The sequence below is a fragment of the Chelmon rostratus genome, chromosome 16 (genome assembly GCF_017976325.1).
Source record: "Chelmon rostratus isolate fCheRos1 chromosome 16, fCheRos1.pri, whole genome shotgun sequence".
Taxonomy (NCBI): Eukaryota; Metazoa; Chordata; class Actinopteri; order Chaetodontiformes; family Chaetodontidae; genus Chelmon; species Chelmon rostratus.
The window spans coordinates 24,971,963-25,099,287 of NC_055673.1; the positions used below are offsets into that span (position 1 = coordinate 24,971,963).

General features: G+C 40.3%; 6 protein-coding genes across 8 annotated transcripts; 2 read left to right on the top strand and 4 right to left on the bottom strand.

Annotated features, from left to right (window-relative positions):
• The first annotated feature begins 27,976 nt into the window (after positions 1 to 27,976).
• On the top strand, positions 27,977 to 39,900 carry tspan13b (tetraspanin 13b). Its single transcript, XM_041954941.1, has 6 exons — positions 27,977 to 28,171; positions 30,621 to 30,788; positions 32,395 to 32,475; positions 35,772 to 35,885; positions 36,011 to 36,121; positions 39,209 to 39,900. The coding sequence occupies exons 1-6, from the start codon at positions 28,109 to 28,111 to the stop codon at positions 39,281 to 39,283; spliced, it is 612 nt and encodes a 203-aa protein (XP_041810875.1). The 5' UTR covers positions 27,977 to 28,108; the 3' UTR covers positions 39,284 to 39,900.
• Positions 39,901 to 46,928: 7,028 nt separating this feature from the next.
• On the bottom strand, positions 46,929 to 50,228 carry agr2 (anterior gradient 2). The gene is made up of 8 exons (XM_041954943.1): positions 50,180 to 50,228; positions 49,352 to 49,473; positions 49,173 to 49,236; positions 49,019 to 49,071; positions 48,747 to 48,823; positions 48,018 to 48,081; positions 47,554 to 47,637; positions 46,929 to 47,443 (listed from the first exon to the last, which is right to left on the bottom strand). The coding sequence occupies exons 2-8, from the start codon at positions 49,458 to 49,460 to the stop codon at positions 47,394 to 47,396; spliced, it is 501 nt and encodes a 166-aa protein (XP_041810877.1). The 5' UTR covers positions 49,461 to 49,473; positions 50,180 to 50,228; the 3' UTR covers positions 46,929 to 47,393.
• A 3,720-nt stretch (positions 50,229 to 53,948) lies between these two features.
• On the bottom strand, positions 53,949 to 69,492 carry ppp1r10 (protein phosphatase 1, regulatory subunit 10). 2 transcript variants are annotated; one of them, XM_041954935.1, is made up of 19 exons: positions 69,482 to 69,492; positions 69,024 to 69,310; positions 65,520 to 65,628; positions 65,312 to 65,398; positions 63,014 to 63,149; positions 62,871 to 62,922; positions 62,520 to 62,609; positions 62,294 to 62,422; positions 62,096 to 62,201; positions 61,863 to 61,966; positions 61,621 to 61,748; positions 61,103 to 61,259; positions 60,822 to 60,965; positions 59,198 to 59,444; positions 58,550 to 58,625; positions 57,894 to 58,112; positions 57,554 to 57,677; positions 57,075 to 57,443; positions 53,950 to 55,884 (listed from the first exon to the last, which is right to left on the bottom strand). In XM_041954935.1, exons 3-19 carry the CDS (start codon positions 65,624 to 65,626, stop codon positions 55,724 to 55,726), a joined length of 2,436 nt encoding a protein of 811 aa, XP_041810869.1. In that variant the 5' UTR covers positions 65,627 to 65,628; positions 69,024 to 69,310; positions 69,482 to 69,492; the 3' UTR covers positions 53,950 to 55,723. The 2 variants fall into 2 exon arrangements, with proteins under 2 accessions (XP_041810870.1, XP_041810869.1); XM_041954936.1 differs by lacking the exon at positions 69,482 to 69,492 and having other exon boundaries at positions 53,949 to 55,884; positions 69,232 to 69,312.
• Positions 69,493 to 70,071: 579 nt separating this feature from the next.
• On the top strand, positions 70,072 to 75,129 carry mrps18b (mitochondrial ribosomal protein S18B). 2 transcript variants are annotated; one of them, XM_041954938.1, is made up of 8 exons: positions 70,072 to 70,153; positions 70,551 to 70,719; positions 70,793 to 70,890; positions 70,979 to 71,047; positions 73,161 to 73,227; positions 73,315 to 73,374; positions 74,441 to 74,590; positions 74,763 to 75,129. In XM_041954938.1, the coding sequence occupies exons 1-8, from the start codon at positions 70,073 to 70,075 to the stop codon at positions 74,957 to 74,959; spliced, it is 891 nt and encodes a 296-aa protein (XP_041810872.1). In that variant the 5' UTR covers position 70,072; the 3' UTR covers positions 74,960 to 75,129. The 2 variants fall into 2 exon arrangements, with proteins under 2 accessions (XP_041810872.1, XP_041810873.1); XM_041954939.1 differs by lacking the exon at positions 74,441 to 74,590.
• abcf1 (ATP-binding cassette, sub-family F (GCN20), member 1) lies at positions 73,490 to 99,668 on the bottom strand. The gene is made up of 24 exons (XM_041954937.1): positions 99,493 to 99,668; positions 97,132 to 97,178; positions 96,935 to 97,012; positions 93,274 to 93,400; positions 93,147 to 93,178; positions 92,973 to 93,062; positions 91,898 to 91,975; positions 91,719 to 91,814; positions 90,971 to 91,093; positions 89,238 to 89,338; positions 83,575 to 83,660; positions 83,353 to 83,492; positions 80,438 to 80,586; positions 80,260 to 80,343; positions 79,372 to 79,496; positions 78,955 to 79,067; positions 78,518 to 78,692; positions 77,939 to 78,013; positions 77,431 to 77,501; positions 77,323 to 77,355; positions 76,381 to 76,549; positions 76,232 to 76,296; positions 76,080 to 76,152; positions 73,490 to 75,498 (listed from the first exon to the last, which is right to left on the bottom strand). Exons 1-24 carry the CDS (start codon positions 99,551 to 99,553, stop codon positions 75,332 to 75,334), a joined length of 2,358 nt encoding a protein of 785 aa, XP_041810871.1. The 5' UTR covers positions 99,554 to 99,668; the 3' UTR covers positions 73,490 to 75,331.
• Positions 99,669 to 104,431: 4,763 nt separating this feature from the next.
• stx12 (syntaxin 12) lies at positions 104,432 to 121,920 on the bottom strand. Its single transcript, XM_041954940.1, has 10 exons — positions 121,745 to 121,920; positions 120,461 to 120,601; positions 114,957 to 115,026; positions 114,456 to 114,555; positions 109,999 to 110,136; positions 109,776 to 109,819; positions 108,723 to 108,828; positions 108,280 to 108,352; positions 105,404 to 105,486; positions 104,432 to 105,318 (listed from the first exon to the last, which is right to left on the bottom strand). Exons 2-10 carry the CDS (start codon positions 120,558 to 120,560, stop codon positions 105,226 to 105,228), a joined length of 807 nt encoding a protein of 268 aa, XP_041810874.1. The 5' UTR covers positions 120,561 to 120,601; positions 121,745 to 121,920; the 3' UTR covers positions 104,432 to 105,225.
• Between the last annotated feature and the right edge of the window lie 5,405 nt (positions 121,921 to 127,325).

Consider the following 127,325-nt stretch of genomic DNA (forward strand, 5'->3'; position numbering starts at 1 on the left):
TGTCAGACTTCATGAACTGACCCAACTCTGTTGTGGATCAGGGAAAGGTTAAGTCGAGACCCAGAGCTCTGTAACCTTGCACATTCTATTGATGTTAGAATAAAACTGATTTTTTGGACTCAACATCTTCTCCTATTGCTTCATTAAAAGAACCCAGAGGACCAGACAGATTTTTTTGAGACACGTCCTCAACAATATCAATAAATGTTTTGTCATAAATGCTTTCTTGTTGACCTCGGGACAAAGAGAAAAGCTTACGACACTGTCATGGCAGTAAGGAGACTTGAGGAGGAGAAGAAGATTCTCGTCATGGAGATGAACCACCATTGGACCTACCTGCTTTCTAGGGCAACAGTGGAAAGTATGCCTTCAAAATTTCATATCACAAGAATGTACATATCTGTCAGGAAGGTGGGGACTTAGGGGGATCTATGAGGGGAAACTAAGGGTTGAACCCAGGTGCAGACAAACAAAGGGGACGTAGACTATGGTAAAGACAAGACTAGATAACATGAAACGTGGCAAGGACATGAAGACTAGGAAAACCACTCACGACACGGAAGACATGAACACAGACAAACCAAGGGATGCACTAGATTTAAATTAATAAATTTATTAATCACAACTAAAGACACAACTATGGGAACGATAATTAACACACACTCTAAGGGCTAAACACACAACAAAGGCAACACAGGGAAACATTGAATACACACAGATCACGCAAACTTAGGAGCAGGAGAAAGACTAAGACAACATAAGCAACTGGCTAACACAAAACGGGACAGAACTGAAGCCAAAAACAAGACTATGAACAAATTGTCAATGAGTAGAATAATAAACAGAGAACGCTCCCGTAGGAGGAAGAAACTAAGCACTTGGACTTAACAAAAAGCAGAAACAAAATTCACTCCTGAAAACGAGGAGGAAAATAACACTACTATTAAATAAAACACAACCAAGGAACAAACATAGAACTGAAAATCGGCTATATCTAGCGAAAACAAAACAACAAAACTAGACCACAGATATAACAACTAAACGAACACTAACCGGGAACAATGCACAGACAATCTAAGGGAAAAGCACAGACATGAACTGAGGCACAGACATGGACAAGGAGGACACAACGAAACACTCTATGAAAACTATGGCTTTGACTATGGGAAGGGAAATGCAAACATCTAGGTGACGCAAACACAAAAGACGGAGGATCACTTACATTAAGCAGGGCATGGACATGAACAAAGACAAGAACAAGACAAGAAACAAACTTACAGGAACTGTGGCAATGAAAGACAAAGACATACCAAGAAGACAATTACCTGAAGCACGACACTGACAAGACAAAGAAATCACACGACAAACACTTACTATGGACTATGGCTAGAATTATAACAAGAACACGGACTATGACTTAGACTAAGGTTTCTCAGACAACGACCCGACAAGGACAAAGGGAAGACACGGACTTAAATACACTAGGGGCAAACACTAATGACGCACAGGTGGAAACGATCAGACAATCACACGGGAGGGAAAACACAGGAAGTAAAGTAACAAAAGACACATAACATGAACCTTCAAAATAAAACAGGAAGTAACCAAAACCAGGCAAAGACAAGACACAATGGGGAACACAAAATACAAACAAGACAGGGCAAGGGTACAGACTAAGACAATACAGAACTCTAACATAAAACATGGCATGACTATGAAGACATTAGGGATAACACAGACTTGAATAGAGAAACGAACAAGAACTAAGAAAACACTACAATGAACACTTACAAAACTGAATAAGGCAAAAGAACAACAAGAGAACACTAAACAAAACCGACGTGCAAGGCACGGGTCATGACAGAACCCCCCCCCTTAAGGGACATATTCCAGATGTCCCAACTTGAAACAAAAACAAGAGTCCAAATCAAGCAGGGCGGGTGGAGGGGGATCTGGAGGTGGGACTCGGAGTCCAGGCTAGGGCAAAGTCCAAAGAGTCCAAAAGTCCAATTTGGGCAGGGTATTTAAGTCCATGCTGAAGCAAAGTTTTTCTGGTGGTCTGGCCAGTGGCCAAAGACCAAGGCAGAACCTTTCTGGAGGCCTGCGGCGAAGGCAGAACCTCCATTGAGGCCAGTGGCGAGGGCGAAACCTCAGTTGAGGCCGGCGGCGAGGTCGAAACCTCCGTTGAGGCCGGCGGCGAGGGCGGAACCCCTCTGGAGGCCGGCGGCGAGGGCGGAACCTCCATTGAGTCCAGCTGCGAGGGCGGAACCCCTCTGGAGGCCGGCAGCAAGGGTGGAACCCCTCTGGAGGCCCGCGACGACCAACAAGGTTGGAAGCTGGCGATGAGGCCGCAGGACAGGAGGCCGGCAGCGGGGCAGCAGGACAGGGGACCGGCAACATGGCAGCCGGACAGGGAGCCGGCAACATGGCAGCCGGACAGGGGGCCGGCAACATGGCAGCCGCACAGGGGGCCGGCAGCAAGGAGGACTGTAATCCTGGTCGAGGTGGTTGCTGCAGCTCCGGTTCAGAAGGCTGCGGCGGCGGCAGCAACTCGAGGTCAGAAGGTGGCGGCGGCAACAGCAGCTCGAGGTCAGGAGGCGGCGGCGGCAACAGCAGCGGCAGCTCAGGCTGAGGAGGCGGCGGCAGCAGCAGCTCAGGAGGCGGCGGCAGCTTGGGCTCAGGAGGCGGCGGCGGCAGCAGCAGCAGCTCGAGGTCAGGAGGCAGCGGCGGCAGCAGCAGCTCGAGGCCAGGAGGCAGCGGCGGCAGCTCCGGAGGGGGCGGCAGTGGCAGCAGCTCGAGGTCAGGAGGCGGCGGCAGCAGCAGCAGCTCGAGGTCAGGAGGCGGCAACAGCAGCGGCAGCTCAGGCTCAGGAGGCGGCGGCGGCAACAGCAGCGGCAGCTCAGGTTCAGGAGGCGGCGGCGGCGGCAACAGCAGCGGCAGCTCAGGAGGCAGCAGCATCGGCAGCTCGGGCCACAGAGTCGGCAGCTCAGGCTCAGGCGGCGGCTCTGGCGGCAGCAGCGGCTCTGGCGGCAGCACTAGCTCCGACGGCGGCGGCAGCAACAGCAGCAGCGACGGCGGCTCTAGCGGCAGCAGCGGCTCTGGCGGCAGCAACGGCTCTGGCGTTGGCGGCTCTGGAACTGGCGGCAGCGGCAACAGCAGCAGCGACGGCAGCTCTAGCGGCAGCAGCGGCAGCACCAGCTCCGCCAACTAATCTGCGGCGAAACTCGAAAATGACGTCATCCACGTCAGAAGTAGTTGTCTAGAGACACTGGATGTTGATAACATGCCACCACGGGCTCAGAGGGGAATAGCGCCAGCATATCATAACAAAATATTGGAATATGAACGAGTTTCGACGCAGATTATGCATTTATAGAGGCTACGCACGGGTGCCCCAATTACTCGCATTATACGGATATACACGCCGCTCTTCTGTGGCTAATTTCTTCAAAACGACTCCAAATGCCACCAAAGTTGTCAGGGTGTCTAAATGGTCTTATTTAATGCTACAAATAAAGTCCAGGTTGTAAAAAATGAAAGTTATCCTTTAAAAAAGCAGCACGACATCATCATTGTGACTCTGACATTTCTGATGACGCACCCTGAAGCCCCTACCACAGGACTGTATATCAAGATCTGTGAAGTGGGTATACATCAGACTGATATGAGAGACCAAGCTACGACTCAGACTGACTGCTGCGTCTCATGTGTCTGTGTCTTGGCTGAAACACTGCACTTTTTCACACCATGAGGACTACAGCCTCTGACCAACAGGCTCACATATGTTGTGCATGCGCCAAAGCAGATCTCTCTCTGCCGGTATACAAACAGTTGTTATGACTGAGCAGCCATTTTTAACACCACGCCCCAAACTAATGTAGATGCTTCTGACTGATGATATGGCTGATAAAAGTTAATCTTTAACTTTGTTGTGAAGTTATTAGAAGCTGCTGAATTCAGTTCAGTTGCTCAGAATTCAGTTGCCTGATCACTTGGCTCTGGTTCTGGTGTCCATTCTGGCACTGGACAGCTTTACTCTGATGGCAGGGTAAACATGAGCTCTCCCCCCAGTGCTGCTCAGCTGCAGCTCTGCTATGCAGCAGGTAGATGTTGCTTTCAGGGACCTTTGTGAATCACAGAGTTGAGGCAGAGAACGAATAAAACTCCTCATCTTCAGATGTCATGATACATACTGTATGTGAACTACTATAATAAAAAATGTTTTGATGGCATCGTATGTTGTGTCTACTTCATATGCCAGTAACATCCTTGAAAAGTACCTTTCAAACTCCTTATCGGCTGCCTTTTTTTGACTGATAAAGGCGCATACAGGTTCATGGCAGGTAGCAGAAGCCCTAAATCGTCCTTATTTTGCTTGGTTGTTTCATACACATGTAAGCTATGATAATAAAACATATTTATTGGCTTTGTATGCTGTGTGTACTTCACATGCCAGTAACATCCTTTCAAACACCTTATCGGCTGCCTTTTTTTGACTGGTAAAGGTGCACACAGGTTCATGTCATGCTGCCAAGGCCTCAGATAGTTCATATTTTCCTTGCTTATGATATCTACATAAGTGTAGTATATAGTACTAGTAGTAGATGCATTGTTGAGGTTGGGCCTCCAAAGGGGTCAGCGGAAAGTAACCCTGGGCCAAGGCTGTGTGGATAAAATTGCAAAATTAAAACTTTGTCATAGGACTAAACCAAATACACCCTTGAAAAAAAATCTCAATCTGGAGATTAACATAATGCCAGTCTAAAGATTGTAAGTGCCTCCTGGCCTGAACTGCTGACCATTGAACCTTGACCTCATTGAATTTTTGAATGCTTGTCATTTCGCTACAGAAGGTGCTACATACATGGGGGCAATTGTTATAAAGAGCTCTGGATGTTGATGTTTGACTATGCATACATGAGTACAGTCACCAAATGGAGGCACTGTCAAATGGGGAAAAAATGATTTTCAGTCATTTAATAATTAGATATTACAATTTGGATCACATACATCTGTTTTTCACCACCTAAACCACCCGACTGTACTCTCAAATCAGTATTAACATATTTTAATCCAAAGAAAAACAATAATATTTAAAAAAAAAATACAACCCCCTGTAGACGCTTCTTGCAGCGTGATACAAAACACCACCATATTTGTAGTCTTAGTAGGTGTCGTGATTAGGGTTTTAAAAAGATATATCCGTGAGGTTGACAGGACATGTAGCACAGCCGAATTAGCTATGGCACTGTGAGGAGATGTTGTATGGGGGGGAGAAATGAGAAATGTCATTTTATTTCGGATATATTTTTAGACCCACGCCATGCAATCAGTTTCGTAGTATGAGTTCTTCCGGTATGTCAAAAAGACGTCGTAATTATAGGGTTCTGAAAAGATAGATTTACAGAATATATTAAATATTTGATGCACCCGAAACATTTATCACAATGTATTCATCTGATAACATTGACAAAGAAAAGCAAATACATGCTGATTAAGGTGCGAAACTTAAAATATTCGAATGCTTTTAGCGTTGCGTTCAATGTCGGCGCGAATTATGCAACGGAGTTAAGTATTGCAATTACGGGCCAATGCTATGGCCATGTAGACACACCTGATGGGGCTGTTTCGTCTGGGCAAGAATGGGAACTGACCAAAAACTACCACTGATCAATGACATGAGTTTGATTGTCTTCAGTCTACTAATAGCCAAAAGCAGTATAACATTACTATGCTACAAATGACTCATACATGTTATATATAGACATATGTATCAAATGCCATCTACATTACTGTGTTATAAAGCCATAACACCAATTTTCAAGAAACCAAAAAACTATTTACAACATTTACAACTGAAACTCTGTTTTCAGTTGTAAATGTCAAATAGGCAAATCAAAAAATTTAAATAGTATACTTAAAGACAAATATTGCTATATTTTAGTTTAATACTATCATATTGGGTTATCCATTGCTACAGGACTGTCTTTACCCTCTGTCAGGGACCCTCTTTTTGATCCTGTCCCAGGTATTCAGGAAATCTGGTCTACTCTGACTGTAATGTCAGTAATACTCAGATTGCAAATAGTATTAATAAGTTCCATATGACATATTAAGGAGACCGAAATCTGAATAGCATGTTGAATGTCATGTTTTCTGACTGAGGCAGCCCACCAAAAATGACTGGATTGTCTTTCACAGTTTGTGGGTTTGTAGGCACTCCAGACACACAAATGTATGCGCACAAACACTGAAAGTTTTTTTATAATATGTCCCCCCATTGTCATTTTGTTAAGTGTGGTTTAACAGTCTGAGATTGAATTTTACGAAACACCAGTCATTTATTTTGGGCAGCAATACTGTTGAGCTGGCACCATGTGTCATCCCATTCCTTGCCACTGCCAGGATGTGAAAGAAAAAAAAAAACATCTAAACAGGAAACAAAGGTTAAAGGTTGACCTTGTAATGCTTGTAAGTTCCTTATTTAATATGTTTCCATATTAATATGTCATGTTATAGTACTCCTGATAAGCAAATTAGGTCATTAAAGTGATATGTTAATTTAAACACAAGATACTTGTGCTCAAAAAGAGGATTCATTCTCAGTGAAGAACCTTGGAGCTCTAATCTGCCTCTATACCTGCCAAAGAGCAGTGATTCCTAGCACGTCTCTGGGGGTCATCAGGTGGAAACCTCCCTTCAACAGTGTTTCGCCTACTTAGTCCCACTACACCTCCAGGAGGTTAGGCAGTGAACTCCGGCGTCCCAGAGTCACCCCCCCTAGTGCCAGTTCACACTGCTCCTACACAATCCAAACAGCACTGCCACGTTCAACTGACCCAGAGATGCTCCAGGTAGTGGCCAGTACCGATGCTACCATTTAACTATTGCTAATGCTAATGCTAACCGCTAAGAAGAACAGAAGAAGACAATACAGTTCCGATGCTACCATTTAGCTAATGTTACGTGCTAACCGCTACCTGCTAAGAGGAACAGAAGAAGACATTAAAGCTAGATTCACCTATACTGTTAATGTTAACTGCTAGCTACCAATACTAACTGCTAAGATACTATCATACTCTCAACGCTTTAGCTATTGTTAGCTGCTACAATGCTACCACAGGCCTAGATGCCACATGTAACTGCCGATTGCCACACTACCATCATCTACACCTGCCTCTCACCAACTGCACCAAAAAAGCGGGGTGGGAATACAAACCCTGGTTCGGGTAGGGGGTAGAAAATAAAGAGGTAGAGTCAAAAGATGAAAGTAGGGATTGGATACAGACCCTTGTTCGGGTAGGGGGTGGAAAATTTAGAGGGTGCTGAAGGTGGAGGCCTAAACCACAGACTAGATTTAACAGCCTCTTCTAACATTTCCTTCAAGAAGCAACAAACCCTACCATTTCCTTCAAAAAGCAAACAAAGCAGGAAAACAAACCCTAACATTTCCTTCAAGAAGCAAACAAAACAGGAAAACAACCAAAAAGATCAAAAAACAAGCCAACTCTGTATCTTACAACGCAAACTCACCTGAACAGGCCGCATGGTCCCAAAGAGAGACTCTAGCTGGCCACACCCCCACCTTATCTAAACTTCCTCTTCCTGGTTCTCTTCCTATTGGCAGAGCGAGAAGATGGGGCGGGGAAAGCAGAGCAGAGGAGAGGTGTCTTGTTCAGACTTTAACCTCTTCTCCCGCCGGGTTAGGCATGCATGTCCTCTGCCCCCCCCCCCCTCCCTTACTGTCCCTATTTCACCCCCCAACTACTATTATTTCTCCTGATCCATATCCACTGACTAGACCTAGCAGCCTCATCTGACATCTCCCTCACTGTCTTCCTTAAATTTTGCCCATGCACTCCCAGCTCCCTCAACAGTGAAACAGCTGACCCTGCAACAAAACCTCTACACCCCACTTCAACCGGACAGACCCTGGTCTTCCATCCCCTCTGCTCAGATTCTGTCTTTAAATCTGCATACTTTCATAAGCTGCCTCCACTGAATTTTCCCAAGGGACTGTTAACTCAATAAAAAACACAGTCTTTTTACTCATGGACCATAAGACAATGTCCGGCCTCAGATTACTATAAACTATTTCCTGGGGCACAACTAGCTTTCCTCCCAAGTCGACCTGCATTTGCCAATCATCAGCCCCTACCAGGCAGCCACCTACCTGCCTTCTCCCTGACTTAGCAGCTCTATTTTTCTCCCCCTCTCAAACAAACTGCACATCTAACCTCTCCTTTCTAGAACTTCCAGAATTCACCTGCTTCCTTCTCTCTTCAATGCCTGCGGCTAAGCTTCTCAGCACCTGATTATGCCGCCATGTATACCGGCCTTGTGATAAGCTAATTCTACACCCTGACAAAATGTGCTTTAAACTTGCTGTACCTGAGCAGAGTGGGCACGATTGATCGCCCTGTACCCAGAGACTTAGGTTCGGCGGGGTTGGCAACACATCGTATGTTGCCCCTATCAGAAATTTAATACGGCCTTCTTCCATATTCCACAGGTCCCTCCAACTAAGTTTCCTCTTCTCAACACCTTCCCAATTCAACCATTGTCCCTGTTTGGCTTGACCAACTGCTTTTGCCCCCCTTAACAACTCCTCCTGCCTACGCACCTGTTCCACTACAAGCTTTCTTTTTTCCTTTAGACCTGCTTTATTCCACACTGGTTTGCCTGGGCCAAGCCCCAAGCCTCCCCGGCCAAACTGAACATTTCCTACAATTTCTGCATGCCTAAGAGCTGCCTCTGCCTCCTGCACTGCTGCCCTTGGGTTCCATTTCCTCCCCCCAGAAGGATTCGGAACCACATTGCTAACTAACATGTCCTTACTCCCAGATAATAAAAGTTCTGTCCTAACCTTAGTGCATTTAAACTCCTCTGTTAGACTGGATACTGGCAGCTAAAGCATTCCTTTCCCATACAAAGCTACATTGCTTAAGCACCTCGGAGCACCCAACCATTTTCTAATATAAGAGCTAACTAGCCTTTCCATTCTCTCTGCTACAGATAATGGGACTTCATATACTGACATTGGCCACATTAACCTAGGATACAAGCCAAACTGCAAGCACCACAACCTCAGTTTTCCTGGGAGCCCTGATTTATCTATTCTCTCCAGCCCTTCTGCAACATCCTTTCTAAATTGCACAACCTGTTCAACATCATTCAGGTCCACATTGTACCACCGTCCTAGACTCTTAACTGATTTCTCCCTAATTGTTGGGATTTCCTCACCATCTATAGCAAACTTCCTATCACTTACTTTCCCTCTGTATATTGAAATACTCCTTGACTTACTAGGCTTAATCTTCATACTAGCCCACTTGAGATTCTGATTGACTTTATCTAACAACCTCCTTGTACATGGCACTGTTGAAGTTAGCAGTGTCATATCATCCATATAAGCCCTATGGATGTATGTATGTAACCAATTTATAAATCTATAAATGGTTTTCAGCCCAACACAGAACTTACCACTTAGAGCATGGTTTCCGACGCACTTTGATTTCTTTTTTTCCCTGAAGGGCATGACATCAGAAAAAAAAGACACAATTAATGATGAGAAAAACAAGCATTTCTTACAGAGACAGTTCTTAAAGATATATGTACTGTGAAATAGCTGATTATATTGCATAATTACTGAATTTCCAAAACCCTATGTATCACCACATAAATTACAATACACGTAATGCCATGTATTATCACAAGTTTTTTTTAACACCGTCAATCTTGGTCCAACAGTAAAGATTTGCATTTGTTTTTAAATGGTGCAACACAAAAACCCTTTGAAATTGTGAGATTTCAGAGTGAACTAACTTAAACATTCTTGCAGGTTATTGCCATAATGTGACAATAGCAGCTGACAAGGACTGAAACAGGGAAGGTTCTGTTATACCTACTATCCTAAAATAATTACACTCCCACTCTGGCTTTTAGGAAGCAGGAGGAAAAGACACATTCATGTCTATATTGGTGGAGCTGAGAAGGAGCAGGTTAACAGTTTTGGTTCCTCAACATCAGTGAACCTGTCATGGTCATCACACGTCACCACCGTGGTTAAAAAACATTAGCACAGAAAAGGTTCTACTTTCCAAAAAAAACCTTTAGATTTCAGCTAAATTATTGTCAGCTTTTTCAGAGGAGCACATCCTGACTGTAAACATCACAAAGTAGTATGGTTTGTGCATGGCCCAGGACAGGAAGACTCTGTAGCGGGTGATTAACACCTCCCAGAACATCATTGGTACCCATCTGCAGAGCATCAGTGATATCGGTGAAGTGAGATGCCTGCACAGAGCCCAAAGGATACTTAAACACAACACCCGCCCCAAACACAGTCTGTTCACACTGCTGCCATCACAAAGATACAGATGTATCCGCTGCTGTACCACCTGAGTATGAAGCAACTTCTTTCATTCGACTGGGAGAATACTCAAAGCTTGTTATTTGTTTTGTCCTGCGAAGCATAAAAGGACTACACTTTGCATTTCCTTATACCACCCTGTGTTGTACAATGACCTATAAACAGACTTTGAACCTTAAATGTTTACCCATCGTATTTTACAAGAAATCCAAGAAGAAAGAAAATACATTTAAAACTCTTCTGTCAACAATGCGTTCATACATGAACACCTTCTGGTCCTGCGTTTTGTGCATTCTAGAAAAAGAAAACATTTTTTAAAAAACCAACACATGAAGTCATAAGTGCTTTGAAGTGGCAACCCTATACCCCCAACCCATAATTTGAACATATTTTTGTAGTATTGAGGAAATCTAACCTTTCAGTTTGAGTCTTTTAATGTTTTTGGAAGAAGAGGCAGGACACAGAGAGGAGACTGGAGATGGAAGAGGAGGCTGAGAGGAGGAGGATGACGGAGGAGGAGGCTGAAGGAGGAGGAGGCTGAGAGGAGGAGGCTGAAGGAAGAGGAGGCTGAGAGGAGAAGGAAGATGGAAGAGGCTGAAGGAGGAGGAGGCTGAGAGGAGGAGGATGAAGGAGGAAGAGGCTGAGAGGAGGATGAACGAGGAGGAGGCTGAGAGGAGTGAGTGTCCCAGCTGCTTGTGGAGCAAACAACTCTGCAAATAAAATATTATTTTGTACACATATGTAAGTGCATGCATACACCCAGATAACTACACACTGAAATTCTCATGACAATGCCATCCTTAGTGTGACTTTCAGAAAAAAATGATATATCATCTAACACTGAAATGACACACTATACATTGCTGTGATGCTAACCATCTGACATTTGAATGTAAGGAAGACTTAAGAGACGGTGCTTAGACCCTTACACAAAGGACACATAGATGGAGCGACCTGGAACGAGCAGCCGTGGTAAGACGACCCCGCCTACGTTGAGGAGGTACTATGAAGTACTCAATTGTAATGGAAACTCAACCAAACTGAGTAGAGTAGAACCGAGTCGAGTGGAGCTGGAACTGTGTAATGTGTCAGGAATGTGGGGACTTAGGGGAACTATGAGGGATTGAACACAGATGCAGACACACAAGGGGGCGCTTGAGTCAAAATAAATTTATTAGACACAACGAAAAACCACAACTAAGGAAACTACACACACACACGCACACAGGCACACACATACACACACACAGAGCAGGGGAAAAGACTAAGACAACACAAGAAACTCACTAACACAAAGCGTGGCAGGACTATAGACAAAGACAACACTATGAGCAAATTATCAATGACTAAAATAACGAACAGAAAATGCTCCCGTAGGAGGAAGAACCAAACGACTGTTATAGACCTTGAACTTAACTAACAAAACAACCAAAACAAAAATCACTCCTGAAAACTGGGAGGAAAATAACACTACTAAGAACTATAACTGTGGCTGTGGCAGACGGCAAGGTGACAAGAAAGCAAGGAAGCGCAGGCAACGACACAACAAGGACAGGGGGGAAGACACAGACTTAAATACACAAGGAGGGATCACTAATGACACACAGGTGGAAACAATCAGACAATCACAGGGACGGAAAACACAGGAAGTAAAGTAACCCAAACCCACACATAACATGAACCTTCAAAATAAAACAGGACGTGACAAAACCCAGACAAAGACAACTCACAATCACAAAAACACAAACACGACGGGGCAAGGGTTGAGACTAATACAATACAAAAACTCTCTTACATAAAACATGGCATGACTTAGAAGACATTAGGAATCTGGTCCTTCCTCTGTTGTGTGTTCTCATCATGTCTGTGTCATATTCTGCAGATACAGACATTAAAGCTGTAGTGAAACACTGGTATGATGTTGATATGATTGTCTATAGGTCATTTCCAGGTCTATTTTTGCAGAGAACTGCGTACGTGTCAGAGTAAAAATAGACAAGAATACAAATCTCCCGATAAAGCGCAACAGCAGCCATGTTTCCCACGTGCACAGCTCATGTCAACAGTGTCGCTGCTCTGACCTGTTTGACGCAAAAATGAAAAGCAAGCCATTACACTAAGCACATGCACTGCTTAGGTATCCTGTGTGTCCGGGGCAATAGGGTACCAGGTGACGTGTAATTATTAACAGCACTTCCATTAATGTGGCATGCTCATATCACTATCTTGGTATCCACATTGATAACATGACATTGGTAACAGTTCCAGGCTACAGCAGAGGTCGTATTCTCTAAAAAGGCTCGGAGTGGATGAGTTCTCAATGGTGCAGTGGGCTAGATGTAACATGTATATTAACATTTGCGAAATGTAATTAAATCTGAATTTGTGAAAAAGCTTTATGTGAGGTGCACATTAAGCTTTTTCACTTTTTTGATGATGTCCTGGACAACCCCATCAGTTTGGGAGATGTGGCGGAACATGTCCCTGTAGATCTCTCCATTGCGGCCCTGATGCCCAGTAAATAAAAGGGGGCAGCATCCAAGGGCATTTAGTTTTAAAACCTGCAAGAATTACAATGAAGAAAAATATACACAGTTACACCTTGGCTTGACAAAGTAGCACAACAGGAGTTTAGGCATGTACAAGTGAGGCTAATCAGCACCAACTCAAGAGCTTCAACTTCACTGATTTGGCAAATGTTAAATTACTTTTTGCTCAGCTCTTAGCCGCTAAGCTTTCATTCATTATGTTATTAGACGAAACTGCAACAGGCAGTATTGATTATTTATAAAAATCATGGTTTGTTACAGCCATAATGATGGTTTCACATTTACTGAAAGCCGGATTGATTGACAAATAAGATCACCATGTCTGAGAGGCCAAACCCCTTGTTAAACTATAGTGATTACAACTCACAGATAGCTGGGCCGACTTGATGACCCTGCTGGAGTTTCTGTTTTTTTTTGACAGATGATGCCCACTCACTGTCCTTCAGCTTCGCTTTTTTTTCAGTCTTTATTAATTTGAAGAGGGCTCCCACACTGCACACAGGTCTTCCTCACAAGGGAATTTGTGGCCTGGCAGGAGGGGTACAGCCTTGTTTTGGGCTTTGTCATTCCCAAATAAAAGGGAAACAGAGAGGGATTATCTTGTTTGCTGTCAGGCATTTATAGTGCATGTATATTCATGCATAATAGTCTTATTGCAAATGGAGTGATAGAAGATGTAATATGCTCTCAATACTGGACATAGTGTGTAAACTTCCTCTGGTTTAAGTCTTCAGTATCACACATTTGTTTTACTGTAGCTTGCTGCATACACTTGACTATCTCTGATTTCTGATTTTTTTAAATCTTGAGAACGTTTTATTAAGCAGTTAGTTATTGCTAAATACACACTTAATGCTGCAATGGGCTGAGACAGACAATAAAAACAGCAGGAAATCAGTAAGAAATCATCAGATGCTGACATTATGTGTACTGTAGACTAACTGGAATGCTATCTGGATGTACTGTGAAGGATGCCAGTGGCTAGGGCACTACTGGCATCCACAATTACAAACAATGGTTCTGGATAAAATCTTGGTGACTTCTTATTAGAGATGTCCATTAGGATTAGAGGATTTTTTAAAATCAGCTTAATTAGCTACTAAGCTGTATAACAATACCAATAAAGTTTTGAATAAAATGTCTATTTTGTAGCATGGGAACTTATTAACGTCATTAACATGTAAAATTGAAGACTTTTTGAGAGTTATTGCTTTAGTGTGTCTCTCAACATTATAAGTCCCTTTTGTTTCTGTAGGAGATGCAGCTTCTGGCTCTTCGGGTGAAGCCATTTTTAGAAACTACCACACTGCTGATACTGTACTAACATTAAGCTAGCTTTCAAATGAACACACGTTGCAAAGGACAGAATGTTTCAGAGGATGTTCACCTTAAGTTTCTCTCCCTCTCTCTTAAACAAAGTACTCTTAACGAGATATTTCATTTTTGATATGCTTGTATTTTTGTTGACATTCATGAGTTCATGACAACGTATCTGTCTCTGGCGGGTGTCAATCAAGGATCATCCAGAGTCCCGACATGGGTCACGTCTACTACGACTCCCAAGGTGCACTGCGATTAAAGCATCCAATCACCGAGCTTGAAAGCTGCTGACCTATCACTTACTGCCAGCTGAAACTAAAGGTCGATGTTTTTTAGACACCGACTTAATTATCAGTCACTTTTAATTAACGTTTGTTCACATTCAAATTCTGTTTAATTTTGGAATAAATAGTTAAAACGATGTTGTCAAGCAAAGCGGACTGGCTTTGTCTCTATAGCAACGGTAGCTGAGGATTATGGGTAGTGTGTCACCTCCAGCTGTCCATCACTGATAAACAACTCTTTCTTTCTGAGAATCGAAGGGAAAAACATGAAAATTGATGTCCAGAAAATTAACCCACTAATGTTGTGTAATTAACAAGGATACATTGGTGTTTCTGCCTTGAGAGATGTTGCAGATATCATTGTGAAAACCGCCGTTAACGTGAAGACGGACAGGTCTTCAGTTATCCAATGGGACTTATGCTCTCAGCGGCTGTAAACGACGCGATCGGGTTAATGTGTTGAAGTGAACGGAAGGCTGGAGCGCTCGCTCTGATCGTCAAATATCGACTCGGGTGGAATTACATCAGAATCAGCTGAAAGCCCGCTGCGTCGGGCTCAGACGCTAAGGGCGCCCTTGTGAGTCAGAAACTGAAGGGCCCTGACCAAGCGTCGGTTTGTCAAGAGACAACGCAAAAAACCTGGAAATAACAAAATAAGTATTTAGTAGTGCATAGTATGTGAGCTCGCTGTCAGCTGAATAGTGAATAAAGTAAATAGGAAAGCATTAATGAACAAATAAAGCAACATCAATCAGACAACTGAATATGCTTTGTAACCTGAATCTAAAAACATTTTATCAGCTTGGTGACCATCACATATCTATCCTGCTTGCTCATGCTTCAGGATCAAACACTCTCTCCTGCTCCTTTCCTTAGCTTCTGGAGGGACCTGTACTGATGAGGGTGACAAGGCCAGGGTGACACCATGTGGGATAACTGCAGACTTGCACATCACGGAAGAGCTGGCAGCCATGCAGTCAATGAAAGGGACAACCACTGGGAGTGACTTGTTTATTGTGAGCTTTTATAACCATTCACACACTCTCACACACTAATTGGGCTCAATATCTTGCCCAACAATACTTTGACATGTAGACTGCTGAGGCCAAGGATCAAACCATCAGCCTCCTGAGCCACAGCTGGCACAGCCAAGGTCCATCAAATAACCAGCAAGTCTTAGATCAATGTACCAGGAGTCAGTCCCACATCATTACTAATGTACATCCACATAAGCACAGACTCCATTTATAACATTGTCCAGGAATAGTAACACAGCCTCTGCACCAGGTATACACTTGTTTTGATACACAGACATGAGTTTTAAAAAGTAAATTGTGGGTATGTAACTTCGCAATGCTCTCATCATTTTATGAATAAATTGTTTTTATATTTATATGTGTACACTCCTATTTTCTCCATGAATTAAAAACAAATACATTCACAGAGTGGACTTAAGTTGTCACCACCATGGGTTGTAATAAAAAAAAATCCTTCTGGAAAATTCCTTTAGGAAAATTTTGCTAGAGATAAATGGGTTCATCACAGAAACCGAAGGAAAGTCTTTTGAAGTTAACATTTGCTCTATCTATCTCTATCAAGCACAAGCTTCAGTTAGTATGTTCCTCAGTGGTTTTGTAAGATTATGTGAGCTGCACATAATTACAAATAATTATTATAACACTGTCATAGAAAAAGAAAAAATGCAATATGAAAAATATAAATAATGCAAAAATGAAAACAGCAAAAATATGAAAACCTAATACAAAGTTATTATAGGAGCCGTATTGTGTCACTGGTGGATTATTCTTCTCTTGATTTGCTTGGTGATGCACAGGGCTTGGGTCACGTGGGCACTGGGGATGACTGCCGTAGGTGATAGGGAGCTCGTTTACCTGCACGGGGCAGGAGAGAGAGGAGTGTAGGTAGCCGCAATTTTTCTTGATCGCCTTTGTTCAGTTTATTGCTTTGTTACATATTTGCCGCCAGTGCACGTTTACCATCCGTTAGGCGTGTGTAACCTGAAAGCAAATGAAGTAGCTGTGATGTTTTGATGTTTTGAGGTATCAAATGATCGAAACTTTCCTGGACTCAGCGTGCTTATGAACCAGCAGCAGCACATCACACAAACATACAGGACCTCATCCTCCCAAACGACTTTAATGACAGGCAAGTCGTTACAGTTATATTGAATATTAATATAATAGATCAACAATTATTTTATAAAAATTCACCTTTAGGCTGCGTTAGGACAGCTGTTTGGCCTGCTACCAGGCTATACCAGCTATAGCAATTATAGCTAAGCAAACTCCCCTGACTCCAGTGCTGTATTTTTGGGGCCTGAATAGTTCAAAATTTTTCCAAAATGTTGAACTATTCCTTTAAAATCAGAAGTATATTATAACAAAAAATCAAACACTTGTGTCAGATTCACATACAAGACAAGAAATTATGCTTAAGATTGTAACATTATGTCTCGGGCAGACTGTTATTTCCTCCAGTGTTCTGATGAATTGTGCATTGGGCACATTGTACTAAATGTCTTTTTATGTATTTGGTATTGTTCCTCCTAAACATTGGTAGTCCAGCTAAGTGTAAGTGTGTTTAACATTTTACCCATTACATCATAAAACGATTTGTTGTTCGTTTTCCGGTTAGGTACTAATGAAATATGAACTGGCTATGTGCTGTCAAAAGTTTGGATTCCCATTTTATGAAACAAATATAGACTAAGATACAGTACCTATAATATATAGTTTACGTTTGATATGCACTGTAGCTTTTTCTGATACTTTACATGACACTGATGATGTGCTAGCTGCACCAGCAACATTATCAGCTATCCACACACAGAAGCTACACACACACAAACATACAGATACTTTTCAATATGGTCAGAGACAGCATACTAGGCACATATCAACAGTCTTTTCTAATAATGTAGATTCTACTACATTGTCTGATAAGCTCAAGGCTGGACTAGCAACCACATAAAGCAGTTTTCACTTAGATATCACAACATTTTCCAGAACATCATACATTTCTATCATCACATTTCATTTAGTTACAGCTCACTTTCGTAACAAACAGATTTTGAGTAAGGCCACAGTCATATTCACAATATTTGCATATTTCACATTAACTCGTGAAGTTTCTCCCAAATTTGCACCGTTAGTTATTTGTCCTAATAAATTTGAAGTAATCTGACCCAAGTTTATGATGCACAGACAACCCTGAAGGCAGTATTAACACAACATCTTGCTCAGTGCAGCCTTCGTTCAGTATCCTGATTTATCTGTACATTTTGCAGTAGGACAAGATCCCATGTGATTGCCATTTGATTGATTGAGTCCAATTTTTTCCGGGACGCATCACTTCGACCAATGCACTTTTGAAAAAACAAAAAACAAAAACACAAGGCTGAGGCTCCACTGACTGGCCATTTCTCATCCATTAATGAGCAGTTTAACATCACTCACTGTCACTGCCAACAGTAAATTTTATTGTTTATATTGTTAATTGCCTCACCATTCTTTTTATATCTTGTTCATTTTTATGTTTTTGCACTATTTCACTTATTGTTCAGCCTTTTGTTTTTTTTCAAAAGTGCATTCTTTTTAAGGCGGAGTCAACTTCCATGTATGGGCATACCTTGATCTTTGCTGTCACTGTCACTGTCTATACTTAGGCACCCCAGAGCCAAGAAGCCAGTCCCTCACTTTTGGTATATTGACTAGTTGTATTAAGAGACAGTTTAGCTTTTTTTTGAGAACATCAGATCATCAGTTCAGAACAACATTAACCGCAATGGCAAGAAGACAGGACAGTGGCAGATGGGTAAACACCTCGAATCAGAGACAGCGGCATCCTTTTGCTCATTCGGCTCAGGAGTCGCCTCTGGAAGACAGAAGGACCTTGCGGGAGAAACTCTCCAGCGCAGAGGAGGAGAACAAAAAGTTAAAGGCCGATCTCCGGAATGCCATCAAGGGGATCGGCGAGAGGGACGAATGGATCGGCTATTTGCAAAAACGTGTCGCCGATCTGAAGCGCACACATGAGGAAGCCATCGAAAGCTGGAACCACGAGCGCAGGGCGCTACAGGAGGACCTGAAAAAGAGAGCTGAGGAGTTGGTCTCTCTTAATCAGAGCCTCCTCAAAGACGAACCCGAGAGGATGAGAGCCTCTGTAGAAGAGCTCGAAGCCTCCAGTGGAGCGACAGCCCTGAATGAGAAGTGGCAGGCAGAAGTGAGCCAGCTGAAAGAGGTCCTCGTGCAGAAAGACAAACAGATCAGCAGGGCCACCAAGAAAAGACGAGCTCGAACCAATGCTTACATTGTCACCTTGGCCCAGCTGACTGACACAGAGTCGGCTCTAAATCAGAGCAAAGCGACCTGCGAAGAACTACGAGAGCGGCTGGAAGCAGAAGACCGAAGCCACCAGAAGGAGCTCTCTGAGAGAGAGGAGAGCTTTAGAAAGGAGCTCTCAGATGACAGAGACAAGTGCAAAGAGGAGCTGTCCACACTGTCAGAGAGTTGGGCCAGAAGAGCAGAACAGTGGGAAAAAGAAAAGACAGAGCTGGAACGGATGCTGCTGGTCAAAGACAAAATATGGGCCCACGAAGAGGCAGCAAGGAACGAAGACATCCAACAACCGACGCAAGAAAACATCCAACTCACGACGAAGAAGAAGACAAAGAAGAAGAGCTGCAGGAGGCTATTTTTTGAAATTTGATGATTTTTTTTTCCAAAAACAAAATGAAATGTAACTCCAAAGAACGAATCATTTCGATAAAATAAACAAATTTAAAATAAACCCAATACAAATTGTATTTGACTTGATGGAATTAGGTGGTGGCAAAAGTGTCTTGTTTGTGTAGATAGGATTGTCAACAGCCTGAAATAAAGCTATTGGACTTGTAGCAGAAAAAACAAAGTGTGTCTTATAATTATAAAGAGGAAGAAAAAGGTCACAGATGTGACTACATTATATTCCAGTGGTTGTTTTGGTGTGTTGAGAACAGATTGATTGATTGACAGCCCGGCTGACCAAATCAGCACGAGTGCAGGTTAATGACAGCATCTGCATGACTGGCTGTATGCACATTTTAGAGCAGAGATCACAGTCTTTCAGCTGAAACACATGCACACTGCTTAGGACGCAACCAAATCGACATGAATGAGTTACTCTCATTGCAACTGGATGGAGGTCAGCATTCAAAATGAAAGAAAGTTTTAAGGTGAGATTTAAAAGAAGCCAGAGTTTCATCGTGTTGAGGGTCTGATAGCAGAAGCCCATCACTCTCAGTCATAAACCGACACCTGTGAGGAAGCAGCATTTCTGCAAAGGCCCACAAATAAAGCAGAAATAGTCACTAAAAGGTGATGTTAACTGTAAATTGACTGGCTGTTGGAGGCATACAGCCAGAACCCGATGTTAGAAGCTTCTAGATGGGCTTCCCTGTGGGTTGAAATACCCGATAGCTGAGGAATTTCATTTATTTTCCTTTTCTTCAACAGCTCCTTTTTGTAACATAATTATTCATGGACGGACCTGTGGTGATGATGAAATCTCTTTTTAAAACTACAACATCTGAAGGGACTGGTGTGCACCCAACAATGGATATGCAAAAGAAATGCAGTGAGAAAAGAGTGAGACTACAAAAAAGATGAAAATTACAAAACACAAACTAGCACTTTGTTTTCAATCCTTGAAAGATGAAGAAATATTCCAGGTGATCACTGCTGGGGGCAAAATGGTGCTCCTGGGATTGACAGAACACAGGCTGACATGTGCACAAGAACAGTCTGCATCAAAATTAGCAGAGTGTATTAGAGATCGACAGATATGGGTGTTTCAGTACCCGTACCGGTTATTAGCAGTTACAGAGGCCGATAATCGATATTTGGAGCCGAAATTCATTTGCAGTAAAAGTGTAAAAAAAATGTTGAATAATACAAACACTAAACTTGATTTAAATGCTTAAAGCATGTTTATTTAACCGAACAAATAGAAAACAAATAGCTCCAGAAGTGCATGGAGTTCCTAGAGTCAGAAGCATTTCTTATAAAGTTGAATAAAAACTTGGATAAATAGCTACCTGAAATGTTTCCACAGTAACATTTAAATATAACTGAAGTGACTTCTCTCTGTTTTAAGTTCAAACACAATGAAAAGTACATGGAGTTAACAAGCTCAGCAGTAACTCTTGTAAAGTGAAATAAAAACTGATGTAATCGCTCCCTGAATTTTATACACAGCAAATCTAGGAAATGCATGAAATGTGAAGAAACGATCTTTTCACTGATAAATACCTTTCGTTTGAACTCCTTGTCCGGGGCCGCACTCCGTGTGTCTGATCCAGAAGTTATCGGCCCAGCAGAAGCCCTCTTTGCAGCGGCAGACCCTGTTGCTGACCGCCGTACACTCCTTCTCCACCTCCTGGTTCTCATAGCAGAAGTTGTTGCAGTACAGACACCTGGGCAGGTAGTTCCACGGCTCGGTGTAGAGTTCGCCTTTGCACGGCGCGCACCCGGTGGCCGTGGCGGCTGTGCAGTACGCGGCCATGTGCGTGCCGGGGGGACATTTGGCACAGATGAGGGTCTCCTCGGTGGACGGGTCCTGGCGCTCGGATTCCTCCACCGAAGCATCGCAGAGGACACCGGAGAGGAGGAGCGGCACCGCTAAGAGGAGCTGAAGGGAGAACCGCCATTACTGCTCTCTGTGTTTTAATACAACTATTACTGCTGTTGGCTTCACAACAGCTGACTGGATTGGCTAGTAGTTCGGACAGCCCACAATACTACTCTGACTTGTACAAATACTAATGTGGTTCATAGAAGAACGCTAATATCACAGCAAGATGATAGCAATAGCAGCAATATCACTGTGTGACACTGGAGCCAACAGATGATCACTGATATAACCTCAGTATGAGCTCTTCCAACACGTGTGCTTGTTTCTTTTTTAAGACAAACTGCAACAATGACTGTCCAGCATCCACTACAGACTCAGATATTCACATTAAGGCCTTAGTATTAATTTGTGGACAGAGGTGAGCCTAAATTAGAGTTGTTCCACTGAAGATGTGATTATTTTTGTCTCCATGTGTTAAAACCAAACAGACAGTACTGGCACCAGCTGTAAGACAATAATAAAGTTCATGAGTTATAAAGTTTTACTCAGTTTTCCAGTATGAACTATAAAACAAAAAGCAACAAACATTTTCACTTCACTCAAATAGATGAGTGAGTTTCTGTGATGTTTTCTTATCAGTAAATGTGAAAAAAATACTGTTCAAAATCTTGACTGATTTACCTGTTGATAATTTGAAGAATTTCCAAGTTATTTTTATTAAATATCATTTAAAGCGCATATCATCACCTCTGTCTCTGGCTTTGTCATCTTCAGAACACTATTACACAGAATACTCACCATGCTGATGATGTGCATGTTGTCACTTCTGTTGAAGAGGGCTGGACAGCTTCCATTTTTATAGCGTAAGCAAGTCTTTTATGTGTGGGCATCTGTGTGGTTTGCAGATGCTGAGTTGTAAAACCTCTTTCTAAAAGGTCAAAAAACTTCCACGTGCAGATGTAGTGTCAGATCCGAGGGTTACAAGACAAGACTGTGCCACTCCACTCTGTCCACTCTGTGCTCACTCTGTGCTCAGGGGCATGGGGGAGACAGGCACATGAAGAGGATTTCTGAACATGTTATCTTTACTCTTAACTCTGTATACTTAAGAAATCACATCTATGTTTATTCAGTGAAATCTCTGTGTACTTAGTGAGTCATATGTCTGTTTAGTTAGTACTATCTCTGTTTTGCTTGGCCTATGTTCTGTTATATAAATCTTTTAAAAAAATGTCCTAAGAGTTGGTTAGACACCATTAAAAACACTAGAATAGAGATAACTTGCTAAACTTAGTACAAAGCAGTAATCTGGAAAGTTCCTAAGATCCCAATAGATACTGAGGCCAGAGGGATCTCAGTGGAAAATCCCTAAAGGCTACAGTGGAAAATTACCAGTAGAAATTAGGTAAGAGATTATTAATTATGCATTAAAGGGGAAGACCCCCCTCTATGTAAACACCAATAAAATCAGAGTAAAGATGTAACTTGATAAAAAGTATGTGGCCAAACTGTATGGGCAAGCCCCCTGACAAATGTATAAAAGGGGATGCGCAGAACAGAATTTGGGCATTTTTGGCAGGACTTGCCTGGGCTTTTTGATCTGTGAAGAGAATAAAGCTCCCTGGACTCAACTCTTCTGGACTCCGACTCTTTTTCCAGACTCTGTGCATTTTTTGAAGAAAAGCTGATCTCTCCTAAGACTTAGAATTTTTAAGATTATAAGTGATAATATTAAGAGTTAAGAATTAGGCAAAGAATTATGATTTGACCCTGATCCAGTCAGTATCTGGTCCTTGGCGAGGCAGTAGGAGATCCCCGTCAAAGTGTTAAGCAGAATTTTGGACGCGAAAACTAAGTGAAGGTGGTAAAATGCAGCATTTTGTTGGGATCCAATGCAGAGAAATTGAATTGTGTTGGCAAGTTCTAGTTTTCTCGTCCCTGTAACAAGAAACCGACATGTCCACTCCACAAAATCTGTGGACTCAGCTGGGCTAGGACCAATCTCTCCAGGACTTTCCTCACACGGGATGTGAGGGCGACTGGGTCAGATGGCCTCGGCTTCTTGGGGACTGGAACCAGGCAGGACGTCTTCCACAGCTTCGGGACTTTTTCCTGACTCAGGCTCAGGTTGAACAGATGTTCCAGTACAGGAGACAGCTGGCGAGCACAGGTCTTCAGGATCCTAGGCGTGATGCCATGACTGCAACACATGTCTCCCTCTTTAGGTCTCTCCAGATATTTTTGGCTCTCTGTACAAAGTGCAGTCGAGTAAAACGAGGAAAATGCCCCCACTAAAGATAAACTTATATATTTATATGAAACCAAAATCATCATTCGTATCCGGCCTGTGACAATTCTGTTTTCAGTTCACTTTGTGTGTTTTCGTTTGGTCAGACTAATCATGAAAACTCTGACAATTTAAAAGAAGTGCTTTAAATTTAGTATAATGAAAGAAAAACCCACAACAATTGTGTGATAATATTTGAATGATGTGAGGTAAAGTATATGTACATTGCTCCGTAATGCCACTAAATCCATATTCTATCCTCATTTCCCCATGCTGTAACTGTAACTAAATGAAAATGTGATGATAGAAATGTATGATGTTCTGTAAAATGTTGTGATATCTAAGTGAAAACTGTTTGTCACGTGCGGCAGCTAAATAAAGTACTTGTTGTAATGTAAAGTGCTGGTAACCGCCTCTATCAAGAACGCTGCGGCTGCCTGCAGGCTGTACTTTAACCAAGTCGCCACAAGGTGTCGCCATCTTTCCTTCTTAACTACTCCTTGAAGGATAAAACGGTTCAGCACATACAGTACACTAACATGTTCACAAACCGTATCAGAGACAGTGGCGTGAGTTACTGAAATGTTTTTCTCATTCATTCATATATCCATATTTTTCCACAACCATTAAAACGAAGTAACTACATGAACAAAAAGCAGTCTCGTAATATTTCTTCCAAGAATTAATCTTGGGACATTCAGTGCGTTTGTCAGAGAGTGTTTCTAATTTCCCATTGTTAGCATGTTTATGCATTCCCATTATTTCTACAGGTTCAGCTGGACAGCCTCCAGTATTTTCAAGTATTTATTATTCTTATTTTAGTTTAAAAAGAGTAGGCCTCTCTGCATGAGATAACATCACCTCTGTCTGCATCATCTCCATAATGTGCCCACAGGCATTGAGAACTCGTTATAGGATAGTTAGAGTCTGGCCTGTATTAATCCCCTATCTCCTATTTTATAGTACAGCCCCCTCCTGTGCTTCAATACAAGCATGACATTGGTCATGATGGCCTGCCTGCTCATGCAAGGATAGTCTTCTGTTTGGTAGTGTGACATACAGTGCTTTCATTTGAAAATGAACAAACTAAGCAACTTGTTTTACAGTTAAATGTGTTTCCATGCCAGATATCAAGCATGGTAAACATACTGAAGGAAACACTGTCACTTGCTCTGTGCATTTGGAATTTGGAATGTTAAATTCATGTGTATGTGTGTGCGCGCGCATGCTGAGAACAAGGTCTCTGATTAATCTTAAATGAACTGTGAGAGTAACAAAACACAGGACGAATCCCACGGATGACCAAACAAACAAGCCACATCACAGCGATTCTAATGAAACTTGTCTACATATCCACATGGATTTAGAATGGAGAGGCATACTGATTCACATTCTCCCCCGATGATTTTCAGAGTAAATAACAAGGCTTATTTTTAGCCAATCAGCGTGCTGGATTCTCGGGCGCCCGGATCTCACCGACTCCTTGGCCTAACATCAAGTTACAGTAGGTCACCACACTAACACCGGAATTTCATGTAATTTTGCTTTCAAAATAAAAGTACACAATTTCAGACGACATTAAGAAATCAACTTGAAATAAACTGAAACACCCTGTTTTTATTTATCTCTTTTTAATATATGTCCCGTCACAGAGGTTGAAGAGTAACGCAATTTCGATTCTCTGTTTGTCCTGTACATACTGCAGAATTGACAATAAAGCTGACTTTGACTTTGACTTTGACTGTATTGAATATTATCAATGCCTGTAGTGAAACTGTGAAATTCTGTAGTATTTTTGGCAGTATATTTTTATGGCAATATTTCTTGTAGTTCTTTGTGGCAATATATATTTTTTGCATATTTTCCTTTTATACAGTCCTCTGTATAAAATGTACATATATATATATAGTCAGCTTTTGTTTTGTATTTTATATTTCTCTATTCTGTTGCTATTTTTTCCAACTGCTACTGCCTGCTGCCTGTAACACACAACGATATAACAATGGCCCAGATTGTTGAATTCTACTTACATTTGACAGTAATTGATAGTGAATGCACGGCCACCATGATGAAAATAATCTCTTCCGATTTCTTTATTTATAAAAGCTGGTTTCAGGTCATAGTGTATTTTCCTTGTTATTATTGTTGACATATCAAGGATTTTTCTTTTGTTAAAAACAACATACAAAACTTACCTCTTCAAACTGTTGGCATAATAAAAACATTTGTGTTCCAGTTAAATCCAGTTAAAGCTTAAAGGGACACCCCTCACTGCTTGGTGGATTTATACAGCATTGGGGGAGGAACAGAAGAGAGGAACAGGAACAGGAACAGCTGACTATTAAGGGCTGTGTTATCATAGTTACAGTAAAAAAAAAGAAAGAAAGAAATAGAGATCTATTATTGTTTTCTCTCGGTTATTATTGAGGTTTATAGTATGTGATCCAATTATTCTAAATGTGGAGGAACCACCAACAGGCATAGAGTACACACATGCAGAATGACTCTATGTCAATAGACCTCATCACAGGCTTAATACATAGAGAATATCACTACCTCAGTAAAGCTCTTGTCCAAAGCATGAAATGAAACATAAGCAATTCTTGCAAATGAGTTATTTACTACAACATCTTCTCTATAGGCGTGTGCTGGATCCTTTTCTTGTTGTAACAGAATATTAAAGTTTCTTGGCAGAGCAACACTCCCACTTATCCTTTTATAATGACATATTTACTGTAATCATATCATTTGATGTTGCACTTTAAAGAGAAACACTTTCTTTTGTTACAATATAAGTTGCTACATTCCTCTGGACATATTTGGAAGCAACTTACTGAGTTAACTTTTCATTTATATTTTCTGCAAGTTTTATTTGAAGTTTCTTTCCTGGCATTGATTAAACCTCTAAGAACTCATCTCTGGTCATCAAAGTTACATACAAGTCAAGTGAACGTTTCTCTTCTGTTCTGAATTATTGTAATAAATATAACCATCATCAAACCTGAGTTTTCTGTGTCAGATTTTCAGATCTTTTGGCAATAGGCCCACACGATTTGCCAATAAACCCGATCAACTAAACTCTAAAACTTTGTGTCAGAACTAGTTTCCTCATAATAAACACCAGCTTTAAAATCATTATGTAATTATGGACCAGGGAAATAAAGTGCTACTATTCTATTTCCCCATGCTGAAGGTCTAAATACTCTATAAATACTAAGTACCTGCCACTTCAAAGTCTTTACTGTAGAATGTAAAAAACCCAGGTTGCTAAAACCTCCAAATACCAACCAGAAATACTGAAGTCATGATTAAGTGTATTCAGTGGTATCCACAGCCCTGTGTGCCACAAAATAAGACAACATAAAATAAGATAATCCTTTATTAATCTGACTGTGGGGAAATTTGCAGTGTCACAACAGCAAAGTGGACAGTTTAATAGTGATATGCGTCAGAAAAAGAACACATTATATTATATTATATAAAAATATAAATCAAGAAAAAGCAAGATATGATTCAGAAGTAAACAATAGAATAAGTCAAAGTAAGTAAAACAAGGCAATGATTAGGTTAGACAATAATGCCGATAGGGACTGATGTGAATGTGTTATTGTGTCAGTATTGGTGTGTGGTCCACTGCAGTAGTGTTGATTGTAAAGTCTGACAGCAGCAGGAAGGAAGACCTGTGGTACGTCTTCTTTACATACTGTGGGTGGAGCAGCCTGTCACGGACAGAACTGTCCTGCATCTAATATCAAATATAGGTTAGAGTGAGCATAATCAGAGGTAAACTGTGGTCTAAAGCGTTGATCACTCTGGGTTGTGGTATGTGAGGTCATGCAGGGTCAGATCTGGTAAGAGGGAGACCATATGTGGAGGTGTAAACATGGAGATCCATCTTCCCTGAAGATGGACATAGGTTTGTAGGGTCAGCAAGACGTAACACTATGCAACATTGTGTTTTCTGTATGTTAAGGGCAGAGTCTTCTGAGCTGACCCTGAAATTCTCTCAGATGGCCGGCATCTGATCTGATACTGCTTGTTAATAAAGGTCTCTTCAACTCAAGCTTGTGTCAGCAGAGTTCTTCCAACATCATCATCACACCACTGCTCAGCAGGACATCACCACTATTCTCCTTTCTCTCACCACCTCTACTGGGTGACTGGGGCAACCCAGGACAAAGCTGGCCTTGCTACCAATAAGTCGCTTCCAGCAGCTGAGATGCTCTTGACCTAGCAGACCACTTCATAGAAGATGGCTGGTCCTCAAGAATGCCCCCGGCACTCCAAAAGGCCTGAATCTCCTCGGCAAATACTGCTCTGACCTTTCTTAAACAGTGCATTTATATTGTTATGCTGCTTAAATGTAGGCTAATACAGAAACTCAGTCACTTCTACCGTGACAAATGGCATACATTTATTTTGAAGGCTTGATATCTAACTTCCTATCTACTCCTGTTTCAATGTTCGTAATTGGCGCATTCGTGTTCGTTCTTTCCAGGTTAGAGCTGCTGCTGGGCAACCATCTTTCCATCATTCCCCAGCGGGGAAGAGGAATTATTGCCTACACGGACGTTTTTTCGGTCTGGATTTTAGTTCTGGAGACGACACATTTATTTAAACACTCATTTTAAGGATTCACTGTAGGCCTGTTCATTTATTGACGAAGATGGGATGTTCTAGATTCACCTGCTCTAAACACTCCCTGTGCGCGCTCAACATCCTTTATGTTGTAAGTATCCACAGCCGAATTGACCATATGGATTTCTATACTGCTGTTTTATCAACAGACCGCGTTTTATCCGTCCTGTGGGTGTAGGAAATGTCCTGCTAATTCACTGATGAGGTCAGACACGGCTTCAATCAATTATTCACTGTTGTACCAGGATCAGATGCTCACCGTACCCATCCCATAAAACCATATCAGAAAAAACAAAACGTAAAAAAAAGAAAAAAAAGTGGTCTGGTTTCTTTTTAAAGGAGGAAATGTTAGCGAAGTCCAACATTTAAAGCGTTAAATGTTGTTTCATTTCATCACATTTTATGGCATTACAAATTGCGTTTTCTGCAACATTTGAAAGTATCATCCCTACTTTCTCAACCTGAACTACACTACAGGTGTATACATGATCTTTACGGTTACAACAAGGTTTAGTTTCATAGTACACATGCGGGGCGTAGGGGGGGGCGACGCGGCCTGGGCATGTGTACTATGAAACCACCTGAAATTATCGGGGGACTCCACCGATCTGAAACCTAAGTCGGGAGTAGTACTGAGCCCGCGACGACTGTTGAGTAATGTTTTCTGCAGGTGTGGAGGAGATCTGTCAAGTCTGAGGAAAAAACTGATGACGTCATAATGATAGCTTTAGGGACTACACATGAATATTTTTTAATTCTAGCGTTTGCTGCTTAACTTTGAACCATTTACTCTTAGTCTGTCTGTCTGTAGTCAGCTCACTCACCACAAAACTTGCACAGTATTGTCTCGGTCAGTGGTCTTGTGAAAGCTACTTGTTAGGCACTCAGTTGAAGAACTTGCATTTGTCCTTGAAATATGATAAAATGGATGAGCTCCGAGGTGTAACGACTCTCGATATTAGTCTTTTTAATCACTACAGGTGTGTTCCCACAAACTAACTGCTCGCCTTCCTTGTACTTCATTAAAAAAGAATCATTTGTCGATTTCTCTTGGAAAGCCCTACAGTCAGCATGATGCGTTCAATGATAGGAACGCTATGTTTGAGTTGCGTTCAGGGACCACACGGAACAACATGTCGCTGACATGAGGCTTCAGCAGTCTGTGTTTGACAAACTAAAAGTCCAGAGTGTAGGATTTAAGGGGATCTATTGGAAAAGAAGAAACATGCATGTCTGTGTTTAGGATTGTAAATAATAACAGTGAGGGTGTTAACCTGTTTTTAGTTGTTTAAATCAAGCTTCTAAGTACTGTACCAAAGTTAACTTTAAGGACCAGTGTGTACGATTTAGTTGCATCTGATGATGAGGCTGCAGAGTGTAACCAGCTGAATACCCCTCGCGTCACCCCTCTCTTTCCAAGCATGTAGGAGAAACTACATTGGCCACAAAACACATGAAAACGTGAAGGCCTTGTTTAATATGAATATTATATTGCATTTCTGCCATATTCTGCCAATAGATCTTACACATTGGTCCTTTAAGTATTACATTTTCTGCTATTTTATACTTTTACTCGACTAACATCAGAAGAAAATAACTTTTCAATCAGTTTTTACTCTGTGTTAAAGAGTATGGTCAGCACCAGCTCTATATGAACCATCTCTATATGAACCAGCTCTATATGAACCATCTCTATATGAACCAGCTCTATATGGACAGTGTCCTGAGAAAACTTATGTTGTAATTTAGCACTATATAAATAAAATGTTTTATTTTTCAGCCATAGTTGCTAGTTACTTGGCAGATTATTATTTACATATAAATAATATATATTGGTTTGTATTGTTATAAATAAATGCATCTGTAATAACCCAATGTAAAAATAGATCATGAGTTTAATATAATATGTAATGAGCACTTTGACTTTTTATATATTGTTTATTTTACTGATAATGCTTTTTAATTTTTAACTTAAACCCAGGACTTCCTCTAATAAAGGATTCTTTTTACATTGTAGTGTTGCTACTTTTATTTAGCAGAAGATCTGTTTCCATGGTAAATTATATTTAATGTTGCCACGCTGTATGTAAGATAAGGAGATTTTGAGGGACACATTTTTACTGTAATGATTTACGTAACAGATTTGTCTTTGAGAATGTATATACAGAACGTCTTGCACTGAACACTGCATGTGTCACTGCTCCAGGTAAGTGTAGATACCTCGTGGCTGTGTGCCCCCGACTCATTAAGACGGTTGGTAATCAGTATCTGCACACAGTGTTGTAAGACGGGTGTACTATATACACAAGAGAACCCAGGACAGAGTTCAAAAGAAGCTGTCTTCCTGATGGGGTTTTATCTTTAAAGGGTTTTAAAAGGATTGTTTTTTTTTTCCAATTAAAGCTGCCTCCAGGTAATATTTTTTATTTGATAATGCAATCTTAACTATATTGCAAGGGTTACTATTATTACAAATGCTATGTGACTATTTTACACAATAATTCTAACATTAAGACTCAGTCTGCGTGTCTGTCCTATAGATGGTGAGCCTGCTGATGATTGGTATTGCAGCATGGGGTAAATGGTTCGGTCTGGTCTCCAGTTTTCAAGTAGTGGGAGGCATCATCGGTGTGGGCGTCTTCCTCTTTTTTGTGGCCCTAGCCGGCCTCATAGGGGCCATGAAACATCATCAGGTCCTGCTCTTCTTCGTATCCTTCAGATTGCTCATACTATAACTGTTATCAGTGCAGTTTGTTTTAAAACTTATATATATATATATATGATTGCCACCCAGAAAATGTCAAGTGGTTGCATTAGATCAGTATTTTTTTTTAATCATCACTAAATTACACAGAAAACCACTGCTGCCATTCTTTTTATGTGTTAAAGCTTCATGAGCAGGTTGCATTTTTTGGGTGCAAACAAAATGTTGTAGCACGTGCTTTCTTCAGTTGTAAATGACAGAACACCTGCTGTACAGTTTAGGGATCTGGGCTCTGTTCTTCTCATATCTCACAACTGATTTATCCAGATTGGAATGTTGATGGTTTGACGTGAGTCTGGATCTCTGGGTTTTTTGAAGCAGGTTTGAATGACATCTGGAACTATTCTCAGAGCAACAAGTCCTCAAGCCCAAACCTACAACAGTGCAACCAATTGACAGTTAGCTGGATAATGAGCAGACGTTTTAGGATGTACCCCATATGTGAACTAACGTTCAAATACAAATGAATTTCTTAGATTTATAATAAAAGAGTGTTGATATAAATAATGCTAGATGAGAGCATCCAGGTTACTCTAAAATTGCTATGATCTGCTGATGGAATCAATGAAAACATTTTTCATGAACAAGAGCTTTCTACACTTACTGTATATGTGCTAAAATATACTGGACGACCAAATGAAAGTTTGTACACTGAAAAAGGACCAAAGGAGTAGCAGTAGTTTCAGTATGGTGTACTTTGTCTTTTTAATTTGAATGTGTAGTTTGAGAAACTGTTAAGATTATTAACAAATCAATCCTCAAACTGCTTTCAAAAAGACCAGAACAAGCAGGATTATTTTTGCCTGGCAGTAGAAGGTTATTAGTCCTGTTCTCTGCATAACCAAGTTAAGTTGATTTGATTGTTGATGATTTGACACAACGTTAGAGTTTTCAAGTTTTGCAAAGCTGACTTTAAATATATTTTTGGCATATAGTCACAGCAACAAACCTTTAAAGGAATAGTTTAACATTTTATAAAAGGCACTTGCTTTCTTTTCTTTCTTTTGCTTCTTTTTTCTTGCTTACATTTGCTCTCTTTCTGAGAAGGAGGTGAGAGGACTAAACTAACTGACTTATGGTAAGGTAAACTAGGCTAACCATGCCCTAACACCCAGACATGAGAATAATACTGATCATTTCATCTTACCTTTTGAAATAAAGATATTAGAAGAACAGAGAAGATAGACAGTGCATGAACTGCTTCTTAAGCCTAAACGTGCAAAAGTGCAGGCTTATTCACAGCTACATGGTCGCCATGAGTGCTGATTGTTTTTGCTGTCTGTATTTCCAAAGTTCACTGCAATTAAAGACAACTTTACATGTTTGATGCAGTTTTTGCAAACAGTATGTTCAAACAGCTGTGCCACCACACTTAGCTGGATTTAGATGTTTGATTTATTTTGTGAAAAATGAATAAAGCATATTTTAATATTTTGAGTTAGAAATATAGAAATATACAATTCTGAAAAGGATTTTGACTCACAAAAATAGTATAGACAGGAAGATAGTTGGGAATAAATTTGTCGATGTTCCTTAACAGTGAAGCTAAGTACATGATCATCCTGTTTATGGTGTTTATTGTGCAGTTCTGTGTTTCCAGTGCTTGTTTGGCCATCAACAGGGAGCAACAGGTAAGGAGAAAATCATCTGTTTCTCCATTAAAGCAGCTTTTTGTAGGCAAATCCATCCTCAGAAATTTTAACAAACAATCAAACAATGACTGGCAGTCATTTTGAATCCATTGTTGTTTCATAATTTGTGTTTATGTGTGTGCATTGATAACTGGCCATGTTTTATACTAGGAAAAAGAAAGAACAATCTCTAAACCTGCAGTAGCTTTTACGAACCACAATGTAACGCAGCTGTAAAAGTGTGTGTCTAGACTAGACAAAAAGTAATTTGGCCACACAATTCTGGTCACCAATTTTTTCTATAGTCAATATTTATTGTCCCCAAACTACGTGTACCAACAGTGCAAATGTTAGCTAGCAATGCTCATCAACATGAGTGTTTGTGTCGGCTGACAGCGTAGTCTCATCCTCTGAATTATCTCAAAACTCAGCAGGAACTCCAATTATTTTTCCTACATGGCATTCCTTTGTTGTTATCTCTGTATATTTATGAATTGGAACAATAAAGCCTTGGGTTAAGTGCAGGGTTTTTTGCCAAATTTCCAACTGTTGACGTTTTTTCATTGCTGGTCAGTGAAACATCACTTGCTGAATTATGAATAGTTAAAAAACAGACGAGAACATCAGCACCTCGAGGGAACAGCATCCATTACCAGAAACTCAGTAATGATGAATATCATCACAACTTTCTACTGCTACTGATGATTAGATTATATAAAATGAATCATATTAAAGTATGTACTGTTGTAAAGCAGACGACTGTAGAAATGGGACACAGTCTAATGATTGCAGCATAGTTTTGCATCAAACCGGCCCTTACAGACTGGCTTTGGTTAGTCAATGTGTGCTTCATCGGAACTGGTTGTACCAAATAGCCACACTCAAAAGTGGAATGAAAAGCCGGTAACACGCCCGTAGGGCTCGAGGGAATTCAGGACTCAAATGCAGGAACACAAAACACCAAGGAAGGTCAAAGCACGATGGCTGGATTTATTAACACAAAGCCTGTTGGTACAGGCAAAAACAAAAAGCGCTTGGTCTCCAAAGAATTAACAAAAGGCACAAGGTTCTCAAAAAGGCAAAACTAGATCACAAAATACTATCAGGCAAGGCAAGGTTTTAGCAGGGACACAAGCCAGGGTTCACGAGATTCACAAGACAATCTGGCACAGAACAAAGGGAGACACGGACTATATATACATAAGGTAACAATGAACAGGTGGAGACAATCAGGCCGGCGCAGACAATCAGACAGGCGGGAAGGACACCAGTCAATGATCTGAAACGAGAGAAGAGCTTGGGTTTCACAATAAAACAGGAAGTGCCATCATCCATCATGCTTTTCTGCTGGAATGTACTGGCCCCATAAGCATTCTTTTGATTTTGCAACAAGCAGCAGGCCCCATATTTATTTATGTTGCAGGACGCACAACCTGTGCAAACAGGTGCCAAACCTTTCGCTGCTCTCTCCTGCTCCTAAAGGAGCAGGTGCAGTCAGTGATGCAGCGTAGTCCATTCCTCATGCACCTGGGGTCAGAGCTGTAGTAGTTGGACTCCACTTTGTCCCTGTAGTCTCTTTTGACATTCCAGATGGACTTCAGAAGACATAGAAGTCATATCTGGCTACTTTGATGCATCAGGGTCCCCTGAATTTAATGTGACAGACTGCTGAACATACTAAATATAGCCTATGACAGAGAGTGTGTATGACGTCTTCTCCTTTCTCCTTTGTCAAACATCTGCCAATCAATTGTATCAAAGCAGTCCTGTTTCACCCCCTCAACCTCTTTGCTCCATTTGCAAATGACCCTGGAACCTGGTTTTGCCTATTTCAATTTCACCTATATGCAGGCAAGAGCAGGATGGAGCAGTGGTCTGCCTTCCGAAAGCAGGGCGGGGGAGGGGTTTGTAGCAGTCTCTGAATGGGGTGTAGCAGTGATCCAGGGTCTGCTTTCCCCAGGTGGGAAAAGTGATATACTGCTAGCAAAATGTGAGAACTTGGCTATGTTGGAATCTCCCAAAACAATGAATGCAGCCTCTGTGTGTTCATTTTCCAGTCCATTTCCAATCCTGTACAGCTTGTCCAGGGCAAGATTTAGCCATGTCTCAGTGAAAGCCAGAACACAGCAGCTCCTAATGTGCTGTTGGTGTTTCAATCTGTGGACGCAGCTCATTTTGCTTGATGGTCCAAGGACTGAACATTAGCTAGTAGAATGCTAGGCCGAAGGAGTTTGTTGTTTTTCTGTCGGGTTCTGCACAGAGCGGGCTTCTCTCTCTTTGTTTCCTCTGGCGATGTGCAGATAAAGAAAAGACCCAGGGGAGTATGTTGTCCGTGGTGTCAGTCCAAACTGGCTGACAACGTGTTTGTCAGTCATACTCTTTTGCAATAGCACCAAGTGTGCAATAAAGACCTGTTCCAACTTCTCCCCACTAGTAGGCGCTACAGATCACCCACAAGCCGTCACCCTGATGAACAGTAAGCTAGTTATACAGTTTCATTAACCCTCTGACACCAAAACATCCACTTATCATCCAATAATGCACAGTTTTTAACATGAATCAGTCAGTGTTACTGTCAATACATCAAACCCCTGTACATTGTAAATTTCATTGTATATATTGTTTATTGCCTCATCATTCTCTGGATACATTGTTTATTGCTTTTTAAATATTTTTGCACTACTTAACTTATTGTTTCATCTTTTGGAGGGCTTTTTTGTCTTTTTTTTGTCCTCACTGAGCTGTACATAGTTTTTTCTTTGCGAGTACCGGTAGATTGATTGCAGTGTTTAAAATAGAGTCGAACTGTTGTACGACCACACATAGTTGGCCAAGAAAGCAGATTCTGATTCTTATTCTGATTCTGATTTATGTTTCTATCATGATGCTTGTACATTTTGTCAGATATCTAACGTTTTTTTGTGCTCTGGTTAATTCACCTATATTTTGGATGGATGGAATGACAAATCAACATAAACTTGATTTTGAAAAGCTGCCTGTTACTGAAATGTATATTTAGGTTTTGTAGTTGAAACACAAAGCACTGATATTGGCAATGGAAGACACTTTGCTGAGGGCTGTATGGACAATGCAGGTTACATGCTGTCCACTAATATTTTGGCAAAATGATAACACCCTGTCCAACCATTAGAGGATTGTATGATTAAAAATTAAACCCTCTCATTTTTTATCTTGCAAATATAGAGTGTGGAATGAACATGTCAAAATGCTGCACGTATGGAAATGCTGTCAAATGAACAGTAACGCTTCAAGTTGGTCCTGTCTGTGTGCTTCAGGATCACCTGCTAGAAGTGGGCTGGAATAACTCTCAGAGTACTCAAAGGGATGTTGAGAAGAGTCTCAACTGCTGTGGCTTCAAACAGGTGGACCCCAACCTCACCTGTGATGCTGTGAGTTTGGATCAGTGTTCCTGCCCCCTGTTATATTTCAGCATGTTAAAATAAAATCATGAAAATCTCTACACTGTCTGTCAAAAGCATTTGCTTGAAGTGTTGTGTCTCTTGTTCTCCTACAGGCTTGTTTTCCCAACCACTCCTGTTTGCCCTGTGCAGATAAGATCCAGGAACATGCTGGAGAGGCTCTCCGCTTTGTAGGAGGGATTGGACTTTTTTTCAGCTTCACCGAGGTGAGCGACAACTACAACACCGCTGAGGGTCGTTAGATTCTGTGTACAAGTTAGCATATAAATAGCATTAGTAGTGTTAGTCATAGTATTTGTATTAGTATGGAAGGGAAAGTAAGGAATGGATTGTGCCGAGAAACTCTGTGAGGGAAAAACTAACTGGTGCATTATGCTGCAAAGTGCTGTAAAGTAACTGCTACCGTATAATAAAGCAAGTAGGTAACAAAAGAATTAATGTGAATGAATGCATTGGCACAATTAAATGGTTCCATTTTAAATAGGGTGAGCTCTCTAAATTTCAATTTTGTCATTAGGCCATAGTGACAACATAATGAGGATCTTAGCAAAAGATCAAATGGCTTAGAGGGGGCTTAGCTGTGGAACATGAATATGAATATAGTTGGTCGTTATTATTAAAATTAGCAACTGGGTATGGGCCATTCTGCATCGTTTCAGTCCTAGTGAGAACCAATTTCAGCCCAGATTGCAATTGATTTTCATTTTAAGAATGGCTTTTCTCTGTTTTTGCAAATGAAAAAAGCCAAAAAGGCAACATATCAAGTGTTGAAAATCGGAAATTTCATTGTCTTTGAAAATTATATCCCGAGGAGACCATTTGCTATAATTCTGAAAGTTTTGTTTTGTGCAAACAGCAAATGGAGGTGCAAATGAGAAAAACAAGAACAAAAAAGGTGCAAATAAGAACAATACATTACAACTGTTCAAACAATAAAAAAAATAAAAAATAAAAATTTTAAAATAAAAAAAAAAAAGGTATCCTATGTACTGTAAGTTTAAGAAAAAAAAAAAAGAAAGTGTCTTTTGCCCAGCAATAGTGGATTTGGATGTGTGGATGTTTGAAATCACAGAGGAACAGAGGTTATTGCACATAATAACTATACATTTGAGTTGTACAGTCCACAGCGGTGGGAATGAATGACCTGCGGTAGCACTCCTTCCTGCACTGAGGGGGCCTCAGTCGGTCACTGTAAGAGCTGCTCAGCTCCTCTACAGTCCGGTGCAGTGGGTGAGAGCTGCTGTCCATGATGGCTGTGAGCTTGACCAACAGCCTCCTCTCACCCACCTCCTCCACAAAGTCCATTGGGCAGTCCAGGACGGAGCTGGCCCTCCTGACCAGCTTGTTTAGTCACTTCCTGTCCCGCTCTGTGCTGCCCAGGGCCCAGCAGACGACAGCGTAGAGGATAGCAGAGGCTACCACAGAGTCATAAAAAGTCCTGAGCAGGGCTCTGCACACTCCAAAGGACCTCTGTCTCCTCAGGAGGTGGAGGCGACTCTGGCCCCTCTTGTACAGGGCGTCGGTGTTGTGGGACCAGTCCAGTTTATTGTTGAGGTGAACCCCCAGGTACTTGAAATTTTCCACTGTCTCAATGTCCTCCCCCGGATGTTCACTGGTGAGTGTGGTAGTGTCCTCCTTCTGAAGTCAACCACCATCTCCTTCGTCTTACTGGTGTTCAAGCACAGGTGGTTACGCTCACACCAGGTGTAGGGAACAGTCCGTGTGGGTGTAGGGGAGCAGGGGGCAGGTGAAGGTGGTCTGGGGAGAGGGGAAGTGCCCACTGGGCTGGAGGTGTGTGAGGAGGGGAAAGCAGGAAGTTGGCGGCAGAGGAATGTACACGCAAAACACAGTCACGTGCAGAAACTCCCTCGGTAGATAGTATGGCCGCATGGCCACAACAAGCAGCTCCAGGTCCCATGTGCACAGCTGTTCCTTCATGTGCACGTTCGCTGGGTTGCACCAGCGCTCATTCAGATACTCTGCCAGCCCCCCTCCTTTCTTCTTACCACTCTCCGCTGCACTCTGGTCTGCATGCACAAGTGTAAATCCGTTCAGGGAAACCAGAGAGTCGGGTATCAGTCCATTCAGCCACGTCTCAGAGAAACACATGAGGCTGCACTCCCGGTACTCCCTCTGTATATATCATTCAGCATTAATGGTGGCTTCACAAATGTGCAGGTATGCACCCCCAAACCATCACAGATGCTGGCTTTTGAACTGTGCACTGATAACAAGCTGGATGGTCCCTCTCTACTTTAGCCTGGAGGACATGGCGTCCATGATTTCCAAAAAGAATTTTAAATTTTGACCCGTCAGACCACAGGACATTTTTCCACATCACCTCAGTCCATTAGCTCCAGACCAGAGAAGGTGGCAGTGTTTCTGGATTTATGCTTTCCCCTTTGCATGGTTGGGTTTCAGCTTGCATTTGTGGATGCTGTGTTCACAAACAATGGTTTCTGAAAGTATCCCTGAGCCCATGCAGCGATGTCCACTACATAATTCTGTCTGTTTTCAATGCATAGCATTTGAGGGCCAAGGATCACGGCCATGCAATATTGGTTTTCGGTCTTGTTCAATTCAATCTAATGAATTCAATTTTATTTATCTAGCGCCAAATCACAACCAAAGTTGTCTCAGGAGCTGGTCTTTAGAGCAGGTACAGCCCAGTCTCTTTAGCTACAGAGACCCAACAACTCCCTTATGAGCGAGCACTTGGCAACAGCGGCAAGGAAAAACTTCCTTTTAGGAGGCAGAAACCTCAAGCAGAACCAGGCTCTGGGTGGGCGGCCATCTGCTTGGGTGAGAGAGAGAAAGAGAGAGAGAGAGAGAGAGAGAGAGAGAGAGAGAGAGAGAGAGAGAGAGAAAGAGGTTCAAATTAATTAACCCAATTGATTGTGAGATTTTCCACTAGGTGTTTTCTTTTAGCATTTCACAACTTTTCCAGTCTTTTGTTGACACTGTCCCAACTTGTTGGAAACATATTGCTGACATCAGATTCTAAATGAGGATATAATTTTCAAAAAAACAATGAAATTTCAAGTTTGCGCTGTTTTCAATCCAATATGAGCTTTCAGTGTTTTATTCTGTTTCTATTTGCGTTTTACACAGTCTTCCAACTTTCGGGAACAATGGTTTTGTAGCAAAACAAATGTTACAAAGTGCTTCAGAAGGCAGTAAAAGCAAAATAAATTTTCCAAAAGTAAAAATTATTTAAGGGAAAAATGACGAAAAGAAGAAAAAGAAAATATCTGTGCTATCAGTGTTCAACTGTTATTGTGTCCATGTGTCAGATTCTGGGAGTGTGGCTCACATACCGCTACAGGAATCAAAAGGACCCCAGAGCAAACCCCAGTGCTTTCCTGTGAGACAGCTTCAGCCCTGCTGTCACCTCACCCCCTACGGACCTTCTCTGGGGTTTAACTGTTAATACAAGACTGACCTGTGTGTTTCCACTGACTGCTGCAGTGCTGTTATTATGTGATGTGCTTGGTTTGCGAGAGCGAAGGTGTTCTGAAAACAAGTTGTTGTGTGTGAAGGAACAATGCACATGTTCCTTCCAGCGTCACAGCTCTGCATAAGAAAAGTGTCTGATGCTGAACATGCTGAACATGTACAGTTAGTACACTGAGCGCTTGTTGGTGTAAAAACAGGGAACTTTGTCTGCAGTAGTCCACTGTATATTCCCATATAAGTCTGTAGCATCCTGCCTGATGATGACTCTGATCAACTGTTTTGTTTTTGTTTTTGTTTTTTTTGTTTTTTTTTTGCAGTCGGTCCAACTGAATGCAATAATGTCAGCCACTACTCTGTATATTGGTTTCTAAATTATTTGGACCATGTATGAATGTGTAAGGAGGTGACCTGGGAGCCTATGTGCATCTGTGTGTGTGTGTTTGTGTGTGTCTGTCGCTGGTCCACTATTTTGACTCACTCTTGGCTGGTGCTGCGTATTTGGCATTTTGCATGACTCTTCTGCAGATGTAAGCTACTGTATGAGAACTGCAATGATGATTCTGTAAACCACCAGTCTGAGCCTTTGTTCTGTAAACCACAATAAAACACAAATGGAAGAAAAAGACCAGTGTCTCCTTTTCTTGTTTTTTCTCCGTAAAATCTTTAGGTTTTTAAAAGTGTATAAAATGTTAGACTTAAGCGCTACAAAAATATTCAGGTCTAAAGGGCTCATTTTGTTAAAACAAATGAAAAATATGTCAGCACAGTAAGATTATTTCATTTTGTTTCTAATACAAATCAACGTGTTTCATAAGATTCCTAATATTGAGTGTCAGTATCTTGACAGAAGATGAAGAGACCTCTATGGCTGGGGAATGTCATCTACCTCAGGAGGTCTATTTTTGAAGCTACATAGCTATGTGGGTGACCCACTAGTTGCAGCAGACGGTGTAATGGTGAGGAGGCTTGTTTTGTTAAGACACTGAAAAACTCCTGCAGAACCATCTTTTCATTAATGGATTATACAGTAAAGGGAAGTTGCCTTGTTCAAAATGAGAAATAGGGTCGATCATTATGTGACTATATATGGTGGTCTTTTAAAATGTAGAATGCAGGACAAATAAGGCTATAGATTATACTGAAGGTTAATGAAATTAAATTGATGTTATATTGGAAGACGAGACAGTAAATATTTGTGTAAGAAGATGTGTATGCAGATTTCTATGTTTGTGCATGCCAGTATGTATTTTAATATCTGTACAGTAGTGTTATGTTGTGAGATATAACACAGACAATGAAGGATTAGAATAGTAAAAAGGATTTATTGTCAAAAAAGTACAAGGGAGAGCAAAGTGGCCGAGACTTGTTACCAGGCTAGTGAGTACAACGATCTGGTGACGAGAGCCCAGATTTTATCCTGCGGTTTATGAGTGTGGATTTTCTGCAGCTGTGGTGGCTGACTGGCACTGGAAGCAGGTGTAGGTGAGACAAGATTGCAGAATAGGACAAACACAAAGAGAGTCTGATGTGACACAGAGGTATAGGAGAGCACAGGCTTCCTGACAATTAGGCGTATGTGCTGTATGTGTCCAGTTGTGTTTTTTAATGATTTTCTTACTAGAGAAATTATGTTTGTTAATATGCCAAAATCAATAAAATGATTAAAAAACACCTGGTACTAGACAAGTCAGTTGTTCAAATAGACAAGTTAAAATAATTGTTGGAAAGTGACAGTGAAAGAGGAGTGGAGGCTGTTACAGCAGCAGAATCCTGTTCAGCGATCACATATGGTTGTAATGTTCAGGTGTATACATACATTGAGCCATGTAGTGTGTATATGTAATATATCAGCTTGTCTTAGCTTTTCATTGAAGCTACATAGTGGTACACTGGGTAAAGCATTCTAACCCAAGACTATATATATCTTGTGCACCATTTTGGACATATTTTACATATTTACATATGGACATAATGCAGCCTGAAATATTTTGTATCTTTGGAGTCATTAGGGTCAAGATTTTTACTGACTGACTCACAAGTGAGTCTGAGGATACTAAGAAAAGGAAGATTTCAGACATTTTTGTTTTCTTGTGAAACAGAAATCAAAAATCTGTAACTAATAATAACTATGACCTCCACTTTGCAAAAAATGCAAATATGAATAAAAAATATTTTTATATCACCCATTTTCTTTCACTCAAAAGTCAATAATTCAAAGTGATGTTATTTGAGGAGAACACATTTCATGCTGTAGAGTTTTGTCATCAATGGTGATGGTGACATAGCTTGTTTTTCTGGATTAACAGACAACTTACAGTTGTGTTCAAAATAATAGCAGTCCCACATCACTAGCAAGATAAATCTCTGTTTTTGTTAGAATTTCAACTTCTACACTGCAAGTAGGTTTCTAGAGGGTTTAGTAAAGGTATAGAAAACCAACAGACCCAACAGGCATGACGTGCATGCTGCTGATTCTGTGGAACTGAATCATGAACTGAAAGGGGCATGTTCAAAAAAATAGCAGTGCTGAGTTCACTTAGTGTGGTCATTGATTCTGTGAGAAAAATAGGTGTTAAACAGGTGGCCCTGATTTAAGGATCAAGGCAACTGACGCTGCACGTGCTGGCTGTGCATCCTTGAAAAACAGAGTAAAATGGGTCCTTCAAGACACTGTTCAGAAGAAGAGCGTTCTTTGTTGAAGAAATTAATAAAAGAGGGAAAACCTATTAAGAAGTGCAGAAAATGATGGGCTGTTCAGCTAAAATGATATAGGTTGAGATCATTTCGGCCCCAAGGCCTCTAATCATTCGCTTTACCAGATAAAACTGCGAGACTCTGAGCACCAGCTATCCTGAGGGAACCAGCTACTAGATGGTAGATGATAACACTTTAAAATGGCAGCCAAAACCAGAAAGGCGAGGAAGAAAAAGAAAAACGACTATTCGAATGAATAACCAAACTGGCAAAGGCTCAGCCAATGATCAGCTCCAGGAGGATCAAAGAAGATCTCAGGTTGCCTGTGAGTACTGTAACAATCAGACAACGTCTATGTGAAGCCAAGCTACCAGCAAGAAGCTCCCACAAAGTCCCATTGTTAATAAAAAGACATGTGCTGAAGCGGTTACAATGTGCCAAAGAACAGATTGACTGGCCTAAAAAGAAATGGCGTAATATTTTGTGGAGTGATGAGAGTAAGATTGTTCTTTTTGGGCCACAGGCAGTTTGTCAGACGTCCTGCAAACACTGAATTCAAGCCACAGTACACAGTGAAGACAGTGAAGCGTGGTGGTGCAAGCATCATGATATGGGGATGTTTCTCATACTATGGTGTTGGTCCTATTTATCGCATACCAGGGATCATGGATCAGTTTGAGTACATCAGAATACTGGAAGAAGTCATGTTGCCGTATGCTGAAGAGGAAATGTCTTTGAAATGGGTGTTTCAACAAGACACTGACCCCAAACACACCAGCAAGCGGGCAAAATCATGGTTCCAGACAAACAGCATTCAGGTAATGGTGTGGCCAGCACAATCCCCAGACCTTAATCCCATAGAAACCTTGTGGGCTGACATAAAAAATGATGTTCAGGAGGAAAAACCAAGAAATGCAGAGGAATTGTGGAACAATTGTCCTGGGCTGCAATAGCTCTTGACCGGTGCCAGAAGTTGGTCGACTCAATGCACCACAGATGTGAAGCAGTTAGCAGGAACCATGGTTATGCAACTAAATATTAATTTAGGATTCTCAGGAAGGTTGAATCTTCAAGCATTTCTTAGTTTATACAGTACATTTTTGAGTTTGTATAGACAGATGTCAACGCTGCTATTTTTTTAAACATTATATTTCTTGACTTTATCATATTATCAAATTCAATTACTTTTCCAGTTCTCTTGTTTTGAAATAGAATGCACAGTGTCCCCAATGCATTTGTGTTCATTAAAATACGTTTACTCACCTTTTTAAAGACACTGCTATTATTTTGAACACAACTGTACATGGGCAGCAAATGGCCATGTATTGACTTTTAAGGGACTACATATATGATGTCAAATTTGCCAGAGAAAAATTGCACTGAGATACAGGGAAGTCTACTCCCTTTAGATAAAATGCAAACCAGGCAAGTGCTGAGCCAGAAAGTCCCACCCACTCCTATAGCCTTTCAAGATAAGATAAGATCAACTTTATTAATCCCCTGCTGGGGGAATTTGGTGTTACAAGCAGCATCAATAGCAATAGTAAAAGCAATGGAAAATACAAAATAAAAAATAAAAAATTGACTATATACTGTAATGAAAATAATATTGCCAATGAAAAATACTGAGAAATATGAAAAAATGCACAAGGATTTAAACAAAAGATTGCACAAGGTTGGCATGGATACGTTCTGTTCAGTATTTGCTCTATTGCACAATAGATAAATATATACATGTGTCACAGTGGAAATTAAAATATATATGCATAGGTGTAGTATTTAAGTAAAAAAGAATGTAATACTGCACAGGTTATAGCATGTATGAGATAGAAGGATGTGTTACAGTAGTGCAAAGAAAAACAGTGTGTGTGTAAACACAGTGCTACATTATACAGTGCCTGTGATGAATAACCTGACAGCTGATGGAATGAAGGACCTGCAGTAGCGTTCCTTCTTGCACACTGGATGCAGCAGTCTGTTGCTGATGGAGCTGCTGAGGGCCCCCACTGTGTCATGCAGGGGTTAAGACGGCTTGTCAATGATAGATGTCAGCTTGGCTGACATCCTCATCTCACCTATGTTCTCAGTGGTGGCAGTCCAGGACAGAGCCAGCTCTCCTGACCAGTTTGTTTAGTCTCTTTCTGTTGCTCTCAGAGTTTCCACAGCCCCCGCAGACCAGTGAGACAACTTCGGTTGTGATTTGGCACTATATAAATAAAACTGAATAGAATTGAATTGAATTGAACGCCAGTATTCTAGGAATTTTTACTTTTGTATTGATTGGCCGCTATAAAACATACAGCCAACATGCATATCGCTTACTTTCTAGCTTGCATACCACCTCTTCTGAGTATAGATGACCACATGGTAATCGGGACTAAACTAAGTTATCAACCTGGTCCATACCCACGTCTTAGACCCACTAAGACCCAGATTTTGGGGCAAAGAATGATTAGAATAGAACAGAAACTAGAATAAAAATTACATGTGTAGTCAGAATTTGGATGCAGTCCCGTGAATCTGCCCCTTCTCTTCTTTTCTCCAGTTATTATGCTTGTGATAGGGCACTGAGTTCAACAGGGTTGATGCGCAAGACCAAAACCAAAATGTCATTTAGACAATACACGAGTTCAGGTGCTGGTTTACTGGCTCGACTGTCGCTGTCCTTTGTATGTTTGTGACCTTGGCTGCTCCAGCCAAGGTCTGTGTTTGTGTGATCACTATTTGATTCGGTCCAAGAATCCCTCAACACCTGTAACCTTCTCTTCAGATGCGGGTGTGTGTGTTGGTATATTGCGCACTCGACAGATGATGTCAGTTTTGCCTGTGGTGTCCCCCTTGAGCCATGTCCACCATATAAGACTTGCCTGATTTCTTACTTGTTGGGCCAGTTTATGTCTAGGTTCTCAGATAGGGGAGGTAAAGTTGTCCAAATTTTTCGACCATCGGCAGCTCTCCAGGACTGACTCAGGTACAGAGAGAAGCTGTGGCCCTGCATATTGTCAGAGCTGGCAATATTAAATTCCTCCAGAGAATTAAACTTCGGCATGTCGAGCTGTTCCGGTTACCTGGGCCACTTCTCACACCATGTAATGTCTGCTTACATCTGAGTAACAAGATGGAGGACACTCCGCTGCGTTTAATACCAAACTGCTCTAAACATCTCATTAACACAGAGAAAATACAGTCCTTCCACACTAACCTGTCCTAACCTCACCTAATACTAATACTAATAATGTCCTGGACTGAGGGAATATAGAGTAAATGGTAAATGGACTGCATTTCTATAATAATTTTCCAGTCTCACAAAGTGCTTTATAACACTAGCACTGGCCTATGCACACACACATAATCATACACTGGTGGCAGAGGCTACTGTGCAAGGACACTATGTAGACTGCAACGGCCAGGGATCAAACCTGTCACTCCGTGGTGAGGTTTGTCTCATCTTGGGGTTTTTGTCTCGTTATTTCCTGTTTTATTTTGAAAGTCTAACTCTCCTCTCGTTTCAGAGCACTTGCCCTTCCTCCTGTGTCATCGGCGTGTCCGTCCTGATGACCCATTGTTTCCACCTGTTCCTGATTACCCTCCATGTGTTAAATAGTCTGCGTCTCCCTTGTCTTGTGCCAGTGTGTCTTAGTCCGAGAGCCAATTCACCCGTGCCTATCTTTGTCCCGTTCCCATCTTTGTCCCGTTCCCATAGCCACAGTATCTCGTCCACGTGTTCCATTGTCCTCTTCGTGAGTGTTTTTGTTTGTAAGTTTTATAGTTCAGATTTTGACTTTTTGTTTCTCCTAGTTAACCCGTTTTGTAGTCCTCATTAAGAGAGTTTTTTTGTTGTTAGACTTTTCATTCTTAGTGTTAGTATTCCTCTGTTTTCTAAAGAGTGATTTTCTTTTCGATAGATTATCTAGTCAGGTTTTGTTTTCTATTAGTCTTGTTTTCTTCCTCCCTCGGGAGCAATTTCAGTTTGTAGTATTCATCATAGTGTTTCTGTTATTTTGTTATCCTCTGCTAGAGCATTTTATGTTAGTTCTTTTCATTTCTTAGTTCAGCATTATTGTGTATATCATTAGTGTGTGTATATATATAGATATCTAGATAATTTCATAGCTTTGTCTTCCTTTGCTCATCGAAGAGGTTTGGGATTTCGTGCTAAAAAAAGCTGTGATCATTTAAAGTCTCTGCATCTGAGTTCTTATTGTGTGCCGGCCTGACAAAACCGACCTTGTGATCAGTCTACCTCCTGGACCATAGCCACCCAAATTCATTGTTTTCCTCTTTTTTTCCTAATTCATCTATGCATATTTCAAGATAATCAAGCAAAACAGGGTTTTGTAAATTTATTTGAAATTAATGACTGAAATATACCATTGACATAAGTTTTCACTCCCTTTACTTAGTACTTAGGACTAAATATTTTGCACCTTTGGCAGCAATGACAGCCTCGTGGCTTCTTGGGAATGATCCTACGAGCTAGGCACGCCTTTCCTTTTGAAGTTCCTCCTATTCTTCTCGGCAGAAGTTTTCAAGCTCAACCAAGTTGAGTGTTGGTGCATTTTCAGATCTCTCTAGAGATGCTCTGTTGGGCTCAGGTCGGCACTCTGGCTGGACCCCTCCAGGCCTTTCCCAAGTTTTCCCAAAGCCATTTTTGTGTTATTTTGGTGGTCTACAGACAATTCTCTTGGCCTCATGGTGTGCTTCTGACTATGACAAAAACATTCAACTGTAGGAACTTGCATACGCCTTTCTTATGTCCATTGAATTCAAGGCAAACAGGCAACTGTGAAATCAAGTTGTACAAGCATTTCAAAGATCATTGATCAAAGGAGGATAACATAACAAATGGTCTGAATACTTATGGCAATGAGATATTTCAGTCTTTTATTGTAAATTAATTTTCAACGCCTGTTTTTGCTTTGTTATTTTGGAAGCTAGTAGCAGCTACTTTTGTGTTACTAGTAGCAGCAGTAGCATGAGTGTTCTCACATTGAAGTAGAATTTTTTGTATGTGTATTTTTCATGTCTTCTTTTATACATTCCTGCAATCTGCTGGCAAACAAAAAGGGATATTATCCACCATGTTTGTATGAACAGTTCCATATTTATTCATAAGAAATTCTCAATGTACAGCAATAATAACAAAGGAAAGAATCAGGAAGTGAATTCCCAAGGAGAAAACATTTCGAGAGTGAAAGGTGAAGAGAAGAAACTTTCCAGTACTTATGTGTATGTGTAAAATGTGTTGACAGCATGTTGTTTGGTATCTGTGGGGGCAAATAACTCTGGATGAGGGTCAAAAGTCAAGTCAGCGTCTTGTCCTCTTGCTCACAGCTCAGACTTCAGAAGCTTCTTAGCCTTCTTCATGTTGGTCATCACTGCGGGAGAGGCAGACACATTCACATTTATTTGGTCTGTATTTCATAAAGACAAATAGACACTGCTAGCAGAGGATAGATTTGTGTAAACCTCACAATGCGTTACTTACAGAGTTTGAGGTCACTTGGTTCATAAGCATACATGCGGTTGGAGTAGCGCCCATTGATATCGGCCCTCACTGTCATCGAAGGGTCTGTGGAGACAATGGTAGGTGAGTAAAATTTCTTGAAATTTAATTAAGGTGCCATCTTGGAGCAGGCAGGAGCCATGTGCATCTACTACTACTGTATGTTTACTGAACTTGAAGAGTATCTTGGCAACAATGTTAACAGGTTAGCTTCCTTATACATGGTCCATTACAATTCAGAGGCAAATGTTGGACTTTTTACTGACTACATTTATCTGAAACGTTCACTCTTAATGACAATGTAGTAAAATCAGTAAAGAAGTAAAAACCAATGATGTAGTAGGCCTGTTTGTTAACAGGAAATAAATTGAAGGTAAGTAGCCTAACTTATTAAAGGGATATGTTAACATGCTAACAGGAAACAAGCACCAAGCTATAGCTCTTACCGACAAAAATGATTCTGGGAACATACTGTCCATCAGGGGAGAGATGTTTGTCTGTCGTTTCATACTGTAGGTAAGGAAAAAACATTTTATTTACTTTTTTTTATTTAATTTTCATATTTCACATTATCATCAAACATATCAAAATCTGAACAGTAACATTTCAGAGCATTTGTGTTTTAAAGGCCTGAAAAAACAATTCTGCAAATCAGCCTGTTACTATGAGCTGATGATGACGGTGCCGTTTTTCACCAAAAGTAGAGCAGTTTTGGTTGTTATTAGACATGAGAGATTTTTGTATTTTGTGTTTTTTGTCTGAGCTCTTCTCACTGTTCAGTTTGAAATAGGTGATGTTGCAAATTTTTCGTGCACCAATCACAGGTTAGCAACATTTGAATCACAATAGTTGGATTGTATGCTTATGTTGACTGATAAACTCTTGGAAAACAATAACTAAGAATATCTGTTCCAAAGATACGTTTTTAGTCAAGAGTATTCAATATTATAGAGAAATATGTAATACTTGAAACCACATTTGCAGGGGCTTTAATGCTAAAGAATAAAATCAATTTCAAACCTATTAGCTGTCAGAGCTGTACGAGTATGAGTCAAGGTTTTTAAAAAGTTTTGTAGTTTTGAAAACTCATTACACTTGAATACACATTGAGTCGTATGCACTATTAAAATACTTTCTTTAGCCTGGTGTCTGAGCTAAGAAGTCCTGTAACTTACCACCAGATTAAGAACGATGAAGTCCTCATCGAGCATTTTCTGGATTTCGTTGTCATCAGAAAAAGCCTTCTTCAGTGCTACGGGAGAAACAGGTACTTTATTCTGCCACTCAGTCCAGAATATGTGAGGTGATGTCACACATGAGCAAACAATGACTCTTAAAATAGGTTTGGCTCTTGATTCAATAGAACATTCTTTCTCTGCATGAGTAATTTAATAACTCAATAACCAAACAGTAGAAGCTAGGTTTTTTCCCCTGCAGTTAGACCTACCTTGGCTGTGTGGGCAGTCTTCAAGGTGAAAGATGACCATCAGAGGCTTGTTTCTAAAACACAAATCGGTTTCCCTTACATTTTATCATCAGCTTCAATGAAGGTCAATGTTGGAGGTAAACCCGCATCAGTGTCAATCAGAACAATTCCTTACCTTGACCTGGACCAGTAGAGAGCCTCCTCGTAAGTCTGAGCCCATATCAGCTGATCACCCCAACCTGGACAACACGGCCATTACAGATCAATGACATACTCTGGTTTATCTCAGTATTTATCACACTGTACTTTACTCTCAGTCATTCAGCCTTAGAGGTGCAAATGATGCTCACAGACCTCTGGACAGAGTCTGAGGAATCCTCTTGCCAGTCTTTGGGATGTATTTCCCTAAGGTGGAGGACACAGTCACCAGGACCAAGAGTACCAACAACGTCACTTTGATCATTTTTGTAGACTTACTGGAAGATAAGGAAGAGCAAAAAGAAGAGAAAGCAAATCACAAAACAGTGTGATCAAAGAAAGAACACTAGCAAAATGACATCACATCTGCCTGGACTGGAATAAACTTAAAATGTCCCTTCTCTTTGCGAATGGAAATGGTTGAGCTATGTCCTCTATTAGTTCCTACCACAGAAGAATCAGCTGGGGGGGTTAGATCATTTTGTTGCCTTTTAGCAGACAGACAGGAATCAAATGAAGACAGAGAAGGGTATGACATGTAACACAGGTCCATGACAGGAATCTAACAGTGGACACTGCAGTTATGTGGTATGGATAGGACACTCAATATTTGCATTAATGCCAACAAGTTATGTCTAAGATAGTACAGAATTTAAATCACAGACTTTTTGGATATATACATAAATGGGCATTAAACAATAATAGCTGAGGTTTAAAAATCATAAGAGCATAAGCATAAGAGTCTGTCACAAACAGAGATAATCTGCAATAAAGATTAACTCCAATGCAGAATAGTGCCATACAGTTCAGCGTCAGAAAGACCTGTAAATGTGTTGATTGTACCGGGATACCGCCTTTGTGCTTTGCTTTGGCGCACAGCATTTGCGGTTTGAATTAAAAGTCAAAGACCTATGTAAAACACAACAACTAAAATGCAGCATGTGAAGAGTACAGGGGCTTTTGAGGATCGACAGTGTGTCTTACCTGTTCCGGACTGGTGAGGCGAGAATGTAGGTGGACCACAGCTCCAGGATCTGCCGTACTCCAGCCTCACTTGCGCCGTATTTAAACACCTGTTGCTCTGCGGCCCCGCCCCTTGAGCAAAGTGTTAGTGGAGACATCGTAGTGTAATATCATGAGTGTAAACATTTTACGTTACGACAATGAACACCATTGTCGACCTCCGTCCAGTCTATGTAATTTAACATTTAACTTTCGTTGAGCGTCTTATTTGGTTTTGTCTTCTTCATTTGTAAAGCATCAGTGCGGGAAGGTGGGGAACAGTTGGAACCAATTATAAATTAAAAGTTTTTATTTTGTCTGAATTGCTGTGTCTAATATGCCGAATGTATCTGTATCTGTAGTGTGTAAAGCCTGTCTTACATCTGCTCTGCCATTCATGTGCGTTTGCCGATAAGCAACAGATTCTTAAATTCTATTAATTGTCAGAGAGATTCAGTCCTATCTGAAGAAACCACTCGTAGCTGGTGTAAAAAAAAAACGTATTAATTCTATTATATTAATAGCTGGAAGCAGTTTGAACACTGTGATAGATAATAATCACTTTTATTTTTATTACTTTTGTACATAGGTTCATGTGTGATGTCGATGAGCTGGGATGTTTGGCTTTGATCCAAAGACATGTCATCATATGGCCTTCAAAAGCATGAAAAGGTTGGATGATGGTTGGTCTTTACGTGACTGGCTAAAAACAAAAAAGAAACAACTGAATGAGGCTTTCCTACAAAGACAGAATACTGATTCAGCCATAGAGCTGAGCAATGAATGATGCATCATTCATTGTTTCACAACCACAGACTGGAACACAAAAAAATAGGAGTGCATACAGAAATATCAAGAGATTGTAGGCTACATAACCATATGATTAATGAGTAAAGTTCTTTCTTATAATACTGTATTCTTCTAATCAAACCAAGCTTTCAGTTTGCGTTATAAGACATGTTCGAAGGGCTTGAGCAATTAGGATGAAAACATCTGTAATTACAAAATCTCTGAATGTTAACGTAGGCAACATGAAGAAATTCAGATTCAGATTATGTGCATTCTGCCTGAGAGCTGAGCTTTATCTTGAAGGATCTCAGCAGTCTCCTGTGTCCTGCAGCATTGAGCTCGACATGAGCTGGCTGGTATCAATGGCAGCTTTGTTCAGTTTAGACCCGGTGTTGGCCTCGTGGCAGCCAATCTGCCACTGCGACTGAATCAGTCCTTTGCTTCAGCGCTCCCTGCATCCTGGATCACCAGCTTTTCTATCCGTCCACATCCGAGTCGCTCCCAAGTCTACACCCACAACCTGTACAGCTGCTGCTGTACAGGTTGTGGGTGTAGAGCTGCTGCTGTACAGGTTGTGGGTGGACAGTTGCTGCTGTACAGGTTGTGGGTGTCGAGCTGCTGCTGTACAGGTTGTGGGTGGACAGTTGCTGCTGTACAGGTTGTGGGTGGACAGTTGCTGCTGTACAGGTTGTGGGTGTAGAGCTGCTGCTGTACAGGTTGTGGGTGGACAGTTGCTGCTGTACAGGTTGTGGGTGTAGAGCTGCTGCTGTACAGGTTGTGGGTGTAGAGCTGCTGCTGTACAGGTTGTGGGTGGACAGTTGCAGCTGTACAGGCTGTAGGTGGACAGTTGCTGCTGTACAGGTTGTGGAGCATTTCCTCTCATGACATGTGGAGCATTTCCTCTCATGGCTAGTGGTCTTTGGGACTTCCCTTTGCACTCAGTAATTCATCTGTGTAGCAATTTTAACAAACTTAAAGTGCTTTACAAGGAAAGGACAAGAATAAAAAGCAAGAAGTAAGAAATTAAATCATGCAACACAAGGACAATAAAATAACATCAAAAGCATTAAGCAAGTTTTGACTTCTACGTTGTAAATTTTAATTAGCATTTTTAATTCTTCAATGAAACTTGTACATTTTTTGGTTATATACGAATGAATCGTATTGTGTTTTTTGTTAAAATAGCCATATAGGATTACCATCACCATGATAACAAACCCCATTCGCTGAAGACTGTAAGATGTGACTGAAAGATCCTAGAAGAAATCTAACAAGACGACCTTGTATTAATACTGTTTCTGTCATTCCTACATGGCATGTTCGTTATGCCTACATTGTTCAGTCAAATGGAAACACTGGTGTGTACATTTGCCCTGTTTCCTCCTTTTATATTATATTATATTATATTATACTCTATAGAGTCATATATGATCTTATATTACTGTCTTGGTGTGTTATTCTTTATAATAATCTACTTTTGATTTAATTTTATTCTTGCTTTATTCATCTATAAAGCTGTTTGCTCATTCTGTCTTTTTATTAGACTCACTGAATTTTTCTGGTGAAGTGCTTGACAAACCAAATGTCCCAAATTACTAAATAAATAATTGTTTTAGATGCTGTGTGTTGTGATGTTGGCTTGTAACCAGGATGTGGGAGCAGTTTAGTGCTGAGGTGTCCTGAACTTTCTGCACTTTCCAGCTTTCATGCCATGCCTCCTTCTCACCATCACTGTGTGTTGTCATAACACCATGGTCAATATTTGAGCTAAAGGGCAGGGTTAAAGGCCACTCCTATTAACACTCCACATTCACCAGCTGTGCTCAGCCTCACCCTGATTACTCAGATCTGTCACTGGCCCTTTCCACACACACACACACTAATATTGCCCGGCCCACTCAAATAGGATGCAACTTCCTGGTGTAAAATGAAGCACAATGCAGCAGCTCATGAACACCTGAACTTACCTGAGATAAAGCTGAGAAATACTAACAGGTGTGTTGTGTTAAATAACTGCTATTCACTGCTTCACTTCAGATCAGTTTCATTGTTTAATGCATCTTTTCTATTTGGAATCTTTCAGTTTTGCCCTGTGATATACAAATATATTTCTTTGTGCAAGAAAGGAAGAAAAAGAAAAAAGAGTACAGTCAAAATGATCAATGTCCATTCTATTGATCAGGTAGGTAAGACCATGGCGAGCACATCAAAAGAGGGATTAGTTTACAACATATATATTCCATGTCTTTTAAAGGCCAGTGGCAACACTTATTTATGTGGACTCCCCTGATACTAAAAAAGGTAAATATTTAAAATTATCTGAATGTAGTATTTATAAACTAAAAACTCCAGCGTGTTGCTCAGAACCGCCTTCATGTGACACAAAACTACACCAGAACCTAATGCTAAACCTCTCCAAATCCACACTGACATTAAGCTCATTTCAAGGTGCACTGACAACTCCCTCGAGGCTGTTCTGGTGCTTTGAGCTAAATACTTCACATAAAATATCAGCCTGTCAATATACAATTCTAACATTCTGATGCTAAGCAGATACAATGTTTATTGAGTGCATGTGGATTGTGGTTCATAGTTGCTGTCCATGGCAACTAGTCATATTTCATAACATAGTATAGTTATTATGTACATATACTAACTTACATTATTATATACATGCACTATACACATACCACATACTTATATTATCATATACTATTTTATTAGTAGCAATTACTATAGTTGTCATTATTAGTCATTCTCTCCCTCTCTCTCTACTGTGCACAGAGAGAGAGGGAGAGGGAGGGAGAGAGATTGTCCCAAATCACTGATAGAGTATTGCATATTTCAGCCACTAGGGGCCTCTGTTTTTTTCCTTTGGAGTTTCAAAGGTGCAAAGACGACACAAACACCTGTAAAACTAAACTACAATGTTATAGTCCTGCCAAAGAACTGCATTTGTTTGTGGATTTGTCTTTCAGATTTTGTAGAGCGTTTTGTGTTGGTTCATCTCTAGTAATTTTCAGGTGTGGACTGTGCTATGTTTATATTTTTGTATTTAGCCCTATCCCCGTAAACAAGATATTTGTCAAATGGCCCTCAGGTTGAATCTGCCTTCCATCATTTACAGTTTAAAGTTGCACTAGGATGGATCACTTCATGGCCAATTCAGACAGAAGGAATGACTGAAAACACTTTCAGAGTCCAACTGGCATGTGAATGTTGTATAAAGATCTAAAAAAATCTTAACCCATCCTTTAATGTATGTATTGCACATTATACAGGTGTTTGCATTATGTCCACATTCCCTGGATTTATTTTTTGCAGAGTGCTTCCATTTCATCCAAAATACATTTGTTTTCAGCTGTCCCACTCTCAAATAAAACAACACAATCTATATTTGGACATTTATTCAATACACTGTGTACAAAAGAATTCAACTGAAATATGAAATGTATGTATGTGTAGTCAGTATTCATAGAAACAAACGAATGCAAACATTTCATACTGACAAAAACCTAAACCCAAGGGGCCGACATTCTCAAGAGTGTATATAAAAAAAATCCAAACAAAACAAAAACAAAAACATATGTAGGGTGGAGGGAGCAACAAAAAACATTACATTCTAACAGTCCCACAAGAGACACAGAGGTCATTGTTTTCACAGAAAACACTCAATATAGCTGATCCCAGAGTGGTTAATCGTTCATCTGAGTCCTTAACACTGACAATATAAACCCCTCCTGGGTTCAGATGGGAGTACAGAAGACAGAAGCAGCAGCTCAGGGAGAAGCTGCTCTTCTGACAGGACCATAGTATGTCTGACACTTGTGATTGTCACAGCACACACATGAAGCTGATAGTCGGACTGTGAGCTGCTGACCCAGAGTGCACAGAGGGAAAGCCTGCATGTGATAACATACTCAGTGTTGTTTACTCGCAGTCACTTCACATTCAATACCAGCTGCTGAAAGAAAAAGCAGAAAATCCTTCCTCATCACGTCAGAAGAGTTCATTTCTATTCTTTTCTCAGGACTGGGTGGAATTAAGCAGTTTAATTACTAGCAATTCTTCTACAGGCCAAGTGTTGATAAATCTTAACTGTGGTTAAATTCTGTGGGCCTTTATAAAGTGCCTCCGAAACTTTTGTCTCACCTGTGAGAATTGTGTATGAAGGGAAAAGATTTCTGACTCTTCTCTACGAACCTGACTGATGACCACAAATCTGGTAACAAATCTAGGACAAAGTATGTAAGCAACATCACATGTAGTTACACAGCAGAACAGCCACAACAAGGGAGTTCAGCCAGGTGGAAAACTTCCTGGTGAGTAGGAAACTTCCGTTTGGTTGACCCTTTTACTGGTGAAAGGACAGAGCAGATAAGGTAGCGAGCTCACACATAGTGGTCAGGTGTGGTGGCTTGTTTCAGTGTCCCTGTTAAAAATGACCACAATAAAAACACACAGTCCCACCGGTGATCATCTCTCAGTCTTTGAGTCCCTCACTTACACTCCCTTCTCCGTTTGTTCTCGAGTGAGGCAGAGCTCACTGCTTCAGCTTAGTGACCTACAGAATGACTTCACATATACTTTAAGAGTGTAGGACAGAACTTCCTTCTCACTCTGTTTGTGTCTAACAACAGCCCAGACACCCTGCAATGGTTTGATCACAGAGAATGGCTCTTCCAGAGGCCAACATATCAGATATCAGAGATGTTTCAAGGTTGGAAGCAGTGTCGCCTAGTGTCCATGCTGTGCATGCTGGTTGTGTTGGTTGTTAGCAGGGTGGTTGGGAGGCAGCGGTGGTCCGTTTACCCCAGGGTGGTAGAAGGCACAGTTGCTCTCATACCTGCAGCTTCCCTTCATCATGAAGTGACGACACACAGGTCTCTTGGACATGTCTGAAAGGAGGAAAAAAAGTTATAATTATAAAATAATTATAATCTCAATTTATGATAATGTGTCAACTTCTCACAAATCAATCTGATGATTAGTAGCATGCAATATATGAAAGCTGCTGTTGCCGTTTCCAGCATCAGGAATTAATTGTCAAGCTCAAGTATGTGTTAAAAAGAGAAAGTGACATCAGCAGAGTGGTGAGTATGACATGACTGTCATCGTCAAAAAAACAACGTCATCGTCCACCACCTCAGAGTCGGAAAAATAACAGTCGCAAACTACAGCTAAACTAGCCGACCACTGCAGAGTCAGCCATGTTGTGGCTGGTTGCTCGCAGCACACGGCGTTCGGTAATGACATCATCCACGTAAGAGGTAGTTGCCTAGAGACATTGATAACATGCCACCACGGGCTCGCATTATACAGATATACGCGCCGCTCCTCTGGGGCTAATTTCTTCAAAACGACTCCAAATGCCACCAAAGTTGTCTGGGTGAGTAAATGGGCGTATTTAATGCTACAAATAAGGTCCAGGTTGTAAAAAACGAAGTTATCCTTTAATGGTTTGTGTTGGCATTATTTGACAATACACAGTGCACCCAGTGCACAGTGCATGAACGTATTCAAAGCCTCTCACTTCTTCCACATTTTGCTATGTTACAGCCTAATTCCACAATGGATTCAATTATTTTTTTTCCACAAAATTCTACACACAATACCAGGTAATGACAATGTGAAAAGAAGATTTTTGCAAATTTATTAAAAATGTACATTAGTATTCACAGGTTTTGCCATGAAGCTCAGAATGGAGCTCAGGTGCATCCTGTTTCCACTGATCATCCTTGAGATGTTCCTACAGCTTAACTGGAGTCCACCTGTGGTACATTCAGCTGGAAAGGCGCCCAACTGTCTATATTACGTCCCACACTTGACAGCGTATGTCAGAGCACAAACCAAGCATGAAGTCAAGGTAACTGTCTCGAGGCACAAATCTGGGGAAACGTACAGAAAGCGTTCTGTTGCTTTGAAGGTCCCAATGAGCACAGTGGCCTCCATCATCCGTAAATGAAAGACGTTTGGAACCACCAGGACTCTTCCCAGAGCCGACCGGCTTTGCTTTTTATTTCAAAAACCCTTTTTTCACGTTGTAATAATGGAGTGTTGTGAGGGAAAGAATGAATTTCCCGCATACCATTCATGTTGTTGTGCCCTCCTCTAGGGCCTCCACGTCCTCGACCCCTAAAACCTGGCTCTCCTCCTCCCCGGCCCCGGCCTCCTCGATGGAAGTGACCCCCTCGGTGGGGCCCTCCTCTCATGGAGTCGTCTCCCCAGTAGTTGCCATTATCTCCTCGGCCCTGACCTGGCGGTGGCCCCATCATGCGTGGGCCTCCACCAGTGTTGAAAGGTGGTCCATGGTTGTGAGGGGGCGGGGGGTGGTTGTAGCGAGGCCCGCCAGGTGGGTTGTTGGGTGGGTAGCCGCCGTTCATGGGCATCTGCATGTGCATGTTCATGTTGTTCATATTGTTCATGCCCGGACCATGGCCCAACAAACCCTGGTTCACTATACAGACAGAAAAGACAGGTTTCATAACAGAAGGACCAAAACAGGTGCACATCACGCTATGACAGGAGGAGAGATGTAGGTCAACAATGGGATTAGATTGTGTTTACCTGGTGGAGGTCCACCTGGGCTCTGGCTCTGGGTCTGCTGCAAGGAGCCCAGCAGCTGTTTAATCTTGTCTGAGAAGTCAGGCTGCTTGATCAAGTCTTCAGTAGACTGGTTACCAGAAGCCCCCTGATGACACAGAGCTGTTATGAGCTACACACTACAACTGCACATGGACATTTTACACCCAACTGCAGAGATGTTTTACATTCATAGATAAATGTCATGAAAACTAAAATGTTAATTAGGTGTGCCTTGATTAATAAGTTAAAATAAGTAAACAAGGATCCAGAATGTCAAAAAGCTTCTCCTGTTAACTGTCCGACAATATTATCATGTATTTACCATGATAGATGAGAGCAGCTCCTGTACATTGACTGTGGGAGCCACAGGGTTGTTGACAGTGTTTGTGGCTTGCGGGCTACGGGAGCTGTTGCTCAGGTTGACCATAAGGTTGGCCAGGACGGGTGGCAGCTTGGAGCTCTCGTTTTGGGCCATGGCAGAACCCTGCTGTGATGTGGTGTCCATGGGCTCACCGTAGCTGTCATCCAACATGGAGGAGTCCTGCAAGGGAGATCAGAATGAAATCTTACCAGGCCCAACAATAAGGCGGAGGTGAAGACTGAACTAGCTAAGGAGTGAGCCATCTCGCTTCCTTCTCATCTCTTGAGAGTTTCACATGCAGAGCACTAGTCGGGGACTAGGTGAAGACGTTTATGACCTGAAGTGGAAATTAATATTTTAGTTATCCCGGCAACAGGAGCTTAGTTGGGCGACATTCGAGGAAACCCCAACTATGTATTGTCTGTGTAGGGGAAAGTAAAAATTGACTTTGGCCAAGCAGATTTCTGAACCACTGGCCCAACTGGGCAAGTGAGAAAACCACTTACGCTGAACCCTGAGCTTAGCAGGCAAGATATTACACACATGTGCACTTAGTGTATTCATTAAGAGAAAGAGATGTGAGAGACAGAAAGTGTGTGTGTTTTAGGTATACTTACCTCATCCAGAGGGATGAGACGTGGAGGCATGGGTTCATAAGGCTCTGGGTCTGGTTCATGCGGACTGTCAGGCACACTAGGAATGGGAATGGGAAGAAATGGGAAATCATTCCAAAAAAGTTTCAATGCTGTGCAAAACATAAATCAGAATGTGAAAATGTACTAAACCCTTTTGACATTTTTGAAACTAGTATAAAGGCAATGGAATGTTTTACCTCATCAACCTCAGTGATTTCTGTAAATATATACTTATTCTGAATTTGTCAGCAACATGTTTCATGGGGCAACAAAGGACTAGGAAATGTTCAACACACCAAAAAACACAGGTGATTGGGTATAAGAGGGGCTTTCTCAGACAGCCCAGTCATCCAACAAGCAAGGATGAGGCGAGGTTCACCACTTTGTAAAACACACGACTTTCTAAAAGATATTACTACATGGGTTTGAGGACACTTTGTTAAACCACTGTTAGTAAACACAGCTTGTTTGCAAATTATTTTTATTTTATTTGCAATTAATACGACATTCCAACTTTTTGGAATCAGGGTTGTATGAGCACTGTTAGCAGGTTTTGCTGTTTACAACCCATATATTTATAAAACACTTCAAGACATCCTTAGACACAGCAAGTTTTGTCTACCGCCTTACCTTTCTTTGCTTAGGAAGATCTCCTGCAGGATGCCCATCTCACGGTCTCTTTGAGTGAGTTTCTCTGTGCTGTTGGCCCCGGGGGTAACCAGACTGCCAGCCAGCATCAGGGGCCTTGGGGGTGTCCAGGGGACCCTCTCTTCCATAGTGTCATGGGAGAGCCGACGGGCCATCTCAAACGTCTGCCTGTCCATCATCAGCTCTCGTTTGGCAGCCTCACCAAAATCTTTAATCTTGTTGACGTTGACTGTGAATTGTAATGGAAAGTTGAATAGTATAATAAATAATTAATATTTTGAGGAAAAGTGAGCGCATTTAAGAACCCAGTGTTATCTTTTGCCAGGGAATCTTAAGAATGGCACATTGTTTCAATGCACAGTGTGTAAATTAAGGGTCTGTCAAACAAAACAGTAACAAAAGATGGAATCTGTAATTAATTTGAACTTGTAATGTGTGATCTTTTGTAACAGGGCATCTTTAGCAAAACTGCAAATCCTACTGTGTTGAAGGGATGACCCGCTCTACTCTGCCACTGATTGGCTTGTATTTGTTGACTTGTTGGTTGGGTTGGTTAGGTTCAGGCGTGATTAATGGTTACGGTAAGAATATCACAGGCTACTAGAAGTATTATTGATGCGTGGAGAAATTCATGAATGGGGGAGAAACGGAATTATCTTAAAAGTATGCAAAAGTAAGTAGCGTCAACTGTGTGGGTACTACCACACAGTGAGTATGTTTGCTTTAAGCACAAGCAATTAAAATCCAACTCCAACTGTTAATTTGATGCTTCTTTCTTTTGTGTTTGTGTATCATATATTCAACTGAATGTTATCTGAAGATATCAGAAGTACACAAGCCTAGAAATAATAACATTTGGAAACACACAAAATAAATTTCCCATATGTCCCTCTCCCTCATGCTTGATGCTGAAATGGCAAGCAACTGCAAAGTTTTTGCAGTTAGGGTCACAGCTCTAGATCCATATTATGCCTTTCACAAAATCTAGGATGCCTCACACCTAAAGCTTCCATTTGATGCAATAAAAACCAGCTGATAGGCAACAAGACCTTCACGTGGAAACAACTGCGGTCAGGAAATACACATGGGATAAAAAGGCGGATGCCTCAGTATTTTAGGAGTATATTAGGGATGCACAACCAAAGCCACTGGAAGAACTAGACTGTTGGGAAAAGGATGTTTGGGAGATTTTGGTATATAACTTGTTGGATCTTGATACAAATGCTCACCCGAAACATAATCACAATTTATTCAATGGAAGATTAGCAACAGAAGCCCCATGTAAAGTCGCAAAATTGAAACCAGGGGACAAGCAGTTCAGCTATTGGCACCAAGCTGGTCTGTTCTACTAGACAAGGATTTTGCTTGGGTGTGTGCAAGTTCTGTTTCTGTGCATTTGTATTGGAAGAAAAAAAGGACATAAGGATATATTTTGGGACTAATGGCATGTTGCAAGTGTTGCACGTGCAATTTGTAAATGTACTTAACTGTCAAGATATTAATAGAGACAAGAATAATACATTTTTAGATGATTTACAGACCCACTGTTGTCTTAGAACAGTAACTACCTAACTTAGACATGATAGGTATTCACCACCTGCCTTACCTCTTTCTGTCTCATCCAGATCAAAGTAGAAGTAGTGTTTGAGCTGCTCCTCCTCAGCCCAGTGAACTGTCTTCTTCTTCTTGCCCTTCTTGGTCAAGCTTTCTTCTTCTCCACGTGGTTCTGCCAGAGCATTGGGCTTTTCGCCTACAAACAACAAGACATTGAGAAAAAACGTTAGATTGAGAACACATAAATCAATCATAAGATACTAAAATGTCAAAGAAGCTCATTAAACTCTTATCATCCAAGAACCATGTAAGTGAATTTGAAAAAAAACATACCATTGTCAGAGGCCTCAGGGTCCTCAGAGGGAACAGGGGTTCCAGGTTGCTCTGCCTCCTGGTTTTCATCAGGAGCGGTGGACGCAGCAGTTTCTGGAGATGACGGTTTAGCAGAGGAAGACGAATACGTAGAGGGTTTGCTGTCAAATGGACTCGCCTGAAGACAAAAAAAAGGAATGATAGAGCAAACAGGTGTAACATGCAAGTTTTAGATTTAAATTATGTGGAAAGACAAAGATGTTGACAGCCAAAAGCTTCTAATTCTTTGAAAGCGTTGCATTAGAAGACAGATCAATGCTCTGATTCAGCTATTTCCTCACATACTTGACAAATTTGACCAAGCATGGAGGACAGCACAGCTAAGTCTTCCATGTTGGGTTAAATTCAACACACTGGAATCAGGTTTATTCTGGGGATTTGCCAAAAAAATGTATGTGTATGTATAAAAATGTAAAACTATTATGAGGATGTTTTAGATGGACAGTGACCATAATACATTATACAATATCAGTCACTACCTTGTTAGATGTAGGGGAGACCGCCTTGGTATTAGCTGTATTACTAGTACCAGGTTTTTTCTTCTTGATCTTAATTCCAGGCACTGGGGCAGAATTCAGAGCATCTAGGAACCCTGTGCACTCCATTGCTATAGTGAGACACAAGAGAGCAGTGAACACCACAGCTGCAAAATCACTATCACCTCTTTAAAACACAGTCAAAATGTGTTCTTGTCTTTAAATGCATGTATGTTTGAACTCACGCTGTGCTGGAATGATCTTGACTTTGATCTCTTTGGTAGAGTTAGAGGGGGTATTTAGAGGTTTGTATTTTTTCTCCTGAGGTGGAGCATCTGCTGGACCAGAGCTGTTGAAGGAAAATAAACATAAAAGGAAATGTAAGTACTCACATCAGCCACTACAAGGGAACTGGATGTTACAGCACAAGATGCTGTGCTAACAGAGATACTGGTACAACAGGCAGAGGGTACAGTACCATGGCCTCTTGAGGACTGGAGGCTTGATGTTGTACTTGTCACCAAGCTGTGGGGCGGCCGGCGTCTTCTTAGCTGGGGCCACGTTGGGAATGTCCATCTCCAATCCTTCATGACACAAAACATAATATTTCACACAGAGCATTTAAACATCTAACATTCAAGGACAACTACATCACTGCTCGTCAGGATTAGCTTACCTATGGAGCGAATCTTTGTGTGGCTAGGTGCATGAGCTTTAGGTTTCTCCTTCTTCCTCTCCTCATCTCCATTCTTTTCTTTCACATCCCGTACCTGCATCTTGCTTTCTTCCTTCTTCTTTTTTCTATCTAGAAGATTAATAGAGAGTGTATTGCAAACTGTTGTAGGGAGGAGACATTGTGAAACCTACACAGGCATTTAAGCTGTGAAATGATTGGTCTGTACCAGCAGGAGAGTTTGCACTGCTTGAGACACTCTGGGAGCGGATTGTAGCCATCCAGCCATCTACAAGCACGGATGCCAGTTTCCTCAGATCTAAAAAGACAAGACACGGTCAGGTGGATTTTTCTTTTATATATATATATATATATATATATATATATATATATATATATATTCAGCTTTTATTTTGTATTTGTCTATTTCTGTTTCTTTTTTTTTTCCAACTGCCATTGCCTGCTGCCTGTAATACCCAAATTTCCCAGGCTGGGGATTAATAAAGTCTATCTTATCTTAATTGGATATACTGTTGTCTATTCAATAGAGTATAGATGTTTGATTTATAAGCAAACTGACCTTCAGTTTCTGCACTCTTACTCAGCTGCTTCACAAGCTTGGCTGTGTTGTTCTAGGAGGAAATAAAGGCATTAACAGTAGATTAGATGGAAGAGTCATTTATAGGTACTGGAGGTGTGTTGAGGTGGATAAACAGACAGTACCTGTTTGAGGTGGTCCACTTTGAGAGGCAACTTCTGTAGAGTGAGAAGGATCAGCTGCAGCAGGGGGGTGTTGTTGGTGGTTTTGGAGTAGGTGAGCCAGGAGTTAAGCAGCCTGTACCCCCCAACTCTGATAAACCTGAATGAAGGTAACAATTGATTTCTAGAATGAATACAATGCATCTGGAAAGTATACACAGTGCTTTACTTTTTCCACATTTGTTGTGTTACAGCCTTATTCCAACATTCATTGTTTCCCTCAAAATTCTACACACAAGAAATCACTTTTACAAAATTATTCACAGCCTTTACTCAATACTTTGTTGATGCACCTTTGGCAGCAATAACAGCCTCAAGTCTTTCTAAATATGATGCCACAAGCTTGGCACACCAACTGTATCTTTGGGCAGTTTCACCCATTCCTCTTTGCAGCATCTCTCAAGCTCCATCAGGTTGGATGGGCAGCATCGGTGCACAGCTTTCAGATCTCTCCAGAGATGTTCAATCGATTTGAATAGCAGATATGGGTTGTTCTCACTCATTGAAAAATCCAGATTATATGAATATGCAATGTTGTTTGATGCCCCCTGTTTCAGTGAATCTTAAAACTGTCTGGGCTCTGGCTGGGCCACTCAAGGACGTTCACCGAGTTGTCCTGAAGCCACTCCTTTGATATCTTGGCTGTGTGCTTTGGGTCGTTGTCCTGCTGAGAGATGAACCGTCGCCTCAGTCTGAGGTCAAGAGCGATCTGGAGCAGGTTTTTGTCCAGGATGTCTCTGTCCATCGCTGCATTCATCGCTCCCTCTATCCTGACTAGTCTCCCAGTTCCTGCCACTAAAAAAAATCCCCACAGCATGATGCTGCCACCACCATGCTTCACTGTAGGGATGGTATTGGCCTGGTGATGAGTGCTGCCTGATTTCCTCCAAACGTGACGCCTGGCAGTCACACCAAAGAGTTCAATCTTTGTCTCATCAGACCAGAGAATTTTGTACCTCATGGTCTGAGAGGTCTTCAGATGCATTTTGGCAAACTCCAGGCGGGCTGCCATGTGCTTTTTACTAAGGAGTGGCTTCCATCTGGCCACTCTACCACACAGGCCTAATTGGTGGATCTCTACAGAGATGGTTGTTCTTCCGGAAGGTTCTCTGTCCACAGAGAAACACTGTAGCTCTGCCAGAGAGACCATCAGGTTCTTGGTCACCTCCCTGACCAGGGCCCTTCTCCCCAGATCGCTCAGTTTAGACAGCTGGCCGGCTCTAGGAACAGTCCTGGTGGTTCCAAACTTCTTTCATTTACAGATGACTGAGGTCCCCATGCTTGATTTGTGCTCTGACATGCGCTGTCAGGTGTGGGACCTAATATAGACAGGTGGGCGCCTTTCCAAATCATTTCCAATCAGCTGAATTCACCGCAGGTGGACTCCAGTTAAACTGTAGAAACATCTCAAGGATGATCAGTGGAAACAGGATGCACCTGAGCTCATTCTGAGCTTCATGGCAAAGACTGTGAATACTTCTGTACATGCGATTTCTTATTTTTTAATTTTTAATAAATTTGCAAAAATCTCAAGAAAAACTTTTTTTCACATTGTCATTATGAGGTGTTGTGTGTAGAATTGTGAGGGACGAAAGGAATTTAATCCATTTTGGAATAAGGCTGCAACATAACCAAATGTGGAAAAAGTGAAGCTCTGTGAATACTTTCTGGATGCACTGTAGATGCACAGTTATAGTTCATGAATTCAACAGATCTGTATCAAATACAATGAGGCTGGCATCATTCTACTGTTTTCATTCACACCATGGTTGAGTTTCAACGTGTTAATGATACTGACCTGTGAAAATGTTGAAAACATGTCACAAAACTTTATTCTTTGAACTAGTCGACTAATACAATCATGTGAAACTGTTATAAGAACAAACAAAACTGTAACTTGTAATTCAAAGACACATAAATGTATAAATATGGTATGGCTCCAGCCTAATTAGCATATTATTGTTTTTTTTAAAGACTGAACACTACATTTGTATGTAAAAAAAACCTGTGTATGTTTATTTCAGGAACATTTAACTTTTACAGATAGAACATAATTTCCAAGAGTAGACTTAAAAAGAAGTTAGAAAGCAGACCTTCAGTTAAGTTGTTTTTTGTTAAGAGTATACACTTAAACCTGTTGAAATGAATGTTTTCATATTTTATACCCTGTGTTTATATTAATACTGTTAGCATGTCTTTAATATAGATTTTTTAAGACCAAGACTTGCAATATAAAGTCTACAAAGTAGAAGTAAGGCCTACCTGTTAAGAACATCATGGGATTTCGTCTGCAGCAGGATGTTCAGGTACATACATCTACTGACCATCTTCGTAGAAGCTTTCATCAGGCTGGATTGAAAAACAGCGAGATGTTAAAATATCCCCTAGTGTAAGAGTCATGGTTCGTTTGTTAAGTTATTTTTACGCTTAAGGCCCAAAAAATGTGTCATGTCTAATCTTAGTTCCTCACCTAAACACCTTTGGGACTCCTTCCAGGCTGCGGAGCTCTCCATCTTTGCCCAACAGAGCTTCCACCCCCTTCAAAATCTCTCTGGGGTCCACTGGTCCCCCTGCCATATCTGAAATACACACATCAAACAGCTAATACACATGACAACAGGACACAGGTGCATTACATTTTCTGATATGCGCAGGCAATATTTTGTCACAGTAAAATCAATTACTAAGTGCTGTTTCCTGAGGACTATTTGCCCACCAAAAGAAAGAGGAGCTCCATGCTACAGAATTCCACCCAGACTATCTCTAGGACACAACTTCTGTTTCACTTCACAAGTTCAACCATGGCTAAAAACCAGTTCACATCAAACCACAAATAACCAACACTGCATAAGACCAACAAGGTCCCAGCAGAACCAGATTCAACTACTAAACACCATCCAGACTACACTTTGAATCATCTCATTTCAGTGCCTGACAAGACCAACCCATTTGTATCAAGGACATTCCATCAACAACGTCCAAAAAACTCAACACAACGCCCAAACCAGGAGATCAACACCATAAGCCGGCCAACAAGGGTTGAGCACCCATAGTAACAAACCAACATACAAAGTACTGATGCAAGCACAGAACACCCTGATTGAATATCCAGTGAATGATTTGAATATCACGCTACGAAAGAAACAAGCAAGATAATGTAGACTGATGATCTGGCTGACATCAACAAACACAAATCCCTTTAAGGCACAAGCAGTATTTTCTTCCAGCCACACAGCACTCTCCTGGTCTGGCAGCCAAACATCCATGGTGCATGATCGCTTTGGTATGCTGCCCCATACTTGACATGTGGAGCAGTTTGAGGGGCCAACCTGACAACCTGTTCAGCAGGGACAAGGACAGGACGCTGTCAAAGTGCTTCCTCTGGGACTTTTTCTTGTTATTTGTCCTTTGCAGGACAGGACATACAGTCTGTTAGAATGTTCATTTTTGTGTATGAGGCAACAATGTTTATTCCACTTCATGCAAGAGGCAACAGAAAAGAAAACTGTATGTTTAAAACTGATGTACACAATATTACAATATAAATTAACTTTAATTGATGTAACTTTTTATTTTCCTTTTTCTCTGAGCATATTAAACTTAAGCATTAACATGCATTCAAGATCTCTAACTCTTACTTTTTTTTTTTTTTTTTACAAATATGGATATTATGTCTCAAACATGAAACAAGGTGAAAGGTCAAAGTTTTGTTAGAATAAAAGTAGTCAGAGAGGAATTTTAGTAAGAAATTACTGATAATGATTTATCATTTTTTTTTAATTGCACATGTCTATCACAATCATTCACATTTGTACAAAAATGTAACTCAAACAAGGAGAATGGAAACAGAAACATAAACTGTGCCTTGTGAAAACTGATTTGACTAATATGGCAGCTGATGACAAGATGAATGGTACAAATTCAGATTGTATGCACCACCTCAGTGAAATGTGATTGAAGGTAACCGTATGAATGATGAGATTCTTTAAAACTGTAGAATTAGTTTAATACTCATCTGTGTTCTTTCAAATGTGATCACCAGACTGACGGTGTATTGGCCTACAGTGGTGTAGTAATGAGGATCACTGTCAGCTATCCAGACTGTGCAGGGTAGGCCTCTTACTGACACCTACAGGTTGGGTTTTGTTTACACACTGGCACTATACTGTGCTGTTACAAAATAGAGAAATGCATTAAAAGTTAATACATTCGTTAGTGCAACATTACATGACAATGGTCTGAACTGCTACACGTGAATCCAGTCAACAAACTTTTTACTGAGGGGTATTTATGATTTATAATTTCAGTCAGTACTTATTATCTTTGAACATCCTTACGTGATTCAAACAAAGACAGACTACACCAAGTCAATTGGTCTTTATGAATGTCTTCACTTTTATGGATTCTTTAAAAAAATGTCATGACAAAAGGTCTTAAGAATGCCCTTAAATGATTCACGATGTAACTGCTTGGATTAACCCCTGTAAGCATGCACTCATTTTTCTGTTTATGCATTTTATAATGACACCGTTTTCGTGGCAATTTGTCAATTCATGTACAGAACTTGCAAATCTGGTGGAAATCAATTAATTGGCAATGTTATGATGTGAGGAATCAGTTAGGTCTTACCCGTGTAATTGTTGTAGTAGAAGTTTTATATAGTCTCAGACCTCCACAACACTGCAAATAACCCAATTCCTGTAAATGTCACAATTGTTATACATATACACAAAATCAGTGTTAAGCATGGCCCTGGCCCCTGGGTAAGTGGAGGAAAGAACATCGTCATACTGTGGTGTTATTACGTATACCGCTGGTACATTAAAACATCCTATGACTGTACTTAATGACGAAACCCAATACAAAATATCACTGCACTGTACAACGGTTTCGTGACATACTTGACTATTGTAAAGCAACGACGAACGTTCATCAAGAAGAAACCAAGTAAATCAAAGAAATGTAAGACGCCCTCGGTTACGTAAGGGCAATTCAGGCAGCCTATGAATGGCGTGCGCTTAACCCGACATCTGTCATAACTGACAACATGCCTGCTCCTTTGGCTTCACTGCTTGACAAAAGGGGAGGGAGTTGGAAGTCGACTGCTTATCAGAGCCCTCCTTCCATTAACCACTTCGACAACGGACACCGTCTGCCTTCACAAGCAACAATGGCTCTCATAGCAAATACCGTACTGGTTGAGCGAAAACCACGGCGACATGCACCAGATATCTAGCGAGCCACTCAAGACAATGCGACTGACATCAGTCTCTACTTGTTCTGCATTTCAGTTTTGTAATAACTTCCAAATGTTGCTCCGAGGAGAGCACGGCTAGCCCTCGGAGCTGTCCGAGGACGAAAAGCAAACCACAACCAATCCACCATATTTGTCATCCCGACTGTTTGTGCTTCGGAAGACCATTTCTCTTGAACCATCCTGCAATCTTTATCCACAGATTGCCGAGTACATGGTGCGGGTTTCGGGAAGTCACTGTGCTATAATTATCGACATTTCAAGATAGAGCCTCATAAAATATGTCCACAATCCTCAAACTAACGCAATCTTTATGCATAGATTGCGGTGGGTGTTCGTTCCGTGGAGCAGCCCCTAACGTTACAAAACAGGTTTAGTTGGCAAAAAGTCCCCGACTTCATGAGCTGGAATTTGCTTTCTATGCCTATGGCAATCTTTATGAATAGATTGCTTATGGTTATTTTACGAATTTACTGGCTATATTAATTTTTTATTTATACAATTCGTCCATTTCGTCTCACACACAAAGAAACGGAGCATTGTGACTCCGTCCACTTTCCTGTGTGAGCTCATACTATAACGCTGCCTATGTTCTATTTGTTGTCCAAGAACCAAGCTAACTTACGGTGTCTGCTAGCCAGCCACCCCTAGCTAACCTATTATCTACGACTAGTTTCATTTGACTGATCTCGAATCAACTTAACTTCAAAATCAACTTACTATGAGTAATATAGATCCTCAGCGTCTCGGGTATATTAGAGTGTGCTTTTCAGGCACTTATATCTCTTATTTCATCAATTTAATATCGACAACCTTCATGGTTTTAATATCAACTGAAATACTTCTTATGGGTGGGGCTGTGACAGCTAGGCTAGCCTTTCCTTCAGGAACAAACTGGAGGCAAAAATAGTAATCAAATGTCCATTACTTGAAGAAAAAAAATATGAATTTGAGTTGAGTTGATCAAAGTCCTCGACGGTTGAGTCTTCGGCAAAGCAAATTCATACCTGCAAAACACAAAAAAAACCACATGTAATTTCGACTAACAAATTTCCTCGTCCTTCGTCTATATCAAAAAATATCCTTTGATTGTTTTTGAAAACATTCAGTAGAAATTTCGCATTTAAGACGGACAAAATACTAACAACACGCCTCGTTGTCTTCCGTACTTCACTTACCTTTGACCAAATCCAGGAATGAGGTCGTAGAGGAGGGACTTACTTTTTATACTACGTGACGGTTTTTACGTCACGGGCAGCGTTTTTTCTTCGTTTTCGCTTAAACAAAATGGCGGATAGCCGACCTTCCCTCTCCCATGAAGGGCATAATGGCGTAGCTCACATTTTGAAATGTATCATTTTGAATTACTCCATACACTCACCTTGGAAGTACTGTATATTCTTATTATCAAATAGATGCTAAAGAACAGCGACGTATTTTGTTGAGTTAGCTAGATTGTACTAATTCGTTGATTATATAATTACTTAATATTAATTCTTTAAAATGGCGACTGGTTTGTCTGTCAGGACAGTGATGGTCACATGGTCACATGCACCAGTCAGGGATAACGCAGCATATTAACACTAATTTTGTCCAACCGACTAAAATAAACACAATAAAATATATATATATGTCAAATACATGTAAAATCTACAAGATTTGTTTGTGATTATATTTGGATCCAATAAAAATAACGTGTAGTATTGCTAATATGTCGCGTTCAATATCATCTTTCACCTTTCACCTATGACCCCACTGTGACTGCAAAAATGGCTGCCTCCATCGGTCGTAACGTGAGGGCTTTGTCCCGTCTATCGCCTTCAATTTTACATCCATCACGACAGTTTCCGGTATTACATTTAATTGTGCTGTTGATATACCTATCTTAAGTCGTTGTGTTTTGATGTTAGAAGAAATGCTGAACGCTACTATTATATACTCCGTGCAGTAACGTAGCTACCTAGCTAGGTAGCTACGTTACTGCACGGAGTGACGGTATGGTGTCATGTACAGTAAAAATCTCCATATTATGACCTTGATTTAATTAGAATTTGAAAATTTAGTCGTTAAAATATACACTTGTTAGACCACAGGATGTCGTTTCATGATTGATTGAGGTGTGTTAATTACTTTGGCTTGACATTACATTCAGTAAGTAGCCTCGCCACTTAAATAACAGCAAGTGGACACTTGTGAATGTTGGGATATTGTGATGATAGTGCTAAGGTGATTTTCTTTAACATTCAGTGCAGCCTGCAGAAGCTACCTGTAAGAACATGGCCGGGTCGCCCTCTATTTGTACCTCCAAGTCATTTTTTCTGCAAAGCAGCATCACTCCAGGATGAGGATGCGGCTCAGGTTGCTGATACTCTCTCCCACTACAAAGACAGACCCTGGGATTACCTGGAGAGTGAAGGTATGTATAGGAAAATCAACTCACTTGATAGTCCATATATTTGGTTTTACAATATATTCCTTTCCTCTGACAGAGTACATTGAGAGGTATGGAACCATTCCAGTGTGGGAAGGCTACAGGAGGAACCACAAAGGAGGCATTCCCCCACAGAAGACGCGCAAGACCTGCATTGTAAAATTTCTAATTTTGTCCATTTTACATTGGTTCCATGCATCGCATCTGTCATTTAAAGTAACTTTAATACTGTTTGTTTCTGTAGAGAGGAGACAAGATATGTGGCAACCCCTGTCCAATTTGTCGGGATCCAAACATTATTATCCACCACCAGGTGGGTTAGCATCTCAGTCACTCTACGTTAAGCACACCTACACCATTTAGTTACAATGCATTGGAGTGTTGTGTTATATATTAGTCAGTAATCTTTTGTCATCAAGGTCCAAGAGTATGGGGTTTTTTTAACTATTTCTAACTATTCTGCTTCTGTAAAGTTGGTTCAGAATCAACAGGAAAAGCTAGTCAAAGACCACAACAAAGAAGAACAGTTGTGTAATAAAACATGTAGTGGTCAGCCACTACTTCATTATAATCAGGACTAAAGCCCAAATCCCACTCCGTCTTCTTGTAAAAAATAAATCAGTGTCTTGTTAGGGCCTTATGTCATCCAGTACAAATTACATTAATTGCCTCTTAATATCATACATATCAAAAACTAGTGCCAAAAAGTAGGAAAAACATGTATTTGATGAAAGAGGACATGGTACAAAATACATAAACATTATGATCAGTATGATTACAAAAGTTGGAGGATGTGAATACTATTTACAGAGTGCGGCCCCTATTCCAAAAAATGTTGGGACGCTGTCTAAAACGTAAGTAAAACAGAATATATTTAATGTTTTTCTTCATCAACTTAATTGAATTTGATGGCAAGTTGGTACAGGGGCAACAAAAGACTGGGAAAGATGTGGAAAGCTCAAACACTGGCACCTGCCTTATCTGCCTTTTTTAATTATATTAGGGTGAGACTGTATGAGAGCTTTCCTCTTCTAAAGGTTAACATTAAAAGACTTGGATACAGGATTAAACTTAATTACAGAGGCAATATCACTTTCCACTAATTTGCACAAGTGGTTAAAGTAGAATTAGGACAACGACTACAAAAGTAAAATGCTGTGCACAGATTGTTTCTTATTATCTAATAATGGCAAATCATATATCAGTCACAGGGGACATTTTACAGCATTGAGTACTTTTACTTTTGATACCATTTATACATTTTGCTGGAAATACTTCTGTCCTTTTACTTAGCAGGACTTTTACTTGTAATTTTTACATTGTTGTATGTAAAGGATCCAAGTACTTCTTCTTCAACTGTTCAGAGAGATATATACTTTAATGTCTCCCTCGGGAAATTTGTTCTGGACTCCATCCTGCAGTTCCACAGAAGATAAACTAATACATGCTGCATAGAAAAATAAAAAATGCCTCAATGGATAAAATGTAATGTGATAAAATGCCTCAACAATACATGGCTTCCATATTACAGTTTACACAGGAGGTAGAGCAGTCGTCCATTTATCAGAAGGTCCATGTTTCAGTCCCTGGCCTCGGCAGCCTACATACCATACAAGATACTGAACCCCAAATTGCTCCTGATGCTGTGCATCGGTGGGAGTATGTTAATGCTTATAATGAGTAGCTACCGTGTGTGAATGGGTGAATGCAGGCTTGCTTTGAGTGGTCGTCAGACTAGAAAAGCACTGTATAAATACATTCCATTCACATGCAAACGACAATGGCAACATATTGCACAATTCTGATGGCCAACATCCTACATTACCCGCTAGTGTTGAGAATCTTATTGGACATAGGCAGCAATGCATGTTTCTAACAGCTCAGCCTGCTCTGGGGGAACCTAAATCTCGCCCCAGAGGGAAGGGCTGGAACTGTCAGTGGAGAATGGGAGTTGGATCAGACAGCCTGTACCATACAAGCAATATGTGATTTAACCTATACAGACAAGTTACCATGCCAAGCTATTATCCCATCTCTCATAATACTCTCTAAAACTGAATCATAAACTCCTTCGAGTTACCTACAAGAAGACACCAGGATTACATGTGTACAAGAATAAAAATTGTGAATTATGCAGTGCCACACAAAAGGGAATTGCTTGTTTAATGAGAAAACCCTAGTTTTAAGACAAATCTAAATGCTAGAAGAGAGTTCCATAATGATACGAATGATGAGTCAATAAAAATATTGCTATTTATGAGCTTTTTCTGCAATTGAATGATTAAACTGGGGTAACAAAATCACAATTAGCACCAGCATGCAGTGAAACTGAACATGCATAGCTCTATCTTGAACCATCATGCAGTACAACTTTTTGCCTTATTTCCTCCTGTGGTATGCTGACCCAAATATATCTTCTCTTGTAGAATGTGAAATTGTTGCAGCAGTTCATTAGTCCCCACACTGGGATGGTGTACGATCCCACTCGAACTGGTAAGAAGTCACCATGTCATCAAAGTGAGCACATGTAGTCCAGTTTATTACCAGGCTGCTCATGTTGTGATGGTTTACTGTCTCCAGGTGTGTGTATGAAACAACAGAAGAAACTAAATGAGGCAATCAACACAGCACAAGATCATGGTATGTAAACAGAAAGCAAGATTTAATATGAAATAAGGAGGGTGTACAACCCTGATACAACAAAAAGACACTCTAAAAGATAAAGTGTGATAATCAGTTCATCGTTTTTGATATACAGTCAATTGAAACACTATAAGGAGAGTATTTTTAATGTTTTACCTATGGTAAATATATGCATATTCTGAATTCAATGCTAGCAACATGTTTCAAACAAGTTGGGACAGGAGCAACAAAAGACTGGGAAAGTTCTGGAATGAAACATCTGCTTGGAACATTCAGATAAACGGGTTAATGTTTCATGATTGGGTCTAAAGGGGGCATTCTCAAGCAGGGATGTGGTGAGGTTCACCATTTTGTGAAACACATAATTGTATAAACATTACTCCACAGGCTTTGTAAGACTAATCAATAAACAGTTAATTTGACAATGATCACATTTTATTTTTATGTTTTGTAGTGTCCAAATTTTATTTAAAAGGGTTGTACTATAGGCGGCCCCTTTTGAGGTCCTTTTATCATAACCCTAATATTATATAATGGGTATATTATAAGTATAACTTACTTCAAAGTTTCAAGTGCTGTCAGTGAATGTTCCTCTGTGCAAATTTGTTTTGTTTTTAACTAATATAACCTATATTAGTTTTGACTTTCAGTCAAACTACATGTTAGGAAACCAAAATAGTGTCTCAGGACAAGGCTGTATACAATAACAATGAAAATTTACCAAAAGAAATTGAGTACCCACGTCTCGAAATAGTCCACAACAGATTCAGGGGGGATGGAGCCACACCACCCAAGTTAGGAGAAAAAGACTGAAACTGACACGGGAGACTTCAACATTCCCAGCAAGCACTGTTTAGAATTTTTAAAATCTCAGCAGCCATTGAGATAGCAGAGGAATAATGTATTGATGAGCAACACATGACCCTGCTGGTATGTTTTTGTGCAGAGGCAATAAAATATTACTGATAGAGTTCTGGATAATTGATTTATTTGCGTTGTGGTATTGCTTCTGTATGAGGGGATATGAATACTATAGCACACTGTTTCATTTTTTTTCCTTAAGCAAATATATATATTATAGTTCAAGACCTCACCTGGACTTTACCTCAGAATGTGGGCCTTGCATTATCAGATTGGACAAACCTGTTAGACAGCACTGGCTCATGGGACACAAGGTGCATCAATGAAGGCCACACTACTGAAATTTTTATGGGTAGGTAACAGCCTGTTTAGAGCAAATCAGATTTCAGAGATCAAGTAAAGGCTTCCAACATCAAACTGAAATATTTCTTTGTTCAGTGTACTAAAACTTCTCATCAGATCACGAAAGCAAACCCCTCCAGATCCAGCCCATTATCACGCTAACACTCTGTGTCCTCTTTCAGGCTTACTTCCTTTTCAGATTCCATATGTGGAATTTTCAGGAGAGGATTACTCCAATTCCCATGATGCTGTGGGGTCTACACCACCTCCCCAGTCCTTACCCTCCGGTGACACCTGGTATAAGTGGTACAGTGAAATAATGCCTGATGAAAATGAAGTGGCTAAAGTCAAAAAGACATACAAGGCTTACTTAAAATGATGGAAACTACCCAACCATTCCTGTTCATTGCTGCTGTTGCTGCCATTAATGCAAGAACTGTAGCTACTAATCTTTGATTTGCCACACATATGTACGTCAGTTAGACAGTGTGAATTTCCATTCTGTTTTCATATACTACAGGTATGTTAATAAAAATTACACAATGAAACTCGTGACGAAAATTGTATTTTATTGTTGAGCTGTAGCAGATATTGACCACAGATTATTTTTTAATACATTTTACCTCCCTCTTTATTTATAGAAATTAATAGTTACTTTGCGAGACATGCCGACCGATCCAGATGGAGTGTAGGTAGCATATGACTGAGGGATACAGGGTTGCACAGTCATGTGTCCTGACAGTGACTGAGATCATGCATTAACCTTGTTGACCATAGTCTCTCCCAGGGCTTCCAGCACCTCGCGCTTGTAATCGTCAAAGTCTCCGTCGATCTGGTTGACTGTACAGTCCTCTACTACCCACAGCTGGCACTGAGTCTCTGTGATGAGCCGTGCATCATGACTCACAATGATCACAGCTGGACAAGAAGGGAAAGTATGTTAATAGCATAGACCCGACCAGTACACTGGTGTTTTAAAGATGGAGTGGGGAGCTCCATCTATTGATTAATCACTGTAATGCAGTCTTAGCTGTTTACTGTTTCTCTCCTCAGGCAGCACTGACAATGTGCAATGTATGTCTCTTAACACTTATCATATAGAGCCTGATTAATACATTCAAAGATCAAAAGCTAAAATTGGGTGGTAGGATTCTAACACCCAATTTTAGCTTATTACCAACAACGATCAGTGAATTCTTTATGGAAGCTCATTTCCACCAAGGAAATAAAAAAAGAAATCAATGAAATACTGAGAATGGCAAAAATAAATTGCTATTGGCTCTTGGCACTTATACAGGTATAAAGACTATAAAATGGCATGCGATGGTGACCTCAACATATCAGCCAATTGGACATTGAAAATATACTATTGTGTTCCTTCGTGATGAGTAGGTGCACCTTCCTACCAGTATGAGTGATGGCTCATGTTGTAAAACACTGTTAGTGGTCTGTAACGCACGCAGACAGACAGAATGAGCATACTAAACCGATCTTCTTACCTCCTTTGTATTCATTGATGGCCTCTGATAAGGCATCAATTGACTCAATGTCTAAATTGTTGGTGGGTTCATCCTATGAGAGGAAAAGAAGTAAATTAGTCATTCGTTATCTGGTAGTACAATAGTGTGGATAAAGGATCAACAGCCCTTACCAAAATCAGTACATCAGGATGGCGACAGGCCAGTTCAGCAAACACTACTCTGGCCTTCTGACCACCTGTTCAAGATAAAATCCAAACACAGTGTTGGACAATGTCTCCCTTATTACACTTGACAGTAGTTTAATGGTTCATGTTCATACCAGACAGTTTGGAGATCTGAATGGTGTGGGCATGGCTCTCCAGGCCAAATCGTCCCAGGCACTTCCTGCCGTCCTGGTAGGGAAGGTTGAAGTTCCTCATCAGGTACTCTGTGGCAGTCTCCTCCATGTTTAACTGTTCAGCATACTGCTGGTTGAAGAAACCCACTTTCTGTAGGCAGACAAAACACCAAACTTACAACTTTTATTGTTTTACACTGACCAATACTCTGGAGTTACTAAAAGCTGTTTTCTGTCTAACTGTGTTCACACTGAAAAATGGTCCATACATGTCAGAAAAAACAGAACACAGCTCCACAGGCAGCCCTGCTCATGACTGGATGATCAGTGTTGAAACATTACTTGCTAGAATTTTTTTTTTTTTTTTTTTTTTACTTTTTGTTATTGAGGGACACATCTAGAGGCAGTTTAGAGAGATCAGTTGACCAATAACTAATCTGCATTTTTTGCCCATTATGTATATTAAAAATAATGAAACAGTTTAAGTAACAGAGACACTGCACCATGCTTTGTGTCTCCAGCACAGTTTGATATCTTTATCAGCAATGTTTTGAACAGGCTACAGCTACAGTATTTTGTATTGAAAAGAGCTGACAAACTTGCAGTAAGCTGACAGCACACTCAAACTGTCAACAGCTGAACTCTTCCCATCAGCACTGAGGTACAATGGCACAGCTACTTTTATCATAATTACTGTGACCGTTTCATGAATAGTAGTTTCATTGTGCCTGAAAGGCTACGGGGGTGTCTGACAGCTACACCACACCATTAGCTCTAAACTCTTGGGTCATGTTAAGACAATGCTAGAAACCAATGCAAGAAAAGTAAATATATATTTTGTCGGATCAGAACCTTGTCACAACAGGCTTCTGACCCTTCCTACAGTTGGTCAGAATAGAGCGATACATCAGCTGAGTTACTCACCAAGCGATGATTCTTCCTCATCTCACCTTTAGTCTAAAAAAAGAAACATCATGTCAATTCAGCTGTACTTACATTTTGGCAGGTTTTTTGTCATATCTTTACACTTACAGGATTTAATTTTCCAGTAAGCAGCAGCAGCAGGGTACTCTTCCCAACACCATTGGGTCCAACTATACAAACTAGAGGAAGGAAAAAGAAGTCAGGTCAGAATTGAAATAAACACTGGAACAGTGAGTGATGGGTAAAGGACATCATGATGTGAAGTAAGGTCAGCAGCAGACTGAACAAACTGTTGACAGAGAAACAATCTACAACGGAGCAGGTGTCGCTTCTGAAATGGCCTCAACATCAATAATCTAGTAATCCCCCTGAAAGCCTCCCTTTGCATTGCAAAATCTCTTGAAAAGTTCTCGAGAAAGATATTCTGGTGTCAGCAAGGGGGTGATTCAGTCCTGATTTGACCTCTAGTGGATATACTTTTTAACCCTCCATGGACACATCAAGTGCACAGGTTGATATGTGAACAATGCTACTTGTGTTGCAGCTATTTGTCTGTTGCACATGCGTCAATGCTCTCAACGTTACCCTAAAATTACAATAGAAGCAGCATACTTACTCCTGGAGTCCATGTCAATTCCAAAGTCCACGTTTTGGAAGAGGGGTTTCTGACCCTCATAGACAAAGTCAACACCTATACAGGGGAGAAACCATGGAGTCAAATTCTGCACAACTTTTAACCAAGCTCCCAATTCCAAATGTTTTCATTTCACAAATAGTGTTAAGTAAATATCCTCAAAAGGATCTGATGATATTACATTAAACAAGCAAAAGTAACTCTGGTATATTATGGCCTTTCATTCCAAAAATGGCATTTATTAAATGAATCTGATTAACACACACAATATGGACATTTTTGTCAGCTGACAAAATGGTCCCTGGTAAAAATGGTCCCTTGCCAGATTAGACATGGAATACTGCTGTTAGCTGATATGCATCCTATATATGCATATGTTGCCATCATTACTTCTTATTCATGTAACCACAAGACAGCAGTCAATCCTCACCTGCCCCCCGTCAAGCTCAGTTTCATATTTTGGACAGTCAGCTGTCACCTGTACTCTTAAAACATTTTCTGTGTAGTTGTAAAAAACAGCCAAAGCACTGAGCTGATGCAGCAGTCTGCAGATATTCTTACTATGCAGTCCCAGTATGGGTGGTGAGAGAGGAGGTGGGTTGGGGAAGGTGAACTTGACGGTGTACTCTTTTGGCCTTTTGAGGAGCTCTGTGGTTTCCTGGCTCTCCTCCTCCTGACCTCCCTTCTTTTTGCCTTTCTGCTGTTTTCTGGTCAGGGCCTCCTTAGTTTGTTTCTCCTGAGAGGAAACATTTTCATTTTTGAAAAATGGTGTCAGATACAAAACAAACATGAGACAGAATGGATGAATAAAGCATTGGTGTCAACAGTGAATTGCAAGGTGTGGCACACCCTTTTGCATAGCTTGAGTTTTCTGATGAATTTAGGTCAAGTTGCCAAGAAATTGGTTTTTTTTTCTTCAAATTTGGTTGTTTTGTTTTGGAGCCAGCTTGCAGATCCATGTACTGTACTGTTACTGTACCCTGACCAGCCATACTCACTGCCTGTTTGGTGGACTTGCCACCAGCCTTTAGCTCTTTGAGTTTCTTTTCCTGTTTGTCGTACTGTTTCTGCAGTTCTTTCTGCTTCTGCACATACATCTTCTTGAAGGTCACTTCAACAAAAGCAAAATTTTAAAAAGTCATTTAATAATAATTATAGCTGGGCTGCTGTAATCTCCTATTAAGTCTCAGTAATTATCAGTAAGTTTACTCCAATCCAACTGTAAGAGAGCTACAAAAAATAGAATCAAAATAATAAAAATAAATGTAGACAATTTCCTACTTGGATGAAATGAACTCTTAGCTAAAACAAGAAACTAAGCTGACAAACCGAATGGAATAAAAAGATACTCTTAATGGGAAATCAATCTGTTATCTTAAACACAGTACGTATCACCAATCTATAAGGATACTTACAGTAGTTCCCTCTGTAATAGTAGAGTTTCTGATTGTCTAAGTGGACGATATCTGTGCATACATCGTCAAGGAAACTCTGGTCGTGGGAAACTATGAGGAGAGTCTTCTTCCAGCCTTGAAGGTAGCTGTAAGTGGAAAAGAGAATATACAGATCTCTCTGAAGGACCAGCACAGACAGTTGCTGCAACTATTACAGAGTTACATCAGATAATTTGCTGTATTTTTACTGAAGCCAAATGATAAAGCTTTCTGTAGCAGACTGAAGCCGATCACTAAACTAAAAGACAAAGCACAGAGGGCAGATCTACTATATAACAGCAAATGTACACAGCATTCTGCTGTGCTCCAGCTTTGTCATGGTGTCCCATGTCTACAAGTAATATTTCAGAAGTAGACTGTTTGTTCTTTAGCAGTCACTTTCATATTATCAATTTAAAGGTTACAGTTTGTTTTGTTGACATATTTTGTGTTTGACAAGCACAAATGCAAGAATGCAGCTCATTTAGATGTGGCAACATATGCTTTGCAGCTGTACTTCAATAGAACAATCGTTAGTTCCTTCTAACCTACAGTATCGGTCATCACTTATTTTAAATGTCAATACAGCCGATCTCACTGCACAGCTACTGCCATTAATCCCCATAATTCCATCCATAATTCCTTTTGTCCATCAATGCATGGTTGTCAAATAATGAACTATCTGCAGCTCAGCACCTTGGTAATTTCCACTGGTCAACACAATATTTAATAGCAGCGATTTCTTTTCTACTTGTTCAGTTGTCGGACAAGAGAAACAAAACTATGTAAATTAAACAACTACATGGTGAATTCGGCTGAATTTAAACATGGTGAGAGTGACCACAGAGAGCTCAAAAAGCAGCTTCATACTTGTTGAGCCAGATGACAGCATTCAGGTCCAGGTGGTTGGTGGGTTCGTCCAGCATCAGTAGCGTGGGTTCCATGAACAGAGCTCTGTGTGTACAGATGGTAAGAGTGAGTGAAGAAAGAACTTTTTAACAGATTCATGTCGGACCAGTTCCATTAATGAAGTGTGAAATGGGTGTACCTGGCGAGGGACACTCTCATTCTCCATCCTCCAGAGAACCTCTTGGTGGGTCTGTTCTGCATCTCAGGAGTAAATGACAGACCAGCTAGGATCCTTCTCGCCTTGGCCTCAGCTGCTGCAGCTCCGATTGCCCTCAGCTCTTCATAGACCTGTTGAGGAGGAGAAACACAGAGACAGGTCAAGAAACACAAGCAGTCAGATGATCAGACAAGTTGTTAACAAGCCAACAGTTTATCCAGATTATCTAAACCACCTTTTAGGCATAAAAAACTGAAGGTGAGGACACCTGAAAAGTCACTAATAATCCCTATTGCAAAGGAAAAAGACAATTACTGGTATGACAACATGTTGAGACTAAACCACGAAGTCCATCTGTAAACTGTGATGAATGTTTACAAATGAACAGTCAACAATCATTTATAAAATGTTTCTTTCCTTGTAGTACAATAGAATTATCCCTTAAATCTGTATTAACAGATGTTTTGGCTACTAAGCAAAATAAACTGTCAGCACACTGACATTTTGTCACCTTATCATCAGCACCCTTTACACAGGGATGGCCATTTAGAACACGTTTTTTTTGCAATGATACCCTGATAATATCACATATAAAATACAGACCAACAACATGAGAGACAATATCAAATGATTTAAAAACTTGAGTATTATTGATCTTGGACCATGGAGAGACATAATCTGTGAGATGCATCAATTCTTTGTTAATTTTAAACACAACTGTCTGTCTGCTATTGGCATTTATTGTGTCTCCTGTTGTGATCGTATTATTGGCTTGGATCAATTGATCCATGTGAATCTAATCGTTCTAATGGTGTATAGTATAAAGCGTTAGGTAGTTCTATTTCTTACCCCTTTTTTCTTTCTTAATATAGATCATTTAAATTTAAACTAACCCCCCAAACCACTTTTTTTCAGATGAGAACCAACATATATGGGAAGTAGTAGTACAGTGGGTACCTGTTTTTCACGTTGCTTTTTGTGTAGTCTGACATAGCTAGACCACAAGGTATCTCTGTACATTGAAACACAAGTTGAATTGGTTTTGTAATTACAGGAAAGCTCCCTCTGCTGTGTGCAGCATGAGTAGGTGTGTCTGTTGCAGCCATATGTAAGTGTATTTGATAGACATGCCCCTTGGGACACTGAATATTGCACTTACACAATATACTTTGTGTTTTCTGCCAAACAGATCCTGTTGAGATGCTGAATCCTACCCTCTGTCTAACTCTAAGAATGATTCAAACATGAATTTCATTTAATAATTCATCTACATAATGGGGCAAAACTTTCACTTTGTGCTCTTTTCTATTCCTGGTATTTTATAACTATAAACGATGGCAATAAAAAAGTAACCTCGATTGAAATATTAAGGAAACGTGTCTCCTGTACTGGAACATCTGTTCTACCTGAGCCTGAGTCAGGAGAAAGTCCTGCCTGGTTCCAGTCCCAAAAGAAGCTGAGGCCATCTGACCCAGCCAACTACAGACCAGTCGCCCTCACATCCCATGTGATGAAAGTCCTGGAGAGACTGGTCCTAGCCCAGCTGAGTCCGCAGGTGAAGACATTCCTTGACCCTCTGCAGTTTGCCTATCAGCCCCATTTAGGAGTCGATGACGCTGTCATTTACCTGCTGCAACATGCCCATATGCATCTTGATGGTGGAGGAGGCACTGTAAGGATCACATTCTTTGATTTCTCCAGTGCTTTCAGCACCATTCAACCTCTGCTGTTGGGTGAGAAGCTGCAGGGGATGGGTGTTGACGACGCAGTGATCTCCTGGATTGCTGACTACTTGACAGGCCTATTTACAACCAAGCATTAATTTCCTGGCTGACGATCTTTTACCCATGTGCAGTTGCAAACCGTGGCCAGGCATATTTTTTTGACAGTTTGGGGCTGTGGCTTCTTCCTTGGTGAGGGGCCTCTCAGGTTATGTCAATAGAGGACTTGTTTCACTAGGGATATAGGTACTTTTTGTACCCGTTTCCTCCAGAATCTTCACAAAGTCCGATGCTGTTGTTCCAGCAGTTTATGTTCATCTCTTGGAGCAAAACACATCTCCTTCCTGAGCAGTGTGAATACTGTGTGGTCCCATGGTGTTTATACTTGCCTGCTATTGTTTGTACAGATGAATGATGTGCCTTCAGGCATTTGGAAATTGCTCCTATGACTGGACCAGACTTCTGGAGGTTACAAAAAATGTTTTTTCTGAGGTCTTGACTGATTCCTAGTTATTTCCCCATGATGTCAAGGAAAGACGAACTGAGTTTGAAGGTAGGCCTGAAAATACATGCAAAGGTACACCTCCAATTGACTCACAAGATATCAATTAGCCCATTTGAAGCTTCAAAAACCATGGTATAATTTTCTGGAATTGTCAAAGCTATTTAAAGGTACAGAAAAATTACTTGAGTCATGCAGTAGATGTAGATGTGAGTAGATGTCCTAACCACCTTTCAAAAGAATAGTTTGTTAGCATGAAATCTGTGGAATAGTTAAAAATAGTTTTAATTACTTCCATGTGTGTTCTTCTGACTTCAACTGTACTGTCACAACTGTTACTTCTGTTGATAATGTTAATTTTTTTAACATTTTAATTTAAAATTCTGGCCACGATGTAATTTCATATATTCATACATACATATACTAGTATTATGATTTGTCACATTTCTATTATTAATATTATAGTTGGTATTGTTATTGTTGTTATTGCTGTGCATCTGTGTCTCTCTCTCTCAACCAAAATGGTCAAAACCATCTACCTTGATGGTTGCCCACCTAGAGCCAGCTGTCATGGGATCATTCAGTGCTACAATTTGGTGGTATATAAATATATTTGAATTCAATTTGGCTTTAAAGCATCACACACACGCATGCACGCACACAAACACACGCACCTTCTCCAGCCTCTCAGCCACACTGTCCTCTCCCTTCTCCAGACGAGCCTGGAGCTGTTTCTCCTCCTCCAGAAGCCTAAGACGGCGCGTATCTGCCTTCAACACTGCCTGCACCGCTGGTGTGTCATCAGCTACAACCTCTAACAGAAACACAGAAACAGTCAGTGGGGTAGCAACGGCATCAACAGAGAAATGGAGAGCACATTCTGACAGGTCACTTACCCTGTTCACACAGAAGAACATCAATGTTGGGGGGTATACTGAGAGCTCTATTGGCAATGTGTTTGAGTAATGTGGTCTTTCCTTTGCTGAAATATGAGACAAAGACAAGAGAAGACTGAATCGAATATCAATTTACAGGTGAACATCTAGCAAGACAATGGCTACATTACAAATCACAGTAACCTGGCAACTGGTCATTCCACAAAGAAACCTGAAGTGAGCCATTGCAGCATAGGCAGCAGTATTAAGAGGCCAGGGGCCTCCCCAAAATGGTCACAAAAATATTACATTACTGTTTTGATGACTCCCTAAAAAACCATCTTGTTCCACCTTGAATCCTCTAGTACTTTCTGCTCTAAACATACAAATTTAAAGCATCTGCATTCGGTCCTATCGGCAACAAAGATCTATTTCCTCCCTCAATCTTTGGGTTTACTTTTTCTAAATGGAAAGATTTATATCTTTAACGTTTTAAAGATTTTGTCACAAGGAGTTATTTTCCTGCATTGATTCAATTTACCTTGCTCCATAATGTTCAGTTTTTTCAAGTAGTTAATTTTTAACAAAAAGAAAAAAGATATACATGAGACAGTCCAGCACATAGTTGTTGTGAATTAATATTAATTATTTCCTTTGAAGATAAGGTTAAAATAATTAAATAACACAATTAATGTTGTTGGTTTAAAACTGCTAATGTTAAAATACTCTCTTATTCACTGTGAATATGAGAGAATCTGTTAGCTATTAGTGGTAATTTGATAAAAATTTGAAACGTGGTAACAACAGATGCTGTTGTTCTGATGTACAAGATGTAATGTGTTGAATTGCCTTCTGTTAGCTTAAGAATGCTATGATGTCGAGTCGCCAGTTGCAAGATCAGGCTTTTTCTTACTTTGCTACATTATTCTTCTCTCTAAAACTGCAGCACATTGCAGAGCAAAATGTTCCGGTTTTAAGAGACACGCTTTGGTCATCATTTGAAGCTTCCAATACACAACAATAGTAGTAAGGTGTAAAATGGTAGCTGAGAAAGCATACCCTGAAAGGCATAAACAAATGGCTGGGATAGTGTACAGGAACATCTGTACTGAAAATAGACTGGAAGTCCACAAGTCCAAATGGTTTGAGAAAGGTAATTGAGAATGGCAGAACTAAGATCCTAAGGGACTTCTAGTTCCAGAGACTGACAAGCAGGTGCTGGCTAACCATCACTGTGGTGGTTGACAAGGAAGAGAAGACAGCAGTAGTCATCAAGCAATGGCAACACCAAAGAGAAAGTCCACAAGCTGAAGAAAGAACTAGGCCGTGAAGGTGCAATCCACAATAGCCACAGTGGTTATAGGAGCACGAGTGGTTGTGACTCCAAAAACGGTGGGTGATGGTACACCTGAGGTCTCTGTTCAGAAGAGTATAGTCCTACCATATATGCTGAGGAATGTCTCAACTATGATGCCCATGGGCCATTTGTTTCTTTTCATCTGGTTGTCTTTCAGTATCACAATGCCCCCTATTGTCAAGATTGTGTTCTTCATTTAGCCATTGCCTAGGCTCTGCAGGGTAGCAAGTACCTCTCTCCTCCGGTGATGCCAAAAGACATTGGCAAGAAGAGAGATAATTTTCATCAAATCCACCTTTGGGAGGAGGAAGTGCACACATTTTCTTTGTGAGAGGTGTTGCTGGTGTTAGGATAAGTGGGAAGGTCTGGATTAGTAGATACAGGAATCAACGGGCCAGCATTCTTCTCTGCAAGCCGCCACAAAATTTGGGCCACAATCTGACCTTGTCTGTTTCACCTGTCCTCTGATAGAGAACCGTCAGACCAAACATATATGAATGTGAAGCTTGAGGAGTCCACAGACTTGACAACTTAGGGTTGCGCTTGGGGTCTGTCACTAGCTGAAGGAAGTGGGTGGAGTTTCACAGTCAGCTGAATTCAATAGAAATGCTGATCCTGACAAGCATATAGTGTGAGTCAGGCTGCATGCTGGGACTGATCTTAATGGATTTCTATAGCACTCTTCATAAATCAAATGCAAGAAAATCAGAGTTAGCTAAATGCTTAAGGGATGAGATAAGCTTTTAGCTTTCTTTTAAAAATTAGAGGTGGCTGCCCTGATAGATGTGTTTCAGGGTATTGGAGCATAACTGACAAAGGCTGTATTCCTGATTTTCTTTCAGTTACTTCTGAGAACCTCCAATAATCCAGCAGATGATCGCCGTGTTCTTAAAGGCAAATAGTGAACAAGGGATTTAGCACCCCTCCTTGAACCTCCACCTTCTTGTGGTGGAGGGGTTTGAGTACTCAAATGATCCTAGGAGCTATGTTGTTTGGGGCTTATTGACCCTGGCAGGGTCTCCCTAGGCAAACAGGTGCTAGGTAATGGGTCATACCACTATGTCGCCCGGATATGCGTTAACGAGGCCTCACCCTGGAGCCAGGCCTGGGGTTGGCCCATTACATTGCTCTAGGAGCTTGTGTACTTGGATGATAAGAAAAAAAGATCTCAGCCTTGGGGTTAAGTGGGGGTATTGGTGGTGGCTAGGGACTTCAGGCAATGGTGGTAGTTTACAGATGCTGGCGTGAGGATCTCTGCCCCATTGTCAGGTAGCTGGTTGCTATCAATATGCATAGGAAGGGCTAGACTGGTCTTCTTGTCAGCCAATTCCACAATGAAACCCCTTGCTGTTCGGCCTGCAGTGGTTAGACGGAGACCTGGACAGGCCTACAAGCCACCGTGTCTTGCACCCACTGTGAAATTTAGTGGAGGATTGGTGATGATCTAGAGGGGCTTCAGCAAGGCTTGAATCGGGCAGATTCGTCTTTGCAAAGGACGCATGAATTAAGCCACATACAGGCATGTGAGAAAATTAGGACACCCCATTAAATAATCAGCTCTTTATTTAGAAATGGTACACATACCAATATCCAGTCATGTTTTTATGTATTTTTCAAAAAGAAAGTGATTTGATTGCAATTTAACAACAAAAATGAACATTGTTTGACAAATCCAAAAAAAGAAAAAAAATAAAGTATGTATTTCAATGGAGGAAAAAGTTAGGACACCCTACCCACTAGTAGCTAGTGTTGCCCCCTTTGGCTGATATGACTTCAACGAGACGCTTTTTGTAGCCTTTTACCAGTCTCTGACATCGATCAGGAGAAAGTTTGGCCCACTCCTCAATGCAGAATTCTTTCAGCTGTGAGATGTTTGAGGGGTGTCTTGCATGTATAGCCCGTGTCAAGTCACCCCACAGCATTTCGATGGGATTAAGATCAGGGCTTTGACTTGGCCATTCCAGGACTCTCCACTTCTTCCTTTTTAGCCAGTCCTTGGTGGATTTGCTGGTATGCTTTGGGTCATTGTCTTGTTGCAGTATCCAGTTACGCTTCAGCTTTAATTTTTTGACAGATGGTTTCACATTTTCTTCAAGCACCCTCTGATACACAGTAGAATTCATGGTGGATTCTATGATGGTGAGTTGGCCAGGTCCTGCTGCAGCAAAGCATCCCCAAACCATGACACTGCCCCCTCCATGCTTTACAGTTGGTATGAGGTTCTTTTCTTGGAAGGCTGTATTTGGTTTACGCCAAACATGTCTTCTGTTCTGGTGTCCAAATAATTCAATTTTAGACTCATCTGTCCAAAGAACCTTATTCCAGAAGTCGTGGTCTTTGTCTATGTTCTCTCTGGTAAACTTCAGTCTGGCCTTGATGTTTTTTTTTAGAGAGCAAAGGTTTCTTCCTTGCACACCTCCCATGCAAGTCACACTTGTGCAGTCTCTTTCTGATGGTAGAGTCGTGCACTTTCACATCGACAGTTGCCAGAACCTGCTGTAATTCCCTTGATGACACTTTAGGATTTTTCAGGACCTCTTGGAGCATCTTGCGTTCTGCTCTGGGGGTAAACTTGCTCGGACGGCCAGATCTTGGCATGGTGGCAGTTGTTTTAAATGCCCTCCACTTGTAAATAATTTTGCGAATGGTGGAATGACTGATGTTAAATTCTTTTGAAATCTTTTTAAATCCTTTACCAGACTCGTAAGCGGCCACAATCTTCTTTCTGAGGGCATCAGGAAGCTCTTTAGACCTCACCATGGCGCTCACCTCAACATACCAACTGTCAGGGCCACACCAAACTAAATTTGAGGTTTAAATAGGGCAAGGCTCCATTCAAATGCTGGGTAACAATGTACTAATCATGTGCACCTGACGTGATGCACCTGTTTGGGATTTGCAACATTTTAAGAGGGATAATATAGGGGGGTGTCCTAATTTATTCCTCACCAGAAATTGCATTATTTTTTAATTAAATTTTACAGAAAGTTTTAAACAGGCTTTTCTTATTTTTTTATTGTTTAGTTATATTACTTGGATCCCTCAGTTTAATTAAAATTGACATTAAATACCCATATGTCCAAATATATTTTAAAATACACAGGATTTCATGAGGTGTCCTAATTTTTTCACATGCCTGTATAAGGTTATCCTGGAAGAAAACTTGCTTCCTTTTGTTCTGACAATGTTCCCCAACTCTGAGGATTTGCTTTTTCCAGCAGGACAATGCTCCATGACACACAGCTAGGTCAGTCAAGGTCAATGGGAAAAACTGATCTGATCTTAGATAGATAGATAGATAGATACTTTATTCATCTCCAAGGAGAAATTTGCAAATTACTGCAAAAGTTATTTTGACCATTTGTCATTTTCTGCAAATAAATGCTCTAAATGACATTATTTTTATTTGGAATTTGAGAGAAATGTTGTCAGTAGTTTATAGAATAACACAAAAATGATCTTTTTACTCAAACACTCATTTTACCTATAAATATTCAAATCAGAGAAACAGATTTTTTAGTAGTCTCTTAATTTTTTCCAGACTTTTACATCTCAAAATAGAAACCATTTGTCTTGACAGCTTTGCACACTATTGGTATTTTCTGAACCATCTTCATGAAGCAGTCACCTGGAATGGTTTTCAGTTAACAGATGTGCCTTGTCAAAAGCTCATTAGTGGAATTTCCTGTCTTCTTTATGCAGTTCAGACCATGTTGTGTTGTGCTGAGGTAGTGTTGGAGTACATGGTCCTATTCCACAACCGAAATAAACCATACTTACTGTATGGCAAGAACTACTCCACTAAGTAAAGAGAAATGACAGTCCATCATCACTCTGAGGCATGAAGGTCAGTAAGTCTGAAAAATTTCAGGAAGAGTGAAGGAACAGCAGCCAATAAGTGGTCAGCAGATATGGGAACTCCTTCAAAAGTGTTGGAAAATCATTCCATGTAACCTCATGAAGCTGGTTAAGACAAGTGTAGGCAAATCTTCCATCAATACGAAAGGCGGCTATTTAAAGAATCCAAAAAAATAAAACATCATGCTTGGCTTACAGTTTTTTTGTTTACCACAAAATTCTATACGTAATTTCATAGTTTTGATGTCTTCAGTATTAAATCTTCAACGTAGGAAATAACATAAAATAAAGCCATTCAACAGTAACATGTTTAATTTGTCAGGGAGCATATTCACCAGATTCACCATCAGAGTGTGATCCTATGAAGTAATTCTAAACTTATCATAGTTTCAACCTACCTAATACCTGGTTACCTGAGTAATGTTATCAGTTTTTATTGCCAATAATTGAAAAAACAAAAGACATTTACCCATTTGGTCCAACCAAACCGTATCTTCTTCCTGCCACAATCAGAAGGTCAGCATTGACAAAAAGCTCCTTGCCGTGAGCAGATATGCTGAACCTCTCCAGCTGAAGGACGAAAAACAGATGTTCATTAACAGAATACAGACTGTTTCTTCAGTACATGCATCATTTACCGAACTGATTTTCATTGTGAAAAAGTATTTTAAAGCCTTTTACACAAAGCAACTAGGTTCACTTTTTCATGTCTGTTCAAGAGAACAGAATTTCAGACACAGGCAGTTAACCCAAGTTCAAGTCGCTTGTGCCTGCTTCTCCTGTCTTTTTTTTGCTGGGGACATGTCATTCTCCAGCCACATGTCAATCGTTTGGTCCTCTCCAAACAAATTAAAAGTAATGGCTGGAAAATGCTCCATATTTTGCCACTCAAATCAGCTGGCAATTTGTTATTGAGCTTGGTACATTAACGGATTGCCTCTTTAGCCAATGATTGTTAGGAATTCCTTAGCAGGCGGCTGTCTATCGAGAAATAAACACAGCTGAATTTCCGTGATTGACCAATCAGAATTGAGTATTTAAGAGTGTTGTGTTCAAAAAGCCTAGAAACACTTTGTACGCATCAGCGTTCTCTGGAGTCTTTTTGACCCCAGGCTGTATTAGCTGGGGGGGATATTAAAAAGCTTGTGCAACACCCTTCTAAACCATTTCTCGTAATCATAGTAGTCAAGAAGACAGACTCCTTTCTCCTTTGCATGCAAGCCGAGCACTGTTACAAATGTTACAAAACCCAAACGAGAAAGTTACGGATGAATGTGCCGATAACGTGAAAGAAATTGAAGATGCTCCATCAACTTTTCGAGCTGATGTGTGGCAACATTTCGGTTGTCCGGTTTTAACAGCTGACATTAGCAAAAAGAAAACTGAAAAATCCAAAACAACTTGCAAATACTGCCAGACGACAGTCAACTACACAACCAATAACACATCATGTGAGAAGGGCTGGGTTTTTGTTTTGTTTTTCTTTTATGAATTAATTTTACATGGTTCGATCATTCATTGATTTTTTTGGCTGGCTACTTTAATTTTATTTTAATTAAAAGAAGGCAAGCAGAAACACTTTAAGTTAAAAACATTTTATATGAGCAAAACATGCTGTACACACTATTAATAAAGGGCATTTTTTCAAGTAACGTTTCTCTATATTTCTTTTAAATGTTTTCTTATGTTGATTTTATATCGAGGTATTATTGTACCATGAGTTTTTGGTATCATTACAGCCCTAGTAGTCATGTTATTATGGTCTCCCTCACTATTTACGAATACTTTTATTGCATGTTGGTTTATTTTATTGTAGTTATCTTAATTTTATTCTTTCTAATCTTCTTATCTTTCTTACTATCTGTTCCTAACATTGGGGTTGCTATGAAAATTTCATTGACATGCTCAATGACAATAAAGACTCTTTAATCTCTTGAATCTATTTGAAAGACAGAGTAGGCTTAGTGCTGCTAATGTGAGACGTTATTTTGGCGATCTCATACATACATAGCACGCTTAGTTACATACATAGTATTTACAATATTGTATTATCTAAACTATTGGTAGTCGATTAATTGCAATAATTTATTTTAAACTACATTGCTGGAAATTGAACCCAATGCTAAAAGATTTTAGTAAATAGTAACAGCAGGGTTAAACACATTGCAAACCATTATTGAGAAGACTGTAATTGTATGTAACCTTAATATCAGAGGCGTTCTCAAGCATGGCCTGTCTGGAGGACATCTCAGCCTGGGAGATGGAAAAATCTCCCTCCAAGGCATTCTGAGCACGAACACTGGCCACCTGACGCTCATACTCCATCTGTAACAAAACACACCAACTGCACAATCACCTGCTGGATCAAGTCGTATAAAATGATATCACTTGAACAGTTTCTACACAGTACTTCAAATGCAGCTACTACTGTTTTCTTATGGGAACTTGTATTTTACAACAAAATACAATTTGGCTAAGACTTAACATACGCATGCACATACACACAGAAATAGAAAAATACACAAACACAGACAAAAAGGGTACTGAAAACAGCATTTCAGAAATGCCCTGAAATTTAAACTACAGTGGGGCAAAAAAGTATTTAGTCAGTGCTTCCATCTGTTATGTTTTATTCAGCAAATTATTTACTTAGTTGTTAGTTAGTTAGATGGCACTAATTCCTACATACTGGTCCTTTAAATACATTTCACTTAATTTCATTTGTTTATTTTATGTTCAATGGTTATCTGCTCACAAACAGCATCACAGCCTTTTTCACCTGAAACTGGAAAAAAACACTGAGAGAATGCCATTATTTAAACAAGTCTGAGAACCACAGCATTACACTGTTTTAAACTGTTAAAATGCTGTGCAGTACTCATGGCTTTGATGCATAAAATAAGAGGTGTATATATTTAACACATAATACAAGTGTATATATAGTGATTACCTGTTTCTTTTTCTTCTTCTTCTCCTTTTTGCTAAGGTTAGCAAATGGGTCATCTTCCTGCTGCTTGGCCTGTTCTGCAAGGACATCCTCAGCACTCTGATTGCCAGAGAAAGAGAAAAGCTAGCAAATTCATCCATAGCAAAAGAAGGTGAAGACAGCTTTGTGGAGGGCAAACGTACCATCATCATGTCACCTCCATCACTCGCATCCTCCTCTTCATTTTCATCCTCACTGTGTGATCGCTCAGGTTTTTCTTTCTAAATGAGCAGAGGTAAATTGTATCATGGTTACCTGGAAGATGTTGAAAATGACCCAAAATAAAAATAAGGCTCAAAACAGTGCTTATGGACTTGAACTGTGCCCCCCCCCATTGACCTGGAAAAAGGGTTCAATCAAAAGAAATGCAGTTATCACCTCCCTAAGACAGCACTGGGAGACGAGCCCTGGAATTTGCCTCCCCAGTGACAAGCCATCCTGGGAATGGACAGATACTTTTTTTTTAATTTCCTTGCTACATTTTGTGTATGAAAGGCTACCATAGAAGAGGCATAGCTGGTTCTTTTGTTTACAGGTATGAAGATCTCACATCTCCACATCAATGTCAACTGCTGAATCTTCACCTGACACCACCGCACCAGCATTATGTTTTCTTGCCTCCAACACTCCTGAGCCAACTCAGCTACCACACTTAGGGTCAAGCAGCAGGTATAAAGGCATTCTATTTAACTGTAGCACACCAATACCAATTCTACAGTTAAGTTGGCTACTTCAATTCTGTCTCAATGGGCACAGACATTCACCAGTCTTCACCAGTTCAGTTCAGAGGCTTACAAATTGCACGTTCCAATTGCACTGTAACGTTCCACAGAACAGTTGCGTCCTGCTGGGGATTGCCTTCCAAAGTTAAACCTCTAAGTCAGCTCACTGTCTGAATAGAGGTCCAGTGGAGTTGCCTGATCATGGATGACTCTCGTCTTAATGCCCTTTCATTATTTATTCTGTAAACAAGACATGCTGCCATGGTTTTCCTTTTCTGGTTCAGAGTCATTATTGTCATTATTGCTTCCTTCATTATTAACATGAATACTAGTCTGACTTTCCAACTTCCACCTGTTCCATACTAGGTGTAAAAGTAGCACCCAGGTATAACACATACAGGGCTTAAGACTCATTGGTGCACTAGTCATAAGCTCAAATTGAACCCCCCCCCCCCCCCCCCCCCCCCCCCAAACCGTGTGAAATACAGCACTGTACCTGTTTTGCTGGTTTATCTTCTTCATACAAATCAGCATCATCATCCTCATCACTCTGGCCCTGGCTGAGAGCAGCAAAAATGTTTCCACCCTGAAGGATGCAAGAGATGCTTTACACTGCCAAAATGTGAAAAGTCAGCAAAGCAGAGGTGAAGCACAGCATAGAATGACAAACCTTATTCTTGTTTCCTTTACTGGGAATGATGACTGTGGAAAGGAAATGAAAATATACTGAATAATTACGGAGCAAATGTGAAAAAAATAATTTTTTTAATTGTGAGGATCAGTTTTGAAATACAGACCTGCCTCATCTTCCTCATCACTTGCTTGCACCGAAAGCTTTTTAAGCTTCAGCATGACATCCTCATCATCATCCTTATCTGCATCTCCACCCTTTCCTTTCCGCCGGTCTGTCTTCTTTTTCTGTGGCTGATAAGAACAGATTAAAATTGAAATGCCACAAGAGGCAGGAAATAAGGGGAGAGAGATGAGGGGACAATATGAAAGGCAGGTCCCCAGCGGGGCTCAAAATGGGAACCCTGTGGTACATGGTTAGTGTCTTAATCCTTAAAAGCAAGACACTGAACCCCAATTTGCAAAATGCTGTGTATCAGTGTGTGACTATGTTAATGCTCGTAATGAGTAACTACCATTGTGTAAATGGGTGAATGCAGGCTTTGTGTGGTCGTCAGACCAGAAAAGCATTACATAAATACAGTCCATCTACCATTTACCATATACATCCACACACTTTCACTGGCATGTGAGCAAAATTTATTTATTTGTTTATTTGAATGGGACAGTGCATATTGATGAACATGTTGAAACATGTAAAGATGCCTTGATTGTAGCTTGACACTAATTTCCATCCGCAGTCCCATATTCATAAAAAACAAATTAAGACAGTACAACATTTCACAAAAAGAAAAAAGGAGCAGTAGCAATATAAAACAAGTACTAACAGGGAAGAAAAAAAAACACATTGAGGAACACAAACCATAATCTACAATTACATACAAATATTGATTTTCTAGTAACCATGCTTTCAGCTTCCCCTTGAACGTGCTAAGAGTGGTGCTCTCTCTGATAATGACTGGTTATTCCAGCTTTGCCCACCTTTTATGGACAGAACATTCTGGCCAAAGGTGGTTCTTCTGTGTGTAATTTCACAGTCACCTCTCGTGCCTGATCTAGTATCATGTCCTGTGAGTCTTTTTTTATGGATGAACTCTTTGACAGGAGCTGGTGCTGGTCCATGTCAACATTTGTATATGAAACAGGCATTCTTGAATACTTTTAAATTTTCAAAGTCTAGAAATTCGTGCGTTTCCAGGACCTTACAGTGATGATGGGAGTTTGGTTTCCAGTCAAATATCTTTACTGCTCTGTTATACATCCGCTCTATGGGTTTTAAAGTTGAGATGCTTGCAAATGCCCAGTTTGTGAAGCAGTAGTCAATATGAGAGAGAATCAGGCTGAAAAGATTTTTTTTTTTGCAAAGGTTTTAGCTGCATCATCTGTTAAGAAGGGCCAAATTTGTCTAAAATTTAATAGATTACAATTTACTGTGTTTAGGACTTTTTTAATGTGTTTCTGGAAAGTCAGGTTTGAGTCCAAGACGACTCCAAGGTATGTGAAGTGAATATATGGAATGCTATGCTCGAGCCACTCGACTTTATAGCTCTTTGAGCTTTAGAGGCGAGTGGCTTGTGCATTGCCTCGTGCCACTAACAAGACGGAAAGAGTGTCTGCTAATCTAAATGTTTGTGCAAGTATCTCACCAAATGGGAGGAAGCCTATCCGCATTTAATGAAGAGCAACATTGGTCAAAATCATGATTTTTGTAAAATACACCACACAGATTCTAGTGTTTCACGCAGAGGGACAAGTGACAAATCTGCCAAGCATAACCATGCCCAAGAGGCCCAGAAACATGGTCCACCAATGATTCATATAATGTATTCGTACTACAATGACTGTATTTATGTGCAATTTCACTCAAAACTGTGAAATTTTTGGCAGTATATATTTTTTTATAGTTATTTTGTGGCAATACATTTTTTATATTTCTTTTGTATAAAATGTACATATACACTACCAGTCAAAAGTAGTACTGAACAAAAAAAGGGTTAAACAAACCAGAATAGGTTTTACATTTTAGATTCTTCAAAGTTGCCGAAGTAGAGTGAATTTCTCCATTGTGAGATCAATAAAGTCTAATCTAACCTTTGGCTTGAAAGATGCACACTCTTGGCATTCTCTCTATCAGCTTCATAAGGCAGTCGCCTGAAATGGTTTTCAATTGACAGATGTGTTTGAGAACATCAGTTCTGTGCAGACGTAGGGTTGGTACAGTTAACAGCCCTATTTGACTACTGCTATAATCCATATTATGGCAAGAAGCACCCAAGCTAAGTAAAGAGAAACGACAGTCAATCACTACTCTAAGACACGAAGGTCAGTTGATCTGCAAGATTTCAAGAACTTTGATTGCATCCTCAAGTGCAGTCGCAAAATCCATCAAACGCTATGATGAAACTGGGTCTCATGAGGACTGCCCCAGGAAAGCAAGACCAAGAGTTACCTCTGTTGGTTCGTTTAACCCTTTTTTTGTTTAGTACATAATTCCATATGTCTTCCTTCATAGTTTTGATGTCTTCAGTATGAACCTACAATGTAGAAAGTAATAAAAATAACGAAAAACCATTGAGTGAGAAGTTGTGTTCAAACTTTGACTGGTAGTGTATAAAGCCGACTTTCATTCTGTATTTTGCATTTGTCTATTCTGTTGTTATTCCTACTACTATTGCCTGCTGCCTGTAACACTCAACCTTCCCCAGCAAGAGATTGATGGAGTTTTATCTTATCTCATTCTCTTATCCCTGCCATCCCTGCAAGAAGGAACGCTACCGCAGGTTCTTCATTCCAACAGCTGTCCGAGTGTTCAACTCTAGCATTATTTAATGTGGCACTGTGTCTACATAAATACTGTTTTTGCACTACTGTGCGACTTATGTTTAACATACTGATATCACATCCATGCAATATCGTGTGCAATACTACATTTTTATTTTCTTTATTTACTAAACCTATGTATATATATTTATCTACTGTGCAAAAGTGCAAAACACTGTACTTAATTTATCCATACCCTCCCATGTGCAATTTTTCAAAATTTTCCTATGCCAATATATCTTTTATAGTCCTTTCTTACAAAATGTACATAAAGATAGCCAACTTTTCCTGCTACTATTGCTTGCCATCTGTAAAACCCTAATTTCCCCGACAGGGGATAAATAAAATTAGATTTTGTTTTATCTTATCTATTTTCTCAATCACCCTGTACTACCAACCGTCTCTTGCCAGTAGCCTCTCAAAATAACAATTGTAGCATAATGTGTAGGTGATGTGTACATAACCTTTAAGTTATACATAAACTAAATCTTTATGGCCATTTGTGTTTTCACTTCTACAATGCAGGGATGCGACAGTATTCAACTTTCAACCAGGTATCTGATTCTGACCACCTTATTGTAGTCATTAAATGTATGAACTAGTTAACCCTATCCTTGCTTCTCTGATATTCTAAGGCAAGTGGTTGTCTAGTGGTGATTTTAGGATTCACTGTCTGTAGCCTTGTGTAAATGTAAGTGGCATGTGGACAGTAATAAGGGTGGTGGGACGACCCAAAATTTTCCTGACTTTAAATCCAAGTGTTGAGAGACATGCACCAATGCAGTGCTTATGATCGCTTTGGGACTTGTCTAGACAAAATACCCAAAAAAATTCAAATTAGAAAAACTGCAGGCATTATTACATTAACAGCAAAGTGCACATCTGAAATGGGCTATATAATTAACATTAGTTAAGGAGGATAAATAGCAGACTTTGGATTTCATTAAAAATGCAGCTGATTTAACAGTGTACCGTTGGTGAAAGTTATACTTTCAGAGTGCAAATTACCTGTTTTCCTCGTGTGTCTTTCACAGCCACCTCATTTGCCTTTTCAGGGTTGCTTTCTGTGGCCAGTTCCTCAAAAAACTGGAGAAAAACATTCACACAACAAATTCACATTGTGCCACGGGGATGAAGAGAAAACATAAGCTCTGAGGCATTTTATTGCTTAGAAACTAAACAAACAAGCAACTGCAAGTACTCACACTCTTTTTCCCCTTTTTATCTTTCTTTCCCTTTTTCACAGTTTTTTCTGTTGGAAGAGAAAGGATTTTTAACTTCACAAAAACATCAGTGATCAGGGAATCAGGGAACATGTTAGGGCAGTGACTGTTGATATACTTAAGGGTTCCAGAGCTGTATGAGGATTGTCACCCTTAACCTGTTATATTTTTTTGCACTATGTATAATATACATATGACATATATATTTTTTACTTGTCCCATACTAATATTTATGTTTGCACCTTTTCCTATCTCATCTTGTCCTGTCTGTCTATACTCCTACACACTCTACTTGAAATTGAAGGTTGAGAGGTTAATTTTAAGGGATTCCAAAAGGCTGCTGCTCGAGGTTCTAGAAGACATTTTGCCTCTCAACCAAGAGGCAGTTCTCACTGACCGGTGGGAAGTCATAGGTATTTATCCTCCTCTAGGGTCATGGACCCACCGAGCTGTCATGTGAGTCAGTAAGGTCAGATGGGCCATGGTGTTAATGGGTCAACAGACTACAATGGGTGAGATCTGGTGTGAAAGGGTAGGGTTTTCCCATCCAACCACCATATGAATCATCAAGGTCACCTGAGTCTTTGTGTAAATGGCTGTTGAGCTGCCTGGGGAGGGGTCTGAGGACATTGGCATTTTAAGTGGCTGATTAGTGGTGTCATAAACCAGCCCCTCTTTCAGCGAAGGTCTTTACAGTGTGACATGGATGGCTTCTTTAACTCTTCCTTTGAATCATCTGTCTTCCCTGGCCAAATTATATACATTATTGTCCTCAAATGAGTTTCCCTTGTTCTTCAGATGTAGGTGGACTGCTGAGTCTTGACCTGAGGTGTTGGCTCTTCTCTGATGTGCCTTGCGCTTGTGGAGGAGGAGCTGGAAACTGGAAAGACCATGATACATAATCACATGATAGCTACGCAGGTCCATGACCTTGCAAGAGGATAAACACATGAGGCTTCCCACCAGTCAGTTAGAACTGAAGACACCTCTTGGATGAGAGGCCAAACATCTTCCAGAACCTCAAGCAAGTCCAGTTGCCTTTTGGAAGCCCTAAGAACTACCACGACCTGGATGAATGAGAATCTCGACGTTACTAGGAATTCTCACTGTAAACTTTAATTTGAGGGCATTGAAATCCTTAGATACACAGTGTAGGACTTTTTGAACATAGTCTCTCAATAGGGGCCAGAAAGTAATAGGACAAATTAAAAGGCACATTTTAAAACTAAATCAACATCATCATAAAACCAAATGAGGGAATATCTTTTAGAAGAGTGCTCTATGACACGGAGCACTAATGCTGTTCTGGAGGCTAGAAGTGGAACAACAGATTACTAAAACATTTTAACTCAGCCATTCATTTGTCATCCATCACTACAAAGAGCTAATGGTCCTTCACTGTACACTCAACAGGAATGTGAACACCCTCAAACATGAGAGTCAGCGGTTTTAATCTCAGTTACTGATTCATTTCTTTTATACTTTAGCAGTTTAACAGTTTAAGAAAGTCAGAGCTATAAAGTCAAAGCTGGAGTCCAAATAGTATCTGATTTTCCTGTCAAAGTATTTCCTGTCGCTAATATCAGTGCCTACGGTAGTATTGCATCACCTTTATGGCTAGACATACGCGCCACGGCTCACTTGTTTTGTCGAACATGACGTTTTTCACTATCCCATTTAAATTTGTTTAATCCCTAATGATAAAGTACAATATTAAATTAGTTGGTGTTGGCCTAGTCGCATTTTCCAGGGAAATGACCCGATGTATGTATCGCACTGTTAACGTTACACAAAACTTATTTAAAAATAAAGCAGTTAGCTAACTGGTAACCTCGATGTTACATTCAAGGCACATTGTGTTGGTAAAACCCACTGAACTTAAGTTAAACTCTAACTTAACCCACATAACGTTACATCCAATAGCATTTATATAGATTAGCTAGACTTAAACCATTGGTTCGCTTCTTCATAACACTCCGGCCATTTTAACGGTTGCATTAGCGTTAAAGGCCATATTTATCTAACATTAAAGTTTGCTAACTTAGTTTAGAACAACTCACTTCAGTGATAAAAAGTTTAGATTTTAATAAAATGAAGGCCCTTACGTGAATCGACGTAAATACGAGTGGATGAGAAGATGCCAATGATCCACGAAATAGTTTTTAGTCGTTTATGGCCAGATGTACATCGTTGGAAATTAGCAGTTTAATGTGAAAATGGAAGTTTTTCAATGGAGTTTGGCATTACTGACACTTATCCGGAATGCTGCTAGATTAACGTTATCTAGCTAGGTAGCTGTAACGCTACTACCTAGCTTCTCACTAAACATTAACGTTATCTTACCAGCTGCCGGTGCGGCTTCATCGTCCACCCACTCTGCTTCTTCTTTAATTTTCTTGGGCATTTCGCTAATTTACCGTCGACTCTCTGGAAATAACGTAACCTATGTCTTTTTCTATCCAGTTAGCTAGGTGTCTCAGCCACACACGTCCTGCGGCCCACCGACGTTAATGCACATGCCGGGTCACCAACAAAGTTTCATACTTCTTCTTCTTTGACATATAACGGCAGCTGCCATCCTTAGTGTTGCATTACTGCCATCGTCTGGAGAGGTTAATACCTACAGTATATGGTTTGTCAGATTTTGTCCTGTTCTTCTAAAAGCTAATCAAACATCTTCTGCCTTGCTCACTTCGACCACACTTCAGTATGCCCTGTAGTCCTTCTCACACTCTTAGCTTCGATCTTTTCATTTCTCCATTATGTCCTTTCCATTACTGCAGGAAGTGGGAGACTGTTGTGGCTGCTGCCCCTACTTCTAGGCAAGTAGAAATATAATTTCACCTTTTTAAATAATTTCACCCTTTTAAATAATCTTCCAAAATAATATTCCAACCCTCTCTGTTCAAGTGCTTGTGGATGCATAATTCTGTTATGGTTCAAGTAGCCTATGAAAAATATGAAGGATAAACATATGGTTTTCTAGCAAAAATGTCCTGATATGACTGTTTGCCTTCACCTCAGCTAAAAGTTTAAAGGAGCTGCTCATCATAACTAGCCAAAGCAAAATAATGGTGCAGATAATTGCATATTTCAACACTCTAAATTAACACAGAATTTTACTCCAAAGATTTTATCCTGTAAATCCAGTGTTTTCATATTTGTTGAATTTGAGTCCAAGGGCTCTACATTGGTGTTGGATGCACTGAGCTTATTTCTTGGCCTTCAAGAGTACTGTACTGACTTTAACTTTAAAAACAACTTAAGGGGAAAAAAACAATCAGCAAAAACTAAACCACATTTAAATTTTAGGCCTGCTTTTATTTCATGTAAGGCTCTAGGTTGATGATATAAAGCCCCTGGTGTCTTCTTGTGAACAGAGAGCAATAAGTAAGCCACTCTGGACTGGGCAGAAAGTAGCCGACCGACAAGTTTTGAGGACACACAATATCTAGTTGGCTATCTAAACATGACGCATCATTAGTAACATGTTAAATAAAACAGTAAATGGTAATCAAGCCATGCCTATTAACCTGCATTTTTATGTTTTCTTTTCTTTCTTTCTTTCTTTTTCTAGTTTTGATGCAGCAGATTTGAATTTCCTCAATCATACGGTTCATTCTGTTATAATACTATTTCCACGTAAGTTTGAAATTTATGGTGTTTATTATAAAAAACAATGCCCACTTGTCATTTAACTATAACGACTGATTGAATTGACTTTGAATTTTGCTTGCGTTACATTAACTTTCTGGCTCATAACTGAAGCAAAGGGTCATATGTGCTGAGTGGACTAGAAATGTCTCCTGTTGTCAAGTTGTATCTAAGGTTCGTCATATTTACTGGAGTAGTGAAGAACGTTTCCATTTCCTTAAGACCTTGTAGAAGGTAGTGTTCCGGGTATAGTCAAACCCTCAGGTGTTACCATGGAAAAACTTTCAAATGCACGAAATTTTGATTTCAAAATGCACGAAAATATAAATTAATGGTTCAGATTTTTTTCTTTGGCAAGTGACCATGGCATAAGTGCACTGTATTGCACGGAGCCACACATGATTCAAAAGTAAGTACAGCCACAGACAAAGGCTTTCTGGAGCCATTTTGGAGGAGTTAGTAGGAGGATGGTGCCATATCATTGCTGAACTGATCTGCAGAATCATGGTTTCTACATCAGGTAGATATCAAACCAGAATGTCTGTCAACAGGACCTGGATACAGTTTTAGTAAAACTGTCCTTTAAAATCCAGTGGCCACATTAGCTGATGATTAAAAAAACTTCATTTTCATCGTGTGTATGTTTCAGCTGCTGTGAGGCATAACCGCCTGATGTCTGGGGCCACGGACCAAGAACTAGGTTCCACCATTAAAAGATGGCTACATCTGGCTCTGCATAGGGATGGCGGCAGGAGAGAGAGGATATGGAGGAAAGAGCATAAAGGGAGTACAACTGGTTAATGGACTGAAACATGGCACTCATGTTCAAGAGTTCTTTTTTGTTTATTTGTTTGAACACTTGTTCAAACTCAGGTCTAGTTTGTATTGGCTGAATTTCCTCATTTTCTCGTTTGTCTTCCCATCACTACATATGCAGTCCTGACAGGGAAGGAGAGGAGGTGAGGGGAGTGGAAGACGGAGGTGGAAGGCGATGAGAACGGGGAGGGAAGGAGATGACGGTAGAGCAGAGGACTGGAAAAGAGGAGAGGAAGAGATTGTCTGACTAATGGCATTTTACAGTTTTGGAAATGATTGAAAATATTAATAAATAATTCATAGATCATCTATTCATAGGTTTAGTTGAGGATGGCATTGGAACCAGTGCTGAAACGTGTGTGGTCCAACATAGGGCCAGAATAAAGCCAGCTATGCTCATACAGTTGACTGAGATATTGCAACTGCATGGGCCTAATGTGGCTTGTGTCGTGGCAACCAGATCTGGAACACCTGTGGACTGTAAGTCATTGCTGTATGCAGGCCAAGTATAAGTAGGCTGTGTGGTCCATCACTGGACCAGACCAATTCTGCTATATGGGTGGATACTGAACAGAAAAATTAATGTCTTTCAAATGACCAAACACAACAAATTAACATACAGTTATTGATCACATTGTTACTATCTAAAGACAGCCTGAATTTCCAGCTGTGGCCCCGGAGGGCCTCCACAGATGAACCAGGACTGTGAAGCTGCATCCCTGGCAGTCAAGCCGTCCTCACCGCTCATTCACTCAGGGGACCTTGTCCACTGTGTCAACATCCACAGTATCAAGGTGCTTGGAAGTAAGCGGAGCCTCTTTTCAGCTGCCTGCTGTTTACGCTGGTGAGTTTAGCTTTCTATCATGATGAGGTTATTTTTCTTATCCAAAAATAGAATAATCTGATGTTGTGACAAGTTACACTCAGATGTGTTATTTTCTGCCTGTGATATTGTGTGTTTTTGATTTTGCTGTACTCTTATATTTATCAGGGTGTGAATGAGTGCAGTGTCCCAGAGGTGGACCAACCTGGTAGAGTATTTGGTGGGGCTGAGGACTGAAACTGGACAAAGACTGAGCGACCAGCAGGCCACCACCATCAAAGCCCTGTGGCAGAACCTTCTGCGTATGCCACTCACTGCTAGTCCTGTGGCAAATGTGCTTCTCAGAGACTACAGCAAGATCAGGCAGCTGGTCCTGGGTAATGGTACAGCCATGCACAACACTACTCTGCAGTTGTTTGATGTGAATCAGAAAGTGGCACAACAAGCGACTGACGAAGCAGATATGTAGAATTCCAGGCCAGGCCAGGCAAGGAGTCAACTTGCCTGCTGCCTCTATTCCTGCTGCTCCTGTCCCTCGGGGGGACACCCTGCTTGTTCTATCAGCCCATTGCTGTAGTTATTTAATTATCATCCCATGTAGCAGGTCTGGATAATCAGCATTGCAGAAATAACATACTCTATACACTGACAAATATTGTGTGTTCCTGGCAAAGTGTGTCGATATTGTGTTTTAGTATATATATATTGCAGAGCGGTGTTTCCTAGCTTTAATTATTAGATTTTGTATTCAGTTTATTTTTTGACCCCTCCTTGAACCACCACCTTATTGTGGTGGAGGGGTTTGAATACTCAAATGATCCTAGGAGCTATGTGGTCGGGGCTTATTACCCCTGCAAGGATCTCCCAAGGCAAACAGGTCCTAGGTGACGGGTCAGACTCAGGGCGGTTCCAGAGCCCCCAATGATGATGAAAACAATGAGGAAGACTACGTCGCCCAGACTGGCGTTACTGGGGCCTCACCCTGGAGCCAGGCCTGTGGTTGGGGCTCGCAGGGGGCCCGGATAAGCGGAAGAAAATGGATGGATGGATGGATGGATGGATGGCATAGACTGCTTCCGTAGGTTCTGTGTAAATTCAATGCAAAAATATAAATCATTCTTAAGCTAGGACTCCTTGCTTGAAATTTTAGGCTAAGTTAGGAGATCTCTGGGAGTATTCGTGTAATGTTTGTGAATATGGCCAAAGAATCCTAAAATTACAGTGTATATTTAAAGGTGATGCGAGGGAGTTGACTGATTTCTCCTTATTAAACCTTTGTGTTTTGCACAATTAAAAATACAGTACATCCACCATCCTATTAAACAATTAATTAGTTATTATCAAATTATATACACTATGTTCATTTTTCAACATATTTTCTATGATGTTCTTTCAAAATCACCAGAACTGTTGTATTTCACAGCCAGGCCAATGTTGTGTTAAATCAATCACACAAGTATGTGAGCATTTGGTTGTATTCACGCAATTATGTCATGAATTGGAACTTTTCTTTTCTGTTGTGTGACTATGTGGGTAGTGTGACAGCACATATATATTTTATCAAGTTAGCAGCATACATTTCCAAAGTATCTTAGTTTGAAGTATGTGTTGTGTATAACTGTCAGCTGCTGATCACTTGTCCAAACTCAATTGGGCTCTCAGAAGTCAATAGGGAACTGCAAGTCTTAACACCTCAAAACTATTTTTCGTATGCATGGAGCTGCATGCATGGAACTAGTTTTCCTTCTTGTATCTTCACCATATCTTAGCATTTACTGACAGAAATTATGGCCAAAATAAAAACTAGAAGGAAAATTGCAATAAAACTGGTGGTTTATGGTGAGGCTTTAAGAACAAGATTGTACTGTAAGCAGCATTACACATTCTAGCCTAAATTACACCTGAACCTCCTTGAGGAGAACCACTGAGATAGTGAGATAGCATGTAGAGGGGAAAAAAAGGATCTGATTAAACAACCAAAAGAGCAACAGTGTTTAAGCCATTTATTATGTTTACTTTCAGGAGTCTTCGAAATCAATTTCCATATGTTTTGTTTGAAGGCTGGAGTTTTATTTTTGAGATACTGTCACTATTCATCTTCGAAAATGTTCTTACTAGAATATAACGCAGCATGTTGTAATATTTACAGACATAGACTGGATTGATATTGGTAATCTGACATGACTTTCATTAAACAACATGAATATTACAACCACAACTGCCATTATCACCAGGAGTTATGTAAGTCCCATGTAATGTTCCTGTGAAGGCCTGGAGCCACAGCAGGGCCTATGGAACTCCACACACTTTTTATCTGAAGGTACCACAACAAAAAAAAACATAATTTACAGCCCCTAAAAACCACAGATTCATTTATTTTAACAAACAGTGTGTGTCTTTTTTTATTTCCCGGGTTCTGAAATCATTGCCAGCTTTATTTTTCCATCTTAAATACAATGACAGCTAGTGTTAGTAAATAACAGAAGAAATAAATGAATTAAGCAAATAAGGAATCTCATATCTTAAATCACTCCCCCGCACCACCACAGTCCTCTAACGTCTCCTTCACCTCAGTGTAAATAGGATGTTTTACGGCTATTTTACAAAAACAGGAGTGATCAGTCCAGATGAGTATGTTTTCCACATTGACCATCTCTGCATAGATGTATTCTGCTGATGCTGGTGAAGTGATCAGCCTCTTCTTGTAATTCCAAGCAGTTACTTGCAGGTGGGAGTGGGCAGAGTAAAATATAGTAGTGGAAAATTGGTTGTGCAGAGTCAAATCACTTGGCAGCTTGCCAGATAATGATGCCAAGTATGACAAGCACGATGGAACAAACCATAGCAAGGATACACATCTTCTTGCGGGACTTTTGCTATGAAAGAGACAGCAGAGACAGGAGAGTTATAGGAAGGGATTTCACTGAAAGGCAGCACACAAAGAGACTGCTGCAGACTCACCTGGTAGTAGGCGGCTCTTTGGAGCTGCTCTGTTCCTTGTTCTACATGAACTTCAGCATTCTCCACATTTGCCTCGATACTATCTACAGGGAACAACATACAGTGGCGTCAGCTCGGTACTTATGAAGCTCATGACACCATCCAGGATATAAGAATCAACACTCCCTGGTGTACCTCACCTTTCCACTGTGACATTTAGTTGCTAGTGGAGGTTTATCATTCATTTGTACTTTAATCAGCCGAGGCTACAGTCCTTAAACTTGCTGGATGATGACCAAAAATGTTTGGATCCTCAAAAGATCAGCTGTTTGGATAACCAGTGATCTTACTGTACCTGTAGAGGCAAGTTTTGGATTTTTAGGACCAGCCAGAGACAGGTTAATGACAGTGTGTTACAGTAAGCGTCAATGTTGTATGAGCTATACTGTATTGTTGTGAAATTAGGCCTGTTAGTGCTGTTTAAGATACCTCAATCATTGTACTTACTGCTTGTTTATGTGCGCTCAGCACATTTTATTGATTTGGTGTCCCGTGTCATATAGGCTTTGTTTTGTTTTGTGTTAGTGTTCTGCCACTGGGGTGAAGCTGGCAAGCTGCCCTTCATGAGTAATGTGTGTCTTCATGTGTGTCTTTCCACTGCAATAAGGATCCCCTATTCTTCGCTTGGGAGTGCCTTTCATCTCTGTCTCTTTTATTAAGCCACATGTGCATACATCCACATGCCTTTACAGACATTCACAAAGGCGCAAATAGCAGTAGCTATAACTAAACTGTGCTTGCTGTCCTCTTGTTGTCAAAATCACGGGGCCTGTTTCTCAGAAGGGGAGTCAGAAACAACAGCACCACCTTTGTCGTTGGAGGAGAGAAAATCCCACTCCTCTCTGAGCAACCCATCAAAAGCCTGGGGAGGCAGTATACGGCAGAGCTCACTGACAAACAGATGGGGAGAACCGTGATGACAGCTCTCAGAAGGCCTGGCAAAAATCAACCAAAGCCAGCTCCCTGGGTCTAGTGTTATCAAGTCAAGGTCTAGTGTTATCAAGTCGCGCTCTATAGGAGGGTGATGTGGCCACTAATAATGAGTGAGATATCCTCATCCACCACAAATAAGATGGATGGGAAAGCCAACTCATTCATCTGAAAGTGGTTGGGGCTGCCACCGTTCCTCTCTGACACAGGCCTCTTCGGAAGGAACACCCTCCAACTACCGCTTCGGTCAATCAGTTTGGGCTACAAGCAGGAAAAGACCAGGCTTGTGCTTGAGCTGAGAGTGTCCGCTGACCAGTCGGTAAGGGACATGAAAGCAAAGGTCCTGACAGGTCAGAAGTGGAATGAGGTAGACCAAGCCATCAGCCGTCTACAACACCAAGAGATTGTGGGCAAAGTCCAGGCAGGAAGAGCAGGGCTAGGTTGGGGAGAAGCAGCACGGTTCTGGTCCAAGGCCAGCCACAAAGATAGAAAAGAGATGGTGGTAGCTGAGGTGACGAGAATGGAGGAAGAGGGCTACAAGATTAAGCCTGTGTCACAGGGCCGACAGGGGATCCAGGGGGCAGTCAACAACGGCGTAGTGTAGAGTGTAACATCTATCAGCTGCAGGGGGGGGGGCGTCCCTGTCACTGCTCCGCCACCAGGAGACGTTCCAGGATTAAAGGAGCGAAACGTTTGTGAATGGTGGTTCCTGGCTGATGACCCTGCAGCTGACCCGTGGGCCCCGGAGGAGGTGTGACAGACAGCAATGCCGAGCAGGTGTTCCATCTCCCTGTACAATTAACTGAACTAAACACATCCTCCATTGTGCTTCTCCCTGACCCTTACCTTAACCTAAACTTAACCGACCCCCTTTGTGAGACTGTGTCCACAGTTTGTTATTGGTCCCTGATCTCAGGATGGTGCCCCATTATTATTAAATTAATATTCATAATTGTATTGATAATAATGCTGTTATTGGTATCATAAGTATCCTTAATATCTGCTAAGAACCAAACCTGCTCTTACCATATCCCAACAAATTATTTTCTTGACAAACAAGCTCTTGTGTTTGTGTGAATAATGACAATATTCTGTCTGAAGCAGGGTGAAGTAACAAAAGATGTACAGAGTGTCTGTACATGACTGGGTATGACTTAACAACAGAGTCCACTCAACCCAATCATATCCTGTCTTTTACTAACAGTCACTGTTGGTTTCTTTGAACAATGTCCACAATCATTCTCGAACCTTCAACAAGTAATTTCACTACCCTAAACTTACTAACACCTTAACCATAGCGGTAGTAGATCAGCTGAAGGACACATGAATAGATTCTGCGATGGTCATATTCATTTTATAAGGCAATGACAATGATGTCCTGCTGATAGGGCAGTATTTTGAAAACAAACGAGAAACAACCTAATTTAAACTTGAATTCCAAGGTCTAAGTATACTCAAAACTATTTCTTTCTCTCTAACAAACATTCAATCTGCCTTATTCTCCATCATTAGGGTTAGTCAGAAAACTGACAACAACTTCTCTAACAGTAGCCAGGGCTTTTATTTGAGACAGGCATTAACTATCCTATCTCAAATAAACAAATTAACACAGCACTCATTATTTTGTTGTAGCTGCTGTTACTGTTGAATCTGCACGTCCTCCATGTTTATGTGTTGTCAGAGTTAATTCAGCACAACGTACATATCCACAATGTATGTAATGTCACAGTATATATGGTCATATCGACATTTATACTGAAGTGGTGGATTTGTTCTCCCAGCTGCTGGTGTGTGGACTGAATAGAAAATAAAAGGACCAGCTGTTTTGATGAGTGCTGTCTGCTGGTGGTTTGTTTTGGACTACAGTTCCACAGAGTCCTGAGAATAACAACCCCAGTGCTACTCACCAATCATCTCTCCCTGATCATGGATCATCACTGCCAGGTCCTTGAAGATCTGGTTTACATCCATGATGTCCGACTGAAACAGGCAAAAAGCTAGCATCAGCAGTGGCAGTGGTCCCAGGAGATTACAATAGATTTTAGCAGAGGCTAGTAGTCATGGTTGGGTGATCTTCTTCCACTAGCTGTGTTTCCATCAATGTAATGTATTCTTATGCGCATTTAGAAGTATCACATTGGAAAAGGTTGATGGAAACGGCAAATTTCAAAAAATGCTTTGATTTACTCTTGATTGCGCTTTGGCTTTTTTGAAAAATTGTTAGAAACACACACACACACACAACTTCTGGCAAAACTACGCTCTGCACAGCCTAGTTTATACATGGACGGAAACATGCCACCTGTGTCCTGGTATGTATTAATATTAGATATAGTAAGTAAAGGCTAACCTCCAGCTGTCTAATGTTAGTTTCTCTCTCCTTGATGAGCTCCAGGTCCTCCTCTGTGATGGCTACCTCCTCTGTCTGGGTGGTTGTGTGACCCCAGTCTTCTTGGCTTTATAGAAACAGAACAACATTTACAAAAACATGTTAAGAGTTGGAACAATGTGTGTCAACATGGACTTAAACTGTTACAACAGAACACTGAAGCCAGCTTGAAAATATTTTGTTAACTTAAGGTAATGTTCCTTCCTAATGTGTTTATCATACGTTGTTTTCAGTATTGTTTTCTCATTCTTTGGCAGTTTAAAAGATTTATGAATAAATGAAGCAACTTCTAAAAAATGTATAACTGCAAAATGATATTTTGCAAATGTCCCAAATAATTACTTTTACACTTTCACACATATAATCTGCAACATTGCCGAGTCAATCAACTTGTAAAGTAATGGCTCTATGGAAGATTTAAAATGCCAAAATATCAGCAAATGAAACAAAGAAATAAAGTGAAATCCAATAGACATCGGTGCACTTCCTTTATATGGATACATTAACAATTTCACCATTTGTCCATAATAAATGAATGAACTGCTTTCCACCAGCATTCATTTTCCATGCCACATTAAAAACAAAACACAGAAGCGAAGTGAAGAAGGGCATTGCATTTCAGTGTTGTCCTGCAGCAATACAAAATGCAAAACACTATCCTTCATTGTCATGAAGAGATGCAAGTGAACTTTTTCTTTTTTAAGATGAAAATGCATTGTCCGTACCAAAAATGGAATAAATAAATAATGAATAAAAAAATCCAATCACTGCTTTGGTTGATTTATTTTTATTTTGCATTTTAAGTCTTCCATACTTTTGGTTGTAGTTTAACACATGCTGTTGATTTTAGAATTAAATGAACTACCACAAATGGAATTTATGGGGCAAATGTCAACTAAAGCATTTGATACTTCTTCCCATTGTACACTACTGACAAAATCACAAAGATTTGAGGCTATTTATGGTTATATACTTGTCTGTAATTCTTTATAACTATTTCATAATGTCACTTACTTATCGAAAGAAACAAGCTTTTCATCCCGAGAGCTGTCTTCAGTCTGAAGGTGAAGGAAAAACACACTATTGCCAAAGTCAAGTAAGGAAAGCGAAGATTATCAATACATATATAACACTAATTCGAAGTTTCTCTCATTGTTGTGCTCTTGCATTAATGTGGTTAGGTGAATTAATTATCTGCCATCCAGTGGTGTAAAAACTACCACTGACACCTACTTACTGATAAGCGGGATCCAGCCCTCGCTCTGGCAACTGACTCCTTCTCCTTCTCTGCTGCACGCCGTTGGATTGCTTGAAAGTTGTTGAGAGCTGCTGAGAAATCATTCATCAGCCGGTCCCTCTGGATCTTTTGCTGTCTCTGGACACCAGCGAGCAGGGTGAGACAGGTGGTATCAGTTAGAAAAACATGGAGGAATTAAAGCTGCAAGTAATTAAATAAATAAATAAGTAAGTAAAGCTTTATTTATATAGCACTTTTTAAAGCATACACTTACAGCGTGCCACAGAAAGATCAAATTGAATAAACAAAAAAAAGTAGAAATACAATACAAAACACAGCACAATGAGAGACAGACCAGACAACAAAAAACAAAGCCAGGAGTGGAGATTTATGAAAAGGCTGGCCTGGAAAAATGTGTTTTTTTTAGAAGGTGCTTTAAGCAGTCCAAAGATTCAGCAAATCGGATGAGGGAAGATGAAACTAGAGGTTGGGGGCTAAACCAACAAAGGCACGATGGCTTTCTGTTTTGCAGTTGGAGGGCTGATTTAAGACAGGTCTCACTAAGGAATAGGAAGTCTAGGTTAAGGGATATAATTAGGTGATTATAAGTATTAGTTCCTTTTATTTACTTCTCACGTCCTGAATGTCCCATCTGTGGAGTTGGCGCAGCACAAGTGGCAGCCTGTTTAAGCAGCTCCGACCGTTCTTCTCTGTTTAAGTGTTTTCTTGTGTGTTCTCGTCTTTTTTTCCGTCACTAGTCTCGGTCAATCGTGCATTCTTACGGATGTACAACTGGAGAGACTAGTTATTTGCTTTTTACTCTTTTGTGGACATTGGATGACCCATTCAGCCAAGGCTCCATTGTTTACACTCAGGACCAGCTGTTAGCACTGTGCAGCACCGGCGTACTCCCCGCGGAGATATGGAGACGGAGAAGGGGATGCAGAGCTGGAGTTAGGTTCTCCAACGATACAGCCAACGTTGGATGTGTATCGCAGGGGAACGATTTTGGAATACAGGGAAGTCATCACTAATCACTAACTGGTGTGGACTGAACCACCAGCACATAAATGTCAGCAAGACCAAGGAGAGGGTGATAGACTTCCACAGGAAAGCACCACAGACTACACCGGTGTGCATCCAGGGATTTGACATGAAAATGTGGAGGAGTACAAATACCTGGGTTTACACCTCAATAATAAACTAGACCTGGTCCACTAACACTGATGCCCTGTATAGAAAGGGCCAAAGTCATCTCTATCTACTGGGAAAACTGAGGTCCTTTGGAGTATGTAGGACATTACTGAGGACTTTCTATGACTCTGTGGTTGCATCTGCAGTCTTTTACACAGTGGTCTGCTGGGGCTGTGGAAGCTCTGAGAGGGACAGAAAAAGACTAAACAAACTGGCCCTCTGGACACCACTGAGGATGTAGGTGAGAGAAGGATGTTAGCCAAGATGATGTCGATCATGGACAACCCCTCCCACCCCCTGCATGACACAGTGAGGGCCCTTAGCAGCTCCTTTAGTAACAGGCTGCTGCCATCCAGTGTGTAAGAAGGAACACTACCGCAGGTCCTTTATTCCATCAGATGTCAGATTATTCAACTCCAGCATCACTTGATATAAGACTGTGTTGATGTTGTTTGACAATTTACGCTCATATCCATACATTTTGTGCAATATTACATATTTCCTCTACATTTTGTGCGATATTATGTATCATTTACTGTTTTGCATATTTTATTCTTCTGTGCAATAGTAGTAACACTATTTATATTTTAATCTGAAGGCAGCTTACATTTTTTTTTCACAGCTACTGGGGCAATACATACTTTTTATTTTCATATATAAATATATAAAAAACTTCCTATTTTTTTAATATATTTTTTCTTTTATATCGTCAAATTAAATTTTTGCTTGTATAATATATATAGTCTACTTTTCATTTTGTTTTTTTTTCGAATGTTCTCTATCTGTGCTGCTATTTTTCTTCCCACTGCTATCACATGCTGCTGTAATGCCCAAATTTCCCTGGCTGGGGACAAATAAAGTTTTATCTTTGCTTATCTTATCTGAATCCTCTCACCAAATGCTTGAAGGACTTTCGCATAATCACAAGCATATTCAGATGTATCAAATTTTGAACATCTAGGTGTGACACCCAGTACTGCGAGGGCAATGACACTGAAATACGAAATACATAACTAGAAAAGTTGGAAGCTAAACTTAAACACTGTCAGAGTCAGAAGTTGAAAGGAACTGCCTGAAATAGCTGAGGGGAACTGAACTGTCTAGTCATTGAGTACCTGCAAATCCTAATTCTAATCGAAATGGTACATGAAAAAAGTAGTTACAGTAAATTAAATCACATTATTTTAAGATCTATTTGTGTTTGTTTGTGTGTTTGTGTTAATTTGCACAAAATTATCACAGTGAGGGCAGTGCATACATTTGAAAGTGCCAGCTGGTTTGGTCACCCTTTTTTGTCTGCTAGGGGATATGAATGCATAAGCCTGTCCCTAAGGGTGGGGACCTGAAAGAAATAATAGAGAGTTCAGGAAACAATTTTGCTTAAAAGGGTGTCACTCTCAATAATAGCTCATTAACTCTTAACAATCCATTTAATATATTCAGCATGTGTACTGTATGTGGTACAAACACAGGGACCCACTGTCACACAAGTGGAACAGTATTGAAAAGGATCTGAAGATTACTCCATTTATTTACATTATAAAAAAAAGCTTAATATTATATAAAGAGAAAAAAGGTCAAAAGAGTTACACGTGAACATATCTTTAAAGATTTCAAAATTTTAATAATCTCTCATTGTGCTGAAAGTAGGTGGTGTACAGGCAGAGGTCCAGCAGTTCATCAAATCTGTTCTGGCCTGAGGTTGGTTACGCTAATAAGGGTGTCATATTGTAGCAGTTGTTTCCTTATGGTTTCCACTGCTTCCATAGTTGGGATGCATGTAAGCAATGTGGTCATCATAGGACAACATAGTTTAATCTGAGTCCAGTTTAAATTCTTGAGCCTTGTTCACAATGTTTTGAATATGGTGACACGTGTGGCTAACCAAGGGGGCGATGATGGTAGATATGTGTTTAGTAGAAGTAAAAGTAGTAGATTACAGGAAGGTTGCCTTTGGACTCCATATAGAAACTTGTGTAAAAACATTTACGGTAAATTCATTGTTAATTTCCTGGTCCTTCCTGGTCAGTAGAAATTTCACCAGAGCCATGTGACTTTCTGCTATAAGTCCTGATGCGGCAGCATGATGAATCTGATGAGCCAATAGGTGGCCAGCCTTTTCACCCTGCTCTGTGTCTGGTCTGCAGTAGCAGGTTAGCTAATTTATCAGCAGAAAGATCAAAATCTGATTAGTGGAAGTTTGTAGAGGGAGAGAAATGTCTAATATTTCAACTGAAACCTCAGAAATAGTGAGATGGGAGCAGTGGGCAGGTTTAGTATAAGACATTACTTTCCAAATTGTTCCTTTCCCCATTATCATACATGCAAACAATTTGTTAAATTTAATAATTAAACAAATGTACCATCTGTCTGCAAAAAAATTGCCAGGGAGCCAACATTGATTTGTGCTCAAAGGCTAACTGTAGTAAATGCCGGCAGTTGTTAGAAATAACAATTGCTTCATAGTCACAGTGCCTGACAAGAAAATAATAAATCTGTGAATAGGACTGGTGGACAGCGGAGAAGTAGATGATGCAAAGAGTAGACAGATTTTTAACATCATCAAGGATCAATATCGCATAAGAAAAATTCTATTTCAATGGTTTTAGAGGATCTGTCCAGTTTTGGGTTTAGGACAGTTGAAGACCTACTCCCAATGTTATTTTACATGTGTGGCACATTGTGTAGCTCTATAACTACAACAGCGAGATGAACTAAAATGACCACAGCTCTTTGTTGATGAAATAAAGGTTAAGGTGGGACTGCTGATGAGCCAAGACTGCCTTTAATTGCTGCTTACTGGCTGCTGGTCATAACCAAAGGGGGACTTTGCTCTAAACTGAATACAAATGACCTTCACTCATTCTTTGCTCATTTTACAACAGTTGTGGTTCTACAACAGTGGTTCATGGTTATATTTTATTGATGAATTTGTTGAGTTTTGGTCAATTTACTATCCCATGTCATTAATTATGTTATCTATATTTTGGTTCTGGATAAATAAAGTTGTACCATATAACATCAACAATATGGCTGATGAATGGGGCAACTTTCTGCCTCTTTGATGCTGGAAAACCATAGAAAAAGAGTGATTTGTGTTTCAGAGTGGACAGTATGCTGAATGCCACTGATATAAAGTTTGGTGGAGACTTATGTCATTAGTGCTGACTGGAGAGGCTGGGATGACAGCTGACTGCCAGTCATTTTCACTTCCACCATACTAGTACTAGTATTCTAGTGATGTAATGTATTCTGACACTCACTTGCTCTGAGGATGACAATGGCAGAGGAACTGATCCCAATTCTTTAAGGTGTTTGTTGGTTTCTTTTGCCAGTTGGTTGGTATAGTGTTGTATCTGCTGCCTGTGAAAAAATCAACAGTTTATTGTAACAAAAGACTGCTTGTCCATCTGATGAGTGATTTGCTATACAACCAAAGCTCCAGACTACCCAAGATCACTCATTATCCTGCACAATAAAGAACACTTTCTAATACATGTGACAGTGCAATGTTCAAGTACATACCCTATGTAATTAATAATTTTAGTAACGGAAAAACTGTTTACAAATACCTTCTGGATAACAATTCTGTATGTATTCTGTCTTTAAAGATACCATTCCTGATGCCAGAGACTAAGTCGTCTTTGAAGCACATTTCAAATAGATTCAAATTTCAAAGAGAACAAGGTGACAAGCTAAATGTGATTGAGTGTTTGGCAGAAAGAAGAAACAATATGGGAATTACTCGAGGTAATGATACATACAGACGATCCTGGAGTTCACTGGTGTCCTGTCTGGTCCCCAGTTGGTTTACCATGCTCTTGATCTGAGCAGCTGTAATGAGAACAAGACACAGTGATGGTAGTTGGACTGCATTTATACAGCATTTTCTGGTCTACTTTTTCTAGCCTACTTCAACACGCTTTACAGCACATGCCACATTCATCCATTCACATACACAAACTCACACACTGATGACACAGCATCAGGAGCAATGTGCACTACAACATGCAGAGGATCCAGGGATCCAGCAAGGGATCGAACCAGCAACCTTGTTTTTTAAGTCTTGCAAGAGAAGAACTCATCTGCATATACAATAAGGGTGCAACAGTACACAAAAATCACAGTTTGGTATGTACCTCAGTTTTAAGGTCATGGTTCTGTATGTTTTCAGTTCAACAGGGAAAACACTAACATGTAGTGAAGTAGTAAAAAAAAAACCATTTGTGTCGTTTATTTAAAAAAAACGTGTCTCCTTGTCTTTGATCAAAATTAATTTGAACAAATTTCAATACCCATGCAAGCAGTCGCTTGTCTCTTCTCATCACTACATACACTGCAGGCACACAGCGGCTGACAGATAGAGGAGATAATATATAGAGAAATATTAGCCTTTTCTGGGTGAATAATTGTGAATGTTACTTATAAAAAGAACTAGAAATCGACCGATCATTGCTCGGGCAGATTATCGGTGCCAGTATTTGGAGTTTTGACGTATATTGGTATCGGCCTTTTTAAAATATCAATATCAAGAAATCAATTAAAAACGCTCAGCAGGCTCAATGGGAGAATGTCTGTTATGTAGAGAATAGAAAGTGTGAGTTTGCGTGAAAGACACATGAAAAACTTCACAACTCACAACTACTAGCGTTGCTATAAGCTTTCTGGTCCTATGATCTGAAAATTAAAGTGAAGATGAGGCGCTATGGGCTATTTAGTGTTTAACAGTTGGTCTAATTCCTTGCAACAAGGCTGCTGATAACATTGATATGGAAATAGTGATAGTAGTAAGAAGTGTGTGTGTGAGAGAGTAAAATTGAATGGCAATGTTATCGTCTAACATCTCCAGGCTCTCTCTTTGCTCCTCCCTCCACTTACGAAGGCTTTCAGGTTCGGCCTGCAGCCGAATGAACACACTCACATACTCTCATAACACTATTAATTCATAGTGGGGGGGGGGGGGTATGGTATGTAGTGAGTGAACTGCATCCTTTTTGGATTTTAACATAAGCTACCTTTTCAACATCACTGGAAATTAAATATGACTGAATTCCTCACACAGCAACTTATAAACTCCATGTATGTTTGTAGTTAGGTAACACCATACAGCAATATGCTTGTAAACTTTAAAACACGTGTGTATTAATAGTTAAACCATACAATGTTCAGCTGCTTGTGCCTATCACATAATGTTCATTGGTAGCTAGCGGAGTGGCTATTAATCTTTACAGGGCGGTAAAAATGCTGCACTACTGTTGTCCAGCGTGATGGCGAAGACACTCTGAAATGATAGTTTGCATTTGATGTGCCGCATACAGTTTTAAATGAGGAAATCTGCAATGTTTTTTTTAAGGGAACAACGGCCAGGACAGGGCATGCCACACTGGCTGTGTGGTAGAAGTAGCATTATGGCCACACAATGGGTGGATGGCCTGCCTTTGCTTCTGATCATCTAATAAGAGCTAGCTAACATTTATTATTGTTAGCTAACAATCAGCCAACAGCAAACCTAATGTTAGCTTCTTGACCTTCAAAGTCAGTTAGCGTTAATGTCTGACATGTGTTTCAAACTTAAAATTTTCAATACATTTCTAAGATTGCAAACAAAACTGATGCCATGTCATGGGTTTTGGGATGGTAATTGTGAGCAATATTGAGCTAACTATTTTCTCTTAAGTTAAATTGGGTGTGCTTAAGTGTTGTGGAGATTAGCTAGCAGCTTCATAACTTAAACACCATCAACTGGTGCTGATGTAACATCAGTCTAAGTGGTTTTGGCATTACAGGGTAATTTCAGTAGAGGTACAAAGGTAAAAAAAAAATGATGGTGCGCTATTATTATTGCCTGAGAAAGGCAAGACAGTTCATATCTCCTGTCGACACAGACCAAGAATGAAGCAAAATTTTTATCAATGTAAAGATCTCCAATACAGCACAGTTCTCTCTTCCTCCAGTCCAGAACCAGTGCTGGTTTGAACGAACGATTGAATGCAGGTTTTTTTGTTTGATTAAAGAGATTAATACTTTTATGAAATGATGACCAAGCAATGTGTCATATGGTTGTGCTCCAGAAATGAGCAGCACTGGGAGAGACGTCCCTGAAACTGACATGGATTCAATTTTAACCAGAGTGGGAAGACACCAGTCCAGTCGTCACCAGGGGAAACCCATCATTTGCAGCCCAGTTGTAATTCCTCAATTACAATTAAGTCAAGGTGGCGCCTGTTCACATTCTTCTGTACATGGGCTTTAGAAATGTGAGGGAGTTTACTTGCCCAGACAAATGAGAGAATAGCTGAATCCAGATGTTTACAGAAAGACATTGGCAAATACAGTATATGGGAAGGTTTTGGAAAAGGCACAAGAACCTTGGAAGTGCAACCATTTTGTCAACATTGATGTGGCTGATCATTGAGATGGGAAGCAACTTTCAGTTCCTGATGTTAGCTTTTGGTTTGCCTATCAAGTCAAAGAAATTCAATTTCACGAAAAGTTTCTTAAGTCCAAGAGGTAAAATGAGTGGCAACTAATTTAAATGGCAGAGATTTCAAGAAAACAGGGCTCAGATGTTTCATCATCACAATTAATTGCATATACATATACATATATACAGTTTGCTAAATGATTTAATGTAGTTTGGAGGAACTGAAACTACCCACTGACCAAAAAGTGGTCCAAAACATGTCAAAAAGACGCAATGTCTTAACAGCCAGAAGACGTCCTCAGGGGAGCCAGAATGAAAGATTTTTATACGTCTTTTCTCGACGTTGTATAGATGTCTTTTCTGGACGTTATATAGATGTCAATGAAAATACGTTTTAGATACGCAATAATTGGACATCCAAAAGACGTCCTCAGGTGAGCCAGAATGAAGGGTTTTTATACGTCTTTTCTGGACATAGTATAGATGCCTTTTCTAGACGTTATATGGACACAATGAAAATTACATTTTAAAGACGCAATTACTGGACGTCCAGAGAATGTCCTCAGGGGGGCTAGATTAAAAGTCTGTATATGTCATTTCTGGACGTCATATAGATGTCAATGAAATATGTGTTATAGACAAAAATTACTGGATATCCAGAAGACTTGCTGACTGCATGAGGATGACGACTTTACATTAGGGGAGAACAGCTTGTAAAAGTAGTACCCTTCACTGAAGTGCACTGACTTCAACTGATCACCATCATAGCTTTGCAACCATTCATTCCTTTGACAGCAAACTGACCACTCAAAGAAATCACGTATGTAAGTCAAATGCTTTTATTCTCTCACTTGAAACAAAGTTTAAAAATGTGAATACAAAACTTTATATCCGATCTGAACATCTGATCACAAAATCAAATTTTAGCATAATTTGATCACCACTGGAAGAATTTTTTTAATTAAATTTTTTTTAACACTCATGCATGGTGTCACTTCATTGGACTGATACCTGGAACACATTAAGCTGCAGTGCCACATCCCAAAAAGCAGGCAGCAGACTCCTTTGCAAATTGTCATCCGTGACTGAACTAGAGAAAAACTGACACATTCCTGGCATGTTAGGTCGACTAAAGAACTCGCTACCATGTTATAAGGTTGGGAAAAAAAAGCAGTGATACCTACCATGAGTCCAAAATATGTTGTTACAATCACCATAAAGTTAGAACTATTTATCAGCCTGGTGACATTAACAGGACTGGTTAATTCAACTCAACTTTATTGATACTGCGTAGTACTTTTCATACAAATATAGCCTAAAATGCTTTAAATAGGAAAATCTAAACGTGACAGTACATTAACTAATTGACACTTTTTTTATGGAGCATGTCAAGATAAAAATAAGTGGGTTTTTTTTTGTCCAGTGAACAGTTTAATTGACCCAGGACCCTTTGTTGGCCTGGCTGAGTTCTCAGTGTTATTTCATTATTTGCCAACTGATTCTGGTTGTCAGTGGAAGTCCAAATGATATCTTGTCAGAATTCTATACCGTGTTTGCCACTGGACATTCAGAGTGTGGCCTATCTGAAGGTCTCCTTTAACTTATTTTTGTCTTTGGTAGACATCCAGAATTTGGCCAGGCCGAACTCTTTTCTCAATATCATTTATTGACTAATTCTGGATGTCATATAAACATCCAGATTGTGGCCTGTTGGAACGTCTATTTTCAACTAGTTCTGGTTGTCTGTAGACGTCTAAAATCAGGCCAGGCTGAACTCTTTTCTCAATGTCTTTTGAGAACTGTACGAATTTAAAAGCAGACAAACATTTCTAAATGAAAATCTACATGGAATAAACCTGCCCTGACTAGGATGTACAATTTTTTAAATGTGATAACCAAATTTTGTGGCCAGGACTTTATTATTTTCTGATCACAATTAAGAAGAACTATACATTGCAACTTACAACCTGCAGGGTTGGCCTATTCCTTTCCCTTTTTTTTGAAGCAACAAATATTGGCTTCATAAAGTGAACTGGGGAGCCTCTGACTTTTCACTGAGTTGCTCACCATCCTCAACATGAGAGGGACTACTTTTACATGAAATGTCCTGTAAAATTCATAAATAAAATCATCTGGGCCTGTTACTTTTCAGGAGGGGAAAGTCTGAATAGCACTCAAAAGGTCAGCCTTAGAGACTGGGACACCTATTTCATCTCTTGATAATCTCAATCTCTAGTAAAGTTGGTTAGTAGGTAAGTTACAAAAATCTGCTTATCTTTTATTGTGCTACAATATAATTCCTCATAGAAATCTCTGAAGCAAGCATTTACCTCCTTTCAGTCAGTAACCCCAGTCAGTGCCTGATTTAGAATTAATCCTATAGATGGCTTCATTAGCTCGGTCTTGAGTTGCTAATAATTTCTCTGTTTTTCAAAATGTAGTTAAGTAGAGTTTTAGTAAACGGCTGCTTGCGCGTTTGCTAAGGATAGTATTATATTCATATTTAGGTTTTAAAATTTTATTGTAGTTGGACTATAAAGAGGAAGGGTCTAAAAGCCTTTTCAAGTAGTTGAAGCATTTTATCAAACTCCATGAGACAAATAATGACAAGGTGCCTGATGCTTGGTCCACATTGGACACAGAGTAAAATTCTACACTGAAGGTTAAAATTCCTCTCTGATCAAAAACAGGTTAAGCACAGTGAGGCAGACTTCAGGCTGAGACAGCATTTTCCAACATGGTCCCAGAATCAGCTGTTGAGTGACTGAGTAACCATTTATGGCTATGGCCACAGTCTTGCTCACAGTGTCGCAAAAAGAGCTGCTGATACAGTGATGCACTTACTGTTCTGTGTGATCTTCTGGATGTTTGAGCTGCATGTCTGTATGAGGGTGTTGAAGTCCCGTGGGACAGGGTGGTAGGTCTCTGCTTTGCCGTACGACATGTCTGCCAGAGTGTGCTTTAGCCTTCGGTGTTAAGCTTTGGCTGCAGTTAAACAAGAGGATAGAAGTTTTTTAAAAAGACAGAAAACATTTGAATAGGCAAGGCAATTACAGTGAGGGCTCCAGACTGACCACTCGGACAAAGAACATCAATACAGCAGGAGTAAACTATTTTTTGGTTTAGTTTTTAGGTTTACGTATCTATTTTGTACCTTATGACAGTCTTGTTTACTCGCTCTTTCTACATGTCACATAGTCTTCTTTCGGTTACGTAAAAATGCAGATTTCATTGTTTTATTGACAGGAGAGATTAAGGGTATGGACAAGCCCGATTCCAAAGAAGTTCAGACTCTGTCTAAAATATAAATAAAACAGATTGTAACAGTTTGTTAAGTCTTTTTGACATATACTCAATTAAAAACAGTACAAAGATGATGTATTCCATGTTTTACCTCATCAATGTCACTGATTTTTGTAAATACAAGTTTGGGCTAGTTGGGACAGGGGCAACAAAAGACTGGGAAGGTTGAGGAATGCTCAAAAAACACCTGCTTGGAATATTGCACAGGTAGTGGTAGTATCATGATTGTGTGTGAAAAGGGCACTGCCAAAAGGCTCAGTCGTTCACAAGCAAGGATGGACCGAAGTTCACCACTTTGTGCAACACGATTGTATGAAGGAGTTACACGGGCTCAGGAGCACTTCCTAAGTCGGTTGTGGATAAACACTGTTTGTTTGCAAATTATATTTATTCTGTTTTTATTTACTTTTTACACGGGGTCCCAACTTGTGGAATCAAGGTTCTAACTTGGTTCGGAAAACCGTGAGCCTGCTAAATGTCGACTCATTCGAGCTGATCGAAATTAGAGACTAAGCAAGTAAAGTGATATTTATTACATAACATAACATAATCGGAGCGTATTGTTATCACGGTTTGAATACACATCTGCTGTCTACACATTAAGGTAGCTAGCTCTAATGGCGTTAACGAAGGATGTGAGAGGCTGTTCAGAATTATGCTCAGCTGTTAGCTTTCTAGCTAACTGACGCTAACTTGTCAGCTTTCCGTTGTTCAGGGCAAACTGGCTACCTTGAAACAGCTAAGCAAGTTGTTCATCAATAAAGACTTAGAGACAACATGTCTGTTTTCAACAAGACTAAAGCGTTGAATCAAAACAACACATACTTGCGTATTTTACAAATGAATTCCAACGCGTACTGTGTCTACTGTCAAGATACTGCACTTCCTGATCCGTGACGATATTGCGTAAGTGACGCACGCGTTGACATTTTTTTTTTTAACTGACTTTATCAACAAAATGTTAACTGTTGTTTTACAGTTTAAAAGGCGGACTATTATTTGCGCGAGATAAAACACAAATATCCGTGCAGTTCCCCACCGTATCTAGACTGGATATTTAAATTGCTTATGTGTTGCAAAGTTGCTGGAGTGTCTATGTACGGTGGCCGACAAGGGCAAACGCGCAACAACAGCCCGAAACGCTTCTTTACAAGAGACGTGCTGCAGCTTCAGAAACGATGCCAATTCGAAAACACATATCAAAAATATCAAAACAGACTCACCAACTAAAGGCAAAGCAATACGCTGAAAATGCAGTCTAAAACACAAACTCTGAAAACACTTGCAACAGAAAAAAGCTGCATAGTCAGTCATCAAGACGGACGTTTTCATGGCCTCTAGGGGAAGCGCAAAGTAGAACAGCTTGGTTTCAACACGAGAAAGTGAGAAACCAGAAGAAGACAAAGACCAGAACTGTAAATAACATTTTTTTTAATGTCATGTCGCCTCTTTGATGCATTTTTCTCCTCCTTTATTGCAAGGTCATTGATGACTGTTTTTTCTTTATTAATTTCTACATTTATAATTCTTACAAAATATCATAAACAATGCACTAATCTTCCAAAATTGAGAGGTGAGCCCTCTTCTGCACTTTTGTAGTGACTTTGAGAAAGCTTTTAAAGTTATTGAAAAAAACATAAATGGGAAACTGAAATTGTTTATAAAATACAACAAGAATTAATATCCAACTTAAAGAGATGAGTTATGTGGTGTACATAGGTAGATGTGGGCACTGATTCTGAGTGACAGTCACGTAATTTGCAAATGCTCAAATGACAGCTTGATACTTAAAGTAAGCCTGCAACAAGAGGCAACTTCAGTAGATTGTTTAGTAGATGTATTCATTCACAATCATCTGGCAAGTCAGCATAGGGAAAATAAAAACATGAAATTTTATTTTGATCATTTTTAAATGGTTACTCAGCAAGTTATCAAGACGGTCAGGGAGGTCTGATTGCCCTACTGTGACATCTAATACATGGGTGAACCAGTGGAGTCACAGAGTTCCCCTGAACCCTTGGAGATCAACTGGCAGACATATTCAGCATTAGAATAGGAAGATTGCACTGCATGAGAGTGTTCAGTTACAGTGAGTTGAATTTTGCTTACAATTTTTTTTGTATGGAAAATACTGTAGATGGCTCAAAGCTTGGTCACATCAAATAGATTTAGGGCTCTAGTACACACATTTAAAAAACCGTGACAAATTCTCCAAGATTGTTGAATACAGCACTCAGTGCAAATGCCAATTTCACTCTGCAAGGGTGGAGCCTGTGAGTCACAGCTAGACTGTCAATCAAAACAGTTGAGACACAAGGACAAGGCTGTTGCCTGGAGATTTGAAGGCTTTTTTTCCCCATATTCATGATTACACGTGCATATACTGGCCACAAGGCTTGCTTTCCTTCAGAGAAAACATATGATAATCATCTTCCACAAGAAAGATGCCTGTAATCAAAAGCAGAGGTCAGTTCCCAACTGGAGTTGCATTTTCTGCAGAGGAAAACACAAGTTTAAAATCTATGTCTGAGCAATTGGTCGGATTCTTGCTTAAGTTGCAAGATTTTTGGGGTTCAAATCATGGACAATACATATGGTGCAGCATTAAAGTATTGTGTTGAAATTGTGCTAAAGTAAATAAAAAGTAAAAATTAATTGTTCAGGTATATAACCCAGTTCACAGAGACAGTTCTTTAAATAAAAAAGTTAGCCATATAAATCAAGATTCAAGATTCAAGATCGTCTTTATTATCACTGAGCATAGCATGTCAATGAAATTTGTATTGCAACCCCCATGTTAGAAACAACAAGAAATATAAGAAAGTAATAATAAAATAAAATAAAGATACTAGAATAAACTAAACTAACATGCAGATAAAAATATGTATAAATGCAATAAAAATATACCAGAGATGAAAATATACAAAGGCAATATAAACTAGAACAATAAACAGTAAAATATACCAGAGCATAGAATATACCAGCAGCATAAAATATGCTATACTCAACAGCAGCTGAAAAAATATACCTAAATGTATATAGTGCAAAAATGGCTGACCATTTAGTTCAGCATGTGTGTACCTAAAAGTTAAGTACACAGAGGTGCAGGTGAAGGTGGAGGTGAACTCAGACATGTAGTTTGAAATAAATGTGCGATTAGTAGAATACACTAAGTGTGATTACAACATGCAAAAATTAAGAGATCAGAACTCATCGTGAAATGAACCCACTTTTCAAGCTGCCCTTTTGCCAATAACAAGACAAAATCCTTGTCACGTAATTCAAAGCTGCCCTCTGGATTGTAATAAAAAAACTCGATATTTTTTTACCATTTCATATTACTACCTTTCTTGCAGTGATATCACAGCCAACTGAATGGGCTGACACTGGTGACAGGAATGTTGTCAATGGTTTGACTCACTTTTTAAATACTTAATACCTAGGAGACAGTCAGAATTGAGTCTTGTTATAAACTCAAACTAAAAGTAAAAGTGTTTGTAACACCATTACATAGGCTGCAATGCAATTTACATGCAATGTAAACACACAATAATCACACAATCCCCAGCAGATCCCCAGCAGATCAACAACCAAAGAAGAAAAAAATATGAATAATCATTTATTTTTCATTTAATCCCTTGCACTCAATCATTTCAGTTCACTTTCCCCACCAGTGTTACTATCTGTGGCTCGTTCTCTCACTCTTTTGTCCAAAATCTGTGGCCATTAACTAACCATTTAAGCCTGCCTCAAGCCCCCAAACTGGGGAGAATAAGGTGATGCCATTTATGACTCACATGTGGTACAATTTTAATGAGAATGTGTGCAAGTTTGTTAATTGTATATACATTCACACTTGCAGCTATTGTGGAGATGGGTATCCCAAACCAGCTGTTCTTAGCTGGTTTAACTTTGTTGGCCAAAGTGTCATTCATCTGCAATAACTTGCAGTCTGATTTAAATGAGCCTGCGATAACTGACCGGGGAAAAGAGGTTTAAGATGGGATTCATGATGGTTCCATTTGGTAAATCACCCTTTCCAGCTACTTGCATTAATCATATAGGTATAGCAACAAAACGGCTAGTTATTGATTTATCCACTCCTCATAATGACAAAGCCCAGAGCATTTACAGTCTAGGGCCTTTGGCACTGTTCTCTCTGTTTTACGCTTCTGTTAACGATGCCATTACATGTATTAAGAAAGCATGGCTAGCTAAGGCAGATATCACAGATGCTTTTAAAGTGATGCCTTTACACCCTTGGCAGTGGCATCTTTTTGACATTAAATGGAGAGACATGTTGTATTTCTCAGTTAGACTTGGTTGTTGCAGCAGCCCAAAAAATATTTGAAACCTTGTTAGAAGCTCTTTCCTGGATTCTTCTGAACAATTTCAAACTATCATTTGCGTTTCATCTCCTAGAGATTTTCTGCTAGTGGACAATCCAAATTCAAAACCAGACAGATGCATCTCTACTCTCAAGCATACTTTCACAAGTTAATTTAAACACAAGATACTTGTGCTCAAAAAGAGGATTCATTCTCAGTGAAGAACCTTGGAGCTCTAATCTGCCTCTATACCTGCCAAAGAGCAGTGATTCCTAACACGTCTCTGGGGGTCATCAGGTGGAAACCTCCCTTCAACAGTGTTTCGCCTACTTAGTCCCACTACACCTCCAGGAGGTTAGGCAGTGAACTCCGGCGTCCCAGAGTCACCCCCCCTAGTGCCAGTTCACACTGCTCCTACACAATCCAAACAGCACCGCCACGTTCAACTGACCCAGAGATGCTCCAGGTAGTGGCCAGTACCGATGCTACCATTTAACTATTGCTAATGCTACTGCTAACCGCTAGGAAGAACAGAAGAAGACAATACAGTTCCGATGCTACCATTTAGCTAATGTTATGTGCTAACCGCTACCTGCTAAGAGGAACAGAAGAAGACAATAACGCTAGATTCACCTATACTGTTAATGTTAATTGCTAGCTACCAATACTAACTGCTAAGATACTATCATACTCTCACCGCTTTAGCTATTGTTAGCTGCTACAATGCTACCACAGGCCTAGATGCCACATGTAACTGCCGATTGCCACACTACCATCATCTACCCCTGCCTCTCACCAACTGCACCAAGAAAAAGCGGGGTGGGAATACAAACCCTGGTTCGGGTAGGGGATAGAAAATAAAGAGGTAGAGTCAAAAGATGAAAGTAGGGATTGGATACAGACCCTTGTTCGGGTAGGGGGTGGAAAATTTAGAAGGTGCTGAAGGTGGAGGCCTAAACCACAGACTAGATTTAACAGCCTCTTCTAACATTTCCTTCAAGAAGCAGCAAACCCTACCATTTCCTTCAAAAAGCAAACAGAGCAGGAAAACAAACCCTAACATTTCCTTCAAGAAGCAGACAAAACAGGAAAACAACCAAAAAGATCAAAAAACAAGCCAACTCTGTGTCTTACCACGCAAACTCACCTGAACAGGCCGCATGGTCCCAAAGAGAGACTCTAGCTGGCCACACCCCCACCTTATCTAAACTTCCTGGTTCTCTTCCTATTGGCAGAGCGAGAAGATGGGGCGGGGAAAGCAGAGCAGAGGAGAGGTGTCTTGTTCAGACTTTAACCTCTTCTCTTGCCGGGTTAGGCATGCATGTCCTCTGCCTGCCCCCCCACTGTCCCTATTTCACCCCCCAACTACTATTATTTCTCCTGATCCATATCCACTGACTAGACCTAGCAGCCTCATCTGACATCTCCCTCACTGTCTTTCTTAAATTTTGCCCATGCACTCCCAGCTCCCTCAACAGTGAAACAGCTGACCCTGCAACAAAACCTCTACACCCCACTTCAACCGGACAGACCCTGGTCTTCCATCCCGTCTGCTCAGATTCTGTCTTTAAATCTGCATACTTAGTCTTCTTCCTTTCATAAGCTGCCTCCACTGAATTTTCCCAAGGGACTGTTAACTCAATAAAATACACAGTCTTTTTACTCATGGACCATAAGACAATGTCTGGCCTCAGATTACTATAAACTATTTCCTGGGGCACAACTAGCTGTCCTCCCAAGTCGACCTGCATTTGCCAATCATCAGCCCCTACCAGGCAGCCACCTCCCTGCTTTCTCCCTGACTTAGCAGCTCTATTTTTCTCCCCCTCTCGAACAAACTGCACATCTAACCTCTCCTTTCTAGAACTTCCAGAATTCACCTGCTTCCTTCTCTCCTCAATGCCTGCGGCTAAGCTTCTCAGCACCTGATTATGCCGCCATGTATACCGGCCTTGTGATAAGCTAATTCTACAACCTGACAAAATGTGCTTTAAACTTGCTGTACCTGAGCAGAGTGGGCACGATTGATCGCCCTGTACCCAGAGACTTAGGTTCTGCGGGGTTGGCAACACATCGTA

What these genes read in the sequence shown, in the direction of transcription:
- stx12 (XM_041954940.1), bottom strand. Translation starts at nt 120,560, where the DNA reads ATGTCGTACGGCAAAGCAGAGACCTACCACCCTGTCCCACGGGACTTC. An exon ending in GGGCTGGATCCCGCTTATCA is followed by an intron (nt 109,820 to 109,998) that starts GTAAGTAGGTGT and finishes CTTCACCTTCAG; the next exon opens with ACTGAAGACAGCTCTCGGGA. An exon ending in TGATCAGGGAGAGATGATTG is followed by an intron (nt 105,487 to 108,279) that starts GTGAGTAGCACT and finishes TGTTCCCTGTAG; the next exon opens with ATAGTATCGAGGCAAATGTG.
- mrps18b (XM_041954938.1), top strand. Translation starts at nt 70,073, where the DNA reads ATGGCTGCCTCCATCGGTCGTAACGTGAGGGCTTTGTCCCGTCTATCG. An exon ending in CAACACAGCACAAGATCATG is followed by an intron (nt 73,375 to 74,440) that starts GTATGTAAACAG and finishes TTTTTCCTTAAG; the next exon opens with CAAATATATATATTATAGTT. An exon ending in CACTACTGAAATTTTTATGG is followed by an intron (nt 74,591 to 74,762) that starts GTAGGTAACAGC and finishes GTCCTCTTTCAG; the next exon opens with GCTTACTTCCTTTTCAGATT.
- agr2 (XM_041954943.1), bottom strand. Translation starts at nt 49,460, where the DNA reads ATGATCAAAGTGACGTTGTTGGTACTCTTGGTCCTGGTGACTGTGTCC. An exon ending in AGACTGCCCACACAGCCAAG is followed by an intron (nt 48,824 to 49,018) that starts GTAGGTCTAACT and finishes TTTCTCCCGTAG; the next exon opens with CACTGAAGAAGGCTTTTTCT. An exon ending in TCCCAGAATCATTTTTGTCG is followed by an intron (nt 47,638 to 48,017) that starts GTAAGAGCTATA and finishes TTGTCTCCACAG; the next exon opens with ACCCTTCGATGACAGTGAGG.
- abcf1 (XM_041954937.1), bottom strand. Translation starts at nt 99,553, where the DNA reads ATGCCCAAGAAAATTAAAGAAGAAGCAGAGTGGGTGGACGATGAAGCC. An exon ending in ATAAAAAGGGGAAAAAGAGT is followed by an intron (nt 97,013 to 97,131) that starts GTGAGTACTTGC and finishes GTTTTTCTCCAG; the next exon opens with TTTTTTGAGGAACTGGCCAC. An exon ending in GTAAAGGAAACAAGAATAAG is followed by an intron (nt 93,063 to 93,146) that starts GTTTGTCATTCT and finishes TGCATCCTTCAG; the next exon opens with GGTGGAAACATTTTTGCTGC.
- ppp1r10 (XM_041954936.1), bottom strand. Translation starts at nt 65,626, where the DNA reads ATGGCAGGGGGACCAGTGGACCCCAGAGAGATTTTGAAGGGGGTGGAA. An exon ending in CCAGTCCTCAAGAGGCCATG is followed by an intron (nt 61,967 to 62,095) that starts GTACTGTACCCT and finishes TTCCTTCAACAG; the next exon opens with CTCTGGTCCAGCAGATGCTC. An exon ending in TCTGGATGAGACAGAAAGAG is followed by an intron (nt 59,445 to 60,821) that starts GTAAGGCAGGTG and finishes TACAATTCACAG; the next exon opens with TCAACGTCAACAAGATTAAA.
- tspan13b (XM_041954941.1), top strand. Translation starts at nt 28,109, where the DNA reads ATGGGATGTTCTAGATTCACCTGCTCTAAACACTCCCTGTGCGCGCTC. An exon ending in ATCAGGTCCTGCTCTTCTTC is followed by an intron (nt 30,789 to 32,394) that starts GTATCCTTCAGA and finishes AGTGAAGCTAAG; the next exon opens with TACATGATCATCCTGTTTAT. An exon ending in CCATCAACAGGGAGCAACAG is followed by an intron (nt 32,476 to 35,771) that starts GTAAGGAGAAAA and finishes TGTGTGCTTCAG; the next exon opens with GATCACCTGCTAGAAGTGGG.